The 144,179-nt window shown below is 42.7% G+C and overlaps 1 protein-coding gene, 1 long non-coding RNA gene and 1 pseudogene across 2 annotated transcripts; 2 read left to right on the forward strand and 1 right to left on the reverse strand.

Annotated features, from left to right (window-relative positions):
* Positions 1–2,010: 2,010 nt before the first annotated feature.
* Mrps9 (mitochondrial ribosomal protein S9) lies at positions 2,011–54,128 on the forward strand. The gene is made up of 11 exons (XM_032901025.1): positions 2,011–2,179; positions 13,582–13,761; positions 29,462–29,524; positions 29,604–29,634; positions 37,271–37,350; positions 44,232–44,299; positions 44,975–45,050; positions 47,371–47,539; positions 48,275–48,383; positions 52,049–52,218; positions 53,841–54,128. The coding sequence occupies exons 1-11, from the start codon at positions 2,045–2,047 to the stop codon at positions 53,930–53,932; spliced, it is 1,173 nt and encodes a 390-aa protein (XP_032756916.1). The 5' UTR covers positions 2,011–2,044; the 3' UTR covers positions 53,933–54,128.
* On the reverse strand, positions 16,148–16,266 carry LOC116899892 (annotated as a pseudogene).
* A 47,860-nt stretch (positions 54,129–101,988) lies between the features above and the next one.
* On the forward strand, positions 101,989–103,436 carry LOC116898157. The gene is made up of 2 exons (XR_004387640.1): positions 101,989–102,226; positions 102,464–103,436. It is a non-coding gene; the product is annotated as an uncharacterized LOC116898157 (long non-coding RNA).
* Positions 103,437–144,179: the final 40,743 nt, after the last annotated feature.

Raw genomic sequence — 144,179 nt, forward strand, 5'->3', positions numbered from 1 at the left:
TCTATTCCTATTACTTTTAGATTTAGCCTTTTCATAATGTTCCAGCTTCCTGGGTGTTTTGTGTCAGGATTTTTTTTTTTTTAAGATTTAATACTTTCCTTGACTGAGGTATCAGCTTCTTTACCGTGTCTCCAGTGCCTGAGATTCTTACTTCCACTGCTTCTATTTTGTTTGTTTGCCTCTGAGGTTCCTGCTTGAGTTCCTAAATTTTTATTTTCAAATTTCTCTCAGTTTAGGTTTTCTTTATGGATCCCATTTTCTCTTTCAACAAATCTTGGACTTTTTTTTTTTTTTTTTTTTTTTTGGTTTCCTTCCACTGCTTGAATTTTCAGATTTCTTTAAGGGGTTTATTAATTTTCTATTAATATCTCTATAATATTCATGAAGGTTATTGTAAAGTCTTTGTCTTCAACTATGTTTCAATTCTTAGGGCCTATTGCTGGGGATCTAATGGAGACACGTTGTCATGGCTTGTTTTTACTGTGTTTTTGTGATGGCATCTAGGCATCTGGGTTTGAGAATGTTCGTAATTCTAGGTGCTGATTTTGTTGGGTGGGTGTTCTGTTCCTTAGTTTCTGTTGTTGTCTCTGGTTCATAGGAGCCTGTGGTGGCTGTGTATTGCATGGTAGGAATGCTTTTGAGATCCTGCCAGTTGTGGCTACTGGGGGTTCCAGGTACAATGTGTTGCTTGATACTGAGAGCCAACATTTAGGAATGAAGATGAGCTGGATGGTGGTGAGGAGGAGGGTCTGCAGGGGGAGGGAAGCAGGGTGTTTCACCAGGCTCTGTTCAGTCCCCTGGAAATAGGGTCAAAGAGTGAGAAGAGGATTGGATTTAGAGAACTAGAGGGAGAGGTAAAGATCTGCAGCTAACCTACCTGACCTACCTACTTTCCTAGCCAGCACTGTCTCACCTCTAAATGTGTCTTGGTCTCCAAATACAAATCCTGGACTTCTGCCACTGATTGAAGAAATTTTCACAAATGTAAAAGTTAACAAACAAAGGGAAAAATTGTGATTCCCCCCCTTTACTACAAGCATTGGAGTTTTTCTCTGTTTTTTTTCCTCTGAAACTATGCAATTTCTATTTCCTAGAACTGTTTTGTGAGGTGACAACTGTACGATGCCAGCATTTACTTCATAACTTAAAAGACAGATTTCTAGTTTATATGTATAAATGTTTTGTTTGCATGTATACATGTCTGTACACCACAGACATGACTGACTCTTTGAAATACAGAGATCGCCTAGAGCTGTAATTACAGATAGATGTGATCTGCTACGTGAGTGCTCGGGACCAAATCCAGGTCCTCTGAAAGAACATCGAGTGCTCTTAACTTCTCAGCTTTTTACTTGCTCACTTCGATCTCATTTTTCTGTGTATGTTTTAAATTTCTAATGATCCTTTCAACCTGTTTGGAAAACCCTTTAAAAGTAGTTTATTCAATCACTTAACTTGTACCTGGTAGAGATGACTCTAGGACTTACTCTTAGGAGATACAAGTTTCAAAAGGCAAAGACAATCATGTCTCTGCGGCCACTCTTAATGGTTTTAAGGCTCAGAAGAAAAGTCATAGGGAGAACTGTGAAGCTGAACAGAGAGGCGATTGTCTTCACCCTGCGTTAGACAGCTAAGAGTCAACACAAGAGTGGGTTGGAAGCTAGAGTGGTTAGTTGCTGGAGGGAAAAGGTCTTGACATAGATCTTGAAAATGGGCAAGTTCAAGGGGAGTAGAAGGTCCTTCCGGGAAGGCAGGCGGGCAAGAAAGTCAGCTTGGAATTCGTAGAATGAGAACAGGACCGCGGAACGCTTGTCTGAGTGTAGGTACCACGAACTCAGCTAAGACTACAGTTAGTTGTAAATTGAGAGCCATGTGCAAGTCAACCTGCTGCTGTGCACCCAATCAGCGGCGAGGGGCCGGACTACAGGACACCCCCTCCTAGTTGCAATTGCTAGGGAAGCGCTTCGGCCTGGGCGGTCTGCGCCTGCGTAGTCTCTAGGCCCCGCCCCTTTCTCCGCCCGTCAGGATCTTTCTTACGGCCAAGATGGCCGCCCCCTGTATGTCCTGCGGCCGAGGGCTTTCCCTTCGGCTTGCTCACGCGGTTAGGGCTAACCTCTGCCAGAGGCCCGGGTACTGGACAGCCCCGGCGGTTGGCTGGCAGACGGGGTCCAGGTCCCAGGTAAGTTCCTGGGAGCTGCAGATGGCGGTCCGTGTGGTAGGGTGACATGAAGCCGGCCCACCTTCCAGGGCTGACAGTGCCTTCAGGTAGAGGTCAGAGGTCACGCGTGGGAGTCGGGGGATCGGCTGCGGACGGATCCTCTGCAGCCTCTCCTTGAGCCTTGAGCGTGGCGAGGCAAAGGGGTCCGCTGATGGAGCAGGGTGTGGTGATCCGTCCCGGGGAGAAGGGGAGCCGAACTCTGGAACGACCCGGAAGGTGGTGTGGGCAAAACCCATCTGTAAAGTGAACAGTGACTTTACGAGTACCCCGCGTTTGTGGAATTTAAGTTTTCGTAATTTTCCTGAAATTTCGTGTGACATAGGGAGGGCAGTGTGAAGCTGGGATTTCTAGCTTGAATCTTTGCTTGTCACCCGCGTAACGTGGGTCGTTAAAAGAAGAAGACGACTTTAGTTTTGGCTGTAATTGCATTTAAGGTGTCCGTGAGATATTCCACCGGAGATTTACAATAGCCCCTTCGGTGTGTGTGCCTGTGACACAGGGGGAGACCTAACTTTGAAGTCCTGTTACCTTATAGGTTCTAACTGAAACCCAGGGAACAGTGCATGAACAGGCCAAAAGAGAGCTCTCAGGAACACGCAGTCAAACCAGTGGGGGTTGAAAAGCAGAACAGTTTGAATAGAAAGAGTACCAAATGTTGGTAAAGAAATACTAGCACCAGATATTGCAGAGAAGTTAAATACTGGATCTTAGAACTGTTCTGCAAAATGACTGGCCGTCATTTTCTGTTATTTGATGTTGTAACATAAACCAATCTGTCCACTGATCTGTTAAACATCTGGTTTCTTGGTTTTGAAAAATTGGAAAATGTGCTGGACGTTTTTATTTCTTCTATACATCTCTTTGATACACATAATTGCACATGAGAGGAACTGTAGCATACAAAAATTTTTTTTTGGTAATGTTTATATAGGGCAGGTGGTTCTTCCTCTCTTACATTCTGAACCTAGTGTCTACCCTTCTGTCTTTCTCCTTATTCTTATAATAATGTGTAAACAAGCACATTTTTAAAAATGAGCCTTGCTGGGTTACATCCCTTTTACTTTTTTAACCCATAGGGGAAATGCATGTGCCCTTTATTATGTCTGAAGTACATTCTAACTGCTCACTACTTTCTTCCTGCTAATGCTCCAAGTAAACTCCTTGGCTCTAGTTCTGTGCTTCATTTCCGGAGGGGAGACTTTCCGTAACTAAGGTTATTGCTACAAATGATGTATAACATTCTAAATTCGCTATTTCATATCACTGTCCCCAAAGTCTGTGTACAGTTCTCATCTCATCATTAAGATAGAGTGTTCCTTTTTCTACCTTCATGAGGATTTGCTTATTTATGTTGTAAGATGGCTAAACGCTGGTCTTTGCTAATATTTATTTCCTTGTCCACTTTGGAAATGACTCACACCCCAATATGCCAAGTGTTTACTGAGCACTTCTGTTCAGTCAGATACTCTGTTAGACAGATACCCGTGAGAATGCATCCTTAGTGTTCTCAAGGGTTCAAACTACTTTAGATCCTTAATCGTTGAATGCATACACATCGTCTTAGTTACATTTCTGTTGCTTCGAAAAGACACCCGGACAAGGTGGTTTATAAAAGGAAACACTTAACTGGGGGCTTGCTTTGCTTACAGGTTCAGAGGTTTAGTCACGATCATTATGGTGGGGAGCATGGAGACAGGCAGGTATGGCAGTCGGGTAGTAACTAAGCACTAACACCCCAGTCCACAAGCCGCAGTAGCAGTGGCAGCTGAGGAGGAGGACCTGGGGGAGGGAGAGACTGGGGTTGGTCCAGGTTTTTGAAACGTTAAAGCCCAGCCCCCAGTGACATACCTCCTCTAACAGCAACCCCCCCATGTATGTATAAACACACAAAGACATTTAGAAAGCTTGTTTTTGTACATTGCCTGTCTGAAACTAATGTTTCTTAATGTTCATATTAAAAATCACTTATCCACTTTTGCATACAACATTAATAGCTGTATTTCTCTTGGGGCCTTTGTTTTATTAAAAAAATTTTAATGACTGTATGAACAAATAAAACACTATCCAACTAACTCCCCTCCCCATTTCATATTTGGGTCATGTTCCCTTAATTACAGAATCTCTTCAAAGGTCGTAAACGGCTTGAATGGAGTAGAAGTAATAGAATAATAAAATGCATTTTATAAAGTGTTTTCATGTTTTGCTTACACTGGGAAATGTAAAGTAGGTAGTGATACCAGCAGAAACTGTGGGCAACAGTAAAAATTTTTGAGAAACACTAATGCCACTAGCAAAAGGAAGCAAGCTTTACTTAGGTGTGACTCCTGGTTCTCAGTTGGGACCCTTGCTAGCCAGCTTCCTCCTCTGCTGTTCTTATGGTATTTATGGATTCTTACCCATTTCAAACTATGCCTCAAGACAACCACAAACTTCTGAGCGTCCCAAATATGGTTATAGATAGCAGTTGTACACGTGAATGACTAAACTTCTCATAAATGCACCCACACAGTGTTAGCAGTCTGTAATGTGATGTGAGAGATTGACAGAAATAATACAGAAGAGCCACAGAAATGCATTTACCTGACTGAGTCTAGAGTCAATAGAGGGTTACAGAGGTGTCTACAGGCGGCCCTTAGGGGACGTGATAGTAAAGTGGAAGCTTCAGCAACAATGTATATGAATGTACTTGTATAAGCTATTTATATATTATCTATAAATATTATGTAGTTATTATGCTTTAGACAGATATAATTGCACAATATAAAAGGGTGCCTTATAATCAGAGTAGGCTTTGCAACAACAGGTAATTGGTTAGAGCTGGACTGAGTCAGAGATTGGAGTCACCAAACTAGCCACATTGTGGCCACTACTTAGTATGCCAATCCCTGAAACAATGCATTTTGAGGAAAAGATTTGTTTACCTTTCAAAGCAATGAACACAGAAAAGCAAGTTTGAACCCTGCCTCCCTGAGGTCTGAGTTTATAGTATTTATGAGATAAAGAGTGCAGCTCTCTGAGTGTAGTGAAGGTAATTGGAGGGAGGTAAGAGTCCTGGATCATATCATATACAATCAGCTTCCTGGGTCTTCACACAAAGTAGCTGTATTTTTTTTGTATTGCTGTGATTAAAAACCCATGACCAAAAGCAAATTGGAGTAGGAAAGGGTCTGTTGAGATTAGAAGTTACAGTCCATCATCAAGGGGAGCCAGGCCAGGAGCCCAGAGCTTACTACATCAGTCATTAATCAAGAAAATGTCCCACAAGCCAATCTAATGGAGGCTGTCCCTCATTCGAGGGTCTCTTTTTCCAGGTGACTGTAGCTTGTGACAAATTGACAAAAACTAGCCAGCACATTGGCCATATTAGCATGAAGTCCAGAGGTCACTTTTTATAGGACAAGGAAAGAGCTGCTGTTTACAAGGTCTAAGTTCTTTCTCAGTTCTTGAAAGGCAGCATTAATCTTGTGATGTGTAGTTAGTGTGTAATGCGTAAGTGGTGGCATCAGGTGTGGGATGTTTGGTTAAGTGTCCGTGTGTGCTCTGCTCTTTCAGGTAGTAAAGGAGTTTGGTTTTATTTTTTTATTTTAAATTTGTCAGAAGTGAACAAAATAGTGTTGGCATTATTGTGAACAGTTAATAGTTCCCTTTCATGGTACTCTGGAAAAATTACCCATGAGTTTAAAAACCCTCTATGATAATAGTTTAATAGAGTGGGCATGCTATTTTACCGTTTTATATATTTATAGCTTTTTAAATAAAAGTGGTAAACCCACTGCTACTTTGAAAAACATCACTGTAAAATTTTGATGAGATACCTTTTTACTTTTTGCTTTCTAGTAAGCATTTTTATTTTAGTGCCTAGTTCCTTAATTTCCACCCAACCCAACTTGATGCCCTTGCTGATTTGGATGGTCTGCCAGAAAAGGAGTATCAACACCTTCTGTGTTATGGTTTCATAATAAGTTCATTTTTCATGAACTCCCAACTATTGTAACATCCTATATTCAGCATATTTCCGTATAGGTCAATAGTAATAGCTTTAGAAAAAAAATAACATTTTAGTCAATGGCCAAAGGTTTTAATGATGCATTCTAAAGTTGACTTTCATCTTAACAGACCTGTATTCAGTTTTGTAAATTATTTATCTTCCTTAGATAATTTTTGAATGTCAGTATTATACATACATGTACACACACACACACACACACACACACACCAAAAGTACATAGATCAAACTCTGTGCCTTGTGCATGCTAATCGGATATTCTGCCCAGTCCTTGAGTGTATATTTTTAACTGTAGATTTTTGGTAATGGAAAAGATAGTCTCTTTTGCAAGTTGTTTGTTCTCTTTAAGATACCTTCCTGTCATAGGTAAACTTACCTGTCCATGACAACTGATGTTTTCCTTGTGTAGCCATTTATAAATTTACTTTAAGAAGCTTGGTAATACGGTTGGGGATTTAGCTCAGTGGTAGAGCGCTTGCCTAGGAAGCGCAAGTCCCTGGGTTCGGTCCCCAGCTCCGAAGGAAAAAAAAAAAAAAAAAAGAAGCTTGGTAATAGACTCTACCATTATCCCCATCCACTATCTTGTCTTTCTCTTTTTCTACTTTTCATCCACTCTGCCTCCCTGGGGTGGTTAGTGTCCATCCAGACATTCTGTATAATCCATCTCTAACAGAATCCGACTGTTTTTCTCCTTTAAACATAGTTCTCATACAGCCATTGTAGCTAGTCTGAGAGCTTGTGCTTGCCGTAGTCACACTTCCCTGACAGTTGCACTCATAACTTTTGATTGTTATTGGGCTGTTTTAATCATTACTCAGATATGGTCTATATGTTTTATTGGGTTGGTAAGTATGCTGAATGTCTTAATGTAGATGATTATGGAATGAAAATGAGTGGTGAATTTTTTGTTGACAGCCTAGCAAAATGCAAGTACCAGCTATTTCCCCTTCACAGGAGCACCTCTAGAGGAATCCAGTGTTTGGGTTTTATTGTTGTTGTTGTTCATTTGTTTTTGAATATGTTCCAGAAGAACTGGGGCCTGACCCAGCTTAGCACTCCTAGGTAATACCTCTCTTTAGATCTTGAACATTAGAGATGATGGTTGGTGTCTCATTTTGTCCTTTTGTTTTTAAGTTTTTTTTTTTTTAAATGTATGTGAGTGCACTGTAGCTGTCTTCAGACACACCAGAAGAGGGCATTGGATCCCATTACAGATGGTCGTCATCTACCATATGGTCTCTGGGATTTGAACTCAGGACCTCTGGAAGAGCAGTCAGTGCTCTTAACCGCTGAGCCATCTCTCCAGCTCCATCTCGTTTAGTCTTAATGAGACTAAACTAATATAAACTAATATAATTCTAATTATATTGAACCTGCTGTGGACCATTGAACTTTGTGTTTTTCCTTCCCAGAGAATTCCTCAGCCCATCTGCTTTTACATGCAATTGTGTAGTCTCTTTTTAACTAACTTTTTTTTATTGGGGCAGGAGAGATGGCTCAGGGGTTAAGAGCACATGCTCCCAGCACACCTGCCAAAGGCACACAACTGCCTACAACTTCAGTTCCAGAGATGCAGTGCCCTCTTCTGGCCACGAGCACCTGCAGGCATGTGGTGTATATACCGACGAGCCAACACAGACAGATTTTGAAAAGGCTATTAAAAATCACGAAAGTATACTCAGTATATATTAATTATGCAAGCTAGGTTTCACTATCACATCTTCATACATATTGCCTGTGAATATTGAGCATCCTGGCTGCTCTCCTCCTTGTCCACCTCCACTCGTCTCTTCCTTGTCTCGTCTAGCAGTCCTTTTATACTTTGTTGACTTTTTTTTCCTGGTTTTATGAACCAGGGAGTTTCATTAGGGTTGTTTACAGGAACATGGGTGCCTTTTACTTAGTTAAATCAGACAGCTTTCTTTTGCCTATATCCAGAAGCTTCTAATTGATACAAGTATACATATATTCAAAAAAGGTTACTATAATTCCTCTTACACAGTTTCTTTCCAGTCACCATTTTTTCAATATGAATCAGTCTACCTTTTAAAAAAATTCTCCAAGTATTTTTCTGCCTTTTCTATTAGATTAGCACCACAGTCTTCTTTGTTTCCTTTTTATCTAATTAGACTGAAAAGAAACCACCTAGTAGTGCTATAATACCATTAAAGTAATGCTGACACTGGCATTTGGCCAAATTTGGGACATCATAGCTGTCAGGATGTGTCTGTCCCTTTGGCAGCCAGCTCCATTGAAATTATAGTTGTCTGACCCACTGATTATCTTTAAAAAGAAACAGATTTGTCACATTGTGTCTATACTAGTCCTTGAACAAAAGTCTGATGAAAATTCTGGCATTATCACTCTGTATTTGGTTATGGAACCTAGAGCTGATCCTGTTAGGATTGCTTCATGGTGGCAAAGAAATTCTCTTCTGGAATTCAGTGTTTGGCTAAAGAGCTGCTTTGTTTTTCATTCGGCCTCACCGTAATTGACTGTACCAACGAGTAGTGGACTCTGTTTGGTATACGTGTGTGTGTGTGTGTGTGTGTGTGTGTGTGTGTGTGTGTGTGTGTGTATTTATGTGAATCCATTGCTGCAATAATTCAGATCCTTAAGAAGAAACGTATTCATTGGGCTAGTTTTTATGGTATGAATTTCAGGATGCTGTACTTCTATGTGTTTAAAGAAAGATCCTAAAGAGCTTTTATGAAAAATGTTCCAAATTAGGGACATCTCCAAGAGTCTATTTAAGTGAGCAGTAAAAACTGTACTGTTTGTAAATATATTTAGGCAGCACTTATGTTAAAATTAGGAAAGCTGTCATCTTGTGTCACAGACTCCAGAGAATATGATTGACAAGCGAAGAAACAAGTCAAGTGAGCAAACAAACCTTCAAGTCAACAATCAACTCTTTTTCACTTCAGAAGATGCTAAAATGTAGGAAGCAAAGAAGTAAAGGAACAGTGGCTTGGACAGACACTGAGCCTGAAAACGGATGCTCACTGAGCAGAGTGGAGGCCACAGCAGGCCTTCTCTCTTGCACTTTCTATTCTTTGTGCTCCCAACGTATCTGTCTTGACTCTCAATAGCAAGACCACATTTACAGATTTTCTTCTGCCACAGTATATAGTTAGACTTGTTCACATTATGATTACTATTGGTAATCTTCTGTGCCTACTTAGAACTTAAGCATATATGGAAATCATAGGGTTTTTGAGCTCTCTGGGGTTTCAGTTACCCCTGGGAGCTTAGAATATTCCTCTCTACATAAGAGGTAACAACAACAAACAACCCCCCTTCCCCCCCCAAAAAACAACCAACCTCCTATTTTTACCACAACCATTTCACATTGTCAAGGACGTTGCTAATAAGTTTGGGGAAGGAGGGCTCTGCAAGTTGGGGCCTGACAGGCTGTGCTTGAGGGAAGCTGATGAGGCATAGAGTTTGAAGATGGACCAGCAATAAAGCTAAAAATCAAGAGTGGCTACGGAAAGAGGGAAGGACTGAGGAAATAAAGGTTTACAAGCTATGCAGAAGGCAAAATCCAAGGGATCAGAAATAGACCAGGAAAATTTATATATGGAGAAGAGATCATTGCTGTGACTGAAATGCAGAATATTGGGAAAATCTAGTGGGTATTAATTAATTTCCAAAGTGGACAGAAAACTTAAAAAATGTAAACATGAATAGTAAGATAGCAGCTATTAAAACCAGTGTAAACAGGATATTTTCATGTATTAAAAACTCCAATTATACACATGTATACACACACACACACACACACACACACACAAACAAGTAAGAGGTTGACAGGTTTGCATTATGAACCTACTGTCAGATTTGAGGTAAAGTGCTTCATAAGGTGGGAAAGGTGTTAGTGCTAAAGGACACCATGTGCTCCAGCATGCAGTGGTCTTCAGCTACTGCATTGAGTACACCACTGCAGCGTCTAGGTTGATGAGAAAAGAAAACTGATTAAGAAATTGTTACAGACACAGTCGGACGGACCTCTGGTTCACACCATTATGAAATGCTTTTTTGGTAGTTTCTCCATTTGTACTTTAAAGTGTATTGCTGCCTCCTGAGTGGCAAGTATTTGGTGCATTGTGCCTTCCCTCTTAATCATCACAGACGACCTCACCCTCCTCATAAAGAAAATAGTAGTCATAAGACATGATGTTACCCTACTGCCTATGATTCCTTGGCTGTAGGCTGTTTTCTGTTTGATTGTTTGTTTTAGCATAGTGGAGTTCTATCGTTGTACCGCTAATTCATGTCTGCTATTTCCTATACTCCCAAGTTGTAAGCATCATTTGTCAAGCAGTTTTGACTTTTTTAAAAATATTTTTATGTATCTCTGAGTGTATGCCATGTATGTGGGTGCCTGAGCAGGCTAGAGAGGGCGTCAGGTCCTCTGGAGCCAGAGTTATAGGGAGTCGTGTGCTGCTTGATGTGGGTGTTAGGTCCAGCAGGCCATTCTTCAGTATAGAGTCCTGAAAGAGAACCAGGAGATCAAAAGAGAAGGGGATAGAAAAGTGTGGGATCAGGAGATTGTGCATAAGCGATGTCTTATGCCCAGCAAACTTATTAAGAAGAACAGCTTCTTACTATTTTGCAGGGAAAAAATGGGACAGAGTCAGCAGAAAGCTGACGTTGGGTCAAAAGTCAGTGGGAAGCTAATTGAACAGTTTTGCACTAGATGAATGAGAACTTCAGGCTGATGACCAGTAGTCCCGTAGGGTAGGAAGAGTTAAGATTTCAGGATCTCAACTTCTCTAAGGCCCTGGCCCCAGGCTATTACTGACTCAAGCATATTCCTGGTTTTAGAGAAGGAGCTTCGCCCTCCATACATCACAGAGAAAGCATAGGATCAGCATAGCCTTCAACACTCTGGAAGAGCAACAAGGTCTCTTAACCATTGAATCATCTCTCCAACCCAAGTTGTTTGTTAGTTAGTTTGTTTGTTTGAGACAGCAGGCTTACCTCTGACTTGGCATATAGCAATATGTTGTGTGTTGTCATGGCCAACTTCAGATAGATTTTAGCAGACACATACCTCTATCCTGTGCACATCCACAGAACATCTCCTTCTGGGATGTTCATCGGGCATCTCAACCTCAGCACTCTTGCATTTGGACTGTAACTTCACACCCCGATGATGCCTTTCCTCTAGAATCCCTTACTGCAGAGCATGGGCTCCAGTTCACCCGAGGCTCAGAGCTGATGCCTGTGGATGGCTGCTGTATAGTGGTGGTGCTCTGAAGAGACTCTTCTGGGTTGCTTTAAACCTCGGGTTCAGTCAGCTGCATTTGAGTACACTACTCTCACCATGGCCTAAATCTGTTTGTACTGTGTGCAAATCTTCTTCTTATTGAGACAGTTGAAATAGTAATCTGTTGCATTGCTTTTGCCCCCCAAATTCATGCTTTTGCCTAGATTTTTGAAGCAGAAAAGTATTTTTTATTGCCTACATAGTAAGATTCTTCATGGTTGAAAATAGACCTAGAGTTGTAAAAGCAACCAGCTAAAAGAATATGTAAAATATTATTATATGATAAAGTTCCTACATTGGAGAAATGCGTACAAGGGAATTAAGTAGGCTCTGTCTCTAAAACAGGTTGGCTCTGTCAGCCTCTCTTCCCACAGGGGAGGCATTAAGCTCACTTCATGCTGAAAACCACAGCCAGTGCCCAGTTCTACATATGCTGTGCTTTTCCCATTACATATCTACGACGAGGTTTACCCTGTGAATTAGACACACTAAGAGCTTAACAAGCATAACTAACAACAAAATACAGCAGGTGTAGGTGGCAGTATTTAAGTTAGGTGGGTATGTCTCTCTGCATTGGGGAGTAGGTGTGTCACACTCATTCTGTCATCCTCAGGTGACTGGAACCAGGAAAGACAAAGCCACACAGGAGAACCTGCTGGGACCTGAGCTCCCGGGTCTTGTTTTCACTCATTAATAGTAACACCATGCAAAGACTGTATGAGAATATAATTGTTGAGTAATTATAGTTTTCAAAGGTGAAGCTCTGCTTTCCTAAGCAAAAATAAACTAAGGTTTTATGGAATTTTAAATTGCTGTTTCTTTCCCATTAAAGAGTGGGTTAAAGTAGTTTTCACTCAATTAATTCAGAGGCTATTCAGAATGTAAGTTGTACTGTTAATTGGGTATTGTAATATTTTCTACTTTTTCTTTCACTTTTGTTGCAGCTGTAGTGGCAAATTATTATAGACTGTTCTGAATTTAGGATTCTCAGAAAGGAACGAGAGACATGTAGGGTGGGCCTGCGTGTGTGAGGGAGACTTTTAATGTGTATGAGACAGGAAGTAAGAGCATTACTGAGATTATGACTTTGATGTCTGAGTATTATTAGCAGTGTTTAAAGTTGCTGGGGTAGAGACAAGATGGTGCAGTTCAGATCTTAGACTAGAAAGGCCTGTCTTTTTAAGATTTAGCACTGTTGATTGACGGTGAAGTGCTACTGCCTTGGGAGGAAGGAATTTCCTTGCGGTGTAGGACCAACAATAGCAAGTGTGTGATTGCTGCTGCCTCAGGAAAGACAGGGAAAAGGAAAGGCAGGAAGCCTTCATGTGCTCAGAGAGCATGTTGAGCCAGGTTTACCAGAAATCCTAACATTGAGTCAATATAGGGTCATTTTCTTCATTATATTTGTTTTTTATGTGTATGAGAGAGAGAGAGAGAGAGAGAGAGAGAGAGAGAGAGAGAGAGAGAGAGAAGAATATGAATAAAGTTCTAAGCCGTACGTTTGTGTTTCTCCTTCAAACAAGGGAGTGCCCCAGGCCACAGTAACATCCTCCTCTTGTCTTCTTAATCTATGAGTTTGCCTGTTTGTTTATATTTTGAGAGGTCTGCTTATGTATAAAGTCTGGAAAACTTATTCTGTGGAGCAGGTTGGTCTTTACTTAGGGACACACCCCGCCCCTCGAGCACCTCTGCCTTCTGAGTGCTGGTTAAAGGTGTGCTACCAGTTTTGTACGTCTGTTCGCTTTCAGTGGTGATTTTCTCCTCATTCCTTATGTATCCAGTATGAAGGTCACTGTCACCACCGGACAGGACCAGATGTGGTGCTTGCAGTCAAGAGGCACGGCATACTGCTGCAGGTCCTTGACTCGGACACGGTGAGGTGCTACTGGATGATGCACTTGTAAGAGTTTGAGCAGGCGTTAGTTGTAGCACCTCGGTTGGGTACTAGACCTCTTTTCTTTCTTTCTGAACACCTGTCAACGAAGGGTGACAAACTATACTTTGTTTTATTTAGCGACAGTAGCCTGTTAACTCACTGTTTAATTTCAAATACTTTCTTTTCTTTTCATTTATGTCCCTTAGCTATTAAAGCTAATACATACCACAGTTGTAACAACAAAGAAAAAGGCCCAAGCCTCAAGACAGGAATCGTATACAGAGGATTTTATTAGAAAGCAGATTGAAGAATTCAACCTCGGGAAGAGGCACTTGGCCAACATGATGGGAGAAGACCCAGAAACCGTTACCGAGGAGGACATTGACGTGAGTACAGTTAACTGCATGGGGAGTGACTCCAGGGCTGCTGTTCTAGGGGCACTGTATAAACCCCTCGGCTCTGCAGCGTTTACATCAGGTTATCAGAATGAGGGAAGACACCTCTACTGTGACAAGTAGGAAGCATATCTTTTTTTTCCCTTCCTTTCCGAATCTTCACGTTCTTTGAGTAATTTTTAAAATTAATTCTGTTTTGATTAATTTACTTTGGCTTATTCCCTTTTTGTTTTTATTTTCTGCCTTCTCCATGCTCTTCCCTTTGGCTGGAGGAAAATAAAAGCTTAATACTCAGAACCATAATTTCAAAGAGATATGCCACTCTCTTTGAAGCCTCACAAACTGTTCAGTTTTATCCAGAAATGAGTTTTCTTGATTTTGGTTCACAGCCGTAGAAGCCTCTGTAAGTACTGGTATAGTATTTAGGAATGCTACTTTGTCGTGTGGTTTAGATGATTACGTGTGCCAATAGAAATAGACTCAAGGAAATCCCATAAGTAAGTCTTTGCCAATGTGTCTATTGAATATATATTTGAATTTTCTGAATGAGGGATGTGTTCTATATCTGAGCATTTTGCCTGTGTGTATGTATGTTTACCAAGGCACAATTGCTGCTCATAGAAGTTAGAAAAAGGCATCAGATCCCTTAGAACTGGAGTTGCATGTGGTTGTGAGCCACCATGTGGGTGGCTAGGCTGAACTTGGGGACTCTGCAAGAGCAACGGGTGCTCTTAACCACTGAGCCATTTCTCTAGCCCGGGATTTTTTTTTTTTTTAACATGAGTACTTTTATTAAAATCATTTCTACCCTTTCCTCTTCCCTTCCAACTCCTGAATGTCTCCTCCCTTTCAAATTCATGACTTCTTTGTTGACTTTACACACACACACACACACACACACACACACACACACACACACACACACACACACCCTACTGAGTTGGTTTAATGTTGCTTTTATGTACTTGTGTTTAGGGCTGACCATAGTACTTAGGATTGAGTAATCTATTAGGGGCTTGTCCGTGGGAGAAACTGATGTGTCTGTCTGTCTTGTCCATTTTCCCCCTCTACCTGCTACTCCCAGCAGCCACCTATTGCCTATAGGGATGGGCCTTGTGAAATTTTCCCTAATTACATTGGCATATGGACTGGCAGTGTTGTTAGCCAATCTTGTTAGCAATGATATTGTTGGGGTTGTGTTTACCATGGCCACTTACTTTATACATTTTACCCAGTTGCAGATCTCTGTAATGGTCTTCATCTGATGCAAAGAGAAGCTTCTTTGATGAGGGGTGAAAACTACCTCAGGCTTGGTGCCCCTAGCTGGCCATGCAGTGTGGGGACGGCTAGGAGGGAGTACTTTTAGCTTTGCTAGACACCTCGAAGAAGAAAGCAGGAGAATTTAGCAACTCTACAGCTAGATCTTTTTTTTTTTAAAAAGCAAAGTCTAACATTGTGTTATATTTTAACTGAAGAATAACATTTTTTAAAACTTTGCATTGGTTCTTTGTGAATATCATACCCGGCACCCCAGTCCCACTCCTTTCTCTCTTCACTTGTACGTGCCCTCCTCCCTTGCAGCCTCCTCCCCAACAGGGGGAAGCAGTCTCATTGTGGAAGCTCTGTGTGTCGTGGTGTACCCCACACTATACCCCTTTTCTACTCCTCCTTGCTTGCAGATGTTCATTGCCATGACTTGTTTTGATCTGGTGTGGGGCCTCTGGCTTCTGCTCTAGTGAATTTCACTGGGACACCTCTTGGACATCCTGTTGCCCTGTGTCAGATCTTTGGATCTGAAGGACCAACCCCTTCATGCACTCCAATAGTTCATCAATGGAGTAGATGTCAGGGTGGGCCAATTCAAAGCCCTGAACCTGGGCCTGAGAGGTATCTGAGCTGGTCAACCCATTAGCTCGTCTACTGTCCTGCCCTCAGGGCCAGGTCACTAACAACACCCACGCCAACCCTCAACCAGGGCCAGCTCTGCTCTGCTGCCCAGGCAAGGTACAGGGCCAGTTTTCCCATCCTCGTGACTCCAGATCCAGCTCTTCTGCCTGCTTTGTATGGCAATGGACAAGGGTATTTCCCCCTCATCCATGCTACCCGCAGCAGACAAGAGACCGGGCTGGCTCTCCCAGTTACACCTTTGGGACCTGGCTCACCTATAATGCCCACATCCAGGGCCAGTGCTACTGTGCTGCCCAGATGAGGTGTAGGACTTGCCTCCTGAGTGCTGGGCCAGGGCCAGGTCTCCTGCTCTGATGACCTCAGGGTAGTTCTCCTGCCTGCCATTGGTAGCAAGAGGCATGTGGTGGTGATCTCTTCCTCACTCATGTCACTCTGTAGCAGGCGAGTGGTGGGGCCAGCTCTCCCAGGGAATGTTAGGCCAGAACACTGTGTCAGAACACTTAGGATAGACATAGCCTCTCTCCCTTCTCTGCCACCTCTGACTCATATGTGACACAGCAGTCATACCTGCACATTTCTAGAGGCAGGGAAGAAGAACATTTTTACTTATGTATTCTTTGTAAGTTTTTCTGAGTGATGTGAATGTAGTCTGAGAAATTTATCATTAGATAATTTTGTCATTTTTGCAATGAATGTTTTTACGGAAACTGAAAGATTATGGTTTATTAGCTAATATAATTGATGGGACCACCTTCATATATGGTCTTGGCCATTGACTTAAACATTATTCAACATGTGACTGAGTACAGTTACCATGGAGGACTGATTCTAAATCCCCACTGGCACCATGATCTCATATAAAATGACTGTGTGTGTGTGTGTGTGTGTGTGTGTGTGTGTGTGTGTGTGTGTGTGTGTGTGTGTGTGTGTGTGTGTGTGTGTGTGTGTGTGTGTGTGTGTGTGTGTGTGTGTGTACCAGAAGAGGATATCATAGATACCACACCAAGTAAGCCACCAACTGAAACCAGGTCCTCTGCAGCACAATAAGTGCTCTTAACCACTGAGTCATATCACCTACACTTAGGTGTCTACTTTCTATCATTTGCTTGTTTGGGAATTGTTATATAAATAAAACCTCAATATTTGCTCAGTTTGTAGCAGTATTTCCATTCCTCTGTGTTACTGATTTTCCACTGTTGGGGTGGAAAACTTACCCATCAGTTGATGGGTGTTTGGACTGTTTGTCTCTTGGGAATATTGCAGCCGTGAGGATGTATGCTATATGTATGAGTGCACATTGTTGTGTCAACCTTCTGTTCTCTTCTTTTGGATATTTACTTCTATCATTGCTAAGCTAAAGTTATGAAGATTTGCCCTCCTGTTTTGATTTCAGGGTTTTATGATTTTACCTCTTACATTTAAGTTGTTGAAGGAAAAGATCCAGCACCTTCTTTTACATGTGTATACTTAGTTATTCCAACATCATTTGTTACAAGGAATTATTTTCATCTATTGAATTCTTCATCATTTTTACCAAATATCAAGTACATAAACATGTGAAGGTTTTATTTCTGAACCCTCTGTTCTTCCTATCTATCTATCTATCTGTCTGTCTGTCTGTCTGTCTGTCTGTCTATCTATCTCTGTCTATCTCTATCTATCTATCTATCTATCTATCTATCTATCTATCTCTGTCTGTCTGTCTGTCTGTCTCTATCTATCTATCTACCTACCTACCTACCTACCTACCTACCTACCTACCTACCTACCTATCTTTCATCTGTTGTTTTGGTTTTTAAGAACAGGGTTCCTCTGTGTAACCCTACCAATCTGGCCTTGAACTCATAGAGAGCATGCCTCTCTTGGGATAGAGGTGTTCACCATCACTACCCAGCTCATTATCAGTATTTTTATTCTACTGCTAGTTTAAGTCTGTTTTGATAGTTGTAGCTTTGTAGTACATTTTAAATAGGAAAATGTAGATGTTCTTGTCTCCCATTCTCCTAAGATAATTCTGGTCATTGCCTGCCTCTTGAATCTTTACATGAAAATTTGAAGTAGTTTGATGCTTTCTGCAAAAAGCCACCTAGAGCTGTCGGGAACTGTTGCCACCTAAAGTTTCAGTTCTGTTCTATGAGAACAATAGGTCAGTTACTTTAAGTTTTTAGTATGTCTTAGTAGCATTTCGTAGTTTCCACAGTCTGAACTTGGTGCTTCTTAATCGTATTTCTTTGCCATTGTTTCTTAAAAAAAAAAAAGGAAGAATTGTTTTCTTACTTTCGTATTTTTCAAGTATGCAGAATTGATTTTTGTTTGTACAAAGATGTCTGTTTTGTAAGTTTACCTTAAGTCTGCAGTGTTGCTGAGATGACTTACTGAGTGTTCAGTTTTCCTAGGATTTCTCTTGTTAAACTTAGGAAATACATAAAGCTGTATTTGTTTTCCATCTGAATGCCGTTTAATTTCCTTTTCTTGTCTACTTTTTTCCTAATGGAGTAGAATGCGAAGGTAGACATTCTGTCTTGCACTGGAGCTTCGGGAAAGCGTTCATTAGGTTACAGTCACGTGGAAAGCTAGCCCCAAGCACTTCGTAGCTGCTCTGTCTCATCCGGCAAGTTACTTTGCATACCTGGTTTATTGAATCTTTGGTTGTTGACATGATGACTACTGCTTAACACTTTTTCTGTGACCATATGTTGGCTTTTATTCTATTAATCCACCTAGTATATCATGCTAATTAATACTCAGACACTAAAATAACGTCTGTGTTCATGAGATAATTCCAGTCCATCAGTTTGTGTAATTTTATGTATTTATATATTTGGTTTGTAAGCATTTTGCTGTGGATTTTCAAGTTTGATACTAGTTCATAGCTCTTTGAGTTTAGGGCCTATTTTTAGAGACAAGGTTTCTCTATGTAGCTTGAGGCTTTGAACTTCTTTTTTTATTATTGGATTTTTTTTTTATTTACATTTCAAATGTATTCCCTTTCCCAGTTTCCCATCCATTGGTGCCCAACAAGGCCATCCTCTGCTACATATGCAGCTGGAACCATGGGTCTGTCCATGTGTACTCTTTGGGTAGTGGTTTAGTTCCTGGGAGCTCTGGTTGGTTGCTATTGTTGTTCTTATGGGGTTTCAAACCCCTATAACTCCTTTAATCCTTTCTCTAACTCCTCCAATGGGTACCCGATTCTCAGTTAAATGGTTTGCTGCTAGCATTCACCTCTGTATTTGTCATGCTCTGGCTGATCCTCTCAGGAGACAGCTATATCGGGCTCCTGTCAGCATGCATTTCTTGGCTTCATCAATATTGTCTAGTTTTGGTGGTTGTATATATATGGGCTGGATCCCTAGGTGGGGCAGCCTCTAAATGGCCATTCTTCTTGAGCTTTATGTGGTCTGTGGATTGTATCTTGGATAACTTGAGCTTTTGGGCTAATATCCACTTATCAGTGAGCATACCTTTGTGTGTGTGTGTGTGTGTGTGTGTGTGTGTGTGTGTGTGTGTGTGTGTGTGTGTTGTGATTTGGATTAGGTTACCTCCTCAGGATGATATTTTCTAGTTCCATCCATTTGCCTATGAATTTCATGAAGTCCTTGTTTTTGATAGCTGAGTAGTTCTCCATTGTGTAGATGTACCACATTTTCTGTATCCATTCCTCTATTGAAGGGCATCTGGATTCTTTCTAGCTTCTGGCTATTATAAATAAGGCTGTTATGAACATAGTGGAGCATGTGTCCTTGTTATATGTTGGAGCATCTTTTGGATATATACCCAGGAGTGGTATAGCTGGGTCCTCAGGTAGTGCTATGTCCAATTTTCTGAGGAATCTCCAGGCTTTGAACTTCTGATCCATATGCCTCAGCCTCCCCAGTGGTAGATTATAGGCATGGGCCAACATGTCCATGTTAATTACCTTTTGATGTTCATGGAGCATAAGTAGTCTTTTTTTTTTTTTTTTCTTTTTTCTTTTTTTTTTTTCGGAGCTGGGGACCGAACCAGGGCCTTGTGCTTGCTAGGCAAGCGCTCTACCACTGAGCTAAATCCCCAACCCCATAAGTAGTCTTTTGAAAGAAAGAAAACCACTCAACAGTGTCACTGTTCTATCTAAAGAGTAAGTGTTTTCTAAAAACATGACCAACAGTGAAGAGGCAATAGAAAAGCACCCATGGTCTGCCAGGTGACCTAATCTGGAATCCACTGAGAGTGCCTGCCAGGTGACCTAATCTGGAATCCACTGAGAGTGCCTGCCAGGTGACCTAATCTGGAACCCACTGAGAGTGCTGGGAGTGCAGGGAGGAGATGCTGTCTACCTACTGTGCCTTGGAACAAAGCTGTTATCTCTGTGGGCTTTAAAATAGTTTCTGTGCAGCTTATTTTATTTTATTTTTTTTTAGTCAAATAAAGAGGGTTTATCTATGGAGGGGGAGGTAAACATTTTCATACTATATTAAAAATGAATTATGTTTTTTGAAGTTGCTAGTTCGTTGCTTAACTGTTTACTTTGAACATTAGTTTGGGAAATTAAAACTGTTTTTGGTGACTGTTGACATACGGTAGACATGGCCTATAACTTCATTCAGTTACCTAGTTAAAAGTTTACAATAACTATAATTTTCACATAGGTAAATGAGAGGACATTGAGACTATTAGTTACTTTACATATTTTCTTAGAAATTGGTTTTCCTTATTACTTTGCTAATGCTGAAGTAGTAGGACCCCCAAACATGTTATGTGTTAGGCAAATACATTTAAAACTTAAACAACTTTTTATGGAATATAGTATCATAAAATGTTTTTGTTGAGGTGTCAGTGACAGATACACAATTGAAAACCATTTAGTCTGTTGTTTTAATAACAGCTTTAGCCAATTAAGCAATGAAATCATGAATTAATATAAAAAAATAGCCTATTGCTTTAAAAAATAGGCTTTTAAACTGGAGTTGGACTTCTCTGAGGAATATAGATGCACAGTGTGCAGAATCTTGCTGTTACATTGGTTCTATTTGTGATAAACCTGTTAGATCTGAAGCAGTACAGGAAGCTATAGTACCTAGGCTGAGAAGCTTCCTTGCAGCGTCTCTAGCACTGTGATGTTTAACAGGTCACATTGATTTTCTTATCAGAATATAAGGAGCACGATAAGATGTTATTGTTCTCATCAGTATTATAGTGACGAATACCCTTTACTGCAGCTAGAGCAGTGTTGCTATTCTCGCCTGTATTATAGCAACAAATGCCTTCTACTGCAGCCAGAGCCATTACATATGCCCCGATTACCTTGTCACACTGCGCCTTCCTCAAGTGTGCGTTTGGCAGAACCACTTGAGATACTGTTGAATACGGTTAGTTGCCATTGATTGATTTCCTGGTTTCCTGTAGGATGGTGTGGCTTGCCTAGATCCATATCCAAAAGCCATATGGAAGTGAGTGTTTGCCATTTCCTCGATACCAGCGATATAATTCTGCAGTGCTAGACTCTGCTGCATGTGATGGATCAGCTTCACTGAGTCTCACATTTTATTACAATTAACTCTTGGCCTTTTGTTAATTTAGTGGATTCCCTTTGGCATTTTAGAAGGAGATGTAAAAGCAGCCGCTGACAGTGACAGCCAGCTCTCATCAGAGCATTCAGTTATCTACTCAGAATGGTTTCCGTTTCCTCTTATCCTATAAGAGGCGTGGGTATATGTACACACTGAAAGGGGGACAGTAGAGGTGATGAGCTGTATTTGGCAAATTCCTCATGAAAAGCTGCTTAGGTATTTCCAAAGACAAAAGCAACTTATCAAAAACAAAATTTTTAAGCAGTCATTGCATTTGCTGTTACGTACTTAAACATCATAGTGCTTTTCTCTAATAGGTGTTTATTTCTAACATATTAATTAAAAGAAAATACTGTAAATTTTCCCTTTTTTACTATGGTCAGGAGTTTAATATTTCACAAAAGTGAATTTTTCCAGTTAAAGGAAAGCACTAGCATATATCAAAAAACTATGTGTGAGATGCTGTCAAGGAGCTTGATCTGCTGTCACATATAATCTTCACCAACAGCCCTGAGGTGTCCTCAGCAGTGAGCCTTATCTGAAGGCTGTGCTTTGAGCAGTTCTCAAGATCAGTGTTTGGGTTTGCAGCTTCTGAAGTCAATTGCTGTCTCGTTTCGTAGAGCAGAATGAGCTTAGTGTTTGCCTCAGGATTTCCCTTTCCACTCTGGCTGCTGACTCCTAGCGGGTAGTGCATGTTTGCCCCATTATGAACGAATTTGCTCTTTGTTACTGATTCTTGCCCTCTTTTCCTGTCTGTGTCTTGTCTGTGATCCACTTCTAGCTTAGCTTCTGGCATAACTGAATATGTTAGTACTGTGAATTACATAGGAGAGCAATTATTTCTACTTTACAAAGTTACCTTAGAGAATCGAGCTTGAATAGAAATCTAGCTTCATTGAATGTTGCCTATATAATTTATGTGTGAAAATTATATTCAGTTAATATTACTATTGTTTCTTATAAGGCATTTTAAAGGGTACTAAGTGTCATAGCAAAAATAAAAAGAAATCTGATAAATCTGATGAAAAACAGTTCTTGTCACTACTTGTATTAACTTTAGAATTATATCATTTAGGGGATGTGTTATTTTTAAGGCTACAGTAATATATGTTTGGAATTTTTTAGTAAGTACTTGCTACATCTAACTATGCTGGTACAAGCCTGCAATCCCAGTATCTGGGAGAGGGATTAGGAGTTCTGGGGTATTTGTTATATACCAAGTGCTACAGCAGACCCTGTCTGAAACAAAAACAAACATTTAAAAAACTTTGCTGTAACTGTTCTTAATCTTTTTATTAAATTTATGTGGGAATGTATTTTTTAATTTTTTTGAGGTTTTTCTTATTTTTATTTTATGTGTATGAGTGATTTGCCTGCATGTATATCTGTGCATACAGTGCCTGTGAAGGCTAAATGAGGATGTTAGATCCCCTTGTGATTGGAGTTACAGAAGGCTGTGAGCTACCATGTGGGTGCTGGGAATCAAATGGGGTCCTCCGAAAAAGCATCCAGTGCTCTTAACTACTGAACCATCTTTCAGCCGTCATCTTAGATAATAGCAAATTAAAGTGAAATTAATAATTGACAGGTGGAGATTTTCCCTTACTTCAATATAATAATTTATTTTTTGCCTACTAACTAAGAGTTATATTAAAAAGAAGCATAAGAACCCTTGGCCTTCACCCACTGAACTGGTCTTGACTGCTTAGAACACTAGAAACTGGAGGAGAAGAAGGTCAGATATTGGAAACATTTGGTGGTATGTGTGTTGTTGCCCTGGCTGTTCTAGAACTCACTGTGTAGACCACGGCCTACAGTGGGTTTGTAAAATTATGTCAGGTAGAACAGTGGGCTGAGTGGGTTTATGTAGTGGGAAGGAGTTGGAGAAGAGGCATCTCTGTGGACTGTGAAAGCTGTAAGGAAGTAAGAGTGCATGGGTGTGGGGCATTTGACAGTGCACATCCAGTTTCCTTCCTGAACCGAGGCAGAGATGGGCTGGTGAACGGTGTGATCCAGGACTTGTAGATCTTCTGGGCGCTGGGACACATTGTCCAGCTAGAGCAGACATGAGCAACACTGACTACTGGCCTGCCAGTCTGTAAGGTGTTAGTGAGTCTCTTACATCAGAAAACTGTTGTACTACAGTCGTGCTGTCATACTGTATTTTCCTTTTGACTGAGCACATAGTGGTGATAAATTTTAGGTTGGAGATATTGGCTTAGTATTAACTATGGTGAATACAGATGGGTACTTGTATTTACTAATGCCTTTGTTTGGGAATTAGAAGTTAAGTTCTACATTACTGTAGAATTTCAGGAAGAAAGCCAGCAAACTGATGTATAGCACTGCTGAAGTCTACCAATTACTTTTTAATTGGTATTATAGACCTCCTTCTAAACCAGAATGTTTTATTCTCCTTAGTGTGAATGTGCTGTATGAAGTTTCTCTAATTGATTTGCTGTGCCCATTCCATTTGATGTATCATTTTTCACAATATTTCATAATTTGTGCTCACTTCTAATGAACAGAGTCGTTAGGACAGGCATGTCTAAGTACAACTGACAGCTAACATTAGGTGCCAGATGCAGTTTATAAAGCTATGTAGAACTGTGGAGAACAGTTTAAATAAATTAGCACCTGTACATTAGTCTCACTTGCTGGTAATTTATAAGCGAATCAGTAGAGATGACATTTAGGTAAGTCATTGATCAAGTTAACAGCTGCAAACCCACTGCCCAGCTGGGATACCTAATTAATAGAGATTGCATTCCTGACCCAGTGCTTCCTGGCTGAGCCCACAGTTTGCTCATACTTTTGACGGAAGCCTAAGAATGTACAGTGCTTTCATTTTAGGAAACTGTTAAGTTGCCGATATTATGATTGAAACAAAAATTACGTATTTAGAAAAGAGATACTTGGCTAATGATGTTAACTTTGTCACATGACTTACATTTTGCAGTTTACATTCTTTGTCTTTTTGGTCAGCCCATTTGTTTGGGATTAGATTAGGCATCCACATCATACTATAGTGTTTGCACTAAATATTTAAAGGGCCTTTGTGTGCTTAAACTGAATGTGCTCTCTCTCTCTCTCTCTCTCTCTCTCTCTCTCTCTCTCTGTGTGTGTGTGTGTGGGGGGGTGTGTGGGTGTGGGTGTGTTTTGGAAATGGGAGGGCAGCCAGTTATTGAACCTAAATTTTATGTGTAACAATTTCTTAACATGTGGCATTACTTTAAAACATCAGAGAACTTTGCCATTCACACAAATTTTGGGACTGTGTGTTTATGTGTATCATTTGAAGCTATTTGAGGAATTGTTGGTAGAGTTCCAGCTGACACCCCCAGTTTTCTTTTTGTGGAAAATGTGTTATTTTCCTAGTTTAAGTAACTGTTCAGTGTAACTGTGTTCAGTGTAGATTGCTTAGGAAGAGAATTACAGAATTTTGGTTACTTCTGTTGTAGTTGGCAAACTTGGTCAATTAGATGTAAGGCACAGTTTGGAAATGAAACACCCCCTTTTGTAAGATTCTTGAAGGGTACATGACAGTATACTCTGTCATGACCACCAGCTCCCACAGCACTGGGGAGTCAGGAGCAGGAAGTGAGCAGGCAGCTCAGGACAGCACAGCGTTTCTGTCCCTCAACACTCTCCCCCTGTGGGCTCCGGCTGAGCAGACATCACCTAGCATAATGTTGAAATTTTACATTATTTGTTATGCCAACGTAGATGTTTTGAGGAACATAATCTTTAACCCTAGTTTTAAAAAATTCATTTGATAACAGCTTTTTGTCCCCGACAGTATTTGTTATTTATTCTTTGTAATAATTACTTTATTTGAAGTAACTCCCTGGGTGTGGTGGCGAACACATGTGGTTTCATCTAAAAGACTAGCTGTTTCTGAGTTTAAGTAATCTTCAGAATAAATTTCTTAGAAAGATTATGAGATTTTGGGAGGCTTAGGAGGTGTGGCCTGCTGGAGGAAGGCTTTGAGAGTTTACATTTCAGAGTCAGGATGTACACCCTCAGCTTCCAGCTCTGGTCACCATGCCTGCCACTCACAGCCACATCTCCCTGCCTGACAGACTCTATCCCTTTGAAACTGTAAGCCAAGTAAACTTCTTCTCTGAACAGTTTTGGTTCATCAGTTGCAGGATTGAGTAGTGAGGCAGGACAGAAAACAGGAAGTAGATGGGATACCTAAGGGCAGGGCTGAGTTGGGAACTGAGAATTATGTGGTGGCCTGGATGCCACCCTGATGTGGGCAGTCTAATTGAGATGGCTCATTTGCATCAGTCTGCTCACAAATGTGACAGCTGTTGGAATGTTAAGGAGCCTTTGTGGTAGCCATAAGTCACATGGACTGTGCTGACAGTGACAGGATGGGAAGAGGGCTCTACTGTGACAAATGGTAGAGCAGGGGAGAGTGTGCAGAGCATCCCACCCATGGATGAGGAGAGGGAACTGGAGCACATGCATGGGAAGGGGAAGCACAACTGTAGTGTAGCAGATAGTAAGCACAGGTCCTTGTCAGAAAGAAGGAGCTGAGTGGTAGGAAAATCAGGTGGGAGGTGCTGCCGTAGCAGTGAACTGATGTTTATGTGACATCGGCCCTGAGTCTGACACCGTAGACTCTTTTGTCTCCTGACAGAATGAAGTTGGAGACCATATCTTTCTTACCTTTCTAAAGTGGCAAGTGTCTACAATCAGGTTGGGATAAATATTTGTTAAATAAAACTTACCAAGGTAAATAGTTCATTTCTTTGGGAATTTTATTGTTAATCTTACTGCTAAATAACTGTGTCCTTTAAGGCCTGTGAAGAAGGAAATCTGTGATCTGAGAGACTGAATTAAATCACAGGTTTCAGTTCTGAATCAAGGTATTTTTGAACTGTATATTGTTACTTAACTGAGGATTCCTCTGTAAAATAGATATGTGACTTATTCTTAAAAAAGCATGAGGAATAATATGGTTTCTACAAACTGAGAATTTGTATTTGTGTAATATTTATTGAGAGTCCACTTAGCACTGCCTTTTTAAAGTATTTTATTTAATGCCACAAGCAGCAGTCAGACTCCTGGGTGGCAGTGCCTGAAGCAGGGGTCTGTGCTTCCTGTGTCCACCCTGTCTCCTCCACTGCTCCCTTCCTCTGCAGTGTAACACAGTCAGGCTGTCCTCTACACTGCCCAGAACACACCATAGGCTGTTCAGCACAACCCCAATGAAAAATCTCGTTCTCATTTTTTCATTGTTTATTTAAAAGTGCGTTCACCTACATTTTAACAACTGTGTACTAACTGGTTGTTAGTGAACCCAGAGAAAGCAACAGAAAAAAATGTTTTCTCAGTAAAGCCAGTGAGTCCTTTGTTTGCTTCAGAATTTGTGGGGGAGAAAAATCTGCATAGAATGCCCGAAGGAGCTGGATGGAAGTAATAGGTTAGGTCACATCAGTACTGTCCTGTGCATACTAAACAGATGCAGGCAGCACGCTGAGAGCGTCGCTCGGCACTGTTGGGGATGTTTTGTTACTTGAACAACCGGGTTACCTTATTTACTGTTCTCTCTCATTCCATTTTTATCCTTCACTCACCTTTTCATCTTTCAACTAGATTATAACACTGGGTTTCTCTCGGTAAGTTAGAACCGCCTTTCGCTCGGATTTCACAATTCTCTGTCAGGGGCTTTGTTCACTTGTTTTTATGTTTGAAGAGGTTTTTCTCTCCCTTGCAGTGGTTTTCTTTCTCTTTTTTTAACTACCCTCTACCAATTAACCTTCTCATGATTTTCCACTGCTCACCGCACTGGAGAAATATAAAGTGCGGTGGAATTCTTATGTTTGCATCTCCCTTTAGGATTATTCGGTGATCATGTGATTCAGTCAGTTTCCTGCTTGAAAGTGATGCCCCTGATAGCCTGCTGCTTATTGGAGGATGAATGGCTGGTGAGCTGACAGGCGTACTTAATCTTCTGTGCCTGTGCGCTTCTACCCCGGCCCTTGCCACTGTGCTGACAACCTTGGAGTTCTTTGTGGATGTGAGGACAGGGCCTCGCGGATGCTTTAGGCTAGCGAAGGTCTGCAGACAGCAGGCAGGTTGGGTGTGGGAAAATCTGTATTAGTTAAAATTTTTTGACATTTTTCCTACCTTTTACTTTTGAAATGTTTCAAATTTCCACGAAATTTTAATGTTCATTGAACGCATGCTCTTCATATGGATAAATCTGACAGTGTTTTCTGCATTTCCTTTGCCTCTGTGTAGAATGATTTTGACTGAACCATTGAAAATCAGGTTTCACAAGCTTAACTCCTAAACATTATCAGTGAAACACCTAAGTATTACACCCTTCCTGTCACTATCTCCTACCGTGCAACTGTTGCTTCTAGTACAGCAATTCTATAATGTCATTTGTAAGTGGTCTATATTTAGGATTTCCAGAATGCCCCTCATTGTCTAGTTGTTTAGAGTCTAGACCCCTGCTTAGGCGTTGCACTGTGCAGTTGTGTTGGTCCACATGCTCAAGGTTAGGATGTGTGGAGAGTCCTCACAGCTTCCCCCATCTCTCCCACATGGATGATGTGACCACCGTTTGCCTTCAGAGTGGTTCCACTGAACTATTGGGAAAGCCCCTTTTTCTCTGTCGGAAGCGAGCACTCTGGGCTTGTGGTGGGTTGAGTGAAATGTTCCTGATAGTGTTCCTCTGTTTGAATACTTGCTGTCCAGTGGGTGGCACTGTTTGGGAGGCCTAGGAGGTCTGGCCTTGTTGAAGGAAGTGTGTCACTGGAGTGGGCTTCAAGAGTTAGACGACTTGTGCTGTTGCTAGTTCTATCGCTTGTGGTTTAATATGAACTCTGAGATGTTACTCCCGTTGCCTGACTGCTGCCATGCTTCCCGCAGTGATGTAATGGACTCTGACCCTCTGGAACTGTAAGCCAGAATAAGCTGCCTTTGTCGTGCTGTTTTGTCACAACGATGCAAAAGTAACTGACAAAGGAGGGTAATGCTTGAGTCTGAGTTTTCTGGTCCCTGGTGGCACGTCAGCCAGGGGCTTTGTGATCTTTGCCTGGATCATGACTGACTGGGAAATTGTAAAGCAGTGGGCTTTCTGCCTGTGCCGTCTCTTCTACTCTCATGGTTGGTACTGTTCCTGTTAAGCAGTTTTCTTTTCCCCCGGCCTCTTCCTCCAGTGTATGTGTGTACCTGCTTATTACGCCTTATGTACACCTGCTTATTAAGAGTGCTGTAGGTATTGCCATTCTTTGATGTTCAGATTGTCCTGTGAAATTTGTCTGACGCTGGTGTAAATGGAAATGAGTAAGGAGTGCTCAGAGATCTGCCTGAGGGGAGAGCATGTCTGCTTAGCAGTGGTACTGGCTAAGCAAGGTCAGTCACACTCCTTGTGAGAAACGCACAGGAGGACTTGTCTGAAAAATGTAGTTTAAAACCTTACCGGGGCCAGAGTCGATCAGTTTAGAGTGTGTGTTCAGTGTGCATGAGGGCCCGTATTTAGTCCTCAAGATCAAGATAAAATCTCTAGGGTAAAATGTCAAGGGAACCATGGTGGATACTCTGATACAAGTGAGAACTTCCACTGCTCCCCAGATTTGTGTGTTGAGAGCTCTATCCCAGCTGGGTGCTGTGTAGTAGGTGGTAGGACTCATAGTGGCTGGGGCTTCTTAGAAGAAGTGGGCCCTGTAGGGCGTCCCCAACCCTTTATGCATTTCTCCCTGCTTCCTGGCCACCATGATGTAAAAAGTCCCTGCCACACTTTGTCAACATGACTTTCTCTGACACACTTTACTGAAATGATGAACCAAGATAAATCTGTCCTTTAAACTGTCTGTGTCCAGTATGTCACAGTGAAACACAAGGCTGCTGGCTGCAGTGTGCTGCTCTGTCTTGGTGTCATGGGCACAGTGCACAGGGCTGCACAGGCGCACCTCTAGTCTTTACCTGCAAACGTAGACTTCTTGTGGTGTCACATTGTAGGAGTGACACCTTTGATGTTGACACTTGAAAGTTGTCAATAGCCAGGTTAATAGTTACTGCTTTTGTTTTTGTTTTTGTTTGTTTTTTTCTCTTGGGGATATATGTGTAGTAATTGTGCTTTGCCATTTGAACTTACACACTACATATGAAACTAGTTCAATGTCTGGTATACAATAAGCATTCCATAACTTGGTTATAAATTGAATGCATTTTTATAACAGTTGTTAATTAACCTTTGTTTATGTTTTCAGAGAGCTATTGCCTACCTTTTCCCAAGTGGTTTATTTGAGAAGCGAGCCAGGCCAATGATGAAGGTAATCCTGATTACTTGTTTAAGAATGTCTTTTCTGTTTTATAGAAGTTACCTAATATCACTTTACATTTATTTTACAGCATCCTGAGCAAATTTTTCCAAAGCAAAGAGGTAAGTTTGCTCAAGACTGAGATGGTACATTTTATTTTTCTTTATTACAGTTTTAGGTGACACATCAGCAGTTTGTCACGTGGAAGTGCCATACGTCCAAAGTACTCTATATAATAATTGGCTAAAGTTTGCAGATTCTGTGTAGGATATGAAAGTTAGGCAAAAGCTTGCGTCTGCTGATGCCACACTGATTACTTGTATCCTGCATTTCACTAGGCATCTATGAGGAAGAATTTGGGGGTGTAGGTCTGTGGGTGACACGTGTGTGCACATATGTATATGTTTCTGTACAGGCATATACATAAGCATGTAGCCACATGCACATGGAAATCAGAAGACAACGTGGAGTAATTGTTTCTCTGCTTGTACAGCGTGGGTCTCAGGGCTCAAAGTCAGGCCAACAGGTTTGATGGCAAGTGCCCTACTCATTGAGTCATCTCTCAGACCCTCTCTTCACACTTTGAAGTAACGTGTATTTGTTACAAGTATTTTCAATCTCTTTCTAAATGTGTCCTGTGTTTATCAATTTCTAGATATGATTGATTATAACATACATACTTTTGTTTCGCAATAGCTTTTGGAACAGTGAATGAATGCTGCATACAGGCGCGCGTTTGTTTAAAGTGTGAGGATACAGTGTCATTTATAGTCTAATCACAAATGAGGCGGAGTAACCTGTACCTAGCCGCTTACCTGATAAGTGATGGAATAGCAACAATTGATTTATTCTCCCCTTTCTTACTGGCTTCTCTGTGCTTCAGCTCCTCAGGCTTCTCTCCTGTTCTTCTTTGTCTCTTAGTTCATCTGTAAGTTGTGTCTCTTTTGCCTTCTGAGGCTTCCTAAGTCCTTCAAAGCATCCTACTCTCCGTATTGTGTGCTCATTATTACAAGCACATAGAATATGACACCAAGGCTTTAGGTTATTGCTGCAAAATGCCCATGTGTGATTTTGAAAATATGCCAATATTGCTGGAATTGTCTGACATTGCAGCTAAGTGTATTTAACAATGCTCCTTTAGAAATAGCAGAAGTTCTGCTTTCTGTTCTCAACCTTATTGTACCTTTTATAGGATAAATCAGTTTGTAGGTATTTAGAAAAGTAACGATGAACTTTCAATTTGGATAGATCATGGCACTCGTTCTGGCACTATACCACCATTTGGTTTGTTGGAAGATGGAAGCTTCTAGATTGCGTTAACATAAAACACATGTCTGTAAAGCGGTAAAAATATTGGGGAGAGTAAAGATGCATACAGGTTGATGACAGAACCAAGAAGGAGCACTAATATTAGCCTGGAATTGGAAGAGCCTAGAGAATGGTTCAGTGAGGCAATAATGTTAATTTATGTTGGAAAAACCTGTTGTCCAGTAAGTGGATTTGATGACCGTGAACCTTTCTGTACCAATCCCTTAGCACTGACTGATTAAAAAGCAGTGCTGTTAACTTAGGCTCAAGACTTCAAGTAATGTGTCCTGGTTTTGTAGTTGTAGGTACAAACCCAAAGAATATGTTTTCTATGCAGATGACCCAAATAGTAATATAGTTATGCATGCTGAAGTGAAACATTGAGAAAAAATAAACAAAGGCCCGAGAATAGAAGCTGTCAGTTAAATTTTCTGACTTAAAAATCAATAGAACTGTATCACTGTTGTATTAAAGAATCAAAATGGAAATTATCCACTATTTGTAAATATTTGACAGTTCCCATCAAGTCCCATGAAATATGGTCATTATATCATGCAGATGCAAAATATGTTGTTAGTAACCGAGAAAGACAAAGTAAAAGAAAAATCAAGCTGATGAATATAATGGAAATGTAAAAGAGAGGCCATAACACTGAAAAAGCGAGTGAAGTCAGTCAAGAATAGTATTCCAAGTATTTACTTATATTTATTACTCTTACTTTGTGTGTGTGAATTAAACCTTGGGTCTCCCGTATGCCAAGCAGGCATATGCTTTACCAGGAAGCTGACTGTGGTCCAGTATTAACACTTAAATGGCAGTATTCACTGACTGACTGCTCTAAGGACAGAAGATATCTATGTTGGTATTGTCTGAATTTGAAACAGTAACTTTATGCTAATTACAAAACTCTTCCAAGTAATAATGGTAGTATTTACCGAACCTTAGAGTAGCACTGTTCTAAGTGCTTCATGTTTTATCTCACAGCTTTCTAACAGTTTTTTTAGGCACAAACTATTATTTTCCCCATTTTAAATTTCTGAAGATACCCTGACAGGAAGTGGCTAGGCGTGTAGTTTGGCCCAGGCAGTGATGATTCATGGTGCCAATGTGTTGCCCACACTCTCTGACAGATATCTTAAAGAACAGTTTAATTGCTACAGTTACCTCAATCAGGAAAATTCTGGGTAAACTAAAAACTAACCAGGCCACAAGTCATCAGGTTTGCTGAAAAATACTATCCCAGCAGTGGGCCAATTAGTGATTCTTGTTATGCCTTAAAGTAACAGAAAACTTGTTATTGTAGACCAAAAACAAACCAAAACAAAAAACCCAAAGGCATCTAGTTAAAAATCACATAATGACTAAATTGGGATATGACTTACTGAAAGAGCGAAGCTGTCTTCCCCACCTCTTTCCCTAAGAGAACACTGTATATTCCTGTATAACCTGGGCTATGTGGAGCAGGCTAGCCTCAAATTCAGAGAGATTGACTTGCCTCTGCCTCCTGAATGCACAAGTAGAACATTTTAAGAAGCTACCAGAGAACATAATGTTTTTCTCAGAATTTTAAGTATGGCTTAACATTACTCAGTGTATTAATAAGTGTTTTTATTCAAGAAGAAAACGTTTATATAGAAAAAAACAATTAACAAAACAGATCCTTTTGTTTTTGGTAAAAAGGTTTCAACTAGAAATGTAAAGAATCCTTCTTGTTTGAGTAGGACTTTTCATAAGCGAACAGAAACATTAGATCTTTAAATGTGTCATTAAATCCATTGCATTCAGAAATAGCTTACATTATTGACAGTTATTTGGAACCCTGACCATTATAATCTTATAAGAAACATGCAGGACTGGGTGTTTATGCAGCTCAGTTGTAGAGTGCATAAAGTTTTATCCCCAGCACTAAAATACTCTATCAAGAGACGAGGCCAAAACCAGGTAACTAAGGAAATTAATGGTACACAGTATCCTATGGCAAATCCAAAGCCACAGGAGGCAACAGCTGTGGATGCAGATGAGTGATGGAGGGTACTGAGCATGTGCACAGCCCCGACCAGTCCTCAGCACTGCAGAACAAGCAACCAGGATACCAGGAAGTTCAGTTGTTCATAGACCACAGTTACCTGCTAGGAGGGACTGACAAAATGTAAATGAAAAACTATATTAGAGCTTTACTGGGAAGTTATTGTTTAGGTGTCTGAAGTTACAGCATTAAAATTAAATGGTTCTGAAGTTTTAAATCATGTCCTTTTTAAAAGTTCTTAGGCCACAAAAGAGTTAAGAGTTAAATGTAAAATGTGGAAATTATATGAAGATCTTGCTGCCCAGTGACATCAGGGTAGCCAAAACCACACAAGGAAAAATCACTGTGGATTGGATGTGATACTGGTCTTACTAATAGCCCATGAATTGCTGTCTTTCTCTTTGGAGAGACGCAAACCATCTTAAAAATACTAAGTCCAACTATGTTAATGTGTGTGTGTGTTTGTGTGTGTGTGTGTGTGTGTGTGTGTGTGTGTGTGTGTGTGTGTGTGGACATGGGGAAGTTTGTGTTTTTAACCTTTTTAAAGAATAGTGACTGGAGGCTGAAGAGATGGCTCAGAGGATAAGGTTGCTCTTCAGAGGTCCTGAGTCACAGCCGTCTGCAATGGGGTCCAGTGCCCTCTTCTGGTGTGTCTGAAGACAACTACAGTGTACTCATATGCATTAAATATATCTTAAAAAAATTGACAAACAGATGTATTCAGATGATGAAATTTGCGTTAAGACCATTAACAACATTATGTGTAAGTTTCTGGAGTCAAATATGGAGGCTCACCTCTACAATGTCAACTCAGAAGGTTGAGGCAAGAGAATTGCCAGGAGTTTGAGGTCAGCCTAGAATATAAAAAGAGGCACTATTATCAACCTCGATCCTCTCCCTTTTAAAAAGAAAAAGAAAGAAAAAATAAAATTTACTCTCTAGAACAGTAGATGGATAACACAGCTAGTTATATTTTATGAGTATCCACATTCATCCAGTGCCCAGAAGAGGGCATTAGACCCTCTGGAACTAAGAGTCTGATGCACTAAGAGTGCAGAACTGTCATGTGAGCGCTGGGAACCAAAGTAAGAGCAGCAGATGCCCTTAACCACTGAGCCATCTCTCCTGCCCCAGCTATCAAAATGACAGAAAATCAGAAACACAAAAATCATAAATTATTTTCAAGGTTAAAACTTTTCTTTGACAAGAAGACACCAGAAAATCTGCATGAACTATGATATGAGCTTGGTTTCTAAAATAAATTACTCTTGTATATTAGTCTCCCCCTCCTAAAGAAAAACAAACTCAGTGGAAAAATAATAAAGTGTAGCATGCAGCTTGTATATGAAAATAATAAAAGTAGCCAGTTAACACTTTCAAGTACCTACGGTCAGAAATAGTGCCCTACAAAAACAGTAACACAGGCCTTCCCCCCCACCCAGGGATTAGGAAATATAAGCATTATGAAACAATTATTAGAAACAATTTAAATATTATCATAAAGTTCCCAAATAAAATCTTAGAATCATACCATCACACAGGCGGTAAAAAGATTGGGTTAACCCATTAGTCCGGAAAAGCAACTAAAAATGTTATAGTACGTAGTGTAAATACAGTAGAATGCCATGTTTGTTTACAAAACCACGGCAGACTATGTGACTGGCTATGCATGCAGGAGGGTGGCGAGGCTGAGTCCAGCCTTCATTACATGGTGAGCCTCGAGCCTCACTACACAACCAGACTGCTTAGACCCAAACCAACTAGAGCCAGCAAGAAGGTTCAGCAGGGGAAAGCACTTGCCTCCAAGCCTGTTATCCTGAGCTCAGTTGTGGGACCCACCTGCCATTATGCCCCCCCCCGAAATAAGTAATCGTCTATCAGTTTTTGTAAAGCAAATAAAAACTACAGCAACAAGTAACTAGGCAAATGCTGTCCCGTTCTGCAAGTGTTAACTTTCACCTAGCCTCTGGCCAAGAAATCCTTACTTTTAATCGTTAGGAGAGTTCTATGTTACTTGTATAAATAATTTAGCTTACCTGTTTTGAAATCTATGACAAGGAACTAAATGGGAGGGGCCTGTGTCAACAGCAGGCAAACTCTACATAGAACTACAGGAACATAGACAAAATTTTCATGGAGTCTTAAGTGAATACAAAAAAAAAAAGGGAAAAGAGAGACAATAGCCCAAAGTTTCTCCGAATGCTTAGGTAGACAGTGCCACTGTAACCCAGCTACATTCTTGCTGGTCGCCTAGACTAGTTTTTTAGTTGCCTATTCCATTGGATTCCATTCTGTCTCCAAAACTACTCATTACCATAGTTCATAGGCGTTTGGGGGAAATTGTATTAAGTTTGAAGGTGTTAAGAAGTAGCGAGGGGGGTTGGGGATTTAGCTCAGTGGTAGAGCGCTTGCCTAGGAAGCACAAGGCCCTGGGTTCGGTCCCCAGCTTCGAAAAAAAGAACAAAAAAAAAAAAAAAAGAAGTATCGAGGGGTTTTGTAAGGAATAGTGAGAACAGCTTTTGTAAGAGAGTTCTGATGAGTGCCAAACAGAAAGACAATGAGAGAGCAGCCCAAGCCAGTGCAGCTTAGCCAGACACTATACTTTATGAGTTTGAAGCTTTTCACATGTCAACAGCTTTAAGAACAGAATGCACCTATATTAAGTTCTGATGCGTGCTGTGATACGGTAAACTTTGCATTCTATCAGAGTAACAATAGTGCATCTCAAACTCTATGATTCTGTAGATTCAGTTCATCACATGTGTTTAGCAAGAAGTATGTGTGTACATGCATATATTTTATGAAGTCTAGATTTGCAAGCACAAAAGCACACAGAGCTGCGATTCAAGGTTCTACCCAGACTTAACGGTGGACTTAGCATAACCAGGATGCTTGTCTGGTTTTGTCGGTTTTGGTTACTTCCTGGAGCTTGTGGAAATGCCTAGCCAATGACCTTAACTCGTTGGTTTGTAACAGCATGGCTGTTCTTTTCAGTCTAAACCTTTTCAACATCCATTCAATGTTGTTTCTCCATTTTAAGTGTATTCATAGTTCAATAATAATTATCTTCAGAGAAGAAAAAAGTCCTACATATACAAGTATTTCAACAGAAAAAAAAGTTTACTATTTAAAAACAAAAGACTCTTTGCTTCCCAAGTACAAATCTAGATACATTGAATACCCAAGTATGCCAGTGATCAGAATTCCAGGAAAAAACTATAGGAAAATAAGTTTAACCCAGAGCCTTTAAGCTTGTGTTCCTGTGAAGATGGATGTTGTTTCAGAGGGTAAAGGAAGCCTGGTTGTACAGAGGCCTGTGGCCCTCCAAAGTCCCACAGCACACAGCAGTTGTCAGTGTATCTGCTGTAAGAACATGCCACGAGAAGCCAGACGACCAGGCTGAACGTTTCTGAAGGGTGGGCTCCATAGTGAAAACAGGGCTGTGAATGCTGCCAGGAAGCAGCAGATCCCACTCTGTGACACTGTTGTAACAGATACTGCAGGACAAACAACAGGAAATGACAGACAGCAGAAAGCTTATGCTATGTAGTAAGCCGAGGAATAATTGTTCTTTGTTTTCTCTTGACACAAAGATTTCCTATGCAACCTGGGCTGGCCTCAAAGCTCAGATCCTCTTCTCTGTGCTTCAAGGTGTTGAGATTACACGCGTGTACCAGCACATCCAGATAAAAGTGGAGTCCTTATCATGTCAGAGAGAGTCACTACAAACAGTTGAGAGTAGGCAAGAGAGTTAGAGTTTCGGTGTCAATTTGTTCTTTGGTTACTTAAGTAACTATTTCAAAAGAAATCAGGTGTAACTCCTTCCTGAGGCCCTTATTTTGTGGCTGTTTTCAACTTTGAGTGGGAGCTTACAGTGGGGTTGGAGTAAGTGATGTAGAGGCAGGTGTTTAGTGCAGGTATGCTGTGCTAGGCCGGCCTCACGTCTCTGAGTGCACTCACTGACTTATTATTGACTATACGTTTTCACTTGAAAACTGGGGAACCTTGGGGTTGGGGATTTAGCTCAGTGGTAGAGCGCTTGCCTAAGAAGCGCAAGGCCCTGGGTTCGGTCCCCAGCTCCGGAAAAAAAGAACCAAAAAAAAAAAAGAAAACTGGGGAACCTGAGTGTTTTTATTCTAATGAAGTGATTTGTGTTGTCTTACAGATTCTATTTAAAACAAGTGAAATAGATCTTCATGATGGAATATTTTATTAAATACATTGTTTTACGCTAACTGATATGAAACTATAACTATCCTAAGCATTACATGTTAAGTATGCTACATATGTGCATTTTAAATATGAGTAATTTGATATTTTAGATACTTTTGATATGCTAATCTGAATCACAGATGTATCCCATACTGTAGTTAGACTCAAAGTTTGGTTTGTGTCTGTACATGTTTTTGTTTGTCTTCATCTAGCAATCCAGTGGGGAGAAGACGGCCGTCCATTTCATTTTCTCTTCTATACTGGCAAACAGTCGTACTACTCGCTAATGCACGTAAGTCTATTCATTCATAAGCTGTAAAGCTATACTAGGGCCCTCTCTTAGTGTCAGAACTGTCTCTCTGTGGACAGAGGACATGTTGAGACTTCTGATTCGAACCTCCCCGAGCTGCCTCCCTGCCTCTACGTCAGAGTATTTATCCTTAAGGTGCTCCCGCTCACCAGTTCCAATACTGTCAGACCAGGGGCCAGCGTGCTGTCAGGATTGTGAAGTCGTACATTTGCCTCCACACAGCTCTCTGCTTTGCTTCTGCCACTCATTACAGTTTGGACTGTCCATTGGTCAGTGCAGAGTGTGAGAGAGAATCCAGGTCACAGTAGGCCTAGCAGTGAGGTCCTACTATGCTTCAGCTTTTCTGTATTCTGGGAAACTTGTGCTGCCTTGAGAGAGAGCTGTTGATAGTCTGGGAATTTGAGAGTGGTCCCCAAAACTGCTGTTTGGAAAAAAATTGGATGCCGGTATCCATTTTTTTAAAGACAGAACACATTATATTTTTAGAACATGGTGTCAAGTTCTGTCTTATCCATACTGTTACTTTTAAAGCTGTAGAGATATTTATAGGGCTTCTCCCACCCATAGTAGGAGGCTGGGGCCTCTGCACTCATTCCTGTGCCTTTAGACCTATCTGCTGTTTATGTGTGCTTCACAAACCCAAAGGACAAAGTCCCCACTTGTCAGGTACATTTATTTCTTAGGGAAAAAAAGAAAACCTTCTTTTCGCTTTTTGTTGACCTTGGGCAAATGAGCTTCGTGCCCTGGCAGAAATGAAATGAATGACAAATGTTGAGTGTGTCTTTGCTGAGTAATGGGGCTGTGCTCCAGCTTCCAAGGAGCCTCCCGCGCACAGCCTGCGGCTGCCCGAGGACCCCTGCTGCTCATTTAAATAGGTATGTCAAATCTGCCTCCAAACGCCGCTGGTTTGATCTGTGGTAATATTTGTGAAGGTTCCATATGGACTTGAGCCCCCTGCAGTGCTAAGAAATAATGTACAACGCTTCATGGTGCAGACGCAAATTTCCCCTGCAAAGGGATGCAGCGCCGCGTTTTAGCTGTCGGAGGGGATGATGGAGCTGACGCGCTAGGCCTGTCAACTTGTTACACGGATGGGTTGCACGCAGCGAAGCTGTGGAAAATCTGTGCCTTTTAACTTTTCTACTTAATCACGGTTGTAGCATTGCCTTTAGACTGTATGCTACATTAATTCTCTTCCTGCCTTCTGCCTTCATCCCAAGTTTCACGGAAAAAAGTAAAGCGCGCAGGTCTTACAGAGGAGCCTTATCAAACAGCTGTCATCTGACAAGCCATTTGCATTTGTTTTGGCTGAAATGGAGCAACCCAAGGGCAAGATCTTTTGTTGCATTCCATCATAATGAAGAAATTACACATTGTGTAAGAGGCCTGGCTTTATTTTTAGTTTGCTTGTGTGCTTTAAAAGGTATTGCTCCAGAAACTGATGGGATAGGATTTTACCATACTCTGACTGAAATGTCAAATTATATTTGACTAATAAATGCTCTTCCCCTGGGTTGGGCAGACTTTTGTTGCACATAGTAGAGTTCTTTGGGCTTTTACTTTTGTTAACTCAGGAAATTCTAAGTGTTTGCCCGTCACATCAGCATCACTTATGGCAAATGCCATTAATTAGAGCTGCAGTCACACCCATATCATCTCCTAGAGCACACACATCACTGGCTTCTGAGGTGCTCGGACTTTGAAATCGTGGCTCAGTGCTCGCTGCTCAGCCTGCAGAAGCACTTTCATGCTGAAGTGAGCACTGCACATAAAGTCCAACAGAAGCAGACCAGCTTGCAGGCTTTCTCTCCTTTGTTCTGCCCTAACATCCTGCAGTGGGGGTGCCTCCCCTCTGCCCCCAGGCAGCGCAGGAAGCAGCCCCCGTAGAATGACAGGCTGAAAAGCCTTAGGAGTGAAGCTTTGTTGCTACCATTTGCTTTTGCAGATACAATTTTCTCTCAGGATGACAGGGGGAAAGACACTCAGCCAAACAGCCTTTCCCATGTCTGTGAGCAGCTGTAATTGTGTGAGACAGGACAGTCCATGGTCCGGCTTTTTGACAAGGAAACTGATCTCAAGCCTGTGTGCAGCTGCGTGAGGAGACCTTTCTGAGCTCTATTAACCTTCCTTATTATTTACAGTCATACTGAGCCTTTTAGTATGGTTGGCTGTTACATAGGACATATGTGTACCTCATTACAGCTAGTCTGAGATAGCTCTGGTGCACACTGCAGTTAAGAACAACATAGAAGCTAGGCATGGTGGTGCACTTGGAAGGCAGAGGCAAGTGGATCTTTGAGTTTGAACCTAGCCAGGACTACAGGAAAAGACCCTACCTTTAAAAATAAAAAGATAAAACAGTATGTAGTTAGGCATGACACATGAATGTAAGTTCAGCATTTTGCAGGGCAAGTACAAAAGGATTGTTGCAAGTTCAAGGCCAGCCTGGTCTACATAGTGAATTCCAGGCCAACAGAGAAATTTAGCAAGACCCTGTCTCAATTAAATAAAAAAAAAAAGTGGGGGTTGGGGATTTGGCTCAGTGGTAGAGCGCTTGCCTAGGAAGCGCAAGGTCCTGGGTTCGATCCCCAGCCCCGAAAAAAAGAAAAAAAAAAAAAAAGTGGTATATAATGCTTTAGTGAATACTATTTCCAGTTTGTGTACAGCTGGCTCATCGATTTTTAGGACATAATGAGATTTGTGAGGAAAAATGACAATGGAAGGAAACGTAGTGTATCTGTCCCTCTGAGGAAATGAAGCCTGCTGGGCAAGTGAAGTGAAGGGAACTTTGGATCTGTGGGGTGCTCCCACTCCATGTCACACACTAAGCGTTCATTTGTAGGTCTGTTGCGCCCCTAATGTTGCTGTGGACATAGTGACTCCTGGGTTTTCAGGATCCTGGGAAAATCAGTAAAAACACAGCTAACAAGATGTACATATATAATGAAAAGCTGTAAAACAATCTTGACACAGCTTAAACAATTAGAAGTGGTTTCGAGAAATAGGAGACTTCCTGGGTTTTGCAGAATGGCACTAAGTAGCCAAAAAGGGACTAGGTGCTTGACAGTGTTGGCTTGGCCTGCCTTCTTTATTGAAACTTTATGGTTACCGTTCCCTCAGGAGCCATTTAAGCAATAAGACTTGTAAACTTCTGAGGCATTATAAGCTGCAGCCTAGGTTTCAAGAAGAAAGGAAAGAGAACAGAAACTTCCTGAAAATGCTAACAGGAGAAAGAGAAGGATTCTAAGAGTATTAGATGTGTGTGTGTGAAAAAGGAAATAGGGTGTGGCTCTGTCAGATGGGACTCTGGACCCCATCCCTAGCATGTGAAATGAAATCGCGATAGAGCAGATGTGCAGGCAGTGGCTGGTCTCGAGCTATCTTGTAAAAAAAGTTCCTGGCATTTCAGAGCTTCTGTAAGTTTTTCTCTTAACCCCAGTTCTTCTGCCTAAGGACAGCAGCCCCCTCAGAAGTAGGCAGCCTGATTAGGCCACTGTAGACTGCAAGCCAGGGTCCTAGCATAAAGTGTCATGGCATTTACACTTGGCTTAAATGTTTCTAGATGTCCCTCGTAACCTTGTGAATACTTCTACCTCTTGAATGTAATGCTGCTGTCTTTAAAAATGGAATTGAAGTAACTGTTTCTGAGTAATTATTTAACAGCTCTGTGGAGTGATTGTTTTTAAACAACCATGTTCTGGGCTGGAGAGATGGCTCAGTGGTTGAGTACTGGCTGCTCTTCCAGAGGACCTGGGTTCAGTTTCCACCAGCCACATTGTGGAGCACAGCTGTCTATAGTTCCAGTTCTAGGCACCTGACACTCTCATGCAGACGTAAACACAGGCAAAACCAATGCACATGAAATAAAATAAATAAAAATTAAAACACACACACATATGCCTATCTAAGACTTCTTGGCAGCAGGAATTAATTCAGTCATTAATTCAGCAGTATTTTCATTTTCTTCATATATGAATAACTATTATTATATAGCTTATATACTCAAAGTGTATGGTTAGGAAAATGATGTTTTAAAAATAGGATTTAACTTGCTACCTCTGTGAATTCACTGAGATTACTTCTTTTGTACACATACTTACAATATATGGCTTTAATTCAAGATGTAAAAGTCTCTGGAGGTGAGTCCTAAGCACTCTGATGTCCCCACTGCTCTCAGTGAGCTTCCCAGGGGGCTCATAAGACCTGGAGCAAAGACTCTGGTCATTTTTTGTTGCCTGGCCTTTTCGTTAGGTAGATCATTCACAGAGGGATGACGGGGGTCCGTAATTGAGGCATGTCACTTGCAACCTGCACTACATCAAAACCTTTGTGAACTACATTGGTGCTTATTTCTGTGGTTTTTGTTTACATGAGTGGTCAGAGCACTTGGGGTGGGTATTACTTAAGGGGTTGATTCTCTGTGATTCTTTAACAGATTGCAAACTGTCTAAACTGGAGATTACCATTACTCACTGTTTAGTGTACCAAATGCAGTTGACTTCTCCTGTGCTGCCCTCCAATGCACTGGTATTTGTTTACCCGTCCTAAAATTGGAATTTCCACATGATTAGTATAACCCAAACAAATTGTGAAGGATACTGAGATTCGTACTGCTCAGGCTCCGGGAAGGGCTGTTAGTTTAAGAATTTCTTTTCTAAACCTGAGCATCTGGTATTTTCAAATTAAGGCACCTTCTAAATTTGACTCATACATTATGGAAATCTGATGGCACAAGGGGTGGATAGGCTTGCTTTGATTTTATGAAATATTAATCATAGCTGTGATTAATGATTCAGCATTTCACATCTGGGTTATTCCTGTCATATTTGAAATTACACTATTAAGTACAGTATATAAGCTTAGAGTAGGTGGGGTCATTCTAATTCTCTTGTGTCCCTAAAAAATCAAGCGGAAATGTAATAATATACCAAAAGCTACCAGTGATAATCTGTGATGTTGACAGTTCCTGGCATATTTTATGCCCTCAACGATTTTTCTATGTAAATCGGAACATATCTCTTCGGGGAATTGAAGCTATAGAGTTTACTTCCCAGAGAACTGGTGTTTTTAGCTGAACCACAAGGCAGACTCTTGAGAGTCATTTCTTACACTAACAGAGAGAACTCATAGACATGGGCGCCAGCACAGTGCTTTTACTTACTTGACTCGGGACAGCATCATTGGCCACTGCTACAGGCAGGCACTGTGCTAGGTTCTTTGAGTGGATTTCCTCACTGAAGAATGTTTGCAGCTGGAGTGTAGATCAGGGTAGAGGCGCCTGCTTGAGGCTCTGGGTTCATGTCCCAGAACCTCCTTGAGGAACGCAGGGAGCAGCAAGTCACTGGGCTTCACCGGCTCAGACATTCGTCATCAGTAAGTGGAACTCAGTCTCATTTGATGCACACTTTGCCATGCTCTCTTTCACATCTCTTTACTTAAATCATTTGCGAGTGATTATGGATATGAACACCAGAAGGAAACGGCGTAGAAAGGATACTCATAGGAAGCTAGAGACTCAAGTGAAACGCGGGCGGATGAGAGGTCTGATGTCTGGGAGGGAAGGCACTTGCTGAGTTCACTCCTGGAACCCATGTGGACGTGGAAAGGGGGGTCTCCAGAGGCATCCTCCGGCCTCCACTCATGCACCCACATATGGACCATACACATGCTTACACAATAACAAGTAGAAATTAGAAAAAAGATTTTAAGTGAAAACTGCTTGAAAGCCATTGGAAAATGGTTAATTTACCAGCCTGATCTTGAAACTCATCTAGTGTTTCAGTAGTTGCTTTGGTTACTCTAGAAAATTAAGCCCTTTCAAAGCGAGGGAGGTGTGTTCTGACCATGCTGGTGGTCTCTACCTTGCATGACTGTGTTTGCATTTGAAGCCATGTCCCTAGCCACTGCAGCCTCAAGTCCAAGGGCTACTTGACTCATTCACGTGACCACACGTGTGCACTCTGACGTGCTATCTGCCCACTTGGTGCAGGTGAGGAAGAGTTTACCTGTTGAGGGTGTTGAGGAGTATTGAGAACTGCTTTTTAGAAACCAGTGTGTTGAAAATGTTTTCATCCTGCTACCCTAATGCAGTAGTTCTTAACATTCCTAATACCACAACCCTTTAATCCAGCTTTTCATGTTGTGGTGACCCCCCAACCATAAAATTAATTCATTGCTACTTCATAACTGTGATTTTGCTACTGTTCTGAATTGTAATGTAAATATCTGTTTTCCAGTGAACTATGAAAGGGTTGTCCCCTGGGGTGTCAACCCACAGGTTGGGAATCACTGCCTTGATGTGCTGTGTTAGCTGCTGAGAGGCTCGCCCAGTGGCGTAAGACCTAAGTTTAGTCCCTAGCACCACACACAACAACTAGACGGTCCCTAACTGCAGTCAAGCAGTCTCTTAAACAACTAGACAGTCCCTAACCACAGTCAAGCAGTCTCCTGAAGGCTCAGATTCTAAGATAAGTGTTAGGCAGTCGCTGAGCTAGAGTTGCCGTAAGTCACCGACCATAAGTGTAAAGGTTATATGGTTTCATAAATTAGGATTCTTTTAAAGGAAAATCTGTATTCTATGTATGATACTGTAAGAAAAGACATAGTTTTCAGGAGTTTTGTTGTTTTAACCATACTTAGGGGTGTGAAATGTAAAACTTATTGTAGACATTTTTAAGTCAGTTAAATGTTATAAAGTCTCACTGAAATTACTGCCCCTTGGTTCAGTTGAGAACTATTTACTCTGAAGCTAGATTGAGTAGGGGAGCACTAGAATAATGGGTGCTTGGAAGAACTGATAAACTGTATGATCAGGAACACTGTTCCTGTCCTCTTATCTTAGCTGTGTATTTTATTTCCCTTAGGACATGTATGGAAAGGTTCTCCAGCTAGAAAAGCACAGAGGTCCACTTTCAGAAAACACTGAGTCCAGGTAAGTGTCTGTCTCCCATTGCTAGCATGAGGCCTGAAGTTTGCACAGTATTTCAGCCATGGTCACTAAAGTTCTAAATTGGTGATTTTTACTTAAGAGAAAACATACTGAACTTATTTTTATGTTACCTCATTACAAATTTATGGGTTAAGTGGTATTTAGTCGTTCTTTTGGATTGCGATGTTCTCAGTGTTTTCTGTACAGCTGATCAGTCAGCTCCGTTAACCCAAGCATCCATCCATCTTAGGGCAGACCTACGTATACATTTACATTTGTTCTTACACAGAAGACACCTTAGAACACTTGTCCAGCTTGTGGCTGTGGCTATAGTTTGGTTGGTTTTTTTTTTTAAATTGGGACTTTATTACTACCTCAGCCAGTTGATAAGAAAATAGTCTTCTGTATGCCTTCTGTGTAAATTGCACAGGCACACTTTTAAGCTTTAAAGAATCTAGTAGCTTTTAACTGAAGTTTCATAATAACAACATTTAACGCTTAAAGCAAAATGTTTCCTCAGAGTCTTTCCTCAGGTAGATTGAAAGAATGGAGTGTTTCTCCAAAGTGGTATATGTAGGAGTACTCCTGACTCTACATGAATTGCTACTGTATGTAGGATCTTTTGTGATATAACTCTAATTGCATGCTTAATTAAAAATATATGTGATATTTTAACAGAGACCTGATTGGCAGCAGATGGCTGATTAAGGAGGAACTAGAAGAAATGTTAGTGGAAAAACTGTCAGATCAAGATGTGAGTAATTAATCTTTTTAATTTGAGGGGACCTGTGTCATGAGCATGCAGACAATTGCTGTATTAAGATCCTAATAGTGACGCTCCTCAGAGCCAGGTGTTCCCAGACACTCACCCTTGTTCTCACATGGCCCTTGTTGATTTCTGCAGTCAGAGAAGTGACACATTTAGTCTCCAGATCCTCCTCCTCCTCCTCCTCCTCCTCGTGTAAGTGCCCTCCTGTCTTCTGCCAGTTGTTGTAGGGAGTAAGGCAGATGCTGTTTTTTAATCTCTTCAGTAAGGCCAATAGTTAGTGGTACAAGCCAATGATGAGTGCAAGGAGCCATCCAGTAGAGAAGGATTCAGCGCATGGTTACCTTCGTGCAGTCTGTGACTTCCCGGCTTACCTCAGTCACATGCAGGTCTGTGAGGGGGTGCTTTGTGTCTTGGGACTTGCATATCCACTGTTTAACAGACACTAAGAATGGTGGCTCTGGGCTGCATTTTCCTAAACCTCACCTCAGGCCTGACATAGAATCCCCTAGAGAGCGGTCCAGGAATCCACAGTGAGCAGACACTCTCGGTGAATCTGGGTCCTGTAAAGCCCATGACTCCATTTTAAGTCGTGATTGTGCTGACTGTGTTGAGTGTCCTCACTGAGCGCTGCCTCATCTCAGGAAGTTGGATGTGTTGACATATTTAGATCTTACTGTGCGGTAGCCTCACCACCATAAGGTTTTAAGTTGTGTCCATTGTTTGTTCTCATTTAATACTGGACAAGTTAGTGTTTGGGGGAAGTTGCAGTTTGCTTAGGTAAGGTGTCAGGAATTTGTTTGGTGGCAGATCTGGAAGTGATTGCTAGGATCTCGACCACTGAGCCCTACTGTGCTGGAATTGAATTGGAAAGTGAGTGCGCGATATCATTTTCTTTCTGTTTTCCAGCTGCCACTTTGATTTTTGTAAAATCTATGGGGTTTTTGTCTGTTTTTTCCATTTTGGAAATGCTCTAAGAAGTTTAATAACAGGATATAGTTATAAAACCAAAACACAACCTAGGTAATAATCCTCTACACTTTCAGAGTGGCTGGTGTTAACACTGGTCCTGGAACTTGTGCCTGTGATAAAGCTGAGGGCAGCAGGAGCAGACTGTGGCTCCTAAACCATAGCCTAGTTCATTACCACAGCCATAGCCTAGGTGGAGACCCATTGGTGTCTTTTTAAAAGGTCAGAGAAGGAATGGTGAGAGTCGCTGAGTTCAAGGACACAGCAGGGGAGGAAGATGAAAAGGCCTAGCAGTGTGGCCAAGGATGTATAGGAACCCTGTAAGTGGAGAGAAAGAGGAAATGACTAGCAGCGTGGCCATGGGTGTCTAGCAGCGTGCCCAGGAGTGTGTAGGTCCTGCCTACTTAGAATCCGCATGCCTCCCTTCTCTTCTTGTCTCCCAGGAAGATGTATGATTTGAACAGTTGTCTTAGTACGGTTTAGCCTGTTGAGAGGCTCAGATATTTCACATTACCATTAATGGGTTTTCACTGGAAAGGCAAGTGTGGCAAAGTTGGCTATGACTTTTAGGGTTGGCAAGGAACAAATAAGTCATCAAAAACTGGGCTCCACAAGCCGTATTAACTAAGGCTCTTAAGTATAGTTGTTTCCTTCTCCACAAACACTTTAGAGTGATTATTCTGGCTTCTAATTTTAAGGGGTTAATACCAAGTTGTTTACTTTCTAATCACATGTTCAAGAACTATTAAAAAAAATGCACAGAGTAGCAAGGATAATTTATTTCAAGAGGTTGCCCTTTAAGTCAAGTATCTCTTGAATTTTTAAATAGCTTGATTGTTCGGTTTTAAAGGAAATCATAAACATTAAAGTAACACAGCTTGAACAGCCAAAAATATATTTGCCAAATGTATTATGAAATATAACTTAAGGGGAACATTTTCTCAAAATCAGACTCTTTTGCTATTTATAACTGACTAGAAATTATTTCTAATGTTCCTTTTGATGCAGTCCTATTGACAGAATAGAAGTTATACTTTTGAAGATCTAAATATTTTTTAAAATAAATTTAAATATCAATTTCATAATCATAATGCAGAGAAACTGATTTTCTGAATGATAAATCCCTTTGTTTTTTGAGAGGAAAGCTTAAGTACTGAAGATCCACGGAGAAAGTGATGCATCTGCATGCTGTTTTAAAAGCAGCGTGAAGATGCAGAAGTGTCATCCTGTCAAAATTCATCAAGAAAAGCAGCATTGGAAAGATCAAGTATATATAAATAGCAAAACTTTCGCAAATGCAATTACACTCGCTTCTTCTAATGAATTCTATTGTCTGCAGTACACCCAGTTCATCCGACTGCTGGAAAAGTTACTGACATTGCCGTGCGGTCCTGCCGAAGAGGACTTTGTGCGGAGGTTCCGCCGGAGTGTAACTGTTCAATCCAAAAAGCAGCTGATCGAACCCGTGCAGTATGATGAGCAGGGCATGGCCTTCAGCACCAGCGAAGGTAACGGCATTCCGCACGGAGAGGGCATCTCTTTCGTCAGGACTCAGGCTCGATGGCGATGGCGTTTGGGCAGTTGCTCTCCAGAACACACTCACTCCTTTGTTGACTTTGCTGCCGCTGCGCTGGGTCTCCCAGTTTAAGACTCCACTGGAGGTTTCTGTTTCTTTCTTTTAAACTGAACTGAAAATGTTGCAAGAGAAAGTCCACAGCCATGCAGTCTTTAAACTGTTTCCCCGCAGTGCTCAGTGAACCTGCATTTCGGATGTAAGCATGCAACATGAAAACTTGAGGCCTTAACTCGAATTTTCTTGGATTATGAATGAGGGCATTAGATGTGACCCCTTTTTTGAGAATTGGTCTGTTAAACAATTTATAAGTTACCTTTGAGTGTCACCTTTTCCACGGATTTCTTGCATTTTTTCCAGTTGTGTTTCACTCTATAGAATTCACATATTTTTAGATGTTTGTCTTGACTCACTTTTATTAATTATAAGAGTTGGTTGCTGTTTTTGTAGGAAGATAAATGAGTGTGAGTAACTGGGTTTCTGAAACAAATTTGAAATGGAATTGCAGAGCATAATTCCCTCACAGGCAGCTTTATTACCTCAGGCATAGTGCAGGCCACCTCAGGTTCTGACCCTAGTAGGTGTAGAAGTTGTCTCTTTGCAGGCTCACCCAGTCGGGAAACTTGAAGCACAGTCCTGAACTCACTGGTGGGCTTTTCCATCCCTGCAGGCCGGAGGAAGAGCGCCACAGCACGGGCTGTTGTTTATCAGCACGGAAGCGGGAAGATCCACGTGAACGGAGTAGATTATCTGCTTTACTTTCCCATCTTACAGGACAGGTGAGGATCTGACTCCTGCTTCTAAGGAAAGCAGGCTTCATAATCCATCATCTTCATTAAGAAGACCCACAGTTTTCTGAGCTTTCCGAAGGATTCTTTCTCTTCACTAATAAACCAGCTAAGCAGAAACTCTTGCTATCTTTCTAGGTAGATTTTCAGATTTTTAGAAAGCCTAGAAGCCGCATTGGTTAATTGACTCATTCTGTCAGGTCCTGCTGGAGTTTTGAGTATTGTGAGGTATGTCTCACATTGGAAACGCAGAGCATGCCAGAGGGAAAGGGAAGCACATGCCCGCCCTCCGATGAGAAGTCAGGTGTTCACAGAACGCAGCAACCCCTGAAACCAGCTCTGGCAAAGCAGGGAGGTGAGAGGAGAGTGCCACAGCTTAGGCTCGATTTCCTAATTGTGAGCATTAGAAAATGTCTGCCTTGTCTCTTTCAACTTCCTCCTTATACATAGACGGAGGAAGCAAAGAAACCTGTGGGAGGTAAAGTCAAAGCACAAGTTTTGGTCCATTCCCGGTTCTGTGTGCATTGTTCCTGGGAGGCAGGCATTGTCACAGTCCGGTATTACACGGCTTTGTCCATTCACTGTTCCCTTGGAGCGCTGAGTGACAGCTGTTCCACTACTTTGCTCCGTGCTTATGGGCCGCTGTGTGAATATTTCCTAGCTTCTGCTCTGTTTCCAGAAGGTGTGGTGGCGTTTAAGGCAAAGGGGCTGAAGCTCCTGGATGCCCAAGCTTGTGTAAGGAAGCAACAGAGTAACGGCCTAAGGAGAGCACTTCCTTGGATTTGTGTGTGTTCCGTGTCAAGAAGGCACTTGTTCTTAACTCTGTTTAATACAAATTCAACTTATTCTGCCATTATCCGCACTGGAATAGAGGAAGCATAGGAAAAGCCAGAAAGAGGCCCACACCACAGGGTAATAACTTCACTAGAATCAGCAAGGTTGGGCAGCATGTCTGTCACTTGGCGTTCAGACATGGTCACCCATGATTTAACCATAAGTCTCAACCATAACTTAGTCTGGCAATTCAGTTACACCTTAAATCTTACATCCCTCCCCACAACTGTTGCACCACCCCAGTTGGAGACAGGGTCTTACTGCATAGCTCTGGCCAGCCTGGAACTCGCTGTGAGACCCAGACAGATCTCAGAGGCAGAGATCCGCCTGCCTCTACTTCTCAAGCTCTGTGATTATAGGTATGTCCACTACTCCTGGTAGCTTAAATTTTTAGTTTGAATTCAACTAGCAACGTTGTCTGTGGCCCTTCATGTCAGAAGTGTGGGAAAGAAGTCAATGCCGACTCAGATGGTTCCTGCTGTTAGGGAACATCTGTTGGGGAAGCCCAGGGCTGCTGCTCTCAGAAGGGACACTCGGACCCTCTGATTGACCTAAAATAGCTGTAGGGACTAAGGGGTACCCTGCTAGCCATGAACTACCCTTTCCTTCCAGAGAAGCAGGAGTCAGCAGTGAAGAGACCACTGACCTCGGTCATTGGGAGATGGCAGAAGCAAGGGCAGGGCCTCTCAGCTGTGTAACTTCAGACACAGCGCTTCTTGGTCAGACCTGCAACTGGGGAGAGGGGGCTGAGCATGATGGTCTCCGAGCTGCTTTTCTTAAAGCCTCTGGACCTGCTCCCCTCCCAGGGTTATGTCTCTAAGGGCTGCTGTTTTACACAGGTAGAAAGCTGATGGTGAGGATGCTGCGGCTTTGCCTCTCGACGGTCATCAGATGTTTTTATTTGCTCTTATTTACAACAGACATGGATCCCTGTGCCTGTACTGTGGGGCACAAGAAACGTTGACAGTCCTACCAAAAACTGAACTCACTGACACTTACACGTGCTGTCCATGTAGTAGAAAGAACATGCTTGCATTTGAAGCAGTTTACACAAAGATCAGTGTCTCTGTTTGGTACCAGAGGACTAGTATTCAGAGAACATATAATCATTTATTTGTAAAGTTTTGAAGCAGCTGATACAACCAAAACAAAGTCGGTGTGGTTTTTGTGGTGAAGGATTTCATAGTCGCTCCTGAGAGAAGAGGAGCTGAGATGTGAAGGAGTTCCCTCTGGTGAGCCTGGAAGTGTGCGCTGGTTTAAGCTCATATCGGTGCGCATCATGACTAGTTGTGTAAGCTTGGGGGAGGTGTGTGGGTTGTCTTTGACACGGTGCCCTACCAGCCTTCAGCTCTGCAGACATTTGCCTTGTCTGCCATTCTGTCTCCATGGATAAGGTAGCTCCAGAAATTTTATCCTGCAGTTCATTTTTTTTCCCTAAATTTTGACCTGGTGATTGATTATATAAGCATATATTTGGGAATCTTAAAACATTGAGACAGGTAAATGTTGATGGTTCCAAACAAATGGTTGTCCAAAAGCCTCTTTTGTAGCTTCACTTCAGTCACAAACTCACTTGTCAGGAGATGCGGGGACTTCCTCAGTGTACACATCAGACAACCCCACTCTGCCCTGCAGTGGCAGAACTTGGTTATCAGTCTCTGGTTTCCTTGGTTTCCAGAGAGGCTATGCTTGCAATTGTATGGCTAGGGTGTTGTTTTGGTTTGGTTTGGTTTTTTTTGTTTTTTTGTTTTTTTGGTTTTTTTTTGCCTTAAGTATTCTGTCAAAAGCAGGGTGAGCTCATGTCTGCTGTGGCATTGGCCTGTCCTTCGATGCACAGACACAGCCTGCAGTGGCCTGGAAGTGTCTCTGCGGTCCACTCGCAGGGGTTATTTCCCCACCTGTTTGCTGTGAAAAGTTGCGTTTGAATCTCCAGCTGTGTTCAGCTCTCAGCTACCTTTGGAAGTCTAGAAGCCACAGGGGCAGACAAAGCAAACGATGCAATCCAAATGGATTCCTCTAAGTAAAAGTTCAGGAGATACCGTAGCTCAGAGATATCGTGCTTGCCCGGCACCCACAAGGCCTTGAGTAAATAAATAATTTAAAATTAAAAATTCAGCAGAGGAAAGGCAAAATAACAAAATCCAACTGCTGTCGAGATGGAAGTGAGCATTGTATTGATGTCATGGGTGAGCAGGTTCTTGTTCTCCTTGGCGAGAGGGGCTCAGGGCCTCGCCCATGTGTGGCTGCCCTTTGGTGCCTACCTGTCATTCACTCCCTGGTCCCTAAAGGGCAGGCCTGACTGTGCATGCGTCTTAGAGAACTCCAGTAGCAATGTATGGTTTGAGTAGAAAGAAGGTAGGCACATTCACTGTGGTCTTAATAACTTTAAACACAGCATTACACAGATGAACATCGTCCATTCTGCAGAAGTAAATACACCTCGTTTAACAAAGCCAAATGGCATTTGAGCATTGTTTGAGAAGGGCTATTAATTTATACCTTTAAATTCAAAGGCTAGATTCAGTGGGCTAATGGTACTCCTTGGCTGTAAGACTTCTTTGCAGGGTGGTTTTCACAACTTGCAAGGATCCCATGCGATAATTAGTACACAGTAAAAGTTAATATACTGCTCTACTCTGTCCATACCACCACTAAAAAGATAACAGTCTTTGAACTGTGCATAAGCAAAGCGTTCTAAGCCCCAGGGGGATCTGTGTTTCTCTGAATAGTTAACTGTGGCAGGCATCATTTGCTTTTTTGTAACTCTTCACAAAGTCACATCTTCATAGGATGCTTAATCCATGTGTTGTGATATGCCCTAGAGAACAGTTGATGTTCCCTTTCCACTTCCTGGACCGGCTAGAAAAGCACGATGTTACCTGCACAGTCTCCGGGGGAGGGAGATCAGCGCAGGCAGGAGCCATACGCTTGGCAATGGCCAAAGCTTTATGCAGCTTCATCACTGAGGACGAGGTTGAGTGGATGAGACAAGGTAGGTGTGAGGAGGTGGGGCCGGATGGTTGGGGGCGTGGTGGTATGGGGGTTGGTTTTGTTAATGCTCCCTCACACTGGCGTAAGAAAACTTCCTCTTGAGATCTCAGGATACCTCTAGCTGCTTCCATTCTCCAGAACCACAACTGTCGTTTTCAGGCTGGATTTCTACAAAGTGAACCAAGAGTAGGACAAGAAATGGTCCTCCCTCCCAACCATTGACATTTGTCTCTGCTGAAATATGCAACCTGTAGGAATTATTTTGATCTTAAGGAATACTCTTTTGTGCAGCCGAACCAGCATATAACTCAACTATATTTGAAACAAATTGGATGTTTTATTTTATCATAAGAATCGGTGATAGTTTTTTAGTTAATGATAGATTAACTGTTTCCCAACATTATTAGGGATTTTCTTTGTTGTTGTCGTTGTTGTGATATTACAATTTTATTAAAATTCTCTTAGAATGTTGCTTGCTTATAAATAATTTGACATTTTATCAAATTCACCAACTTGTGAAAATACATAGACAGTGAAGAGGGGTTGGATAGATTTCACTTAACTGTTGTGCTTTTTGGAGCAGTGTACATGTGACTTTGAATTTAATGAACATTCCATTCATAATAGTTATTTTATTCCATGAATACCTATGAAATACCACCGTAAGCCATGCGCCAATAAGAAGATTGCTAGTGTTACAAAAGTAAAAAGGGCAGGTTCGGGAGTGCACACCATTAATCCCAGCACTAGGGAGGCTGAAGCAGGCAGATCTCTGTGAATTCAAGGCCAGTCTGATCTACATGGAGAGTTCCATCCAGGTCAGCCAGAGCTACATAGGGAGACCTGTCTCAAGAACAAAAGGAGAACTAAAGACAGTGTTCATTTATGTACATTCTATAGCACTTGGATTTTCCTGGTGTCTGTGACCATGACAAACATCCCCATTGGACCAGACTCTGAGAGCGAGTGACCCAGGAGTTGCCTCAAAACATTTCTGCTCCTGATGGTTACAGAAGCTGCAGCTTCCAGCTGCAAGTGACATTATTCTTCTAGGACAGTTTCTATCCCAAGAATAACGCTGAACTTACTTAACTTCTCAAATAAAGCACCATGGAATATCATTTTCCCAGACATTCTAACGAGATTCTTTTTTCAAATGTGTTCAGCAAACCCTCTTTGTGTGTGAACTGTGCCGTTGGCAGGAGTCTGTGCTTCCTCACTGGTGAGGCACCTCACACACACCCGTATCCCCAGCACCTTAGAGAGAAAAGCACGAGAATCAGAACTTCAGGGTCACCCTCAGAAACAGGGAGAATACATTTCAGCGTAGTAAATAAAGACTGACCATAGAAGAATGGCTTCGTCCTGAGTTGAAGAGTATTAAAAACCAAAGAAAGACTTATAATCTCCTAGGGTGCAGATAAAAAGACTGGTAAAACATTGCCGTCAGTTGTATCTGACATTGCTATAGTATCCCAGAGGAGTAAAATTACCTCATCGGAGCAGCTGCCTCTAGGGTTTTCTTAGAGCAGTTGCTGTGGGTCCCATGCTGCTCACTTGTTTCTCTGCTGGGCAAGCCAGCGCTCCTCTCGGTTCACAAAGGCTTCTCTGTTTATGCTGCAGCCGGACTACTTACTCCTGATCCACGGATCAGAGAACGGAAGAAGCCAGGCCAGGAGGGTGCCCGAAGGAAGTTTACCTGGAAGAAGCGCTGAGGCTTCACGGGAGAGCGAGGAGCTCCGCGTCTTTGTGCCTGGCTCATGGTAGAGCACAGTCATATTCATTGACCAGGGGAGGCGGCATTTACACATTGTCTTGAGTTTAAGTTATGACATGATTTCGTTTTTAGTGCTATTTTGTTATGATTATGATTGAAAATAATAAAAAGAATATTGGTTTCGTTCTCCTTTACTTTTTTAACTTTTGAAGAAATACAGCAGTATAACTTAGAAAATCTGCATATTGGACTTGAAAGTTACAGTTACCTGAGTATGTAGGTGGAGCTCTTATTGAAAGGTGAAGCAGCCTATCACAGGTAGACGATTGCTCACTGCTGCCCGGTAGTTGTCCCACATGGTACTTCTTGCAGTGTGCTCTTGGGATCAGAGCTTAAGATTGGAAGGCTTTGGTTACAGCAGGAACTCAGCAGAGCGGGTGAGCGCTGAGCTTCCAGTGTTGGGTGGCTAGTGAGGCTACAGCCAGGGAGGGGCCCAGTCCAGCTTTTAGTCCTGGACAGAAGAGGGAAGAGGCTAAGCCCATTCTGGATTAGTTTGGGTTTTGGGTTTTATAAATTTTTAATCATTTATTTAAGGTACACAATAGATTATTTTGGTGCACATAATGAAAAATTTAATGCAATCAAGAGAAATAACACATCCATCATCTCAGATGGCTCCCTCCTTTGTGCGTGGAATGAGAAGCTGACTCCTAGCGTGTGTGCTGTGCTGTGTAGACTCAGTCTTCCTGTGGTGCCAAGACTTCTTACCTTGACCAGGGCCTTCTCCTTTGCCATACCACACCGACCTCCAAACGCAGAGACTGCTGCTGCGCTCTTTCTCTCCGTTCAGCTTGGATAGGCTCCACAGCTAAGTGAAATGATGTGCCTTCCTGTTAAACTGTAATGTCCCCAAGGTTCATCCAAGTCAGAGACACAGGCTATTAGCCTGAATTTACATTTATATACAAGCCCTTAGCACACACCCTTAAGCCTCTAGGTGGAATGTTGACACACCCTCCGCATACACCTTTAATCCCAAACGGTGAAGAAAAAGTTATTTTGGAGAAGTAAGCACCCATTTTTGAAAGTAATGTCGAATTGAGACAAAGTGACGAATCAGAGAGATTCGACAGAATAGGATATGCCCAGCTTTCTCGAGAAGAGAGGAAAGGGAAGCTACTTAAGGAACAGCGCAGGGAGGGGGAGGGGGGAGAGAAAGGGAGGGAGGGAGGAGGGAGGGAGGGAGGGAGGGTGGGTGGGAAAGGCAGTTTCATCAGGAGAGTGTTAAGGAGACAGGTTGACCTGGGAACAAGCCACACACAGGTGAAAACAGCAGAGCCCGAGAGTGGGGAGTTAGAAGATTACAACAGGTTGCTTGAGTTAGCTTGAGGCCAAGCACAGTAATTCAGTCAAGGGCTGTGAGAGAAGCCACATTGAATCAGTCAGTGTGGTGAAGAGTTTGGCCAGTGCGGCTGAGTTGACCGCCAGCCAGCGATCAGTAAGAGCAGGAGAGTGTTGAGCTGACTCGGCAGCAAGGCTCAGGCTGAAAACATTCGAGGCTTCCATCAGACTGTGCAGAGGCTAGAAGCTTCCAGGACTGGGCCTAGGTTAGCTGTCTAAGGCAGTAAGCCTCGGAGATGACACTTACTTCCAGAATAATAAAAGTTATTTTACATATTTATGCTTGCCTTGTGTCAACCTGATGTAACTTAAAATCACATAGGAGAGAAAGCTCTTACCAATCTACTTTCTCATTTCGAGTACCTCAACCTCCTGCCAGCCCTTCTCTGCCACAGATGCCTTGTACCCTCAAATCCCAGCCCCCCTACCCTTGGGGGGAGGGGGAACCCTTTCTCCTTCAAGCACTTTTCATCTCAGTATTTCACCGTAGCAACGAAACAAGCAATACTGATTTCTCCATTGGTCCATTTTGGAATCCATTTCCAACCAGCAAGGAGGCCAGCGGAGGGTCAGGTGTCATTCATTGAGCTTCTCCCCAGGGGAGCTTCACTGAGGTGCTTGGGAAAGGACTCAGTTCCAGGAAATGCTGTGCCTATGACCTCCCTCAATGGTAGCCAGAGACAGGGTGGACCCCAGGCCAGACCCTGTGAGATCCAGGTAGAGTGTCTGGATGGGACCCATCACAGAGGTGTTCGCCCAGGAGCTGGACATTTTAGTCACAGTCACAGCCGACAGTTAAGTTTGGGGTTCCTGACTGCCCTGTCTTAAATGAAGAAACTTAACATTTTTTATCTCCCTGTAACTTTGCATTAGGTCTTTGAGGGAAAATGAAGTAGTTTGTGGCAGAGAACTTCAAATTAATGATTGAGTTGCTTATCTATCTGTCTGCTTATAAATATGTTTCAGTAGAGCGTTCTCAAATGCGAACGTCTAGCCCTTTGTCCGTATTCAACAGACATGTTACACACCTCTACCCTCTCCTGCATTTATTTTCTTTTCAAATCCTAAAAAAAAAAAAAAACAAACTCTAGACTCACTATAAACAAACAAACAAAAACCCCATGATAGTTGTTTTTCTGAATCTGGCTTATTTCACTTAACGCCCAGTTCTGTTTATTTTCCTGCAAATGACATAATTTCTTTCATTCATTATGGCTGAAAATTCTGTATTACAGCACAACTGCTTTAATTAAGCAAAAAGACCCCTTCAGAAGTTAGAGCATAATTTTCAGTCTTCCTTACTAAAGAGGGGTTTGGGGTGGTGATTTCTTGGTAAATTTACTTTTTGAAATCTCAGGTGAGTTTTGACGTATTTGTGAGTTTTGACTCACCAAATCCGTCGGAGTGAGATATCACTACAGCAAAAACCATCGAGGCCAGCTTGTGTTTATGTGCCTCTGGCTACAGTGCCTAATACGTTTGACCCACATCTCGAAGCAGGAGACTGGGAACTTGCTGCTGAAGACTAGAGAGGCTGTCCCACTGAGGGGATTTGAAACTTGGCAGGGAAGTACAGGGGAAGCCCAAAAACCTCTCCAAACGTAAAGCCCAAGAGAGGGAACAGAGCAGCAGAAAGGAACATAAGGCCCTGGAAACGCCGGCAGATGCTACCCCAAGGGGTTCCCCGGAGTCCCTATTCCTGTAATGTTTCCTTCAGCCTAACCATCCCAATGTCTGTTAGGTAGGTACTGAGAAAAGCATCACTCAGCAAAGCCAAGTAAGTTTCCCTAAGCCATGCAGCTAGTGCCCAAGCCTAAGGTTAAGACCAGAGTCCCGGTTCCAGAACTGGCTAACCGCAGTGGCTCGTGAGGTTGAGAGAGCACATATCTAAATATTGCTAGAATTAAGTACCTATGTTTGAAACACTTGTTCCCCTGAACATTGTCTATAAATGCTGGTGTTAAGTGTCCTTTCTCTAACATCCAAGTTAAATAGGAGCCCATGGTTGTCTAATCAGAGTTTGGAAGAGAAATGAGGAAGAAGGGGACTAAGCTGGTGGTTTTCTTGAAAATAAATGACAGTTTTAAGGATTAATACATCAATCCTTTTAGCACCAAGTTACTTGACTACTTGGGACAAAATGAATGATATAAATGATGGGGCAATTGGATGTTTTAGATCAGGTGTGCACGCCTGTTGGTGTGAGGAGTCCTGACCCAGGAAACCCCACAGACAAAAAGTTGTTTAGTCTGGCAGACATCAGAACCATAGTCGATAGCCCCAGACCAGGGACATACAGCTATTTATATATAAAAAAATGCTTTAAAAGACTATTATATTGTTTTATAAATATTATATGTCTACAGAAAGAATCAATGATTGATATATTAATATCATCCAAATTAGACTACCTGAACCTAAAATTCCTCCTTTGCAAAACCCGACATTTTTTATGCCCTGTTTGGTAGCAGAAAGAACCTCTGTGTTAATCACAGGGCCTGGGCCCTTTAGTGGTAAAGAAGTGACTGATAATCAAAAATCAAATAACAAAAGGACAAGAATGGAAAAGTTACACCCTGGCCTCTCTGTCCTACTAATGGACTAACAGGGCCTGAGGTTCAAATTCTTGCCCAAAAATGTATATGTTGTTAGTATTTGATGTGAAGAGGAGTGGGGGGATGGGGGTTCAGAATAGAAAAGAGTGCAAGAGCTGATCCAAGCTGTCACTTGCCGGGCGGGATGGCATCTTCCTGTGAAGGCTTGGAGACTGACTGGGATCTCACTCTTTTGATAGTTCCTGGCAGTGGCTTCTAGGCCCTTGGAAGAATACCAATCATTGTCACCCTTCTTAATGCCCTCAAGGTCAGTGTGCTATCCAGACAGGGCTCGGTCTTAACACTACTTTCCCTTAAATCACTGTTCCTAAATGAAAACTGTAAGAGAATATCAGCTTTTTGCCATTTTTTTTTTTCATTTCCCGGGCTCTGGGTTGCCCTCCTAAAAATGATTGAAACCTCCAGGGGGGCCGGCCTCACAGCGTGAGGTCTCTGTGAGACAGATGAAAGCTGCTTCTGGAACCCTCCCCAGTGATGCTTAGCCTTACCTTCTCCTCCTGAGGGGTGGAGGGGGGGTCTTCTTTCCGGTGTGAGCTTTCTTCCAGAGAGCCCGCTCTATCTTGTTTGAAGAGAGTTGTAAGATCACCTATTTCTCATGGTGGTGGTCAGTAAATAAAGTCCAAGGGGCTGAGTTCTGCATTGCAGTCTGTGCTACAGAAGAAAAGCTTAGGACTAGTATAGGTAGAAAGAAAAAAAAAGAGGGCCCCGTTTGAACTGTCCGAAGGGGTATTTATTGGGAAAGGCTCCTACTAGAAGGGCAGCGGAGTGAGCCCAGAGAGCCAGCTCCTCTCCACTCTGCTTCCTTCCCCTTTACAGAATAGCCACCCCACCAACCCTCATAAGCTGCCCTTTAGTTCAAAAGATGGTCACCCTGGCTAAGTCTGTGCTGAAGCAGGAGGTACAGTTCCCAGGATAGCCTCTCATCCTCCCAGAAGGTGCAGGTGGCATAGAGAAAAGAACTGCTCTAGGGATGCATGTGCCTGGGATATCTAAATACAGAATTCATCATTTCTGGCATATAGAGTACGATCTGAATCCTCTGGAAGCCACAGCTTTTGAGTATTCCTGACCAGATTACATGGTCTTACCTCCTATTCCAGGCTTATTGCTCCCTGCCTGCCATGCCTTTTTAACAGCCCCTCTGTAGGACTGAACCCAGACATACCTGCCTTATTTATTCATTGACCCTATGCTCTCACCATGGCCTCTGCATTCGCTACAGTTTGTATGAGGAGAGACCTCTAGGTGTTGTCTAGAAGCCCAGCCAGGGTGCAGGTAGGACTCTGCTCCCCTTTGTTCTGTCCCAGAACCTGTACACAGAAAGAGAAGTGGTTGCGTGCTAGTGAAAGGGACATGTTGCTGATCCACAGAGGGCTTCAGATTGCTGACCTGAGAACAATCTCCCCTAACTTGTACTGTCCCGGCTTCTCCTCTGAGTTGATATGCATCCCCTGACCTTTGGTTCTGTATCAAGATAGTTATAAAATTGTCGAATTTCTCTGCTCAGAGTCTACAGTCTAATTAAAGAAGCACAAGTCCAGAGAGAACCATTAGAAGGCAATTAAGTCCTGGCTGCGAGGTGTTGCCTGTAAGTGAAAGTGGGAATGGGCCACCTCTGAGGTAGGTGATAGGGACATGACCTCACCTGTCACATGAAGCTGGTAGCTAAGGGGTTGAGAAAGGGCTGGAGAAATACGTGGCACAGAATACATGTTCAGGAAGTCAGTCTTTGTGCCTGCTGGGCCTCTCCTTGCCTGCTGGGAAGTGGAGGCAGAGTCCCTGCTCTTCCAGGTTCTGAGGACCATGCAGAAGACCTAAGTGACACCATTGACGCTGGACAGACTCGAAAACATTACCAGCGCTGGCTTAACACCTTCAAAACCACCCAAAGGAGAAAGTGAGTTTCACCTCCTGGTGGTGTTTATTCAGTTGACCACTCAGCTTCCTCACCAGTCCCTGGCCGGGCAGTCAACTACCTGGGTCTCTCTTTTCTGTGGAAAGAATCAACTGGAAGCCCACACTAACGATTTCTCAGTGGATATGAATCCTGCTGCTAACATCTTTTTTGGAATCCATGCTGATGTTGGGGCTTTGTAGGGATTCTGCATGGCCTAATTTCCCTTCCCAACTTGATTTGATCAAGTAAATGACACCCCGCTGTAAACCACTAGCTTTCTGGTCTCCAGCCCACACCTTGATTTTGATCTAGAAAGACCAAGCCTGCAGAACTGTAGTACAGAGGAGAGTACAATAGTGCTTCACTCCTCAGCCAGCTCAGCAAGTTACTGAGTTCACTTAAGGCTCTGATACTCCACAATTGGTGACAGGAGACTCATTGGTGTGACCAGAATACAGATTAGCCTGCTCCTGCTTGTTTTAGAGAACAGGGGGACTAAAGGAATCTGGGAGCTCACACAACAGGTCACTTGTACCAAGTCACAGTTGATGGTGGCTTAGACCACAATACTAACAGTTGAGGCTGAGGAGGGGACAGATTGGCTTAATTGATTGATCAGAACAAATTGGATTGATTTGAAAGCCAATCTCAAAATCAAGAGGAAGGGATTCTTGATTTATCTGAAGGTTGTTACCCCAACCCTGAAAGTTGGTGGAGCCTGCCAATAACCACCAGCGTGATAAATTATATAACGCATATTGTGATCACAGCCAAATTATAGTCTTTTTCTAGGTGGAGGGAAAACTGGGAGAATTCATAGCAATGGAGAAAACCAGGCCAATTAGAAAGAGCAGGACTTTTTTTTTTTTAATTGAAGTTATCTGTCAGTGAACCTCAGGGATAACCTAGTTAATGCCCACCAGCGTTACCTGGAGGCTTTGTAAGGAAAGTTGTGGTCTTCTCCCCTGAATCCCTGAGGAACACTACTTTCATGAGTAAGTGTTCTCAGGGGAGGCAGGTGCGGTGAGCATCTGTAGCCCCAACACTCAGGAGACAAGAGAAGCAGTTTGGGATTCCAAGACCAAGCCAGGCGCTGTAATGATCTGTATTGACCAAACAAATACAATCCCCAGGATGGGAACCACATGGTTAAATGTCTCAGACATTTGATCCAGCTGTTGCAACCAAATCCATTCCCGGACAAGCAACATGGTAAACACATGGACCAATGCAAGGCCAGTGGGTGGAGATGAGAAAAACCATTGTCAACAAAATTGCTATGAAAACATTGAATTTGGATTTGGGCTTCTATTGGTAATTTCCCGTAGTCCCTTTAACAAGAGATTCCTGTCTAACCAGTGGCTACTTAACCTAAATTACCATGAAATTTAGTCAGTTGTCAGCTCACCCTACTGAATCTCCTTGAATCGAGATAGCGATTCACTGAAGCCAAAACAGAAGGGGAGAAGTGTCTAGTTAAGAGCAGCACTGGCTGGTCTTCCAGAAGAGCTGGACTCTAGTCCAAGCACCCACATAAAGACTAGCAAACTACTAACTCCAGTTCTCGGGGATCTGATGGCCTCTTCTGGTCATCTTGGGCAATGTGCACACATGGCTCACAAACATACATGCAGGCAAACATTTATACATATAAAAATAAACACTTAAAGAGACAATTGCTATTCTTAAATACATTCTTACTTAATAAAGTACACACATGGCTGCATTTGACTTCTAAGATACATGTGTGCAGGTGTCGCTATAGACTATGGGATTATGAATGATTTAAAAGCTTGCTTTCCCCATTATATATGTTTAGAAGTTTATACATCTTGTTCATAATTGTTTGAATTGATGGATGTATTTGTGTGTGTGTGTGTGTATGTGTTGTGTGTGTGTGTGTGTGTGTGTGTGTGACAGGATCTCATAAAGCCCAGGCTGGGCTCCGACCCTGTGTGTAGCCGTAGATGACCTTGAATGTCTGATCCTCCTGCTTCCACCCTGCATTCCGAGTTTATGGGGATGCACCATTATGCAGTGCTGTGGATTGAACCGAGGACTCTGTTCATGCCAGGCACGCGCTGTACCAACTGGGCCCTTGGTTTGAATTCTTTAAAGAGTCACATAATTTGTTAAGCATTATAGAATATGGTAGTTCCCCTCATTCTGAGAGTCCGCATTCCACTGTGTCAGTTATCGGAGCGGAACTGTGGTCTAAAAATGTTAGGTCGAAGTAAACATTTCACACATTTTAAAATTCATTCCTCTCTGAGGAGCTTGGTGAACTGCGTCACTATGTTCTGGTTGGAAGGAGCCGTTCCTATGTCCAGCATACTCGTGCTGTGTACAATGCAATTAGTTTCTTGGTAGCCATGCCAGTTATTAGGCTAACAACTAAACTGATAGCACGAGGGCTGCTATCCAAGTAACACTCATCTTATTTAATAGTGGCCCTGAGGTGCTAGAGTGAGTGCTAATTCTGTGAATTCAGATAGACAACACCCAAGGATGCAGAGGGAGAGGGAGTGGGGAGAGAGGAGGAAGAGGGGCGGGGAGGAGGGAGTGAGGGAACATTAGAACATTCATGGGCCTTTAATTACAGAATACTGTAACCTTCTATCACATAATTTTTTAGTAAAAAGCATATGTGGTTTGTTACCATTCATACTCAGGTATGCAGTGGGGTCTCAGAATGTATCTTCCCAGATGAGGGAATGGCTACTGTGCACTGGTTTTTCTCTGTGAGAAAGGGTAGCATCCTAATTAGTACCCTCATTTAACCACAAGATGGAGCAGTGTACAACAGAATCAGCAACTGAACGCCCTGGCCGTGAGGAAGGGATTTCGGCCTCCTAGATGGAAGCACAGTGATTCCTGGGCACTTTGCGCCTTCTAACAATGTCGGCTGCATGCATTGTCTTTCCAAATCCTCCCACCTCAGAAACACTCATAAATTCTCATTTCTCTCTTATGCTTTCATTTGTACCTGAAATTGTCTCACCGTTAAATCCTAATGAAAGACATAACCGGTTAGAAAGATTTGCAGCCAAACGTCTGGGGCTTAGGAAGCCACTCCCTCAGAAGAGCACTTGGGTAAGTCTGGTGTGCACTTCTTCTATCTCTAACCGGTGCAGTCCCCAGAATGACAACCACTGGGCATCAGTCATCATTTCATAATTGTGTTTGATCGGTGATCTGAACCACTTGTAAGCTCTCTAAATGTACCAAAAAGTGGGGTGGAGAGGAAACATAGAAGGCATTTGATTGAAATTAGATGAAGGCAACTGCTGAGAGCTTCAGACACCCCTTCCGAGGAGGAGAGGGTGGTGGTCATACAAAACCCGGGTGTTCAGGGATGCTCAGTCTCAATGCAGATCACAGGGTGACTAGAGCAGCTTGCTTGCTGACTTCCTTCCTTCCTTTCTTCCTTCCTTTTTCCTTTTGGGGTGGTAGTGGTTTGAGACTGTTTCTCTGTGTAGTCTTAGCTGTCTTAGAACCCACTTTGTAGACCAGGCTGGCCTCAAACTCAGAGATCTACCTACCTCTGCCTCCCAGGTGCTGGGACTAAAGGCCTAGGCCACTGTGCCCAGCTCTGCCTAGCTCCTCACCCACTACCCAGCCTGGCATGGTGCCCAGGCTGCCAAGGTGATTGCCTTTCTTTCTTTCTCCCTTCCCCTCTCCCTCTCTCCTTTCCTCTCTCCTTTATCCTTTTATGAACAGGTGAATGGTTTATATTTTGCTTCTCTCTTTTTCTAATAAGTCCTTGTCTCTAACTCTTAAACTTCTATGATTGTTATGGCAAGAAATTTTAAAACTCTTCTAGCTATTTTTAAAATGTATGGTTCGTTACTGTCTAGCTGTGGTCACCATATTGCACAAAAGAACCCTAGAGCTTAAGCCTATCTAACTGTAACTTAGCGGCCATCGGCCAAACTCCCCCAGCCCTCCATTCTACGACCAACTTCTGAGGTCAGTATTCTCTTTTGTCCTCGTGAAGGAGGACAATGTGCAAGGCTTGTCTTTCCAATGCTGGCTCAGTTCACTTATTCTAATGCCCTCCAGGTTCATTTAGGCCAGAAGTTCTCAACCTGTGGACTACAACCTTTTGGGAGTTGAGTATCAGAAATCTTGTGTATCAAACATTTACATTACAATTCACAACAGTAGCAACATTACAGTTATGAAGTAGCAACAAAAATAACTTTACGGTTGGGGATCTCCACAGTATGAGAAACTGTGTGAAAGGTTGAGAACCATTGGCTTAAGCATATTGCTTCTCTCAGAAGGATCCTGAGATTCTCATAAGGATCCACTGGAAGCACCCATTCCTGGCAATGCTCAAACCAGAATGCAGGCTGTGGTGATTTGAATATGCTTGGCCCTTGGGAAGTGGCACTGTTAGGAGGTGTGGCCTCATTGGAGGAAGTGTGGCCTTGTTAGAGGAAGTGTGTCACTGTGAAGGCAGGGCTTTGAGGTCTCACATACCTGATCAAGTCTGGCCAGCCCGACAGACCTCCCCCCACCCCCAGGGCTGCCTGTGGAAGGCAGGCTCCCCCTGGCTGCTTTTGAATTAAGATGTAGAGCTCTCAGCTCCTCCAGAACCATGTCTGCTATGCTCCCTGTCATGATGAAAACCGATGATAAACTTCTGAAACTCTAAGCCAGCCCCGATTAAATGTTTGCCTTTGTAAAGGTTGCCTTGGTCATGGTGTCTCTTCACAGCAGTAAAACCCTAAGTAAGACATAGGGTGTAAGTAGATCCTAGTAGTGACTCCACCATAGGAAGTCCTTCCGGTCAGAGCGGAGAAGAGAGAAACTGAGTGGTGTCACAGGTAGGATAATGAGTAAGAGTGGACAGAGACCACTCCGCTCTCAGAGACTCGGAACTGTAACGTTAGGATTCAAAACAAGATTACTGAACGGAGAAAGAAAACAAAATTGCCCAGGGTCTTAGTCTTACCCCAGCCAACAGCTGGGATTATTAGGCTTCTCCTGCACACGGCTGGCATGAAAGGGTGCTCTCCTAGTTGCCGTCGTCAGAGCGCACACAATTTAAAAAGCGATCTTCCATTTATAGTCATCACCATCTTTCTGTGGCGCTATAAGCTTCATAATTATAATTTTAATGACCTCATAATATTCTTTCCATCCAGCATATGTTCCATAATTTACTTAACTAGTTTCCATACCATTAGCCACATGCGCTTTTTTAAAAATAATACTGTAAATAATGAACCACAAGCATATTCATACCGATGCGTTTTCCACTTATCCTTAGGGTATGTCAACAAGATTCACCAGAACGGAATTCAAGAGAAGTGGAAGCTTTATTTAAAAAAAAGAAAGAAAGAAAGAAAGAAAGAAAATAATTTGCAAACCATGGGGGATGGCAGCCTTCTTTACTAAGAGGAAGGGTGTGCCAAGGATCAAAGAGAGAGGCTGTTTGCTAGAGAACAACCCCAACCAGCCCATACTGGCTGCCCCTCAACTTCTCCCCTGCTCCCCAGCTTCCTTCTTCCTACAGATCCCATTCCCTGCCCGCTTGAGTGGAACCTGAGAGGGCAGCACCAGGTCAATCCTGATTGGTCTTTTGTGTGTCAATATGTAAATGAGGAAAACCAACCGTGCCCATTCCTGACTGGTTGATACTTACATATGATTTGTAGGTCCTACCTAGTGCATTGGTCAGGTTCCACGGCAAAATTAGGCTTTTCCAGGGCTGTTTATCTTGGCACACGAGTCTTGACTAAGACCACAAAACCTGGTTTTGATACCAGGAACAGGGCGTTTACTTGTAATGCATAAACATCAAATGCTGAGGACCCGTTGGGGACATTCTCTTATTCTTGAAGTTCGTGGGTAAAGTCCCCACACTAACTTTTTGTCAGTAAGTGGGCAACAAACAGATGGGACTTTAATACCAAATGTCTTTCCAAAAGGAATTTGCCATTTTCAGCTCTTCAGCCACTTCTCTGCAGGAGGCTCAGCGCTGAGAGGCCATTTTCAAAGGCTACTCCTGCAAGCAGATACAGGGGTGTGCATGCTCTCACCTCTCCACTCAACCCCACCGCTCACCCCGACACTGTCTTTGGGAGTCCAGGAAGGAGCTCCTGTCGAGTTCAGCCTCCAGCCTGTTAGCTTTGCTGCTAAACACCAAGGATCACTTGGTGGGATTTGCAATATAGAATAAATGGGGAATTAGAATCAAAATGGAGTCACCTTTGCCAACCTTAACCAGCAAATAAAGGCAAGGCAAGCTAGGTTAAGGAACACTAAGGTCTGTCGGAACCACAATCTTCCAAAAGCAAAATCCTTCAGAATCATCTGCCTACTGGCTCATTCAACCTTGGACTGACATGATCTTGTTACTACAGACAGAGCGCCTCCGTCTTTTAAAACAAACGAACAAACAAAACAAAAGAGAAAAAGGATTCCTATGATTGCAGTAGATCTTGTTCTGCCTTGCTCAACCATGAAAGGAATATTTGCAGAAACAGCCTGTCTTCCAAGATAATCTGTCTTGCCTGAAGCAAACAGTTGCCAGAAAGTGGGATCACAGACCCCCACATATGCCCCACGATGGCATCAACTTCCTCATTACCAATCCTCCATAAACGGTCCCAAATACCTCTTCCCTTACAGACCAGACCTTTTCCCTTCATTTCCCCAAAGAGAGAGGCTGTCTTTCATTGGTGTGTGCTAACAAACGCAGTCTCATCTGTTGAGGTCTGACTATGGTCTCTGATAGGTCCACCACCTGTGAAATGAGTCAATTTAAACCAGATTAGATTATTTTAAAGGAAGCTGCTCTTGGGTGGATGAGTTCACTGGCCCCAAGGACCAAGGCCAGAAAAGTCACAATGGGGAAAGGGGTGAGAAGTAGGGGAGGGAGAGAGAAAGAGAGTAAGGGGATCCCGTGAGCACACAGAGAGACCAAAATGCCTGGATTATATAGGAAAGAGCCCCTGGGGGAAGGGCAGCCTAGCCCCTGGGCTATAAGGTTAGGGTTGGGGGCAGGGTCTACCATGTAAGGACCGAGGGATGCTGGGAGAACCTGGAGGCCAGGTCTGCTTTGGTAAGTAAAATATGCACCTCAGTCCCTTTGTCCCAGGATGAAATCAAATGCCTCTTCCTTGCCTTTTGTTTCTTTATGCTGCCTTAGAAATTAAATATTCACTATTGTAGCCCAGGATTGTCATTTAATCCACACCCTTCTTTGTTGTTGTTGATGATGGTGGTGTGGTATGATGATGATGGTGAAATGACCTGTGGAAGGGCAGACTCTACTATGATGTTGGGGCAAATCTAGATTTAGACTTCATGTCTAAAAGCATTTGTTTTATGAAATTGGGTGCACGGGTGTTTGGGGTACATAAGTTCGGAATTGTCATGCCCTCTTGATGCAGTAGAAAGTGAAACCTGCTTGTATCCCTTCCCTCTGCTCCCAACACCTCTGCCACCCGCCTTGCACTCTTCGGTGGCATCTGTCTCAGGATGAGGTGAGCTACTCGGCAGGCAATAAATCCGTAAGTCTGCGTGCTTTTATCAGGGGCTAAGAACCACTGATGGCCGTAGATACTATTGACAAGTGTGCATCAATGCCTGCAGTGTCCATCTTGTGCTCTTCGCTGTTTTTCTGACCCTTATTTTCTAGCAAAAATAAATACATTTATTTTCCTCTCCAGTCTGAAGGATTCCTTCGTAGAGCTAGCTTAATGGTCCTTTAGTCTGTTTTTTTTTTTTTTCTTAATCATAAAAAAAATGTATTTTTCTTTCCATTATGAGAGATCATTTTGTTCAGTGTAGTAGTCTGAGTGGGTAATTGTCTTTACTTTAAAAACAGCATTCCAAACTCTCTCCTGGCATTGACAATTTCTGTTGAGAAAGCTCCTGTTTGGGATATATTGTAAGACTTGAGAGGTCCCCTGAGCCCTACGTCTGGGATGTCCCACTCACAGAGACACAGAGATGGAGATCAATGCAATCAGCAAGAGGTTTAATGATCCAGTGCCCTGGGTTGATCCTGCACTCGGCAGAGGGGACCCTGAAGAACAAAGGCCCACACTCTTTGTACTTTTTCAGGGAATAGGCTTTACGTTACAGCATGAGTTGGTGATTTCTCATTGGCGGGGCTTATCACCTTTTGAATTCATTGGTGGCTGCCTATTGTCCTTTGATTTCATTGGAGGCCCTCGGTGGGGAGATATCACTGGTATGCAGGAGGGGAGGGTGGAGGATCCCACCCTGACTGTGGTTGGGACACTTCCTGAATAGGGTGTTTACTCAGCCAATTCTTGTGAAACTCCCTGGCCTCAAGCTTATCGGGAAGTCACAGTCACCAGACAGTTGTCTGCTTGGTTCCCACATTCCACAATATAACACACACACACACACACACACACACAATTTTTATACATTTATATATAAATAATATAAATATATTATTTATACATTTATATATAAGACTTTCACAGAGGTACAAGGTAAATTGGATGAAAGAGTGGGGGAGGGGAGGCGTTGGCTTGCTGTTACTAACAACTGAGGAAGGAAGGGTGATAAAGGGAAGGACAGTACAGGTTAGCCTGTCCTAAAGAGCCTCTGCTGTACATGGAAACCCATAGAAATAGGCCAAAATGAGAGTAGGGTAAAGGTGAAAGAGGATCCCCTTCGTGTCTGACCTTTAAGAGAGAAGGGAATTTGCATGAATTGACAAGCAGATAGGAGCCTTAATAATAACAACCCAAGAAACTCTGGCAGTAAAAAACAGTTCTCAACATCTAGATCATCTGAACTGCAGAAATACCTTTTAAACATGCAGCAGAGGAGCCTCCCATAGCTTGGTTTGTGAGGCTTTGGGACTCCGGCAAGACAGGGTCTTTCTGAGAAGTGTAGGAACTGATGTGTGTAACTACTCATCCCTCATTGGAGTCATGAGGGGCACTTGCTTACCACAGGCTGAGATCCTCATAAATATCTAGGACTGGAAGACAGTGAGAAAGGATGGGCATCACTGAGGGAACCAAACATACAGTTTGATGCCCAGTTCACTGGGCCCGGTAGGACTACTGTATTAATTGGGGGACCCTAGAGAACTGAAGCAATAAATAAACACATGTACGTAATCGGGAAAATGTACCAGGTCATCTTATGCAATGGACAGAGGGAGTATCAGCAGCCTTCGCACACCTGGGCACATGGTCCTTGAGGCTGCTGCCTCAGTAGTTCCAATCTGGTGCCAAGGACCTGGGAGGTTCCTGTAGAGCCACTGGTCCTTGGTCTGTGTTACCCTGGGACAGCCTAGCAACAGAGCGAATTAACTCAGGAGCACGGAGCACCGCCAAGCTAGCAGAGAGTGAATTGTCTTCCCTTCAGGGCCATTTTTCTCTGGGTTGCCACCAGAAGGAGTCACCCCATGGGTCTTCCCACATCAATTACAGAAATCAAGACTGTTCCTCGATGGAAGCTCCCTGTTCAAGGGATTCTAAAGTGCAGCATGTCAACATTTGAAACCCACCTTCAGAGCTGTGTTCACAGGATAACTAAGAACAAGGTTAATTTAGCCGGGACTTCAGGACCAGTGTGGGGCTCTCCTGGCTTTGCTCAGCCCCGTGTTGAGGCTCAATCTTTACAAAGCAGGAGAGGCTGTGGTGGATCTGAATGACTTAGACCACCCAACATATAAGTCAGAATATAAATCACGTTGGCAAAGCGCTAAAACAATCTAGAGACAGAGCAAGGGCAGAGCAGACGCAGCGGTCTCTCAGGGTCACTCAGGCAGATGTGGCAAGATTTGTGTTGTGTCAGAGTCCCTAAATGGTGAAAAGCTGACAGAAAGACAAATGCTGTGCTAATGGGCTAAGGACAGTTCATAGGTGGTAAAAAGTTATAAAAAGCAGCAGAGATGCAGAAGATTGAACTTCTCCCAAAGGGTAGGCAATTTCTCCCTCAGAGCAAACTGTGCACATCTCTCCTGGTTTCTCGTTTGGTTAGTTTTGGGGTTTGTTTGTTTGGTTTGGTTTTCGGTTTTTGTCTGTATTGTTATTTTATTAACTGGAAGTGAAAGTTGCTCCCTTACTTCAGGCTATTAGAGCTGCCACATATGACTGAGGTGGGCAACACCCAGGTAGCAACCACTGTGACAGCCCATATCTTGTCATACACAGAGAGCCAGCATGAGTAGAGGGTATCAGGGGTTTCTATGGCTTTGATGAAACACCTTGACCAAAAACAATGTGGGAAGGAAAAGGTTTATTTCAGCTTACAGCCCTCAGGTCATACTCCATTGCTGAGGGAAGTCAGACCAGGAACTGGAACAGGGCTAGAACCTGGAGGCAGGAGCTGATGCGGAGGCCATAGAGGGGTGCTGCTTACTGGCTTGTTCCTAAGGCTTTCTCATCAAGCTTTCTTATAGAACCTGAGACCATCAGCCCAGGTGTGGTACCACCCACCAAGGACTGGGTCCTCCCATGTCAATCACTCAAGAAAATGCCCAGAGGCTTGCCCACAGCCTGATATTAAGGAGGTATTTTCTCAATTGCGGTTTCCTCCTTGCAGATGACTCTAACTTGTTTTAAATCGACACAAAACTAGCCAGGACATCTGAGCCCTTGCCAACTTGACACACAAACATATCGCTTTTCAACTTGAGCCTTTCTTTCCATTCTCATTTATCCTTTAAAAAGTGATACGTTAATGGTGATATTTCAGTATAAAACTTAAACAAGCTTAAAAGTCCCACAGTCTGTACAAGTTCAAAATCTTAAAGTTTAAAATTTTAAAGCCCTTTCTTTAAAACATCCAATCTTTTTTTTAAAAAAATCCAAAGTCTCTATAAAACTCCAGAATCTCTTTAAAAGTTCAAAGTGTCTCAGCTGTGAGCTCCTATAAAACCAAAGTTAGTTAAATGCTCTCTCACTCCAAGAGTGAAGAATGATCACAGTCATATCAAAGCAAAAGCAAAATCCAACACTGTGAAGCCCAGTGTCAGACTTTGGGGACTCATGATCTAGTCTCCAATGGGGCTTATGGCAGCACATACACCCTGTTCTCCTAGGCTCAGGCCAGCTCCCCTGCAAGGCTCTTGCTGTCTGTCCTTGGTGGCTGTCCCGTGGTATTGGCATCTCAAATAAATGAATGAATAAAAAAAAAAAACAAAAAAACAAAAAAACAAAAAACAAAAAAAAAAAACACTCTTGGTCTCCATGGCAACCGGGCTGCACTTTCACCAATAGCCTCTCCTGAGCTCCTTCCAGGGGCTTAGACGCTGCCAAATGGTGACTGCCTCTCTCCATGATTCCTTCAATCCTGGGGTTCTCACTGCTCTTCAGGTTGCTTCTCCATCGAGGCCTCCCCTCACGGCACCAAGCCTCAGCGACTCTTCCCCGGGAGATTCTTAGACTACCGAGTTCAGCTGCCTCCGTGAGATGCAGCCTCAGCCACCTTCGGACCACAGTTTGTGTTTGCTGACTCTGAGGAAACACTTTCCGGAAGACTACGAGAGGCACAGGAAAGCAAGGGTTTCACGCTCGTGACTCTGGTCTCTCCCAGTTCTTCAGCTCCTGTTGACCAGAATCATGATTCTTAATTCAAGACATCATATAAACAGCCCTGATTGAATCTTTATCTCACAAACTTCACAAACCAGGCCTCCGTCGTGCATATTCCTTTCAGTATTCACTTCCAAGCATCCAAAGAATGGCCCAGTGAGCTGCAAACACTCAACTCCTTTTCTAGCCTAAAGTTCAAATGCTCCTGCAATCCTCCCACAACTCCTTGATGGGGTCTGTTAAAGCAACGCCCCACTCCTGGTATCAATCTCTCTCTGTCTTAGGTAGGGTCTCTATTGCTGTGACAAAAACCATGACCATAAACAGCTTTGGAGGAATGGGTTTACTTCAGTTTATAGCTCTCAGGTCACACTCCATTGTTGGGGGCAAAGTCAGAGCAGGAACTCAAACAGGGCTGGAATCCAGAAACAGGAACTGACACAGAAACCATAGTGAATGATGCTCACAGGTGTGCCCTTATGGTTTGCTCAGCCTGATTTCTTATAGCACCTAAGATATCAGCCTGGGTGTGTAGGGGTGCTCGAAATGAGCTAGAAACCCCACATCAATCACCAAATAAGAAGATGCCCTCCAGGCTTGCCTACAGCCTGATCTTAAGGCATCTTCTTAATTAAGGTTCCTTGCTTTCAGCTGAGTCTAGCTTGGGTCAAGTTGACAAGAAGTAGCCAGCACAAAGGGTATAGCAGGAAAGAGTATGGTCTCTCTCTTGGCCCTGGCTGGGCTGAGCAGCTTCAGATGGGCCCTGCTGTACTATTGGTGCTGTAGAGTTTCACAGCGGCCCTGAGGTGGCACTGCAGAATGAATAGACAAATCACTTACACACAATGTCTGTGGATTATGGATAATGAGGTGGTGTACTGCTTCCTGTCCATTCTGATAGAAGCAAATATATATGTATATAGGTACATAGAAACATAGGTGTGTGTGTGTGTGTGTGTGTGTATTTGCTTCTATCAATTGTTTAGCCAAAAGGACCACATATATATGTATATGTATGTCTGAATATGTGTATATGTGTATATGTATATGAATATATGTATTAGGCTTTGCCAATGTTTTCCTTTTAGTATCCCCTTAGCTGACTCAAACAAACTGGCACTTACTCAGAATTGATGATGGACCTTCAGAGATCCTGCCCACCCCTTGTAAGAAAAGTTTCATTACATTACACAATGGCAAACCTTGAGTGTCTTACAGATTTATAAAAGTATCCAAAAGATCAGTAAGACAACAATTAAGGAGTTTTTAAAAGGTTCTCTCTGTTGAAAGAAAAGAGAAGAACCATAGATTATTGGGTAAAAATCCCACTTGAGACGTGAACTACCTCCCAGTGAGTTGTTGGCCAGGGATGCTCTTGAGACCCCACAATCCTAAAAGCCATTGTCAATGCCTTTGGCCATATGATAGAGCGAGACAGTAATTCCCTGTTGCTGAAACCTTCACACACTTTAGCTTCAAGATATGGCGGAAGCTGAAGTACCTGAGCTAGAAGAGCTATCCTAATGGCCGTCTTTCATAGTGAAGGATGTGTAGGTGGTCAGTTGGAAGAGAATTATCACCAAGATCCCTGTTTAGCTGTAGACTGGGCATGCTATAGTAACAATGTGCCAGACAAGATGTGCCTACAGGTACTGTGGTGGAATGATGTTTATGGATGTGATCATTTAATTTCTGATTAGATTTAAGTCCACCCTATGGTACATCCAGTACTGTAAGTCAGAGCAAAATTTCATGGTAGGGAGGTCACAAAGGCCCCAGCATGAGGCCAATGCTCTTTGTTGTATTAAATGAATGTGATGCTCCTTTAAATATTTCTGGCTATACCCATAGATTATTGCTCCTACCATCCTCAGTTGGTCACTGGAGGAAATACCATGTAAGACATATACATTACCCCTTCCAAGGCTCAGGGTAACATTGAGAAAAGATCTTAGAAATGTTATAAGAACGAAAAGAAAAGGGGTTGGGGATTTAGCTCAGCAGTAGAGTGCTTGCCTAGCAAGACCCTGGGTTCGGTCCCCAGCTCCGAAAAAAAGAAAAAAAAAAAAAAAAGAACGAAAAGAAAGAGTGAAGTGTTGTGTAGCAATTTCCTTCAAACTGAAACATTACACCCTGGAGGGAGATTCTTAAGACCCTAAAAGTAAATGGAATTTACAAGGCTCAGGAAATACACAACCTGCAAGTCTCAGGATGTTTCTGAAACTTAAAAGACTCATAAGACCCTTCCTCATGGTTATATAAACAAGCAACAATTATTGGAGAGGATATGGAGCTTCCTGCAGGTCCTTTGCCTGTAAAGAACTCCAGTACTAAGGCTTCCATCAGGGTGGAAAATGTTTCCTATTCTGGGGTGGGCCTTTGGGTGAGGCAGACACCTTTGAGCATCTGTTATCCCTCACCCATACAAACTCTTTTGAGTGGCCCTATTAAATTCACTGGTTCACCAAGCTGGACTTTGGTGTTCTACATTCCACCAGCATGACAACTTATTATATGCATTGTGTGAATTATCCTGGGGAGAGGGAACACATGTTTGCTCACTCCTTCCCTAAACAATGCCTCAAATCCGGAGGTGGACTTCCACTCTAGCTGACACTTCTCACTAGTACACATAGAAACATGGCACTGGAGACTAATGGACACTCTAGGTGAGTGATCTTCTTTACGGATGGGGAAATAGGTCAGCAATTTTCCTGAAATGTCAGCAAGTTGGTGGTGAAACACACACACACACACACACACACACACACACACACACACACACACACACCATCACCACCACCACCACCACAAAATGCTTACCTCCCAACATGAAAAAAATTGCTTACACTGACCATGGTGCTAACAAAAACATCCATGCCAATCTAGGAATGGGAGCAGACAGCAACATATAGAGACTGGACCTTGGGTTGCTTTGGACACATGTATTTGTTGACTCATGCACATCCACGAATGATCTATCGTCTCACGCTTTCATTCAACTGAGAAGTAGCATAGCATGAGTCAAGAGCTCAACTGTTGATCTGAATTCTAGCCGTATGTTTGTCTGCTCTTAGACTAGGTATGTGCTTTCCTATGCCTCATTCCCTTCTCTATGAAATGCTTGAACTACACTATTTCCTTCAAAGGGTTTCCTTAAGAAATAAACTGGCCAGTTTTAATATATTCTTTTTAAAAATGCCTACACCAGTACCTGGCATGTAGAAAGTTGACCTCAAAATCTTTGATGTTATGAAAAGAGAAATACTTCTGGTTTGAGCACAAAGAAGGCACAGGCTAGACCCTCTTCCTTCAGCACCTTCAGACCCACTAAGTCATGGTGGTAATGCAAAGGTCACACTGCTTAGAAGCCCAGGCTCCCCAGAGTGTAGGGGCTCAAGGGGTCACAGGAGTTAAGCTCGCTTCAGTGTGCATGTAGCTCTCTCCATCTGAAGTTAACTGAGACAAATGCACGTAAGATTTCAAATAACGTTTTGATAGTATGCATGTAAGGCAGCAAGGCTGTTTAGAAACATTAGCATAAATAGAATATAAAGTTTATGGTTTTTTTTTTTTTTTTTAATGAGAGGTGAGAAATGAAGCTGAGAGGTAATTTTTGGCAATTCCTCCTGGTGACAAGAGGTAATGAGAGTATCTCAGGGAGAAACTGTGGGGCTCTCGGCCTCTGTACTTAAGCCAGAGAGATTTCTCCACCTCTGTCTCCCAGATAGTATTAGGAAATCTTCCTGGCTATTACTGTGTTAAATGGAAAATGTCCCTTCTTGTGCGAGCTCTTGCCTGCCCATTTGCATTGCTTGCAGAACAGGAACAGAGTTTGTGAAAAGCGGTAGGCTAGCGATTAGCTTTAGATTTAACTATGGGAATGTTATTTGTGTGAGGACTGAAACTATAGCTATTTCTTTTTATTTTTATCCTTTAAGAAACAGTAATACAATATATTTTGATCATATTCTTTTTCCTCCTCGGCTCCTTCCAAACCCTCCCAACTTCTGTCCAAGTTTGTGTTCTTTATTTTCCTGAGGTTATAATATAATTACCTCATTTCTCCTTCCCTCTCAGCCCTCCTAAACACCCTTCCTTGCTTCTTTCAAAATCACGGCCCAGTTTTCCATAATTGTTGGTACACTCATATATGTATATAAATATATATTCTTAAGTATAACCTGCTCAGTCTATATAATATTATTTTTATATATGCTTCCAGGGCTAGCCATTTGGTACTGGATAGTCAATTAGTGTCCTTCCCTGAGGAAGACTATTCCTCCCACTCTCGACAGTCCTTAGTTGATCTACAGCAATTTCTTATCTCTAACTTAAAATATCTTTTCCTCCAGCTTGAGATCAAGTGAAGCTTGATCATGTGCATAGTTTTGCACAGTCTCCATTCCTCTTGGGATTCCACAAGTGCAACTGCTAGGCTGTTTGAATGTGTCCAATGCTACAGACCTGTTCTCTAGGGTGACCACCTTCTCTAGACATATCAGCAAAGCCTAGAGATGCCGGGTCTTGTTTTTGTTTTTGTTTTTAATCCCAAGGACATGAAACCATGTCTACATAGAACTTGTTTGTATTCACGCTTTGTAGAAGCTTAATTCCATCACACAGGAAGCAACTGAAAATGGTCATGGGTATGTGAATAGATACTTGCGTCTGCAATGCCTCCAACATTGGTACTTAGAAATAGTGTTCAGGCATGATACATTCCTCAATGCAGGACCCCTAAAACATATAGAAAATGAAAAACTAGCAGACACAAAACAACACGAGTCAGTCGTGGGAGGGAGGCTGGTAATTTGTATGAGAATGCCCCCCCATAAGTTCATGTATTTGCATATTTGGCCCCTGGTTGGTGGAACTATTTGGGAAGAATTGGGAGGTGTCTGATTGGAGGAAGTACGCCATGGGAGTGGGCTTTGAGATGTCAAAATCTCATGCTATTCCCAATTACCCCTCTTTGCCTCTGACTTGGAAATATGGATGGATGCTCTTAGCTGCTGCTCAAGACCATAGCTGACAATCTGCTGCCCTGATCCTCACCATGACCATCACGGACTCACCCTCTGAAGTGTAAGCCCCCAGGAAATTCTTTCTTCTATAATCCGTGTTGGTTATGTGGTGCTTTGTTACAGTAATACAAAACAAAAAGACCCCAAGAAGTTAAGATAGCAAGAATTCACGAAAACGAGCACAATTAAGTGTTGGGGTTGATCTTGGCTGCAGACAGGAAGAAAGAAAACATAAAGATCAATAATACAGGTAACTTGTATCGCAGATCCCTTTACATGGGATCCGAGATGGCCAGTTCTGAGACTGGCTGAGACATGAAAATGTTTCCAGCCAGAACTTCAGCTGTGTATAGTCAATAAATCTTGATGGCTACAGAATCTTCAAGACTTGTCATGTCATCCTTGCAAACGGCATAGATGGAAAATTGAATCACAGTTTGATTATACAATCTAGACTAACTTATAAAGAGAGGCAGATGCCTTACCTGCTCAAGCAGAGAGCAGCAAGTCATCTTTAACTGAATTGTGCACATTCTGGAATTATGTTAATGCAGGGAAGCGTATCACCTGTAGAAGTCTCTATGTTCACAGAAAAGCAAAACCAAAACCTAACAACAGCCAGCCAGAAAAGCAACCCCGACAAGCTCCATCCCTAGGGATGCTGATACGCTGAGACATATTTATTCCACTATCCTCTTTGATGCTACCTCAGTCTACTTCAGTAGCTGTTTCCTCAAAAATTTACATCCAGGACAGTTTCAAAAAGAGCTGCTGTCCCTAATTAGTCCAGCCTTTCACACTGTTCCAACGGGGATTTTCACAGCACACAAAGACTGTACAACAAATGGCACAGCTAGCCTTCTTCTTTTAAAATTTTTATTATATATTTCTTTACTTACATTTCAAAGGTTATTCCCCTTCCTGGTTTCCTGTCCATAAGCCCCCATTCCCTCCCCCTCCCCCTCCCCCATATGGGTATTCCCCCTATACATCCCCCTTATTGTCCTCCCCCATATTCCCCTGCACTGGGGGTCCAACCTTGGCAAGACCAAGGGCTTCCCCTTCCACTGGTGCCCAACAAGGCTATTCTCTGCTACATATGCAGTTGGAGCCCTGGGTCAGTCCATGTGTAGTCTTTCGGTAGTGGTTTAGTCCCTGGAAGCTCTGGTTGGTTGGCATTGTTTTTATGGGGTTGCAAGCTCCTTCAACTCTTTCAATCCTTCCTCTAATTCTCCCCAAGGGGGTCCTGTTCTCAGTTCAGTGGTTTGCTGCTAGCGTTGACCTCTGTATTGGACATGCTCTGGATGGGTCTCTCAGGAGCGATCTATATCCGGTCCCTTTCAGCATGCATTTTTTAGCTTCATCAATCTTATCTAGTTTTGGTGGCTGTATATATATGGGCCACATGTGTGTCAGGCTCTGAATGGCCATTCCTTGAGTTGCTACTCTAAACTTTGCTTCCATATCCCCTCCTATGAATATTTCCCCCCTTTTAAGAAGGAGTGGGAGCATCTACATTTTGGTCATCCTTCTTCTTGAGCTTCCTGTGGTCTATAGATTGCATCTTGCGTAATTTGAGCTTTTTGGCTAATATCCACTTGTCAATGAATGCATACCAAGTGTGTTTTTCTGTGATTGAGTAACCTCACTCAGGATGATATTTTCTAGTTCATTCCATTTGCCTGTGAATTTCATGAAGTCATTGTTTTTGATACAGCTAGCCTTCTTAAGACTGTCCTATATTCCAATTTTTATGGGCCTCCAAAAGAAAACATCACCCCCAAAACAGCAAGAAGTAATTTTAAGAGAATGATGCCCCATTGCCCAAAAGGAGGGATGGATTGCTTTTGGTTGTTTGATGGGCTATCATCATTAAGGGGTGGAAGGGTTGATTACAAGTTGTAATTGGTCTTGGTCAGGGAAGAAGCAAGGTATAAGAGTTTAGACTCAGGGTTTTTCTTTTTGGTTTTCTTCCCTCTATTCCTTTTTTTTCTTATGTAGGGGGAGAAGTATTGAAAAAGAAAGAAAAGTGGGATATAGGAATAATATAAGATAAATAAATTAAGGGTAGATTATTGAATTTAAACCAAAGAGCATTCTATATACCAAATACCTTACACTTGATATAGACTTTGCATATTAATACAGTCTAAGGTTATATTTTTATAGAAATAATAGGATAAAAGGATGAATTATTGAATCTACTTCTAGACCAAAGGAAATTAACAAACCAAATGTTTAACATTTGGCATGTGCTTTGTATATGACTGTAGATTAAGTTTATATTTTGTTATAACATACTATGTATATATGTTTCAACTCTTGCTCAATGTGTTGTCCTATGTAATTCTTTAAAATGCAATGTTAAAATCTAGCCCTTTTGAAAGTTGCTATCACAAAGTTTAGGATAATTAAATAGTGCAAGTTAGTAGTTAGTTGATCAAACTCATAGTTATGTCAAATACTAGTCTAGTTTATTACAGAAATATATTTCCTAGGTTGAACAGATAGTAAATAGCAATGTTTGCCTATCTAAATATACTATAGACAGATAATAGATAGAAAATCTTCACAAAACTCAGAGATCCATAGAATATGGCATTTAAAGATGTTTTATTATTTTAAGGCTCTTTTTTGACAACGAGACATGTTGGTTCCTGGTAGTACCCTTGTTCTACTTCAAAGAAGGTGAGCATTGAAGAACCTCAATATAGAATTTGCTTGAAATGTGGCAAGCTAGCCACTGGGCAAGAAACTGTCCTTATTCCAACTGTGGACACAATATGCTGTCCAAAATGAACAAAACCTTGAAATACAGGAAAGTCAACTGCCAAACTTTGCAAGAATGAGGTAGGCAAACACTTCACAATTCCTGCTTCACAGGAAGTCTCTCAGATACTCTGGCCCGGAAGACTGAAGACAGATGCTCCACCGTTAGAGAGAAATGTGGGGCTGCTCAGGCAGCCAACCACCTCCGGTTTAGGACGCTGCTCGCTCTGCACTTCCTGCTTACTCAAATATTTACACCTTCTCAAGCCTCTGTTGAAGATTGTGGTTTGCCCCGGAGTTATCTGTATTTTGATGCTAATTCCACTGCCCCAAGGCCTAGTTGCTTACTCAGGAATCAGGTGACTTCAGCAGAACCTTCTCCCCATTGAATTTGTAAAATACAGGTGAGGGGCAGGTACAGGATAGAAGGAGGCCTGTCATTGGAGGAGAAGGAAGGATGGGCGGGAGAGAAGTTTGAAGGAAGAGGAGGAGACTAGAACAGAAGGGGAGAGACAGGGGGAGAGGGCAAGAAGCCATGGCTGGTGACGTTAAGATTCCGCTCTGTGTATTTACAGGTTGTTATCAATGTTCTTAAGGGATGGATGGTACTGGCCTTTGTATGTTTAGGTGGGCAATTATATCTTACCATTTGAGTCAAAGATTATTGTGTTGTGTGTTCTTTTATGTGACGGTTTGAGTGTAGGAAAGTTTGTGGCGGCAGGAGACACTGGACCGCCATGGAGTTGGGATGTGTTTCCACCAAGATATCTAGCAGATGTCTTGGGGCACTGCAGTGCTGAACCTAGCGAGGTAAAAGACATCCATACCTTTTTCATTTTTTATATTTTTACAACAACAGAAGACTAACTAGTTACAGTCTCACAATAAAAGCTTAAGCTGTTTAGGGTTTAAGAAAATATTTTTAAGTAGAAGAAGATGTTTGTAGATTGGCAATACAAGTTATGATAGAAAATTATTTAGGTACAGAACTCTGAACTCACCGTGACAGAATAGATAAAAGTATTTTCTCCTACGTTACAGAATACGAATGGACTGGACATTGTGAATGTAACTCTTACATGATAGTTTTCATAATTGTTCTTACTGCATATAGTTTATTATTGTAAGAGAAATAACCCTTATTTAACTAAAAAGAGGAGATATTGTGGCTGGTTTTGTGTACTGTGTACTCTGACGTTGAGTTCTACAGCCCAAGATCAGATTGCCGTCTGGACATGGGCATGGTATTGACCAATGTGGTATAAAGAACGCTCCCCAATAGTCCCTGATGGGCAAATAAAAAGCTAGAGTCTATGACTAGGCAGGGGTGAGAGGAAGGCAGTGAAGAGATCTCAGGTAGGGGCCACAAGGAGAGAAAAGGACCAAGGGGAGGAGAAGAAAGAGGTCATCGAGACACAGGATGAACTATGAGCTCGTGGCCAAGAGAAATTAACCCCGAGGACACACATAAACAGAGCAAGACTCAGTTGGCAAGTAATGGGGCATTTATCTGGTCATTAATAGACTCTTCAAGGTTAGAATATCTGCCCAGCTTGTTAATAAAATCTGGTGTCCCTGTGTCATTTACTTGGAAGCTAAATGGGGCAGAGTGGGGCACAAATCCCCACTCAAATTACTATTTCAAGTAAGTTGACAGGATAGAAGCTAGAGAGGTGGCTTGGTGGTTAAAGCCTTTGCCACTCTTCCAGAGATCCCAAGTTTGGTTCTCAGCTCCTGTATTGGTGGTTCACAGCTGCCTATCACTACAGTTGTAGGAACCCAAAGTCTTCTCTGGCCTCTGCAGGCAGAGAGCACACAAAGGCACATCACACATAAAAATTAAAAGATTAATCTCAAGGGTGACAGAAACTCTACATCTCAGCAGTGACAACTGTCATACAGTTCTACTTTGTTAGAACGGATATGCTTCATTCTCCAAGAGCAATACTAAAGTAAAGTCAGCTTTTGGGGGGGAAAAAGATGAGAGGAGCCAGTGCAAACGATGCAGAAGGTCTTAGAAGAGAACTGAGGCTTGGTTCTTTAGTGTTCTCCAAAGACTGCTGTGTTAAAGATATGACTGACAGCCGCAGTACTGTTGGCAGCTGGTGGGACCTTTAAGAGGACATCGGGAGACTTTTCAGATCACTGTGAGTCTGCCCTCAAAAGGAGCTGTGCAGCCTCGAACTCTGTTTCTCTTTTTCTCTTTCATTTCCCAGGTATGAAGTGAGGAGATTCACTCCACCAGATGCCCGTGCTATGATGGGACACCTTCCCCATTGCATGGAAACAATGTGGCTACTGATCTTAGACTAAAAGCAGTGAAGCCATGAACCGAAGCAAACCTTCCTATTTTTGTAAGCTCTTCAGTTCCTAGTAATGAAACAGCAGCCAGCTAGACTTCCTCTAATACTCCTAGGACACTGAAGTCCATTAAAAATGGCTCATATAAAATACTGAAACAAAAACTTAGCATACCATAATGAGAGAGAAGCAGAGGAAGAAGGACAGAGGAACTTGTCTTTATTTAGGAGACCATATCTAGGTACAAAAGACACAAGAAAACGGAAGCCAGGGAAGCTATGGTCATGGGTGAGGGACTGAGCACAGAATGGGCTTGGGAGTTGGAAGAGTGACGATCCCACTGATAGCCTCTTGTTAAGATTTGTGTGTCTGTGTGTAGACATATTTCACGATTTAAAAAGCAGTCTTCATATTCGGAGTAGTAGGAAAACCCCAAATAGCCCATTTTAAGACGCCACTCCAACCCCACTGCCTCCGTCTCTCCAACCCAAACACCTGTTATATTTGACAAAGGCTGATATATAAGTAATTAAAAGCTGGAAGTAACTTTTACAAAAAAAATGTTATAAAAAAGATATTTTTTAAGATTTATTTATTTATTTTATGAATATATTGTTGCTATCTTCAGACACACCAGGAGAGGGCATCAGATCCCATTACAGATGGTTGTGAGCCACCATGTGGTTGCTGGGATTTGAACTCAGAACCTCTGGAAGAACAGGCAGTGCTCTTAACCTCTGAAACATCTCTCCAGCCCCCTAAAAAAGAGTTATTCTTAACAAATGGATTTTAGGACTTCTTAGAGAATCCAAGACAAGAAATACCAAGTTGTCAGCAGAGATCTCCCTCTGTAATGAGTCTATTCTCCTCATTCCAAAAGGCTACGAAGCTTTCCTGGTGCCGCCTGCCGGGTCATGGAGGTCTTCTGAGGGCTTCCCAGAGTCTGGGATTCCCATGATGCCTCTGGAGAGCTGGCCTGGCTTGGGACTAATGGGTGGGCAGAGTCTGTTCATCTTTGCTTGCTTTTTTCCCTTCAATGGCACCTGCACTCGCCTGTTATTACCTTGATAATAAAAGGCTGGATGATGCAAACAGAAAATAACAGGCAGACTCCGTCTCTCCTAGCTCAATCTTGGGTGAAAATCTTTTCATCCTTCTGGGGGATTTCTTTTCCCTTTTCTTCATTTTAACACATTATTTCGCCTTGCCCAGAAAATTGTTTTGGTCTCAAACAACTCTCATTTATTCATTCTTGTGGATGAAGGCAGAAGCCTGGATAATGTAAAATGATACAAATCCAGAATTCCTTTATATTTGACTTCCAAATGTGGGACTGTATTTACATCTGATTATGCAAAGTTTAATATTCAAGCAATTCAATATAGGCAAAATGGCAGAGCCACAGGCTAAACGCCTAGTTGGAAAGGCCTGAGTCGATACCCTGGGTCTTGAGCACCACTCCTTAGCAATATCTAACCCCAGAGAACAGGACCGGGTTCATCAGCAGAGAATATGCTGAAGAGACCGTTCCTTCTTTCCCAAAGCCGTAGAACCTTGTGCTTCGCAGGTCATCCTGGGTACTGTATGCGTCTTATTGTCTTGACTGCAATGGTAACTTTTGCTGCCAGTACTAGAAAGGAGTTTGCGACACAAAGATTACTTTCCAGCCAAAGGCTGCCTTTTCTAGTCTGCTGTCCTAGGCAATGCTGAAGGTCAGCTGTTAGCAAACGTGTTACCCATTTTTGAAAAAAGACTATTTGCACAGAGAGCTGGCCCCAACACTTAGCATGAGCAGCATGGGAGAGCTGGCCCCAGGGCATGAGAGAAGATTAGCTGGCCCTGCCCCTAGCCAAATAAAACACTTGAAAGATTCAGCCTGGGCTGGAGAAATGATGGCTCAGAGGTTAAGAGCACTGTCTCCTCTAGAGGTTATGAGTTCAATTCCCAGCAACCACATGATGACTTACAACCAACCGTAATGGATCCACTGCCCTCCTCTGGTGTGTCTGAAGTGACAACAGTGTACTCATAGGCATAAAATAAATAATTCTTAAAAAAGAAAGAAAGAAAGAAAGAAAGATTCAGCCCTGCACCTGTCCTGTGGAGCGCAGCAGAGCTAGCCCTAGTGTTGTGGACACAGAAGAGCCACCCCAACAGTATGTGAGAGCGGGAGAGCTGGGCCTGCTCCTCACCTAGGCAATGCTGGAGAGCTGTCAGGCTGACCACCCAAGCCCAGGTCCACGGCTTTGAGTGAGTTGGCCATCTACCTCACCTATGAACTGCCGAGCACATGAAGGGGATGTTTGTTCCTCTAGAACCAAAGGTGCAGGAGGTCCACAAGCCAGGACAACAGCATGATGTCTGAGAGCAGTCCCAGTGAGGAACCAGCATTAACAATAATGTAACCGAAGACAGAGGCCTCGAACCAGACCAATGACTCACTGCAGTGAACGTCTGCAGGAAAAACTGGGTGAAAGGATATTTTTTTAGGGGGGGGAAAGTTACAAAGGCAGACAGTGGATATGGAGGGACTGGGAAATGAGAGAGATTGGGAAACATAATATAAAATCCACAAGGACTCAATAAACAGTTTTTTTTAAATATTTACTTATTTGTTTATTTAGTGTATATGAGTACAAGGTAGCTGTCTTCAGACACCAGAAGAGAGCATCTGATCCCATTACAGATGGTTGTGAGCCACCATGTGGTTGCTGGGAACTGAACTCAGGACCTCTGGAAGAGTAGTCAGTGCTCTTAACTGCTGAGCCATCTCTCCAGTCCCCAGTAAAAAGTTTTGTAAAAATAAAATATTGTATTATCTTTTAAAATATACATACTTATTAATTCTTTCAGAAGTTTTTGCGTGCGTCCAGTGTACGTTGATCATTGCACCTCCAATCCTGCAGTCCTCTTTTTAACTTCTTCCAGATCTGCTCCCTCCCCCTCCCAACTTTCTATTTGTTTGTTTGCTTGCTTTTAAATAACCCAAAGAGTACAATTTGTGCTACCTACACACGTGGAGATAGGGCCATGCACTGGAGTAGGGGCTCATGCTTTTAAAGAAAACTGGCGCACAGACAGGCCAACAAAAGTCGATAGCTTCTCAGCTAAGGGTAGGGATCAATGAGCCGCCTTCCCCTCCATGCTGTGCTGTCGACTGGCTTGGTCCTAGGCAGCCCACCTCAGCTGGTGTGAGCTCACGAGTGCAATGGTCCCGTTCGTTATGTCCAGAAGACACCATTTAGCTTTCATCCTCCACAATGTCTGGCTTGCAACATCTTTTCTTCCAGCATAGACCCTGAGCCTTTGTGTCTACTTTCAAGAGAAGCAGATTATCCACTAGGAGGTTAGCATTGGGGACGAGGCCTCCTAGAGTCTAGCCACACCTTCATTCTATTTATAACTCATCTGTTCACCTTCATGCGCAAAACTCGGAAAAACCTACGTGGGAACAGGAAAATGATTTCAACTAAAACTGAAGGTAGCCCAAAGTCCAGATCTCCGGGATGTCTCTCCTGGACTCTGGTCATGTTGCTGTCCAGGGCCTGTGGAAGTTACAGAAAGAATAAATCAGTGCCTTCATGGTAGATACCACAACAGGTCTTCCTAGTTTCGCTCATCCGGGTCCTAGAGTTTACCGTGGAAACTGCAAAGCCACCATGCACCCACGCTCTTTCTTTGTAGCCAGGGTTGTGGACATCTCCCCCCCCCACACACACACACAAAGAGAATTCAAAGATATTGGTAGAAAATTTGCATGGTCAACTCTTTACTGAAGAAAGGTCAAGATTCATACGCTGTTAATTAAAGCATGAAGGGAAAGGAAGGAAAACAGGAAAAGAGATTAAGAACGGGAGAAAGAGAGGCAAAGAAAAGGTGGGTAGAAGAAGAAAGAGGAACAGACTGGAGGGAGAATGAGAAAGGAGAGAGGGAAGTGGGGGAGGAAGGAGGGAAGGAAGGAGAGGTGAGCCCATGAAGCTGTACTTGAAGGATGGAGACTCCACCCCATTTTGTCCTTTCTTCAAGGGGAGGGTATGAGGGAGGGCCAGGCCTTAACCTGAAGCTCACCCATCCTCCTGGCCTCTGTGTGCTTTCTTGTCCTTTCTTCTGAATCCTGGGATCTTGAAGCCCTGCTTTGTCCTCTGGTGGGACATCTGCTGCTCCTGGGTCTTTTAGCAGGACTTAAGCAGGATTTTGAGCTCAGGACTCCACCTGACTGACTCTGGCTGACTGACATGCGTCTGCCGAATGAATGCATTGGAGACACCAAAGGAAATTAAACCGTGCACCGCTTCTTACCCACTCCTGTCAAGTTGAAAAGAACACATTCCTCCCAGGAACCTAAAATATCTCATTGTCATGCAAGCCCGAGGGAAGCCTTCCACCTCTAGTCATTTGCAACCTCTCCAGCCCTGTCTGCCACCAACTCATTCAAGAGACATCAGGTATGGGGAGGGGAAACATTGCAATTTAAGATTGGAAAGCATCTTGTTGCAGAATTCTTTAGGAAGATGAGTAGGGCTGCAGATAGGGAATGAATGGTACTTGGACACGCCTGGAGACAGGGACGCTACTGAGGATGCTGCACAAACATCCACGCAAAGGATGACGGCAGATGAGCTAAGGTGCCCGTAACAGAATGAAGAACTGACAGACTGGGAGCTACATAGATACTACTATTCATTTAATAAACTAAAGCTACACTCTTGGCTGTTTGCTCTCTGGGGAGACTGTGTGTACTCATTAAAGTGCAGGGATAGGGACAGCGAGAAGAAGACCAAAAGAGGAGAAATGTAAGCTGAGATCAGGCTAAGACATTGGAACTCAGGGCTCACTGTTCTGCTCACTCTCTTGGGCTGAGTTTTCTCAAAGGAGATGCTAAGATAGGGCTTGGAGATCAAGATGCTCATTAGACAATTTATAGATTGAGCTTGTGTGTGCTCAATATTTACACATTGAAATGCTCACTCTCAGGTCCTCTGAACATGACTGTATTTGGATACAGATCTGGTGAAGTTACTTTTGCTGTCTCGGAGAAATGAGATCATTAGGGTGGCCTCCAATCACGGAAGATTGGCATCCTCGGTTAATCCTAAAACTGGGAGAAGAAACCCAAATCATCATGGTCAAGTAATTAAAGTAAGCTATTTTTATTTGTGTGCACAGGCTGCCCTCCCGCTAAGGCAGGGTTTGAGAGGTCAGCACTGAATGTGAGGAAGACAAGTCTTCTATAGAGCTCAGGGGTTGAGGGTTTCCAAATGTGGGGCGGGGTGGGGCAGAAGACAGGTTACAGGAGCAGAACACATCGGTTGATCAAAACAAGGTAATCAGATAGAATTGCATAAAGGCCCACGAAGCTGCGTCCAACCCATCAGGGAGCTGTGGAGCCGGGTGACTTTGCCTTCACGTTCCACCTCACTATATCCTCAGATGGAGGCCTCTCACCACATTGACTTCAGGTCAGACAACTCCAGCAACTGTAGTGGCCCTGACAGAGATAACGAATAGTTTGTGCTCTGCATCACCAGCAAGGGGCTGCCTCAGAGGGGAGTGCATGACTCTTTGTCTTTCGCCAAACTCTTCTTTTCCTGCTTAGGCTCCTGTAATTCCTCCAGGACATTAGCAGACCCCGCTTCTTTCCCGGAGAGGGAACTGAGTTGTAGAACCGGTGGATTTCATGGTTACAGACTCAATGCCTCTTTTGCTGTAAAACAGGCCATTGAGTCTGATGCCATCTGGAGTATGTTTTAATGAATTCTCAAGTTCTGCAGTTTGGTGGCTGCCTGTGTTTCACAGCAACACGTAATCTATTTGTTGCAGAACTGTAAAGAGGAACGCAGGGTCTCTAAAGAGGGAAATGACATGAACAAAGAAATTCTAATTGCTCTTGTTGATTAGGACCCATTGTATACACAAAATGTGTGGGGATGGGAGGCAGTATTTTTAGTTATTCACCCACAGCTGAGCCCACGAGGTTCCAATGGACAGCTCCAAACTCAGGCCACAGGAATGGCCTTGGTTAATCCCAGCCAATCGCAAAGCAAAATGAATAGATATGAACGTGAGAAAGAGATCTGTGGAGAAGTGCATGGGTGGATGGACTGTTAGGGAGGAAGGAGAGGAGAGTGTGCAGTGCATATGGTGTGCATGTGCAAAGTTATACATAATCTATTATACCCTGTAAATTATTATAAATTAATGTTTTACAAAAGAGGAATAGTTAAGTTTTAACTCTTATCTAAGTTGGATGAGGCCAATATATCACAAGAGAAAGGCTATAGAAACAACAGTTGATCAGTATTCCCAAGATGAGGGCATACCATGGTGATTGGTGGTGGCATGGAGAAGTACCAGGACCTGCTGGAAATACGAAAGAGTGGAGAACCTAAGAACAGACCTTATTGTCGGCTTTTCCCACAGGAGGGATAGATGGGGCTTAGGATTGGCTGATTTGGGTAGTTGCCATGCTTTGGGATGTAGGGATTGTCACCAGTTGTCTGGTGTCTGACCTTGTGATGATTATGGCAGAATGACCAGAGTGTGAGAGCCCTACATAGTTGTTGTAGATATGGGCTCTGAATTGGTTAGTTTGCACTCAAAATTAACATGCGCACATGAATAATTTACTGTCTCTGAATTGTACAATTTCCCCAAAGACAGCAAGACCCCAGATGAAAACACATTAGGATCAAGTGACAGGATTAATACTCAATCACTCAGGAACCAAACATTGTGCTATGCCTTGGAAGATGTTCTCAATGCTATTCAAGGAAAAAAGGGAAAATTTTACCCTAAAAATCTGTCCTTTTTACTAAAGTGGGTGGACTTATTTTGCCAAGTGCCCAATTGTATTCTTTGAGGACTGGGGCCCTACTGACACTTATTTTTGGTTTGTGCTTTTGTCAGGTTAGGAGAAATCAGTCGGTCAGAGTTTGGCAGAGAGAGTAGCAAGCTCAGTGTTGGTGATGGGACTCTGAGCTGCTGTGCTTAGGAGCAGCCTCCACCTTGATGCTTGGCTACCATGGCATGCCAGCTACTTCCTTATCACCTCGATGCAAACAACTTGAAGAATGAATGTTTCATTTTGCTCATGGTTTCAGTCTTCCATTTTCATGGTGGGGAACATGGTGGAACATTTACATCACAGCAGACAAGCAGAGCAGAGCAGCGGCAAGATGTAGCCAAAACACAGCCACAAAGAGTCAACCCACATCAACCTGCCTCTAACCGGGCCTTATTTTTCTAGGCCTACCAACACTACATTCAATGGATTGTTGTGATTGGGCTACACTGTGAAGTGAATCTATTCAAGTTTGGATCCACCAATGACAAACCATTCCTTAAGCCAGAGCCCTCATGGTCTCTGAAAATGCCTTCATAGACAGACCCTGATATGGCTCTCCTTAATCTCCTGGGCACATCTCAATCTAGTTTCCAATTGAGATTAACTTTGTTTTGCTAAATAAACATGGGGTCGAGCTGCTTTCTAAATATTTATGACTACTCTTGCTCCCAACCTTGGCCAGAGAAAAATGGTTTTCTAAAATGGGAAGAGGTTGATACAGCAATTCATAACTAGTCGGAGTGCTGATAACAAGAGACTGGAATAGTCGGCCCTCAATAGAACATATGTATAAACTCCCATAATCCTCGGGGAACAGCAAGGAAAGGGAATGGAAAGAATGTAAGAATGAAAGGAAAGGGAACAGTGCTCTGAGATGCTGTCTGCTCAACATGACACGGCAGTTTGTCTTAGTTAGGGTTCATTGTTGTGAACAGACACCATGACCAACGCAACTCTTACAAGGACAACATTTAATTGGGGCTGGCTCACAGGATCAGAGGTTCAGTCCAATATCATCAAGGTGGAAGCATGGCAGCATTCAGGCAGGCATGACGCAGGAGTAGTTGAGAGTTTTACATCTTTATCTGAAAGCTATTAGGAGAAGATTGGCTCACAGGAGGTTAGGAGGAGGGGAGCCCACACCCACAGTGACACACAAGGCCATACCTCCTAATAGAACCACTCCCTGGGCCAAGCATATTCAAACCACCACACAGTTATACTCAAGAGCTCACTGCAGCTATGGTTAGCTGCACAAGAGGAAGCTAAAAGGGTCAGTCATTATTCTAGGGTGTAACAGTAACAGGACTCAGTGGGACTGGGAGAGAAAACAAGAAAGGACATGACAGTGACATGATAATGGGTTAGGGTGTAGAAGAGTTAAGAGGTTGGAAGTTGAGTTGGATGGAACCGAGTTTCATTGCATACAACAAACAAACTTGTCAAAGAATAATACGAGATACTTAAAACCAACTGACCATCTTAGATGACCATTTGCATAGGGTAGTCTCCCTGCTGTCAATGGGACAGTGACAAACACTCATCACAATAAATGCTTGAGTCCTTCTGTCAGTTCGGCTGTTTAGTGTGATGAGTCTCAACTAGGAAGGTGTGGGCTTAGATTTTTTCAAAACCTACTTTAATAGGGGTTCTTTGACATTTCAACCTCCCTTCTAGGGGAAAAGAAAGATTAATAGGAAATGGAGTTTGTGGACCTGTTTAGAAATAGTTCTGGGGGGTGGGGTGGAGGTAGTTCCAATCTTCGTTGTTAGCGGTCCAGTCCACCAGCAAAACACCAAACATGAATCAACAGCAGTGGCTCTATCCAGAAGAAACTACGTGGCTCTGCCACCACAAGTCTGTGGAAGCAGCAAGAGGCATCCAGAACACCACCAGAAGTTCTTTGGTGTGTTACTCTGTACAAAGTCATCACAAGCGAAGATCAATGAAGAAAGCATGGCAAACCAATGCGAGAGTGCCAGCTACTGTCTGTTTGGTTATACTTATACTCTTTCCAAATATGTGTCCACTCAAGCATCCACTCCAGCAAAACATCACACACCCTTTCACCAGGAAGCATCCAGACAAACATCACCTGTTTGCTTCAGCAAAACATCCTCTCATAAGGCACTTTCCAGAAAAGCATCAGATGACACAACTGAGTCTCCAACAGAACCAGAAATTCCCGCTTGAGGAAAAGTTTTATTGTCACCTTCTTCTAGGGACATTCTCTAATATCAAAAGACATTGCCAGAGGCTGGTATGTCCTATCACAGCACCGAGCTCTAATGTTGACAATGCACTCTTGACCCTTCACAGTCACTCCCATCTACCATGTGACCTGTTGCTTCCGAGAACCTTCTGTTCTTCTCAGTCTCATGACATTTCTCCAGTCAGTGACCAAGGATACTCACCAAAGCCCCACCCTTTAGCAAAGTTTTCCTTTGTTTTTTTCTTTCAAGTCATGATTTATTTTGTCCTTTATTATCATATTCTTTGAAAATTATATCTATATCAATATATTATATTCATATGTGTAGACATATTTTATATAACATATATATGGTGTGTGTGTAATAGTTTTATATTCATCCCATTCTCCCTGCAACTTTCTCTAAATCCTCTTAACACACGCCTCTCAAAGCTTCATTTCTCCCCCTCCTCCTTTATTTTAAGTAACTCACTAGATCCAATTAGTGCTGCTCAAATGTACATGGTTGTGGGGCCATCCTTAACCAGGGAAATCTTCCTTGAGAAATCATCCTCAAAGGAGAAAGGTTCTCCCTTCCCCAGCAGCTCTCAACTGCCAATAGTTCCTCAGTACAGTGTGGGGCCTGGAGAGCACCTCCCTGATGTCAGAGGTCAGGAGTTAAAGCAGTAAATTTACTGTTCATTTGAATTCTTCATTTGAAGTTTTCTTCCTTCAGTCACAAACCAAACCAATTCACTTGTACATTCAGCTCCAGGCTTTATTTCCCTCCTCCTCCTCTTCCCACTCTTCCCTTCCTTCCCTCCATCTCCTTGTGCCCCACAGAGCCTTGGAGGTAAGTTGAGATTAGGGGAGCCAGCCCCATGGGGGTAAATGCCATGAGGGGCTGATACAATTGTTGACCCTCTAGTCCTAATCGTGCTCAGTCCAAGATGTACTGATTTCACCTCAGACCTTACACATAGTTGCTTCTTAGTCCACTCACTCTGATGGCTTAGGAAAGGGCTTCTTGCTGTCATTAACAGCAGAGAATGACACATGCATGCAAGAGGTAAATGCCTTTCCAGGTAGCCTTCAGACATTATAACAGAGGGCAAATGTGTTACCATAACCTTGGGGGAAACTATATAAGTTTCCCTATATGGTTATCTATCTACAGATACCTAGATAGAGTTTCTATCTAAATATCTATAGTTATATCTATAGATAGAGCAAGTAGGCTACTATACACCTCCTTCTCCTCCTCCTCTCCCTTCTCCTCCTCTCCCTCCTCCTCCTCTCCTCCTCTCCCTTCTCCTCCTCTCCCTACTCCTCCTCTCCCTCCTCCTCCTCTCTCTCCTCCTCCTCTTCCTTCTTTTTATAAAGTCATTAATCCCAATCACAGGGGCCTCATCTTCATCACCTCATCTAACCCTGATTACCTCTTGCATTTGTTACTTTTCTGTTGCTGTGATAAAACACGGCCAATAAAACATCACAACCAAAAACAAGTTATGGAAGAAAGAGTCCATTCTGGCTCGAGGTCTATCCTGCTGGGGTGGCAGCAAGCAAGACAGAAAGCCGAGGGATCACATCTTCAATGGGAAGTGTAAAGCAGAGAGAATGATCTGGAAGGTAGACAAGGCTACAAACCCTCAAAGCCTTTCCCCTAGTGACATGCTTCCTTCAGCAAGGCTCCATCACTCAAACCTCCTCAAACACTGCCACCAACCAGAGACCAAGTGTTCAAATATCAGAGCCTATGGGGGACATTTCTCATTTAAGCCACCACATGTCCCAAATACTACCTCTAACTACCAGCAACATATGGATTTGAAGGTTACATTTCAAACTTTGGCGGGCGGGAGTACATTATAATCATAGCAGACAGCATAGCTGCTACAGAATCTTGGGGTCCTATGGTCCAAGTCCCCATTAGAGCTTGTCAAAAACTCCATACATTACCTCTGATACTCTCAATACTCTGATACTGTAGGATCCAAATGGCATGTGTGCTAACTCCAAGACTGCAAAGCCTTTCCTTGTGAGCCTCACTCAAACATGGGAGATATCTGTGACACTTGTTATACAGGCAGAAGCAATTAGGAATATAAAATAGGCCACCTCTAAACATTGGAGAGGCCCATGGTGCATTGTACTTCTTACTTTATGTTAGAAGTCAAGATGGAAAAGTTGTCTTTTCTTTAAAGAGTATATTTGCATCCACACATATTTCACTGACATTGCCCACTCTTCAGTATTTTATCCTTCCTTTTGAGAGCTTATCTTCCTGTATACTCCAGACTGTCCTCCAAGTGTCCATCTACCTGCCTCAGCCTTGTGCGTGCTGGGATTACAGGCATGCACCCCCTTATCAGGCTACAGAGAAGGCATTTCCTTTTTTCTGGTGCTAACGGTTGAATGTTTAGTCATACTTCAGGATGCCTATTGGACTAGATTAGAAGATCTGGATACACTTTTGTTCATGAGCTGGGGCTGGCTATGAAATGTTAAGTCAGGACACTATAGTCTGGGAAATTATAAATAATAAAAGTTTATTATACTTTAGTTATTTATTATTATACATATAAGAGGTTGGGGAGCCCAGGATAGTTACTACGTTTGGAAAAGCCTTTATGCCCCATCATCCCATAGGGTAAGGCACCACAGAGCAGTAGAGGAAAAATGAAGACTGAACAGTCTATCTATTCTTCTGATATGGTATTAGTCCATCAATGTGGGTAGAGTCGGTCATCATGACCTATTTACTTCTTAAAGATCCCACTTCCTAACACTGCTGTATTAGGGATTAGACTTCCTTGCTGTTAAAGGACTCATCATACGGAGGAGTGCAGATGAAGTTCTAGGAATGTTCACCCTAGAAATGTTCACCATAGGGATGTTCATACTAGGTCTGTTCACACTAGAGGTATTCACACTAGGGATGTTCACAGAGTAGGAAGGAATCATGAGTCCTAATGAGGGAGACATCAGAATCATGGCTCTCCTAATAAGCAGATGTACAGAGCAGAGATCTGTCTGTCAACCCTTTCCTTCTCACCCTTTATTGTGACAAACTCGTCCTAGGATAGTAATAGGGATGGCGAAGGGCCAAGCACAAGGGCTTTCCCCTCTCAACCTTGTTGCTGGGTACTTTGAACAGCAACCAGTTGAGCCCTTGATATGGTTCCTTTCTCTAGACCAGTGGTTTTCAACCTGTGGGTTGTGACCCCTTTGGGGGTCGCATATAAGATATACTGCATATCAGATATTTACACTATGAGTCATAGCAGTAACAAAATTACAGTTATGAAGAAGCAATGAAAATAGTTTTACGGTTGAGGGTCACCACAGCATGAGGAAATGTATTAGACAGTCTCAGTGTAAGGAAGGTTGGGAACCACTGGTCCCGATGAAGGAATGAGATGGTGGTAGTTCGCAAGCTTCTGAGAGTTTAGCAAGCTGTTCATGCGGCGTGATAGTCAATCTTCATTGTCAACATGACTGGATCTTAGAAACACCACAGACACATACTTCTGGAAGTATACTTGGAGAAGTTTCTAGTAATAGTTGACTGAAAAGGGAAGACCCATTCTAAATGTGGACTGCTTTGTTCCATGGCCAGGGATAAAAAGGGATCAGTGAGCTCAGCACTAGCACTCATCATCCTGACTGGGGACATAACGTGATCAATTACCTCAGGCTCCCGCCACCAAGCTCTCCTTACCATGATGGCTGATGTCCTTAAACTGTGAGCAGAAATAAACCTTCCTTCTTAGCTTACTGCTTATCAAGTGTTTTTGTAAGAATAACAAGTAAATTAACTGACACATACTGGTTTGAATTTTTCTCTCCATGGTGCCCTGCCAGACTCACAGATTTTTGGCTTGGGGGGAGTGTTCCTTATTGACACCTACAATACGCCTTACAACATTAAATGTAACTAGAAAACACATTTTGTGACCACAGAAGTTCAGGAACTGGACTATTACCACCCCAAGCTCCCCTACCTAGAAAAAACATTAATTAGCAGGATCCTGGAAGCTCAGTTATGGCAGCAGATGGAAGGTACCATCCTTAAAGCTGTCGGTGACTTGATTAAGCATCTGCCTGGAACCAATGGCCAGTGTTTGGTTGTGTCTGCTCAGAAGCCAGATACATGGTCTAGGAAACAAAGGGTTGTGCTAGCCATGTCTTTGAGCCCATTATACATAAAAAGACATTGGAACAATTTCTTTTCATACTGGGATCTTGGAAGTGTTAGATTCCACAGCATATTATGTCACCGGGGGGACATGTTAGTTGGTTAGCCCTCATACTGCCAAACCAAAATGTCTATAGAGAATACCATGCCAAGCATGGATGTAAGGATATCAGTCTAAAAAGTTTGAGAAAGTTTTAGGTCACTGTCATGCAATAGAGATGGGGTATTCTGTTGATAGCCCAGTGGACTCATGGAGCCATGGGCTTATAAATACTCCTTAACCAAGTCAAAGCCATCAAGAACTCAAATCTTTCTAGGTCAAAACTTTGTGCTCCACTACGGGAAGCTCACCATCCCCATGTCATCAACCAGGTCCCTTTCATTCTGCCTTCTGGATGAACTCATCTAATAGGGGCACCTTTAGGAGGGTAGAGGTCGTTTACTCCACTGCTGTATCCCTTGGCTGAGTGTCCTGCCTGGCTGTCCTTAGCAGGAATGCTAGTGGTCTTCTCTCTTTGCCTCTTCATGTTTCCAAATGTGTCTTCCAAATTTCATGTGATGGGAACTTAATTTACATGTACAAGGTTTTTGGGGTGAGCCTTCAGGGAGTTTGGGCCGCAAAGACGCTGGCTCCTTTCATAGCAATGGGTTATTGCAGAATGGCTTTGTTAGAGATGAGCTCTGTCACATCGTGTGATGTTTACTGCTGTGTTGCGACACGCATGAAGGCTTCATTAGATCTAACCAGAGGCCTGAACCATCCTGCAAGACGTCTCAGCCTCAGTACAACTGTAATACATAACTGACATACATAACCATCCTGTCCGTGTAATGCAAGCTCTGGTCTTTTTCTATTGCTTTATAAAGTTACCTTTGAAGAGAAGGTCATTCTCCATCTCTGAAACCAAGGAGTAAAGGCAAGACTCCTCCTACTAAATTCTCATTTCATTGATACAGCAGCCCTAAGTATGGCTCCCAAACTGAGAGCCAAATGGAGAGGCCCCTGAAAGAAGCTGCAACTACAGCTTATATTTCCCTTAAATTTAAATTCCCATTTTCTGTAGGGGGGAGAGAGAGAGAGAGAGAGAGAGAGAGAGAGAGAGAGAGAGAGAGAGAGAGAGAACACAGAGGAGAAAGGAAAGACTCTGCAGTAAGTCCCCCTAGCAGATGCATGTTTGTTTCATGTGAGCAGAATGGTATGCTTGTTAATGGCCCTGGTTACAAAACGTGCCGAGGGTCATTATTTATAATGGGCAGCAACAAAAGGCAGTAACAGTGCTGGCACGCAGCAATGGGCAGTGTAAAATTTTAATTGAGAGGCATTTTCTGGGTTTTGATTTTAAATGTCCTGGTGTTAAAAGGGAAAGAAAATTTCTAGAAGAAGAGCATATGACAGAAGTGTGTCTGCTTGAGACACCAAAGAAAGAGATGCTTGTCAAATCCCTTCCCTCCAACACTTAAATTACATCACCATCAATGATAACACATTCTTGATCACACACACACACACACCTACCATACACACTACACATATACACACAAACACACCACACACTTACTACACACAACACATTCACTACACACACACACCTACTGTACACACCACACATACACACTACACACTTACTGCACACAACACAACACATTCACTACACACACACCTACCATACACACCACACATATACACATATACACACTACACACTTACTACACACAACACAACACATTCACTACACACACACATACCTACCATACACACCACACATACACACACTACACCCCACACAACACATTCACTATACACACACACACCTACCATACACACCACACATATACACACACACACACTACACACAACACATTCACTACACACACACACACACACACACACACACACACACACACTTTTTCCTTTACGCTCGTCAAGTTGGCACATAAGATGAACCACTTCAGAAACTATGTAAAAAATATTTACTGCTTGGCTTTCGACTTGTACGTTTTGATCCATTAGCAGACTATGAAGTCAGCAGTAATGTGTTTGGAAAAATAACCATCCAACAGACTAGAACGTGTCAGTGTGCAGTGTGTGTATTAGAAGCGTACTGTTTCATCAACCTCTGAATATGGCTTTACAGAGGTAGATGCTATGTGCCTGGCTCACAATGTGTATTTCTTAGTAGGTGACAGTTCAAACAAGAGTATAAAACTCTGACTTTAGGTGAACTCACTGTAAAAACACAGGGCCTCTTTAGCAAGTCCATTATGTGACTCTACTTTTGCCCAGATAGAACTCATCAAATGCTATGGTTGAGAAGCAGGAGCCGTCCCCTCCCCCACCCCACCCCACCTCACCCCTGTGCTCCACCACCTGGTGTGTGATACTGTTAATAATGACCAACATCTATGGACAATCCTTGCTCTAACTCCCCTAGGAAGGAGATTACATTGTTTTATTTTATAGATGTAGGCAAGAAGCCACCATTTTCCCAGCCCCGTGGAGCTGTACATGGTACAGTACTCTGATATTCAGCAGGACCCCTAACTCCTACTTCAGCTTTTTCCCCAGGGGGACTGGCTAGGACTGAACTTTGTGGTGTAAATTCCCCTTTGGCATATGTCTATATATAGTTCAGTATTCCTGTCATCTCTCACTTCAACTACTCAAGCTTCATGACATTTAAGCAATCTTACTTCACTGAGCTACACCGTCGGGGGATCAGAAATTTGGTCATGTTCTCAAGGGGGTGGCAGTTCTCTCTATGACGCTTGCAGTCTCACTTGGAAGCAATCAACTGGAGGGTACTTGAGGGTTGGGCATAGCAATCATCTGGAGGCATCTTCATTCCCCATTTTGTGCCAAAGCTGAGACGCCTGCAAGGCTGAAACTCTTGACCTTAGCACACCTTCATGAGTTCTTCATAAGTATGGCCTTGGCTCTGGGACTGGCATTTCCTTTAGAGGGAACATGAGGGCCACCCCTTCCGAGTGGCCCTGATGGACTCCCTGCAATAACTAACCAGCCTCAGAATGTCACTTATCAACACTTCCGTCATTTTCTCTTGGCTGGCAAGGCCACCCACTTCGCCTCTTGATAAAAACCACTCTCTGAGATTTTCTGTATTTTCTTAGTCTCCAACCAGGGTGTGCAAGCTTCCTTGCTTTGGGGACGACTGGATTTCCCTTGGTGTGGGAGAGTAAGTGGCTCAAATTCTTCATGATGCATAGGGCACTTTGTGGTTAATAATCTACTGTTCATTATAATGATCTGTAGTCCCTATAAGAGTAAATGAGCTGGAACCACAGATATATTTACTGCCTTAATTTAGTCGCTAGCATTAGGTTTATTTTAAAGTATTTTCCCTCCATTTGGATGGAATTCCTTTTATCTGAGCTTATCTTCAATGTCAATAAGTCTAGCACTCCCCAACAGCTGGAAGCCCAGATATTATACATCTCCCCTCCTATTAATCTTATGTAAGTTGATCTTTATAGCTATCGAGCCCATTCATCACTGCAAGCTGTCCGCTTACATTTGTACGGTCTTCCATTTAGCTAACTGAACTCTATTTCTTTATCTAGACTAAAGTTCTTTGTCATTTTAATAGTTTATAAAGTTCTCCCTGAGAGCGTCAGATTGCCCACAAAGAACAAATGGATGCTAATAAACGCCCCTCTTTCTGTTTCATCGTAACCCATTCCCGAGGCTCTTCGGCAAAGTTATCTCCGAGAATCACAAGACAGTCCACATTCTGTAAGAACACTTAAAATCCGGCAGCTTTTCTATGAAGAGAACCAGACACCATGCTTCATGTGTCTATCTCATCCTGTAAAACCAATACTTGTCTTTATTTGCCTACATTTTCCTGAATTTGTATGGAAGGTTTTTAAACCCAGTGTGATGGGCTACTGTGACAAAGGGTTGATGGATCTAAGGAAAATGAAGGTCTGAGGGACACGAAACAGCAAAGACGGAGGAGGAGGGTGTTTGGTTCAGATCTTAAATGCCTACCAGAGGCCCACATGCCCAAGGCTTGGTCTGCTGTAACTTAATGGAATTATTCCTGTCCTTGTTTTGCTTCCAAATAAATGAGACTCAGAGTATGATTTATTTATTTAGCTTTTGCACAGTAACTGAGGGATTACCCCAAATCTTATTTTTCTGATGGGTAGATGTGCTTCCCCAGATGTGTTCCCCAAGTACTTGCTGTTTGTGTCTTCCTGGGGCTATTTCTATTCCACCACCTTGCCCTCAGGCTCCATTTTGCTCAGGCCCACGCTCCTGGTCCATCATGGCTAATGGAGATCTCCTGTTCCCTCTGTCTTCCTCCTTCATTCTCTCTCCTTCTTCTTCCTCTATTCCTCTCATGGTCCTTACCCGTAACCACCAGCCAGATAATTGATAACCCACATCCTTCTTATCCCACCAGTCATTGGCTATGGCTACATTTATGTAACCAATAGTTTTAAATTGGGGTTGCAGGGGCGGGGATAAGGTTTGTACAATGAAAGCTAGTGTATGTGGGCATTCACTTGTCTTGGAGCAACCAGATCTTGGGGTATAGGATTTAGCATTTGAACGCACAGCAGCACCAGACCAACCCCCAACAGACTGCCCTATTCAGAGGTGACAGAGCCTGGTAAAGTGTGGGCTGTAATGGCAGAAAGGTAGGTTACTGGGGGTGTGCCCAAGAGGGACCATCTTCTTTCTGCTTCCCAGCCACCATGAGGTGAGCAGCTTTGCTCCATTGAGTCCCCACCATGATCTTCTGCCTCACTTCTTTGTTGCTCCAAAGCAACAGAAGTCAAGGGACCTCAGAGACCCTCCGAAACCTTTCTCTAAACTGGGTTTCTCTTTCCACAGTGATGCAAAGATGACAGACACAACACTGCTCTCATCAGAAAAGGTCAGTGAAGTCCTGAGCCCCATCAGGGCAGAAGGCTATGCTTCTCCCTGCAGATGAGATCAGAGATCAACCAGGGGATGATCTATCCAAACCAGAAAGTCATTACCAAGGGGCTAGATACTCAGGGTTTAGGGCACACATGCTTTTCTAGGCCCTGCTCCACCTACCTCAGGTATGGGTGAGCATGTGGGCAATTTCAAGTCACCTGTGCCAGCTGCTGGGTTGACTAAGGATTGGAATTCACGGTCCAGGGCCAACCCTCTTGGCAGGATGCGTTTTGCTTGCTCATTCCAGAAGTAATTTGCACAGCATGGGGTTGGGCAAAGCTGAGACTATCACAAGGAACTCCAGGAGTGAGGGTAGACACCAGCTCAACCCATGCACAGTCTGGATGCCTGACGCTGCTACCACAAATGTGGGCTGGGGAGGCTGCTGGAGACAGCATACAGAATAAGGCTCTAGCAGGCAGACCAGGCATTTTCTAGTCACTGTGGCCAGAGTGGCTGAAAGTGTGGACAGAGAGTGGACATTTCCCTTCAAAGACTGTGCCCTGGAGTCATGCTGTAAGAATCCAGGAGGGGTTCTGTAAAGGCCTGCTAGCAAGACTGGCACGAACCTCTGCAGGCCTCTGGGAAGAGAAGAACCATCCTGCTCTCTGTACACTGAGCTTCTTCTGCAAAGGAAGTGAGGCTGGGCCTCTGTGCCCCTCTGAAAACAAGGCCACAAATCGTTCACAACAGTAATCTCTCTGGACTCAAATCGTTCTGTGTTCCTATACGGAAGGTTAAGTGCTTACCGCACCTTCTCAACTTTTCTAGGCCAAACACTCTGCGAGCATAAATGCCTCTCAGCAGACCCAATAGACTCCGTCCATACTCCTAGTTTCTCCCGTGAGAAAACAAGGCTCAGAGTTGTCAAGTCATTGGCCTGAGGGCACACAGCTGATAAAGAGGTGAAAGACCGAAAGCCAGATAGTCTGAGACCAGAGTCTTTCTCTTGATCTATTTACCTACCTACTGCATAGCACTGCTCCCCAAGACACTCACCAAAGGACACCCCTCTGCTTTGCCAACAGGAAGGATAAGGCACACTGTAAACCCTCGGATGGCCTGACTGTCATTAGCATGTGCCTTCTGAGGAGCAGGCAGGAACCAATCCTCCATGGGTCTTACACTGTGTGTGGACCCCAGGGCTCCCACCAAACCATTGGGGAATTTGGTTCTCTTAACAGCTGCCCAGCTCCACCCTCAAGGCTCCAAGAATCTGCAAGGAACACCTCAGCCTACCGCTATGGCTTGTAACCTGCACTTGGGCTCACTGAGGTAAGAGCTGAAGCCCTTAGAATTTTTTTTTTTTTTTTTTTTTTTTTTTTTGTTTTTTTTTCGGAGCTGGGGATAGAACCCAGGGCAAGCCCTTAGAATTTAAGTCGACATTCCGCTCATTTTTTTCTAGAGGGACAGGCTTCAGCCAGTCACATCTGGCAAGGAGTCTGGGACACAGCCAGGGCAGTTTGGTCCTTGCTGGATCAGTATTGATTAGCTCATGGTGTATCGGTTCCCACCTAAGCCAAGCAGCACAGGTGAAGCCTGGGGCCCAGGAAGCTGGGGGGGGGCACCATTAATTAGGATGACAATTAGGGATGGAATAGCCATATTTTCTACTACAGTGGATGGAAGATTGGAAAATTCTGTCATGTCTTGAACCTGAAGATGGTTTGTTTCACTATTCTCCTCCTCTTTTGACTTAACAGAGAGAGAGAGAGAGAGAGAGAGAGAGAGAGAGAGAGAGAGAGAGAGAGAGAGAGAGAGAGAAGTTTTCAGAATATGAAAAAAAAAAATCAAAATTACTCTTGCCACCAAGATGCAAATGACTGAGTCAAGCCATGGAGTTACTTTTCCCAGAGAGACACCCATGGGAGACTCAAGATCTCACCCGCCCAATTGTCAACCTTAATGGTCACCTAGGTGCTAGGGTCGGTGCTAGAGAGGTACAGGTGCCCCACAAGGTGGTTCATAGAGGTCTCTGACCCTCCGTCCCCCCTCAGATGGCTCTCCCTCACCAGAGCACTGGCACTTAACCTTCAGGTCTGTTCGCCTGTGGAGGTGGATAGGGTTGGCTGGTCTGGGGCAGAGGTGTGTCGGCACTGAGGGAGGTGGGCGCGGGCGGCTCGGAGCCGGGCAGTTGAGGCGGGGAGTCTAGCAGGTTCCTAGGGTTGCGGGCCGACGCGGGGGTGGGTGGAGACGATCACGATTGAGGAGCAAGCAGCACACAGGCGCACTCACCGCCTTCCTCCTTCCCTTCCTCTTCCTCCTACCCCGCCCCCGGGGGGCGGTACCCTGGTCCCTTGGGGAGGTCTGCACCCCCGGAGGGTAGCGGCCAGGAAGGAGGGCTGGGGTTGGGACCGCTGCAGCGGTGGCGGACGCCGCGGGCCCCTCCCCCACGCTCCCTCGCTGCCTCCCCCTGCTCCCCGCCCCTCCTCCTCTCCATCCTCCCCATCTTCCTCCTAGTCCCCGGCAGCCGCAGCTAGGGGAGCAGCCGGCGGCACCCGGGCCGCTCAGCCTTTGTCTCGGGGCGCACCCCGGCCGCTCAACGCAGCGTAAGTGACGGGGGCTGGTGCCAGGCCACGGGGGGCTCGGTGGGGCGGGCCCTGGCGCGGTTGCAGCCTTGGGGGTGGAGTGCGGCGGAGGGGAGGCCGGGCCGGAGGAGCCTTGGTGGTGATGCTCGGGCGGCGCCGGCGCGGGGGCGCAGAGGGGCGCGTGGCCGACTCGCGGGGCGCCGCAGCCTCGCGCCCGCGGACGTAAGGCTTGGGTGCAAATCCTGTTTCTCTGGGCAGAGGCCACGCGGGGACGGCGGAGGCTGCGAGGACCTGCAGTCATGGAAAAACGGGAGAGGAGCCGGCCCAGCGTCACCACCGCCACTGTCACCAACCACCATCACCATCACCACCACCATCACTGACCGTCGCCCATCCCACTACCCCACCTCATCCCCCATCTCATCTCCTCGTGTACTGCCAACTTTTGTCAGACCATTTCCTTTACATCGGGTAACACTTAGATCGCGAGTGAGTGCAGCTACTGCGGGACGTTCATCTAACAGGCCACTGAGCTGCCTCAGTTTTCCTCTTCAGAGAAAGGGGCCTACGACGCCTCCCCCATATAGCCACTGAGGTGGGCCAGGTGTCTGGCTGTTTAATCTGCGTGCTAGAAGGGACAGAGAGACATGTCACTTGTTAATGATGAAAGTGATATCAAAAAGTAATGTCTTCATCAGACCAGAGGTTCGCAGTTTAAGAGTTCAGCTCTTTTAAGTGTCGAAGTATTCATAGCAAATGGAAACGTAAAGAATCGAAACTTTGACCGAACTATTCCGAAAAAGAAGCAGAAGCAAGTAATTTGTAGGAAAATCACTTCGGCTTGTTAAGGGCAGTTCATGTTGCTTAGAATGGACAGCGTCCTTTTTTTGCGCTGAGTTTCTGATGAAGCTCATTATTTTAGGGGCATACCGTATACCCCCAGTGCTTTCCACCACACCTGATGAGCGTCTTAATTCCTGGGTTTCAAAACAGCCTTTTGCCAACTCAGCCCAGAACACTGAGAATAAACACATTCCTAGACACATTCCTAAGTTCCACGCATCTGCCTTCTGAAAGGACCCAGTAAGATCCTAAGCCCATTCTTTATTTCCCTGTTGTTCCTGGAAAATTGGGGTAGCCTCACCTGGGTTGCCAAATGTTTCCGGGAAGGCAGTAGAGATTCCTTTTAAGGATTCTTAGTCATTAATAAAGGAATTTAAGAATGGACTCAGAAGGAAACTCGAGGACAATTTTGAATTTATTTTATTTGAACCCCAGGGCAGGCCAGGTATAAATCCCAGCAGTTTCCAGGAGGGAAGATGGCAGAGGGGAAGGGACAGCTCCCGTATGTCGTGGACGTGGATACAAGTGGGTGTCATGGACAGCCTCAGAGCAGCACACTCAAGCTTTTGGCAACTATCTGAAAAAATGGAAAAAGTTTTTTGTTTTTTTTTTTTGTTTTTTTTTTTTTTTTTAAAGAACGGAAAAGGGAAAGTTTTGTTTTTCTGGGTAATTTAGGAAATCGAGCACATGGTGGAAGAGGCACTCAGACAGGAATTATGGGAAGGAAAGGTGCATTAGCTCAAGAAAGGGGTGATTATTTCCCCCATCTCCTTGGCATGACTTAAGGTGAATCTGCCTTTCTGAGGGCTGGCTCCTTTGTCCAGGAGAACAATGCGTTGGGCCTGCTGGATTAACTCTTGTGTTCTGGATATCTTGGAACCCTCAGTCTCTATCCAAGTCCAGAGGCAGATCCCATCTTTTGACCATGAGGAAACATGTTTTCCTTAGTGGCCTCAACAAATCCCTGATCCAGGCTTCTATAATAATCTGTCCTCTGAAGAGGTAGCCCTAGGGCTATGAGGGTGGCCCTCAAGATGAGGTTCACCCTGTGTCCTGCATGGAGTAAGAAAAGCTGGGTTGTTAAAAATGATGTGCGAGTGAGCGTGGTCAGCATGCCTTGCGTGCGTCTGTGAAATTGTCCACGAACAGACTTTAACTCAAAAAGAAAAAACAAAGAAAAAGAATCTTAAATACAACATAATAACAATGATAAAGAAGACCTCACTAAGCAGTGCTTGTCATTACCATAGTCTAAAATATCTCAGATGCTGAAGTGTAGTTCCCTTTGTAGACTCATGTCTTCCCAATTCATGAAATGGGGCTTCATGCAAATCTCCAAAAATTAGTAATTTTGTAGGGAAAACTTTGGAAACAATTTCTTTTCTTAAAAAATGTTTCAAGTCCCAAATTTATGTAAGGCATAGCCAGTCACACACAGTTACATTTCAGAGCAGAAACTAAAGAACTACCTGTGTTTTAAATTCTGACTCTTTGGGAAAGAATTAGCCATTTGGTTAACTTTGCCTTTGGTTGTACTTTAGCTGTTTCTGCTACAAATTAAAAATAGCTTGTTTGTTTTATTTTGGAGTTTGGGGTACTGGGAATTGATCCCAAGATTTCATGTACGCCGAACACACACTCTTATCACCGAGCTACAGCTCTGTCTTCTCACCTTTGGAAGTATTCACATACGTAGACTGTGCAGTCCCTCATATCACGTGTGCGTCTTTGCCTATGTAATCTTGCTTCCTGCCCCTTCTCAGGCAAGGTGCTTTCACATTGTAACCAATACTTGACTTTGACCAACACAGGAAAAACAATTCTTTAAAGAATAATTTCTAAACAAAAACTTACTCTGTTAAGTCTACTCGACCTACCACAGTCCTGGCCCTGGAACCAGTGGTGTATAGACATGGGCCTTGCTTGGAGGAGTAATGTGGGCAACGTCCGCCAGATTGAGGATGTAGGACTGGGAGGGAGGCAGGCTCTAATCTAGTTTTGTTTGGAGAGGGAAATGGGAAGACTCCAGGAAGCTATGAACTTTTCAGTCGGAAACAGAGAAGTGAGCATTGATTAGCTATCACACCCAGGAGGGAACGGAAGGCGTGTTCCATGAGGAGGGTGCACCTGAAGTCATTAGCTGGGAGAGCAGAGAGGCAGAGGACTGAAGTCAGTGGCAGACAGTTGGTATTTTTGGGATGCTGGGACTATTAGGTGTTCAAAGGTCCACCCTTGGAGGCTTTCAGCACTGCTCCAAGGTCTGGGAACAATGGGAACGCCTGCACAGCAGGAAGAAAGCTGGAGGTGGGGGTGGGGGGTGGGGGTGGGGGATTAAGACAACCTGGTGACTCTTGAGCTTCTGAGGTCTTGGGAAATGATTAAGTTTCTTTGTCAATGTACCATTGACAACAACAGTTACACACCTGCAAAGAGGGCTGTGTGCCTGCAATGATCAGTTACTTACTAGATCCTGCAGTGACCAGTGACTTAGTTACTAGATCCTACAGTGACCAGTTAGTAGATCCTGCAGTGATCATTTATTTACTAGATACAATTCCTTGTCATTTCATTGTCTGTGGCACTCCTGGTTCTTCATAAACACAAGGAGGGTACTTGGGCAGAATTCTACTCCTCTGTGCTGTATGACTACCCAGCTTCCCTTCCCCAATTCAGCCCCCTAGCCCCCCCTTATTTTGGATACAGAGTGTTACTATGTAGTACCATCGGCTATCCTGAAACTCACTACATAAATAGACCTCATAAACCTGGAACTCAGAGATCCACCACCTCAGCCTCTTAAGTACTGAAATCAAAGGCACCCACCACCGTACCCATCCCATGTTTGAGACAGTGTCTCACTTGTAATCTTGGCTGGCCTTGAACTCAGACCAAGCAAGCCTCTTGCCACAGTCTCACAAATACTGGGACTCCAGGCAAAAGCCATCACAACTGGCATTGACATCCCTTTCTGTGTGCATGTAGCTTTGACTGCCACTTAGCATGTAGTGCAATTGGAAGTGATGTGTACTACCAAGCCCTCTGCAATGCAAAAGGATTGAACATATTCTCTTCTGGCCTCGCTCTGTCACTGGAGGGGCAGGCAGGTAGGAGACACAGCTCTGGAACTACTGGGTACAAGTGATGAGTCACAGCCTCCCAGGGAAGCAGCAGCCCTTGGAGATGCCAGTGCAAGAGCAGCAGTGGCCTAAGGAAATCCGAGAAACTGCTAAAGGAGGAAAGAACTGTTAAAGCCTCATTTCTGTTTGAAAATTTCAAACAGTTCACTTTGCTTGGCATGCTTGAGTTCTTTCCTTCTCTTTGGTATATGTCTTAACAATTGATTTCGTGTTCTGTCTGCTGATTTGGGTGACTAACTGATGCCTTCCTTTATGGGGACTTCGCTATCCTACAGTACCCTCACCACTGCCACTGGTTCACTGCCTTCTGCCTGAAACTGAGGACTGAAAATCCCAAACAGAGCATGATCATTCGGATTCATGGATCTTGGCTCTGAACTGCAACCCGAGAGAAAATGCCAGTTGCTTAAATGAGCAGATCCCAAAAGTTTGAAACTGTACTGGGGACGGATTTCTAAGTATCTGAACTTGTTTGTGTGGCACAGCTGGAAGTGTGCGTCCTTTGTGTCTCAAGTGCTCCAGTCCCATAAGTGTGGTCACTGTGGTTCTGACAGACTTACCAAGGGAAGGGCTCTTAGAGGTGTCTGGGGTTTGTTTTCTTATCCTTTTGTCTTCCGTTTCCCAAGTTTCTTATCTCAGCTGTCAGAAAAAAGTAGAGCATATTTTCTTTGTTTTGCTGGGATCAGGGGAAATGCATAGTAACTGGGGAAAGACTTGGCGGAGGCATCGTTCTTACTGCTATTTCTGCTCAAAAAAACGTAAACTGTTTGTGAGAATGAAGTCTGTCAGGAAGGCCCAAGACCTTGGATGTGGAGAAGGAAATCAGATACTGAGTGGATGGATGGATTATGAGGGTAGGCAAGATGGATGGGTGAGTGAGTGGATGGGTGGATGGTGGTGGTGGTGGTGATGACCTGTGTGTGTGTGTGTGTGTGTGTGTGTGTACAAGTTCCCATGGACCTTCAGAAAGACAGTCAGACACATGCATAGAGTGGGGGGGGGTAGATGTATAGACTGTCAGAAGTGGATGAATGAAAGGATTTGGATATAGGCATGCAGGACAGATGAATAGATAGGTGGATGGATGAATGGATGGATGGCCCAGGGGACAGACAGGCGGATGGGTGGATCAGCTAACGGATGGATATTCAGGCAAAGAACAAATAGAAAGATGGTGTGAGAGTTATGCCTAAGTAAGGGAAAACATATTTTCTTTAAAAATATAATACCACCCCCCAGAGCAGAGCTCAGTGAAGATGGGAAGTTGTAGAGACGCCAAGCACTGTGCCTGCAGTGTTCTTGTGGGAATTCCCTCTTGTCCTGGGCTCCTGGTGGAAAATGACTGTATCACTTGCTGCTTCGCCTGTTGTTGGGACCACGCTGTCTACTGGCCATGGATGTGTTGAAACTGCGACTTGCTGTAGGAACTCATGTTAAATGTGGTTAGATGGTGAATTTTTTCTTGTCGTGGCCCTTAGCTCTCTCCTGACTGTACAAGATACTGGCAGGCCCCTTTGTGAGGAAACAAACAACCCCTGTCTGCGGTAAGCAACTTGGTGGTCTTTGGCTTAATACTCCCGCATCAGTAGCGTGCGTAAGAAGCTCGTCACCAGCATGTCAGACATGTCAAACCTGTGAGTCACAGCAATATGAAGATTCACACAGAAATAACTTCCATTCGATACCAGGGGAGATATGACCAGTGTCACAGGTAAGATTCGGCTAGCTATGGCAGGAAATGCAAAGGTGGCGTGGCACATGAATGGTCAGCTCACGGGAAACTCAAGCTTAATGTTCCTAAGGGCGGGGTGAAGAGAAGTGGTCTGAGGCTAAGAGTGACTCCTGAGTGAGTTGCTTTCTGGTTCCAGAGCCAGCCAGGGCCTCACTGGGACCCGCCTCTGCCCACATCTGCTGATGCTGACAGTGATTCCAGGCAAGCTTGTTTATCTGGTCACTGTTGGCAGTGCTGTTGCAGGTATGTTCTGCTTGTCCACATTCTGTTCGGTAGGTTTTTGCTGCTGCTGCAACAGCAGATGGACAAGAAGCGTGTTGAGATTCATTATGATTTACATGTGGTTTGTACTACAGGTCTCATGTGGCCCATCCCTGCCCTGCCCTCTACCTGTGAGTCTTGCCATGGGTTGCAAACACACACACACTCTCTCATCTTCTCTCTCTCTCTCTCTCTCTCTCTCTCTCTCTCTCTCTCTCTCTCTCTCTCTCTCCATCTCTTTCTGTCTCTTTCCATCTCTCTGTGTCTCTCTCTCTTGCTCACTCTCCCTCCCTCTCTCCCTCCCTCCTTGTAATGCCATTGGTCCTGAATTCCTCACCAGAGTCGATCATAACCTCCTGACCGTGAGTTATCTGAGCATTTCTTTTATTGTGGAAGCATCAGGCATTTTGTTATAGCAACAGAAAAAGGGCTAACAGAAGACCACAGAGCCAAAACCAGCTCAGGCCCGCTGACAAGGCCAGCTTCCTCTTCACTCGAGAACTCGGTGATGAAGGTTTTAGTAAAACGTACATCTTATCTCAGGGCTGTCAGCCTGTGAATCTTTCCCGCTTGCTTATTTGAAGAATCATCAAATGAGCAGAAATAGGATCAGAGTGGGCACTTTGCCAGCAAATAGCACATAATGTACACATTCCCTCTGAGAAAGTCAGTGCTCACTCTCTTCGCCAATCCTCACACTGTCTGTTGATCCTGACAGGAGCTTGGGGGCCTCCTACTCAAGCCTGAGATGCATGTTTGCAATGCCAGTGTGAGCTATGGCTGAGCCGGCACTCAGCTGTGGTCACAAGGTACTCTCGCATCAGGAACATCAAACATATAAAGGTGACTTTTAAGCAGAGCACGAGTGCATGGTCTCTGGGTGCGGTTTATCAGATACCTGTAAAACTGAGTCTTTAGAACAATCTGCAGGGGGACAATAGCTGCTGCATTCATTTCTAATAAATTCATCCCGTTCTTTTATAAGCATTTGTGATATGTCTGACATAATGCGAGGAGCCGAAGAGATAAAAACGTTTGTTTGCGATTATCTTTCGTTCCTCTGTGTCCACTTACCCTTTTACTCCCCCCCCTCCAAAAAAAAAAAAAAAAAAACCAACTGAGATGCAAATTATAAATAAAAGTGATTTTTGAAGTGGTAGTGTTGCTGGGAGCATCTTTTTTACTTTCATGTTAATTGCCAGCCGCAGACAGTCAGGATCTTGCAGAATTGCATCTCTGCTCGGTGGACGTCTGTGAGATCTCAGTAATAACGCACAAGTGCTCACAGAGCCTGGTGCTCGGATTTGTCTAGGAAATGGCAAATCATTTCTATTCAAAATAGGTGACGATTCTCCCTAAAGGAGACGTCCAGAGCAGGTGACTGGGGTGGGGGAGGGAGAGAGTGCCAGCATGCTCGAGAAATACGTTTATGACTGGAAAGGGCTGGTTGACTCAGACTGAGATGGCTTCATCTTTCTTCATCTGCAAAATGGAGACTGTTTCCTACCTCAGCCATCTTCATGCTTAATTCCCCTGTGATTTGGGTTCTTCATGACTCTGGGAAGACGAAGGGACCTTTACACCACCGGATGGCAGGCTAGACATTCATGTTAAGCTCGGCTCTGGATGCCCTCTGAAGCGCCCGGCCCCTGGAGGGAGTCTTCACCTGTCATGGACTGGTCTTAGCTCCGTGCCTGAAGTTCGTATCCTTCACCTTCCGTTGCTGGAAGCTTAGAGTTAAGTTCTGACTGCATCCCAGATAAGGAGAGGCAAAATTGGGCTGGGGAAGCCAAGGGCATGGAGGAGTGCTCTTCCTTATGGGACCGGTATCTCCATTTCTCTTTGACCTGCTGCGTCTTGCCTAGTGACCACCTGTTGAGAGCTAGGCCTCGTCAGTCTTTGCAGACTGGAAGAGTAGGTTCTGCCACACGTGCCTTGGTTGGATTTGGATGGGTCTTCACAGTGAACAGGAAATGTGTTTTACTGACAGTTATTGTCCAGAGTGAGTGGGAAGAGGAGGGGGGGGGAAGAGGAGCTGGAGCGAAGGAAAGAGGAAGGGCAGCTGCATGACTTTGGCAGACTTTTGTTTAAGTTCAGCAAGTTAGGTCGAAAGTAGCATACCTCGATCTGGATTACACATTATGGGTGGAGTCTTGTTATGCGGTGAGGATACTGGCTCCTCTCCTCGGGGAGCCCTGTGGACCTTCATTCCGAAGACCATCATCCATGCTATACAGAACCACAAACGTAAGCATTAGTAAGTCCTTTATCTGATGCTCTCAGTATCACTATAGAAATGAGAGGTATCAGACTTGAAGTTGGCTTTTTTTATTTGTAGGTACACAAATAGCTTAATGAACAGAAAAATTTGTAATGCCAACTGTTCTCCTCTAGATATCACTGGCATGGAATGGCTGTGATGAAAAGTGTTTCTAGGGCTAAGGATGTAGCTCAGTGACAGAGCACTGTCACACTTCCTGTGAGCCTCAGGGTCTAATCCTCAGTGGTGAAAATAATTCAAGCCTTTTGCAGATGACATTGGAGTGCTATGACTTGTAGAGAAAGGCCCAGCATCAGCTTGGGTTCAAAGATCCTGTGTTCTCTACTTAACCGATTTTGTAGACCAGCCAACTCAACGTGCACAGAGCTTTCTAGAATATTCCGTCATAGGAAGTTTTCCAGAGGCAACATGGGAGGGTTGAAAGGAACACAGAGCAAGAAAGAGGGGCCTAGGTGCTGGCTTTGTGTGCGTGGCATCTACAAGTCACTTGCCCTGTCTGGGTCTTGGTGTCCTCTTTGGTGGAATGGGGCCTCTCAGCTTGGCCAGACTGACTTCCTGTGCTGTGTCCTTTCTTTTACATTCTGAGCTCAGAATCCATTAAGTGTGCACTGTCGGCCTAATTTCCCAATCACTGCGCACCACATGATGGAGGCGAAAAGTCATGACTATTTATATTAAGCTGTTTCATTATTTCAGAGGGAAGGCGGGAGAGAGCTGAACACATGAAGCTCTAATTACAGTAATACGGTACATTAGATTACAGCTCTCTTTTGCCTTATTTTATTGATGATCATAGTCCAAGAAAGCCAAGAGTTTTGTTCCTGTGCTTCCATTGCCCGTATTCCACAGATCCACCCAGAGCCCAGTACTCATGAATGAAAAGAACAAAACCAGACTGAGATCATAAGCCTTGCTCCATAGAGTATCAGTGAACAGCAGGACAGGGTCTTTCCCCACTTCAGACAGCACTCGTCAGTTCATGTGCTAACCTGCTCTCCCTTCCTCTGTGTTTGGGTTTCAATATCTATAGTGACTGCTCTACCTAAAAATCTAGGGATGTGTCACTAAGAGGTCCTACCATAGACCAAAGGAGCAAGGGAAAGCATCTTTATAGAGCAAAAATATTTCTTACAGCCAGAGATTAAAAGAATTCCTAGTTCTCATAAAAGCTCAAGGACCTATATAAGTGATGGCCTACTTCCTCCAAGCACTCTAGGGCATTACAGGGGGTAAATCTATATTTCTATTTCCTGCCTCTCTTTTTATGAATCTTGAGGCTCCACCCTGTTGACCTCATCCTAATCCTCATTACCTCAGGCCTTTCCTGTAAGCACCATGATTAAATGGAGCATCACCTTCCTAATAACACAATAGGGATTAAATTTCAGCCTCTGAAGCCTTGGGAGACTTATTCAGATGCCATAAACATAGGTTGCAGAGGTCTGCAGCACATTGAACAAGAAGATCCAAATACCAATCCCAACTCAAGGCTTTTCTCTTCATAAAAGGCAGCTATATAAAGAGCAAATAACACTGTGGTCTCTGCCAGTGCAGAGGATATAGATACAGTGCCACCAGAGAACCCACTATGGTGCCACTAAACAGTGCTTCATTCACAGGAAGGAGGTGACACGTTGTAAGACCAGTATGGGTGGTTGGTGGGTGCCAGGCTCTGATGGTCAAGTTTCTCCTGGCAGCTGGCACAAAGCATCACACAAAAAGAAAAATGAATGCATAGGAATTAAGAAAAACAATGAAATAAAGAGAAAGAAAACAGAAGAAAGGCTGACATGGTAGACTCCAGTCCCAATACCATTAAATGTAAATGACCTAAATATCGCAAATAAAAGATAGTTGACAGAATGGATTTTAAGATATCATTTAAGTATATGATGTCTATAGGAATTCTACTCCAAATATACTTATATAAAGTAAAATGATACAAAAATTATACCGTGCTAATATTGAATATAAAAGGAGAAATTAGTACAATTGCTAGTATCAAACGAAAGTAGCTCAGGTCAAACAAAACAAACAGATACAGAGATGGACATTACACCAAGAAGCATGTTCACATGCCAAAAATTGAATGTACAATAATAAAAAAAAGAGTAGACCTGAACAAAAACTTTTTTTAAAACTTACATATCTATATGTGTGTCTGTGTTTGAGTTTTACACCTAAGTGCAGATACTCATGGAGTTCAGAAGAGACCACTGATCTTCTAGACCTTGAGTGATAGGCATGCATGAGCTGCCTAAGGAGGGACTTGCCTACTCAGGTCCTCCACAAGAACTCCTAAAAAAGACATCTTCGTAGCCACCATAGTTGGAGACTTCAAAACTATCTCTTAGCAACAAAGTAAATAACTAGAGGAAAAACATATAAGAATGCAGGTCAGAGTAACAGCGCCCTGTCAATATTTATAAACTACTCTACCACCAGCAGAACACACATCCTGTTCAAGCACCCAGGGAACACGAGTAGAGATATGTTGTGCCTATGCCATAGACTAACCTCAGCAAACTTAAAAGAACGGAAAATGTAAATGTATTTCTTTGATTAAAAAGGAGTCAAATTGAAAAGTTCGTAATAAAATATTCAAAACCCTATAGGCCAAACCTCACACTTCTAAATAACTCCTGCATTAAAGAGGGTATCTCAAAGGGAATAGAAATAAATTAAGATGAATCGAAATGAAAATATAGCACATCAAAATTTATGGAACACAACCAAGTCAGTTCTGAAAGGGAAATTTGCACACAGACACCTCTCAGGTCAACATTCTAAATCTTTACCACAAGAAACTAAAGACAAACAAAATCTAAAGAAAGGCCAAAGGTAGGAGGAAGAAGAAAACAATAAAGATACAATTAAAAATGTGTGGATTTCGGATGCTGGGCAGATGACTCAGTGAATAAAACAATTGCTGCACAAGGATTGAAGCACATATCCCCAGGACCCAGGGGAAAACAAGAGTAGGTGTGGGAACCCACCAGTGACACAGCTGTTGGGAGACAGAAACTAGGGACGTCACCTGCTGAATCATCTCTTCAATTCCTCCCCCAAACTTGCTTTAATTGTTTGAATTTGGAAGCAGGAAAAAAAATGAGAAAGACAATGAAATAAATTTTCAAACAAAACAATAAAAAGAAACTGACCGGTCAACCACAAGATAGACAAGGAAGGGTTGAAAATGCTAGTCTCATAGCAAAACAACATACTACGGCTTCTGCAAATGCCAAGTGAATAACAAGAGAATGTCAGGGGCTAACTAGTCAAGAAAAATGAAACCTAGATGAAACAGACACGTTCATGAATGAAAAAAAAGAAGAAAAAAAAACAAAAAGTCCCCAAAAAAAAAAAAAAAAAAGAAATATACAATCTACCACAACTCCCCTGTGCTGATTAGTTTTTGTCTACTTGAACTGTTGGGAACAACTTGTCCAAAGTACCGCCATCTTGTTTTCAGACTATAATCATAGGGGGAACCTAAGTTCAAGGTCCCACTCCCTAGGAGATCTGGGGACCTCTCAATAGCTAAACAGCTTCTGTTCTGTTATCTTCTATTTCAGAACATAATGGCTGTTCCCATTTTTCATCTTTTGCTCCCCAAACCACAATGACTGCTCCTAACTACAAAAGAGCAAATGGATTTGATTGGTTGGACTGTAAAAATCTACATTCTGTATCACTTCACATAGATCAACCACATAAGCAAAGTCCTTATCCCTAAGTCCTGATAGGTTAGAAACATATAACAGTAACTTGGCACAGATGTTCGTGGTTTGCAAACTTAAATATTCTGGCTCAGGGTCACGGTTTATTTCCTGAGTGTGTTGTATGGCCCTGATTGATCAGTAGTGGCTTGATTACAATAGATTTTAAATCATCTGCAGGGACCTAGTGTTTGAGTTATGCTGGACCTAAGCAGGATCCATAACAAAAGAAACTACAGCCACCTGGGAAGAAGAAACCTCAATTGAGACATTCCAATCATCAGGTTGTCCTGTAGATGTTCCTTAATGATTGACGTGAAAGGGTCCATTCTACGATGGGCACTGCCACCTATGGATAGATGGCCCTGGTTTTATAAGAAAGCAAACTGGGCAAGCCATGAAAATTGTGCCAGCAAGCAGCTTTCCTCCACGATCCCTGTCTGTTTCTCCCTAACATCCTCCAGTAATGGACTGTAACCTGTAAGCCAAATAAATCCTTTTCTCCCCAGGTTGTTTTGGGGGTGGTGTTTCAGCACAGCAACAGAGAGTAACTAGAACCAAAATAATACAAATACTTCAAATAGCTCTATGATTCTTATAATTGATTCCTAATTTAAGTCTATCAAGAAAGAAGTACCAAGTCAAGATGGTGTCATTGAAGAACACTGCTGAAATTTTAAAGGAAGATTGACACCAGTTCTACTCAGTGACTTCCAGAAACTACAGGAAAGAATATTGTTATTTTTGTAAAGGAGTCATTATTTCCTTGATACAAAAACAGTCAAGAGAAATAAACAAGGAAAGTTAAATACCATTAAAACATGTCAACTACTGAATTCAGCTATATATGAAATCATACATCATGACTGACTGAATGAGGTTTATTCCAGGTTTGCAAGGCTGGTTCAATTTATTACAAACAATGAATGTGATATACCACCATATTAATAGATAGAAAGGACTCATGTCACTTGATGAAGAAGAAAATGTCTGACACAACCCTCAATATCATTTTATATTTAAAATGATTAGAAAATAAGGAGTATAGCATGACTGTTCCCAACCAGTTCAGATATCCAGAGAGGCTTAGAAATAAAAAACACATTTCATGTTGAAAGACTAGGTGATCACCCATTGACCCAGGCTCTTTAGTTTTATGTCAACGTGACACAAGCTAGAGTCATTTGGGAAGAGGAAACTTCAATTGAGAAAATACTGCCAGATTGGCCTGGGGGAAGCCTGTGGTGCATTCTTTTGGTTGATGATTGACGTGGAAGGACCCAGCTCATGGTAGGCAGAGCTGCCCTTGGGCTGGTAGTTCAGGGACCTACAAGAAGTCAAACTGAGCAAGCCACAAGGAACAAGCCAGTCACCCGCACGCCTCCACGGCCTCTGTATCAGTTTCTGTCTCCAGGCTCCTACCTACTTTGAAATCCTACCTGACTTCCTTTGATAATGAACTGTGATGTGGAAATGCAAGACAGAGAAACCCACTCCTCCCCAAGTTGCTTTGGTCATGGTGTTTTATCACCGCAATAGAAAGTCTAACTAAGAACCTCTAAGATCAGAAATAAGGAAATATGTCCAACCTCCACTAAGACATGTAGTACAAGAAGTTCTTACCTCTGTACTAAGACAAGAAAATGAAATGCAAAGTTCAATAACCACAAAAAAGAATCCTTGTAGGTGGCATACCTGTATCAAAATGTTGTAAATATCTCAATAAAACTTTCCTAAAGATAGGAAATGACGTGAGACAAGATTAGTGCTGATGAGGTAGCATTTGCTGACAAGTCTGATGACTTGAGTTGGACTCACTTGGTGGAAGAAGAGAACTGACTCTTGGAAACATCACCATGACCTCCACATATATGCCCTAGTATTAATTTTCCCCAACATAAAAAAAAGAAGAGCTTCCAGATACAAGATTAATGAAGAAAGATAACAAACACTTAGAAACTAAAATAAAAAATGTAAAACCATTTGCTGTCATGTTAAACACTAAAATACTAGTTGTAATATTTTAAAACTGATATAAAATACTTTAGCAAACTACAAAACACCGGTGAGAGAAATCAAAGAAAACACACAAATCAGTGGAGGCACTGTTTTCATAGATATGAATAATCAACATAGCAAAGCCATCAAGTCTCAATATTGATAAGTGTTTTAAAGTAGTTTCTACCATATTATCAAGATGGTCTTGTGAAAGAAGATAAGATTATGCTAAAATGAATCTAGAAAGGCAAAATAGAATATTTTAAACAAAGTGAATCTTGACTTAAATATCCTATCTTGGACAAATGATTAACATGTGATCACATGATACGTCACAATGTGACGTATAAACTTTTAGAAGAAAACGAAACAGAGATTGTTGGGACATGGGTTTCAGAACATGAGGGGCTTTTGTAGGATGAAAGGGAGAGTCTGTGAGGCAATGACCATGGTCTCTACACTCAGACAGTAGTCTTTCTCGCCTACGAGTGTGTCCTCTTTTTCTCTATGAGGAACATCACACTGGCTCCTACCCCTAACCCCTTCCCCTGTTGCTACTTAGCTACAACCTAAAGAAATGCCCCTTCAGCAAATATGACTCAAGGTTCAGAAAAGAGGAAAGGAGAGAGCAAGACACCTGTTAGCTGAACTCGTTACAGTGCTTTATTGCACCCCAGGGTCCTGTATATCAATAAATATGGGGAAGTTGCATGGTTAGGGTTACTATTGCTGTGATGAATCACCATGACCAAAAGCAGCTTGGGAAGAAAAGGATTTATTTCACTCATATATCCCTATCACAGTTCATCTTTGAAAGAAGTAGGACAGAAACTCAAGCAGCACCGGAACCTGGGAGCAGGAGTTGAAAAAGAAGGCCATTGAGGGGAGCTGCTTATTGGCTTGCTCCTCCCGGTTTGCTCATCTTGTGTTCTTATAGAGCTCAGGACCATTGGCCTAAGGGTGGTACCACCCAAAGTGGGCTAGGCCCTATTGTTAGGGTTCCGAATCTTAGCCCGTGCTCAAACAGAACACACCAAGCCACCATGGTTCCACGTGGAGAGGTTTAATGAGAGAGGAAGAGGAGAGGAGAGGAAAGGCTGGCCATGGGCAGGTGACATGATGTGGGAGGGGATGGGAAGGGGGCAAGAGCAGAGAAGAACAAAGAATAAGATGGGGTAAGAGAGGAGGAAGAGGAAGAGGAAGAGGAGAGGGCAAGCAGCCCCTTATATAGTCAGGCACAGCTGGTTGTTGCTAGGCAACTGTGGGGCGGCGCATACCCAGGTAGCTGTGGGGGTGGAGCTTAGACAGAATACCAACACCTATCCCATCAATCATTAATTAAGAAAATTCCCTACAGGCCTGATCTTATGGAGGCATTTTCTCCTATGGTGCTCTTTCCTCTCTGTTGATGCTAGCCTGTGTCAAGTTGACATAAAATCAGTCAGCATGGTAGTACAGGTATGTTTCCCATCTTTGCACCAGACCTAATTATGGGGGATTATCTGTCACTAGCGAGATGGACTAGGTTTTTAAGTATTACCTCTCTTCCATTATAGATTTTGCTTATATGGACTAACATGGTCTGCCTTCCCTTAACCATAATCTATTCAGCCCAGGAGTCTGAGGTGGTGAGATGGACCAGAAGAATGCTGTGCAGTGCTGTGGAGCAACAACAACAACAACAAAGAACAAAAACAAACAAAAAACTGGTACCCTGGGTACTAGTTATTCTGTGGACTTAGGTGTGATAGGGTGGCAGGTCACCTGACAGCTTTGTCCCCATAACCGTGACGAAGTTAAGTAAGCGCAGTACCACCTATATATGGAATTCCAGTATTTGTTCTTTGGTGTTGGCTGGATTCACTTAGCATAATAAGGTCCTCAAGGTTCATCCATATTATACCATGTGATAATTTAAATCTAAAATGCTCTTCCAAGACCATAGTTGAAGACATGGTTGTCAGCTGTGGTTCTATTGGGAGATCATAGAACATGTAGGAGTGTGGCTTAGGGGAAAGAATTACTGTCATTGTAAGGGTCAATGTGGTCAATATGACCTTGAAAAGAAGTATTGTCGCCCCTTACCCAACTCTTTTTCTTCTGGCACTTCTGTGTGGTATTTTTCTCTGCTCCCTTCATGATGTTCTGCCCTCAAGCAATCATGGACAGAACCATGAATCAAAATAAACTTTTCTTAAAATAGATTTTCGCAGCTACTGCGCCATGTCATAAAGGGCTGACACAGTCCAACGGTATAGAAGTTGATGTGCCTATCGTAGATGATGTAGCTCAGAAGCTCTTGGAAATAGTTTGTGGGAGCAGTTTGGAAAAGTTGAAATGATGGGTTAGAGAAAGCATGTTGTAAGTAGACCTTGGCCATTCTTGTAAGAGCTCAAGCAGCCAGAAGGTTGTTGATAAGAATATGACAATGAAAGCTGTTCTGATGAGGAGTCCAATGGAAATGATAGCTCTGTTCAGAACAGAGTAAGAGTCCCTGTATGTGCAAAGACCATGTATACACATTGTCAGTACTCTGAAGCTTTATGGGCATGGACTATTAAGGTGATGAACTGCATTATCTGGTGAAAGAATTTGCTGTACCTGGTAGTGTGTGATTCAGTCAGTGGCATGGGATTTGTAGGGTGGTTCTTTCTAGATTTACATTGAGAATCAAGAGCAAACAGCAGAGCAGAAACATCTAAATCCATAGAGCCTGCTTTAAAGTTTTGCCCAAAGACTATATGGGATTAACATTATTAAAAAGAAGGCAGCCATTCTTGACATGGTGGTGCATGTCGGTAATCCCAGCATTTGTGAGGCTTAGGTAGGAGGATTGCCATGAATTTGAGCTCATCCTGGAGTGCATAGCTAGTTTTAGTCCACTCAGTGCTACATAGCAAGACTCTGAAGCAACAAAACACAGGAAAACAAACCACAAACAAAGGCACTTTGTTTCAGAACAATGGGACAGATTCTTTTGAGGGCATCTTAGGAGGTAGAGGACTGGAAAGTGTAGAAATGTAAATTCATTTCAAAGACTGATTTGAGCAGAACGAAGAGATTGGGACACCCAGTTCACAAACGGCAACCTAGGGAGATTTTCAACAAGATTTTTGTTGGCATTCAGCTACCCAGAAACTCTGAAGCTGTTCTGAGCAGCTTTGGCTACGTAGAGCTGGTGGCAGATTATCCACATAATGCTAGTTTCCAATCCTATAGCGTATAAAAGTTGTAGGGCCATAGAGGCTTCCACTGAGATTTTGAAGGAGCAAGTCTGGGAGATCAGTAAGTATACAGTAGTTAGCTCTGACAGGGTGAAGAGAAAGCTTTTACTGCAACGGAGACCCCAGTAAAAAGCCAGTACTATGTAATAACTACAGAGGGAGCCAAAGGCAGTGAGCGAACAGAGCTTGGGAGAGAACCATTTGATCTACGGCCAGCAGAAGGTTAGGGCTGTCCAAGCTTCCTAAGGTTTTAGAGCCCACCTCACACTGCCATGTGCTCTGACTGCTGGACACGGCACTACAGGATTTTATGTTCTATCATCAAAGCATTATTTCTAAACCCCTATTCTTCAGAATGAGAGAGTTTAGCCTCTTCTCACCATTGTATATGACAGTCTATAATGTTTTCTTTGTTTCTTTCTTTGTTTTATTTTGTTTCATTTTTACCTAGGCCCAGGTTTTCCTTAAGTTCACAGAGTTTGGACTTGAACCTTTTAGCGGTGCAGGAATTTTTAAGGCTTTAGGAACACTAAGAGGTGGGTTAAATGCATGTTATATCGAGACATGGAAGCAAATTTGGGGGACCACGAAGTGAGCAGTTGTAGTGTGGATTTTAAATGTCTCCCAAAAGACCACATGTTAAATGATTGGTTATGGCCTGTAGCTGTTGGAAGGTGAATAGAATCTTTAGGAGTTTGGGCTTAGTGGTAGGAAATTAGACAGTTGGAGGCATGCTCTTGAAGCATATATTAGACCCAGCCCCTTTCTTTTTCTCCCTGTGCTTCCTGGTTGACACGAGTGGGCAGATATGTTTCACTGCATGCTCCCTGTGTAATGTTTTGCCTCAACTCAAGCCCAAAAGCAATGGCGCTAACCAACCACAGACTGTAAATAATCTTTCCTCCTCCCTTTTCTTCTTTTCTTCATTTGTTTGAGAAAGGGTATCTCTGTATATAGCCCTGGGCATCCTACAATTCACTATGTTGACCAGGTTAGCCCAGAACTCACAGGTATCTGCTTGCTTCTGCCTCGAAAGTGCTGGAATTAAAACCATGTGCCACTACACGTGGTTATAATCTTTTCCCCTTGTATATTGATTTCCTCAGTTCAGTTATTTTGACAAAATACAAAGGTAAAAATGCAGCTCTAACCTCAAGACAATTAAGAGAGAATTTATTCTGGAGCCAAATATGAGTGCCCATAGCTAAGAACACGGAGTTTGGTCACTGTTAATCCCAAAGATTGGAGGAGAAAGACCACTGACCCAAATCATCATGGGCAAATTAATTAAAGCAAGCAATTAATTAAAGCAAGTGCCTCCCCCTAAGGCAGGGTTTAAGATGTCATCATTAGACACGGGGAAGACAAGGTTTGTATAACTCAGGGGGAGGGTGTTTCCAAATGGGGGATTTCCTAGGCAAAATAGACAGGGTTACAGGAGTAGAACGTAAGCGTAACAAGTTATTCACAATGACCTCTTGAAACAAAGACATGGTAGCAAAGTGGTTATAACAAGGAGGTTGGAACAATAGGTAACCATAACAACTTTTAGAAACAAAGGTAGGGTTGCAAGATGGGTATAAGGAACTATTTGAATCAAAGGCATGGTAGCTGTTTTCTGGAACGGCCAGTACAGAACCATTTGTTGTTAAAATTATAGGTGGGGCATAACCCAATTTCTGAGAAAAAGATTTAGTCATAAACAGGAATCAGTCTAGTTGGTCTTTACTCTAAGATGGCTTTCAAGCCTAAGGTAGAGGTGGGATGGTTTACAGGACCCCAAACTCATTTTTAATGTGCAAGTAATTTCATGAAGGTTTTATTGTAACAAAACAAAGAAAGCCATACATTTTATGTGTGTGTGTGTGTGTGTGTGTGTGTGTGTGTGTGTGTGTGTGTTTCATTTGAAGGTAATCTTAGTGCTATTAAATTCCCAAATGTTATTTTTTATTACTCAATCCTAATTATCTAAAACACACATCTCAAACCTACAAGTATCTATTCTCTCCACATGTCAGCACCCGTTCGTCTTGGTTTTAGAAGTAGGAAGAGTAGATTCCCCTTAAACTGCAAGTCTGTAGGTGTTCTTTACAGTTAACTTTAGCAACATTCATACAAAATAGTGATTAACAATGATCTGCTTGTTAGCTCACAAGGAAACACCTTTAGAACTGCATTTTGTTAAAGTTTCTGTACTAAAATGTAGAAAAACTGAACTAACACAAAAATTGAAAAGTTAAAAATTCCTTAATTTTTTATTCTTGTACCACTATCACAATTTACAGGGCAATATACCTGATGTAATGAAAAGAAAAAGAAAAAGACAAAGACAAAGCTACAACAGATAAAAGACCTCAGGAATGTGCATCTAATTGACACTACATTGCATTAATCGATAGCTGCACTTTTTGCAAACTGTGGCTGTGACAGTCCTGAACAAGAAGGGCTTCCTGTTTAAGCTGCAGTGACTTTTCTGACCATGGATCATCGTTCCTTCTGTGGCAGATTTTTACAGTTCCATTAATGCATTTAGGACGACTGTCTCAAAGTAACCTGCAGCTTCAAGAATGCTTGCAGTCTGTGATTGACCAGATGGCCATGGAACCCAAGGATACAGAGGACTAACTGAATGTACAAATCTAGATTGTCTGTCCCCTCATTCATGAGCACATAGGTTGTATTAGCCATTGTGACTATGCAAGATGGCCTATGAAATGTGAAAGCACGGATACTTGTTAGAAAAACATTCTTGCTTTTAATCCTTTTACGTTAATAGCCACAGTTGGATTTTTAGAACTACTTGATAATCCTGCGTGGCTGTTTGGGGAACTTCCATAATACTGACAGTGTACAAGTTTGGGCACATCCTTGCCAACATTTGTGTTTTAAGGAATGATTTTCACAAGTGTGAAGTGGTGTCTCATGTGGTTTTGCCTTGCACGACCTAACGATCAGGGAAGTTGAGAGTCTCTCCATGTAAGCATCGGTCATTTGCACACCTTTCTAAGCTTGAAGTGCCTGAGTCCAATGGTCATTTTCTAATAGGAACGTGTTTGCTGTTGTTGAGTCTTGGAAATTCATCAAGTCTTGTAGATATTAATCCCTTGGTAGATATATACCTTGCAAACATTACTACAAATTTGTCTTCTTACTGTTTTGATAGTGTCCTTTGATGCTCAAAAGCTTTGAATTCTGATGAAGCATTCTCCATTCCTTTTTTCTGGTTGTGTCCTTTTGGGCATTGTGACAATGTAGATATTTAGTATCATTTCTCCCAAAGGCTTACAGTCCACTGTGGCTCCTATCCTACATCCTCTATGGGTCACACTTTAAATACAAATTCTCCTTAGCACTCTTGTGTCCCGAGAGACTGGCCACCTTATTACTCTGTTTATCCAGGAGCCTTGTGAATGCCTGGGAAGCACAGAAGGGGGTTGTTTGTAGAAATGTGGGTAAGTTAGCAGAGGAGAGACTGAATAAAGATACCTGCAGGAAGAATTTGACCTCTCAGCAGGGCTATGGTGCCTCAAACCTGGCTGTTTACAGAGCTCTCTCTTCTTGACTTTCTTTACTGTCCCAGGGGGTTGATTCTCAGTGGGACCCGGCTTTTATATAATTGTTTGCAACATAACAATTCTCTTCCATGGCTCTCAGGCAGTGACCTAATTTCACTCTTTCTTTAATGAAAGGGAGGTGTTTTCTGTGGGAAATCGGTGATCCATTGCATCATCCAGGACTGCTTCTGTTTCTCACAGATACCAGGATAGACAAGCTACTTATAAAGCAAAGAGAGAACATGACCAGCTTCTTCTGAACAGGAAATTATTTTTAATCACCCCTGGTGTGCCCTGGCTAATCTAAAGGTGGGTTCACCTTGATGTTCTCTGATAGACAGACAGTCCACCTTAGGACATCCAGTCCCAAGCACTTTTAAAGTTGACCTTATATACGCGACTCCCTTGTGAGGCCCCAAGGCTCTCAGAATGCAAATGACATATGAAATCAACATTCGTAGCATTTATTTTTAACACAAAAGCAGATGCACTGAATGGAGCATGGAAGGTTATTAATTATCCATCCCAAGTTTACAATTCATTTTTGGATGGCTGATTTTGATATCACTAACAGATAAGGGATTATATGCACCAAAGCTTAGGAAAAGTAAATAGGAGAAAAAGATAAAGTTCTTTCGATTAGCTTCTTGTACAAACTGGCAGAAAGCTATCATCAATCATTAACTTGAACTCCAGAATGTCCAAGTTAATCTTCCACTGCCTCATTCTAACCTGCTGAAAAAGATGGGAAGGTATGACGGTCTAGGAACAGAGGGCTTTGGTTTCTGCCACACCCAGGCTCAGGTGTGTACAGTGTCTCTCCTTTCCAGTTTGACCTTGCCCAAAGGTAGAACCTCTACTTTGTCATCTCAAAAGTCAGAGACTATGATGATCGCCTCACAGAATTGCTGCAAGAACAACATCTGTGAAGCATGCAGTCTGTGCTCAGTCAGTATCAGCCCTACTACCTCTTCCACTTGGCTCTGGACTCCGTAGCTACCTGAGATCTCATTACTGTTGTAGCTCTGGCTAGTCTGGAACTCACAGAGATCATCCTGTCTCAGCTTCCTGGGTGCCACCATGTCCAGCTTACCTCTCCATCAAATGTTCACATGGGTCTTGAGAACTAGACTGCTGGTGGTAAAGATTTTAAATCTGAGTCTGTCCCTGGAAGGTTGATCTATATTAAAGTTTCTTTTTCATCCATAATCATTTCTAAATTTCCCTGGTCATTGGGTTGGTTTGGCACATGAAGGTTGCCTTGGTCAGTGTCTGGATTTTTCATATCAGGTAAGCTCCAAGGATGAGAACCATGGATATATCTCAGAGCAAACCAGCAAGAAAGAGACTTCAGTCATCACCATCAGCCACCGACCTTTGATATAGTTCATGTAATTTCACTTCTCCTTTCTTGAGATCCCACATCAGGAAGGAGGCTGAAGTAAGAAATGGACAGCAAGGCTCCTACTAGGTGCCATTTCTGTGCGAAGAGCAGAAGATATAGCTATGTATGCATAAAACCTGGTTGGTTCAAGATCTTTAAGGAACCATAAATAGATGGCAGTCTAGGACCCCAGATAATCAAGGAGAGTTGGCTCCTGCTCACTGAGAAGCTACTGAATTGCTTCCCACTATGTTATTACTAAGTTCTCCATTGTGGAGAAATCTGTCTCCATAGATGTCTGCAGTTCAGACTCCGTAAGGAAAGCAGTTCTATTGTTGTGGCTTGGAAGCTTTCTTTTATAGACAGAAGAAGAGTGGAGGTCTTGCCTTTCCACAGAGCTCAAGATAGGAAAGGCAGGCCAGTGAGACCCTCCAGGGTTGGTTGTCAGTTTCTGCTTGGGGGAGACAAATTCTCAGCAGGGATATTTCCATCATCTGTTCTTTGAGATTGAGACAGGACTTATATATGTATTAGCTCATGAGGAGAAGTTTACTTTACTTGTGGGACTTAGAGATAAAGGCCGATGTCAGGTGTCCCCATTTTGGAAGTGCTCTAATGATAGTGTCACATTATAGAGGAGGTACATGTACAACTGACTTCTGTTGTGACTTAACCGAGAAGCAGAATGAGACAGATTGGGTCCTGCCATCCCTTTCAATGATCAATGCTACTCAGAGGTCACAATATCTTCCCAAGGAAATTTTATATATATATATATGTGTGTGTATATATATGTATATATGTATGTATATATGTATATGTATATATAATATGTACATATGTATATGTATATGTATATGTGTGTATGTATATGTATATGTTGTATATGTATATATAGAGAGAAATAGAGAGATGAAACTATATGTAGATATATATGAAGTTATATATGTATATAAATATCTATATATTGAATATGTATAGATATGATTACACACACACACACACACACACACACATATATATATATATATATATATATATATATATATGCAGGGCTATGGTGCCTCAAACCTGGCTGTTTACAGAGCTCTCTCTTCTTGTCTTTCTTTTACTGTCCCAGGGGTTGATTCTCAGTGGGACCCTGGCTTTTTATATAATTGTTTGCAACATAACAATTCTCTTCCATGGCCTCAGGCGTGACCTAATTTCACTCTTTCTTTAATGAAAGGAGAGGTTTTCTGTGGGAAATGGTGATCCACTGCATCATCTAGGACTGCTTCTGTTCTCTCACAGATACCAGGATAGACAAACTACATACACACACACACACACACACACACACACACACACACACACACACACACACACATGACTACCTACCACCAAACATGAAATCCAAGAATCCAGTAGTTGTTCAGTTCATGAGGCTGGATATCTCAGCTGGTCCTCAGTAAATGCTGGAATCATCAACCTTAGCATAGAAATACATATTCTTTCTTCAGGTCTTAGTTTTCTTATGAAAGCTTCTGTGCTGTGAAATATTTGTTTTGAAGACATCATCATGCTTTTTCCCTCCTGATCTGTCTTCTTTTACATTGGTATTAGCCATAAGCATAGCATAGGTGAAACAAAGATATTATTCTCTCCTGCAGAATTATGGGGTAGCCATGTGTCAGGGAAAGGTGCACAGACCTGAAAAGGATCATGGGATAAACCTGCATGGGATCAGACAGGCAAAGAATATTCTGAGCAGATGTGAGGATGTCACAGAGTTCAGCACTGAAGGCAGTGCCTGACAGAGAAACAGAGTCAGGCCAGTCTGGAAATATATGTGGATAGAGAGGTGACAGCAGTTCTTGAGGGAGAAATCAGTGTGGGCATGGCGATGGACGATATCTCACTTGGAGGATCTGGTACTTGACCATGAAGGCAATGGGTTCGTTACACACTTGGGCAATGTTGTCTTCTGCTTTGTTTTAAATTATACTATGGAAATGAGATAACATATACAAAAATAAGTATCTTCTTACTTATTATCCAGATTCATTAATTATGAATGCTAACTTATTTCATTTAAATTTTTCCATTGCTTCCTTCTTACCTGTTGGATTATTTGAATTAAATCAGTCCTATCATTTAATTTGTCAGGGATTCAGGATGTATCTTTAAGAGAAAAACATGTTCTTTTTAAACATACCACAATTTCATTCCTACATCTTCAAAATGTACAATTACTTCATAATGGGTTCTGTTCTAGTTTCATTTCTGTTGTTGTCATTGAAGTGACCTGGACTAATAGTGCCATTCAGGGAGAAAGAGTTTGTTCAATTTATAATTGCAGATCCCAGTCCATTATTGCAGGAAGTCAAGGCAAGAACTTGAAGCAGCTACATCCATAGTCAAAAGCAACAATAAATGCATCCATGCTCTAAAGAAAATAAGGCAGAGAAGCAGACCGACTCAATCTCAAGAGGATGAAGCTGCTTTATTGGATCAGTGAGGAGCCCCAACCTTTCTTCAGGGTGTAGGCTGAGCACTCTTAGAGGGGCTAGGATGGACACACATGCTGGTGTCTTGCCCGGCAGTCAGGTTCTGGGTGAAGGCAGCAAAAGATATGGCCTCCATGATCAGGGCAAAAGCTGATGACTTCTGGCAATTAACTCCTGATAGCAGCAGAAGAAAAGAAACTTAGTTACTTGGGCTTTTTTTCTCTTAGATATAAGGACCTCTTGCTAGCCAGATGAGAGGCTCAGTGTTCATTAACTCTTCATGGGTCAGAAAGAAGAGAAAAGAATAAAAAAGAAAAAGAAAGAAGAAAGTAAGAAAGAATCAGGCACACATAGACATATGCATACTGGATTAAGCAGAAAAAGGCTACACTGCTACTTTGTTGTTTATTAGTTTTTAAACCTTCTCAAGATTATTGATCACACTGTGTCTTAGTCAGGGTTTCTATTCTTGCACAAAACATCATAACAAAGAAGCAAGTTGTGGGGAAAGGGTTTATTCAGATTACACTTCCACATCGATCTTCATCACCAGAGGAAGTTAGGACTGGAACTCAATCAGGTCAGGAAGCAGGAGCTGATGCAGAGGCCATGAAGGGTTGATACTTACTGGCTTGCTAATCTTGCTCTCTTATACAACCCAGGACCACCAGCCTAGGGACAGCACTACCCACAATGGGCTCTCCCACCCTTGATCACTAATTGAGAAAATGCCTTACAGCTGGATCTCATGGAGGCATTTCCTCAAGGGAGGCTCCTTTCTCTGTGATAACTCCTCCTGTGTCAAGTTGACACACAAAACCAGCCAGTATACACTATTTTCTAAGCAGTTTTACATTCAGTAAGTTCATAGTAAGTTTGAGGCAATAGTTCATGTCACAGATCAATAAGGCTTAAGGAGTTTCAGCAGAATTGTTTACATATCTTTCCATTAAGACTAGTACCTGACTATTCCTAATCTGTTTTCTAGCTCCTTAAGTTCATTATAAGTTTAAAACAATAATTTTTATGTCCTAAGTTAGCACAGATTTATCAAGAGACAAATCAGCTGCCTTATGTCTTATTATTTTGAAATCTTGTATAGATAAATTAGACCATCATTTATTTTCTTTCCTTGCACCTACAATAAATTGCCCATTCCCAGTTTATGATCTTTAGTTACCAGGTAGTGGCCTCATTCCTAACCTAGAAGGAGTGTTTTCATCGATCATAAATTTGTTCCAAGCCTGCTCTCTTTTCTTTCTAATACAATTAGCCTGTGACACATGAAGGTTTACAGAGCTCTATTTGCAGCTTTTATTCTATAGGTGGCTGAAGATTGCTTGTATCAATTTAGGAGTTCTATAAAATCATTATCAGGAATTATGAAATCATCAATTCATCTATACAACATAACTACATGAAAGTACATCTTCATATTGATTCTGCAGGAAATCTGCCTCACTGATCCAATAAAGCAGCTCTAGCCTGTTGAAATTGGGACTGTCTGGTTCTTTGTCTTTTCTGGTTAGGTAAATACCCAGAAAACCATTAAACTATGTAATAGTGGCAGGAAAGGCATATCAGTAGTGAGAAGCAATCCTGGGATGAAGTCTCCTAGGACTCTGCATCTCAGAACATATCTATAGATGCCATTCAAAATGGTGGGCCATCTCCTGAAAACTTACTCTTGCTTACCATCACCTTTCTGAGATGGCTACACACACACACACACACACACACACACACACACAGACACACACAGACACAGACACACACAGAGACACACACAGACACACACACAGACACACACACACACACACACACAGAGAGAGAGAGAGAGAGAGAGAGAGAGAGAGAGAGAGAGAGAAGTTCTCTCTTTCCAGTTTACCAGGAAGTTAAAGATATTTTTGTGGTTTGAGTGGGAATAGCTGAGTTGTTTTCCATACCCAGACATATTGTATCTGCAGGTGAAGCAGAACAATCAGGCTGAGGCTAATTGTTTCTTCATGACTTGGGCTATTGCCCAGTACAACCTGACTTAAGACATGCTGTCTGCTCACTCCTGTTCTCATCTAGTTTTACCATTTCTTACACTGTCTAGGGAATGGTGCCTCCCACAATGGGCTGAGTCTCCCTATATAAACTAACAGTCAAGACAGTCCTTCACAGACATGCCCACAAGCCATACTGATCAAAATAAATCCTCAGCTGAAGCTCTCTTTCCAGGTAATTCTATGATGTGGAAAGTTGGTATTTAATTTACCACCTCAATATTTAATAATCAGCTGGGTTTTTAATTTTGCCACATGGATCAGTAGTTTCATTTGGCAGTGGTGTCAAACAATGACATTAAACATTCCTTTAGCTGATAGGTCATTTAGTTCAAGGGAAATCAGTTATATACCTCAACCTTGTGCATGCCTATATGTTCTTAAAGAGACCATGTGATGGACTGGAGGAAGAACATGAGATAGATGAGAAGTTATCTAGCCATATCTTGCTTTAAGTTGGAAGCTGACTGTGGGACCGGTTTGAAGCTGATTTGGGATGGATACAAGGAGGAGATGGACACTAGAAAATGAGTGGATAAAGGAGTCTTCATCTCTTCAGAAAGATCATGCCATATAGCCCAGACTCATGAGCCTCTTCTAGCTACCTCTTCCCAAGAGCTGGGGCTACAAGTATGCACCACCATGTTCTGCAAAACAGTACTGTATCAAAGGAAAGTTGAGAACAGCAAAACTAAAGGAAGTTTACCTGATAAAAATAAAGTTTCTAAAACTGGGTAGCAATCCCAAAAAGACAATGATTCCAAAGGTCCTGTGCTACCACAACTACAAGATGTGTTTATGGTCAGACAGATATTCCTTTATCATTCTAGTATAGTTTACCATGTATGGTGGTTGCTGAGGGTCATGACTTGTCAGCCAAGCATGGAGATTATTTCATTTTAGCAATTGTGATAGCCATGTGTTTATTTATACAAAGACTGAAAGAAAACCCACAGAAATACAATCTCAAAGTGACTCACATGAAAGACATGCTCATACATGTTGATGTATATCCAATTTAGAACCAACATGGCTAACATGGTGCTTATTCATGCTGGGACATTCTGCCTTCTGTGTCACTGGCACAAAAATCACTTCTTACTAGTTCAGTGAGGCACCAGAGACAAGTGTACCGCAACTCCTTCCCTTAAGGTTGTGGGGATTTGGGGCTTTTTGTTTGTCTTGTTTTCAGCACTAGGGATCAAACCCAGGACTTTCTACATGTTAGGCAAGAGCTCTATTCTACCTTATAAGAGTGACATCTCTAGCCCTATCTGAGGTCATGTCATGCAATTTGCTTATATCTGTTCTAGTAGAACTTAGATACCGACCTGCAGGGAAAATGGCATATGTTATCTAGTGCTATGCTAAGATTCTGGGGGTGCTATTGCTAAAGGAAAGAAAGCAGGAAAAGAAGGAAGAGAGGGAGGGGAAATTGTGGGGAATGGATGAATACTTGAATGAATTTATTTTATTAATATGCTCACACCCATGTCAAGGACCACAGTGCCTTTGGCCCATGAGTCAGGTCATATGAATTGCAAGGACTTACCCTTCTCCCAGTACTGATATTAACTAAAACCAGGATGCAGCTTCCTGGATTGGGATGTTGACACTGTATGCAAGGTTGCTTGAAGGAGTCAGGTGGGGAAGGGTAATTTTCTGGGAAAGGCACTGGAAGAAAATGCTGCCATGAGGTTTAGAGGAGGCATAAGCCTTCTTCTGGCTTCCTGCTGCTGTGCTTTACCCTAAGATTTATTAAGGAGCAAAAACAGTTCCGCTGAGAAGGCCGCCCTGAGAAACGGGCAGCTAGGCAGATCTGATCGCATTAGCAAGCAAGAAAACAGCCACAGGGAATGACTAATCTGAAGCCACAATACATATTTGTGTAGCTTTCCTCCAGATCTGCAGGGCACCTTCTAGGTGCTTATCCATGAAGCTTCATGGGGAACAGCTCCTTAGTCTGAGTACTTGTTTGCAAAGACTTCCACGTGTTTATGAACATAATAAATGACTCTTGTGACAGGGAAATGATCCTACAGCTCTTCTGAGAAGTAAGAAGGCAGAGCTGTGCACTCAGGTTTCCCTCAGCGATCCATCATTGTCAAGGCTTCTGCAGAGGCCCTGTCCTACTCCACAGCTGTGGCTGCAAGTCACTCCTCAATCTGTCATGGAATAGAGCAGCAGGCCCCTTAGAGACAATGATGATTCAACATTTGTGTTTTCCAACTATCCTGATGGTGAACCCCCTTTCCCGGTGTATTATTAGGATGTGGGACCTTTGGAAACTGAGCAGGTTGCAAGCATGGAAGCCTCACAAATAGAATTAGAGTCCTTAATGGGGAATCACCAAGAACTTTCTGCTGTGTGGTGACAGAAAAAGAGGTTTATGACCAGACGAGAACCCTCATCATGACTCAGCAATACCCTGACCTCACGCTTCCTGGCCAAGAACTGTGAAGAATGGACTCCTGTTGTTTTAATTGGGTCCATCTACAGTATGTTGTCATATCAGACTAACCACTGAGGCATCTGATCCAGCCATGTGGATCTGTATGAAGATGAGGGCTTGTAGGCAGCTAGCAAATCAGAATACGACTTTTTCCTGAGTACCTACTATGTGCTAGCTGCTCCCCACATGTCCTTTACTAAAGTCTCCTACATACTTTCTGTAGCTTATTGGAGACATTAATGTGTGCATTTGCTCACTGGATGTCATACTGCCCAATTCCCTAAGCTAGCATCGGTTGAGATCTGACCAAACCCCCAAGTGCAGCCCACTGCACCGGTCATGAAGGCCCAGGTGATGCTGTTATGGCAGACGACACAGAGTGGCAATGATCATTTGTGGCATGCGTTCCACGTTTGCCAAGGATTCTTTAAGACTCTTTTCTTTCCATGGACTTCACACATTGGATATGTGCAATAAAGAGAAGACTACCGTACAAGCCAAGAGGTGAAGTCAGGGCAAGTCTCACTGCCCTTATGTACTTATAGTCCAGAAGCATATGCCTCAGAGCAATCAGCCAATCCTGACTCTCTGTCACATTCAACCTCAAGGAAGAGAGGACTGCCCTACAGCATGGCTAAAAGACCCACAGGAAAGATCTCACAGACATCACATGGCCACTATGATGTCCTATCATTCATTGCCTCTGTGGCTACCAGAGGAGGGCAGAGTGGCCACTGCACTATAGACTCCCACCTCTCCGCCAGTCACTCTTGCTGCTTTCCTATGCTATGTTCAACTGACTGTCTCTAAACAACAAAATTTTAACTTTCCTTGTAAATCAAGTGCAAATACGTGCCAGCAAATATTTACAGTCTCCAGACATAAAAAAATGAAATAAAGAGAGAACTGAAGGAGTAGACATTTGTGTTTCCCCACACCCCATTTCTATTTTGTTCTATTTATCTTTAGGGACAGAGACTTGTCATGAATGCCAAGGCAGCTACTACACAGCCCGGGCTGGCTTTGAGTTGTCTTCCTCCTGCTTCAGCATCCTGGTTATGGGTACGCACCATCATTCTGGACTCCCCACACTCTATGCTGATGTTTATTTACTGTAAACTATTCGGGAAAGATAACCCTCTCCTCCAAAGTGACTGCAAAGGCTTTACGTTACTTTGATTTAAAGTAATTTAGAGAAGTAAAAGAATTTTTTCCCAATTAGCCTTTTGTAGTGTGTGTGTGTGTGTGTGTGTGTCTGTGTGTGTGTGTGTACATGCATGTGTGCATGTGTGCATGCATGTGTGTGTGTGTGTGTGTGTGTGTGTCTTGGAAATATTAAACACACAGACCGTGATTACTTTAAAAGTGCATATGCTTTGACACGTACTTTTAGTTCATTCCCTTTAACTGTAACAAAAATACCCAAACACCAGAGAATTTACAAAAGAGTTTATTTGGATTACCATGTGGGGTGCTGGGGATTCTAAGTACATAGTTATAATATCTGTCTGACGTCTAGTCAGGACCTCATGCTGTATCCCACCATCGTGCATGACATCATATGGAAAGGCAGAGCAAGCACAGAACTAGGGTCTTCTACTTTTTACCAAACCCTTCATGCCATCCCGGGAGTCCATTCTCGTGTCTTTATTTCATCTCATTTGGCTCCAAAAACTCCACCCTGAAATACTATTAGCATGAATTTGGGCATAAATCTCTGACACGTGAATTTGGAGCACAGATTCAAGTCATAGCCCACACCCCTGAAATAATAGGGTATATATATATATATATCTTTGTGACTGCCTCAATAAAAGAACGTGATGGAAATAGCAATGTGTGACTCTGAGCGGGTATAGACCGTGCTATAGAATTCCGGCATGCTCCTTTATGAGCTGCTCTCAAGGCAAGTTCCATACTGTCCCAGTGTTAAGTACTCCACTTCTCTTTACCGTTATTAATCTCCTTAACAACTAAAACCTTCTTGCTCTCCATGTTACGGGCTCATTTTATGGCCAAATCCAATATTTTTTTTCATCTTCCTGCTCTGCCTTTAACTCCCAAGACTCACTGAAAAACCTGGAGGAAAGAAGCCAAAAATAATGCCACAGGCCAAATGCTATGCTACTTTAACATTTTCTCCACCAAATAAACTAGCCCCTTGCTTTTGGAGTCAGTCTCAATCAAAATTTAAAGACACTAGCAAAACCTATAAAAATCTTTACCCAGAATATATCGTGAAAGGCTGCTAGCGCAGTTACCAATGCAGTTGTTCCCGTGTAAAGTCTTATGAGTCTTGCCCTACTGCTTACCTCTTCATTGCATTCTAGTCTTAGAAATTCCACCCTCCTCCCAAAATGCCCATGTAGTTCTGCCTATAGCATACCAGCATTCTAGGCCATGAAACCAACTCTTCAACAAGCTCTCAATTAAACCGGCACCCATGTGACAGTTCACAACAATCTGATTCTTCAGTTCCAGGGGACTCAACACCCTCTTTTGGTCTCTTCATGCACAAGGCTTGCCCTTGGTACACAGATTTCCATGCAGACAACTTACCTATAGGCAATACAAAGAAAACAAAGTACCAAACCAACCTAAGGGGGATAAGTCCATTTGACTCATGGATCCAGAGAATTTCATTGTACATCTGCTCGACTGGTCCTACGCACATGGTCAGGTCAGGATTTCATGGAGAAGAGAACATGTGGCAGACAAAAATCAGAGTGCAAGGAACCAGGAGCCAGATATCAATTTCAAAGGCCGGCTCTTATTAACCCATTTCTTCCAGCTAGATAGCACTTTCTGAAGATCACGTAGACTCCTAGAATACCACCGAATAGCTAAAGAACAAGGGTTCTAAGCCTGAGCCTCTGGGGCCATTTAAGAGTGACACTGTAGAACATTGTTGTGAGGATTGGAGACAAACCTTAATCTGTACCAGAGATCTGAAGCAAGAACCATCTTGCAGAGCTCAATGAGTAGGTAGAGTTCTGGCAAGGCATGCTAAGGTAAGTCTTCCTTTACATTTCTGCGGTACTGAATGAATGCCCAATTACGTATTCCTCACTTAGCTTCAATAATTATCAGTTCGTGAGGGTATTGTTACGACTAAAGGGCTTCCTGATTGTCCCACCTCAAATTATCTTGAAGCAAGTCTCCTATTCCCAACGTGTCATTTCATCTATAAATACTTTAAACATCCCAGTATTTATCTAAAGTGTGTGTGTGTGTGTGTGTGTGTGTGTGTGTGTGTGTGTGTGTGTGCATGCTTGTGGCATGTGTGTGTAGAGAGTACATTTCTGGGTATGCGTGTGTGTACAGAAGTCATAGATCAATGTCATGTGTCTTTCTAAATGTCTCTTCACGTTATTTCTAGGACCCAGACAAGAGAACTTAAAGGTCAAAGATGTAGAAATGAAAGTTTTAATAAAGAAAGAAACATAGGTTTTGGCCTCAAGCAGACCAGAATTCTGTGTCAAAGGGGGCAGTATTAGCTAGAATATGTGACTTTAGGGGACTTGCCTTTTTATACTCCAAGACATTACTATGGGAAGTAAATGGAATGGTGCCTGCAAATGCTGGCCCAAGGCCCAGCACATTGAGACCTTGATTCCAGTTTGAGTAACCAAAGTGGGCAGAGAGCGCCATTGCTGAGCCCCACAGCAGCAATTAACAAGTGTCCTTCAAGTGTTGACAGGGCTTCCAAGTCTGCTCAGAAAGTAGGAGATGGTGCCAGCTTCTCAAAAATCAAGTTGAAAATACTTCAGCTGGAGTATCCTTGACAACAGTTCAAGGGCAGAATATGAAGAATATAGTAATATTAAACTTTTAGGTTCTCTGTCTCTCTATCTCTATTTCTGTGTCTCTGTCTCTGTCTTTGTGTCTCTGTCTCTCTGTTTCTGTCTCTGTCTCTGTCTCTGTCTCTGTCTCTCTCTCTCTCTCTCTCTGTGTGTGTGTGTGTGTGTGTGTGTGTGTGTGTGTGTGTGTTTAGCTTGTATACAATTAAGAACTTCTTTTATGTGTGGAATCAAACCCCTTTACAGAAATGCAATAAAAGCTGACAAAAATCTACACAAATGTTACAATGGAAACTGACACAAATCTTTTATTTAGAAAATTATGTTAGTACTGTCTGTGGCTTGCTGGTAAACTAGGGCTATGCTAACTAATAATTTTCTGGAGAAATTTTTATGTAACACTTGCAAGGTAATGAGTTATAATCCTTCGGGCTGTCTTTGTCTTCTTGTCCTTCCTTTTAAAGTATAAATTACTTATAAAGAATAATGTTTCATTGAGACATTTCATCTGACAAGTTCATTTAGATCCAATCACGGGAGCATCCATGAGGGGCTATTAACAGGAGCATGGGCAACTTACCAGTAACTACACCACTGGAGAAAATGTCTCTCCATCCCCAGTAATCAATAATGGCCCACAGTTCCTCAGGTACAGGGTTAGAACCTCGTGCTTCTTTACTCAGTGATGAAGTATCAGCGAATCTATCCTTGCCCTGATCTCCTGCAGGTAATAGAATATAAATATAATATAAATACCATGACTATACCATGCTTACATTTTTTCTGCCTCCTCATCTGAGATGGTTCCTGAGCCTGGGAGAGGCTGATATAAATGCTAAGTTTAGGGCTAAGCCCTAATGACTTTCCAATGGATCATTTTTATATGGTACTTGCAAATAGAGTTATCATCTACTGTATTTTTTCAATTTTCATTGTTCTTCCTTATTGTGAGCATATTATGCATAATACTGTATTTTATTCCACATATATTATGTGTTGATCCCAATGAGTGTTTATTTCCCGTTATGAGTCTCTGTAGTACCTCTCTCTCTCTCTCTCTCTTTCTTTGCTTGTTTTCATGGCTTCTCTATATATCTTTATTACTGGTTGATTCTCTACAACCTCTCTCTTCTCCACCTCTGCTTAAAAATTTTCACACCTAGCATTTCCTTTTCCATTTTCATATCAGCTGCATTTTACTGTGTTTATCCATGCACTGAGGCCTCTTCCTTCCTTCCTTCCTTCCTCCCTTCCTTCCTTCCTTCCTTTCTTTCTTTCTTGGGTACTTTTATTTACATTTCAAATGTTGTCCCCATTAGGACACTGGTTTAAACTCACTGATTAATGAATTTCCCCATCCATAAATCCATTCTGTCTAGGGGTCTCTCATCTCCCTAAAAATATTTTATTTAAAATTTGTATATTTTCTTCTATTAGAGATTATGGTTTAGTAAATTAGAGGTTCAAGTTCTCTTCAACCATGTGTAATTGGCCATTTCCCAATTTATTTGTTTTCCCATCTCCCACCCTGACATTCCCCTCACTGGGGGATCCAGCCTTGGCAGGACTAAGGGCTTCTCCTCCCACTGATGCTCAACAAGGCCATCCTCTGCTATATATGCATCTGGAGCCATGAGTCTGTTCATGTGACCTAGTACCCTTTGGGGGGGTTTAGTCCTGTAATGTTTCAAGAGGGCTCAATTCAAATTGGTCCATTGCTGGTTTTTTTGTTTTTGTTTTGTTGTTTGCTTGTTTTTTTGTTAATGCCCTTTCAGCTCCCTTAAAATCATGTTTTCTAACTCATTTCCAATAGGGTATGACCCCAGATATCCTCAGTTTTTTTGGTATTTATCTTCCTCTTCCTCATTAGCATTCACCTCTGTATTTGTACATGCTTGCAATGGTTTACTTTCCTGGTTTCTGCTCTACAGGAGACAGCTTACATCTGAAGGCTCTCAAATGAAGAGAATGTCATTGCATGCTAAGTTATCCCTTATTGACATTTCCAGTTCATCCATTTAGCTACAAAGTTCAATTTTTATTACAGCTGAAGAGGTTTGCTGGCTGTATGTTTATGGGCTGGATCCCCAGGTGGGGCTGGCTCTGAATGACTGTTCCTTCAGTCTCTGCTCCAAACTTTGTCTCCATATCTCCTCCTATGAATATTTTTAAGAAGGATTGAAGCATCTGCACTTTGGTCATCCTTCTTGAGCTTCATGAGGTCTGTGGATTGTATCTTGGATAACTTGAGCTTTTGGGCTAATATCCACTTATCAGTGAGTGCATACCATGTGTGTTTTTTTTGTGATTGGGTTACCTCACTCAGGATGATATTTTCCAGTGCCATCCATTTGCCTATGAATTCCATATGTGTACATGTGAATGTTGGAATCCAGGATCTGCAGATGAGAAAGAACATGGAGTTTGTCTTCCTGAGCCTAACTAAGATACTAAAGTAGTATGTTTTCTAGTTATATCAGTTTTCTTATATCCCATGATTCTACTTCTTTTTTAAAGAACATGCCATTACACACACACACACACACACACACACACACACACACATTTTTCCTTTAGGCATCTTCAAGTTGGACACATGAGTATTTTTTAGATCACGGTGTGCTTAAACCTATTTGAGTTTGCTGCCAAACGTAAAAGAAGGAGTTAGAGAGAAACTAGAGATTGGCAGTCTAGGACCAGGGTTTCCTACAGTGATGGGAGACTATGGTACCACCATCTTTGTGAAAATGCAGATGGTCCTGCATCTTACGTTACACAAAGGGCTTAGACTTTATCTCTAGTTTGGCTTTGACAGGGTCTTTCTCTACAGGCCATAAATGTGCCAGCTATGAGCCAAGTCGCTCATACCTCAGTCATACATCAAAAAGTTCTTCCTCTCCAGCACTGTGCTAAGGAAGAAGTGAATGAATGTGTGACTGGATTTTTGCTTCTTTATTTCTACCCAGTATAGAATAATTCCTCTTCTACAGGGTCTTCCAGAAGAAACACCTGCTACATCATATTCTCTGTAGTAAATGTCTCCTCCTTTCCTTCCAGCTATTTCTATTTAGTTCTGGGTCTTCCCACTGGGGAAGTCAACTGGACATCTCCCTTTATAACCTTTTTCATTCTCGTTGATTTAGCTATCATTGAACCATTTTTATTTCTTCCTAAACTATTCAGACTTAATTACATGTTTTTCTTCTGCCTTTGGCTCAAGAGTGCTAATTATGTAGTATTTAGTCTGTCTCAAGTTTATTATTAGACTTTTCATTGTCCTTCCATTTGCTAAATTGTCGCGAATTTATATTTTTAGGGTTCTTTCTTTTCATGGTGCCATTGTTTGAAGAAGCCAAAGAAAGCCTATTTAAAAGTAGGCCTGACTCAACATTTTCAATCCCAGGTATAAAATTCTGCGTACCAAACCGAGGTTTGTTAATTGTGTTGTTGTTCAGCTTGTGAGAATCACTTTAATAAGGTTGGCAAGATTCTAGAATTTTCTCTTACCACAAGTGGTTTATAAAGCCATGGGTCGTGGGATTTTACCATATTGTAGCTCTCACCTTCAGTGTGGCTTCCTATGTCATCAAGGGAGAACCACTTGCAACTTCTGGCCTTTCCCTCCCCTCCCCTCCCCTCTACAGCTCACAGCTTCTTAGAAGCTGCACCACAAAGCTCTTAGGTCTTGGTTGCAGTTACTGGTGTTCCTCTTTGGCTCATTTGATCATTCAGTCAGTCAACAGACGCCTGCTGAAGGCCGTCCTCTAGATACCAAGGACAAAACTGTTACATCATATTCTTCGTAGTTAATGCCCTGACCTTTCCTTCCAGATCTTTCTGTTTGGTCCTGTGTCTTCCTACTGGGAAAAGTCAAACTATTTGTTGTAAGAGAAAGCCCTAGAATCTTGCCAACTTCACTAAAGTGATGCTCACAGGCCGAACGACAACAGAATTAACCGACCTCAGTTTGGTACATGGAGTGAATAATATCCCTACTCTTCCGGAGTCTACACAACAGTGGCAGGAAACGTGCTCTGGATAAAAACAGATGCTGTACAGTGAAAGGTACAGCGTTCTTATTTTCCTAGTCTGAGTTTTCAGAGCTTCTCACCATGCTTTCCCTTGAGACCCATCATCCTTCCATTATAAGCAGTTCGGCCCCTTGTTGCTGGACTTGGCTATGTAATTCCCTTCAACCTATGGAATATTGAAGAGCGCAAGATGTTTTTCTGGCATTGCCATGAAAATATGCCCCAGCAGTCCATCCCAGAATAATAAAACACCCACAAGATGCAACACACAGTCTAGAAATGAGTCCAGCAGAGCCAAAGTCAGAGCAGAGTTCACTCAGCAGAGCCCAGGCTGGCCTAAAAGCAGGACTAAAGGTAATAAGAATAAAGGCTAGAGATTTTGAGGTGTGATTTGTTACAAAGCCTTTATTCAGGGATTGCTAAGTGGTGAAGTGGTGTTTGGTGCTAAAATAAAAAGAGAATTGTAGAGGACAGTGAGAGATGTAGGTTCATAGGGACAATATAAGAGAAGAAATTTCTAGCACTCACTGGTTAAAGCAGTTACCATGTCAAGTTCTGTGCAGCTAATTTGTTTTCAGTACACTACATGAGCTAAGGAGTTGCTAACAGCATTCCTAAGGAAATGGAGTCACAGAGAGAGTTTTGTGTTTAGTTTTTTTTCAGCCAAGTATATTATTAAAGGAAAGCTTGGGGCTTGTCTTACTCTTTTTTCCTGTTGCTAAAGTGATAAATAAAATACTCTAGCTAAAGCAACTTAAGGGAGAATGGGTTCGTTTTGGTTTACAGTTCCGGGGGCCATATCGTCCATCCTGGCAGAAACAGGAAGCTGACTGGTCCAAGCGCATCCCCACTCAGGAAGAGGAGAGTGAGCAGAAAGTAGAGCCAGGCTCTAAAGCCTCTAAACCCACCCCCAGTGAAACACTTCCTCCATCAAGTCTCCACTTCCTAGACATTCTAGAACTTTCCTAAACAGTGCCATCAGCCGGCAGCCACGTGTTCAAACACATGGGCCCATGGGTGACGTGTCTCATTCAAACCACAGCAGAACTCTATTCTCCTAGGGAGACAGATCCCACATGCTAGAGGGCACTCTCCCTAATTAGTACTGCATATATATATATATATATATATGTATATATGTATGTATGTGTGTATGTATATATATATGTATGTATATGTGTGTGTGTAAGGATATGCATACACAACACATATTCCTAAGTATACATATGCATACACAATACATATTCCTAAGTATACATATGCATATACACAAATATATCCCTAAGTATAACCCCTCTGTATAGTGCTACTTATATGTACGTTTTCAGGGATGACCATTTGGCACTGGACAACCAACTGGCGTGCCCTTGCCAGGGGAAGACCATCTCCCACTCCCTGCTTTCCTCCTGGCCTGTAGTTTTTGGGTAGAGTTGAGTTCCCATGGTTTTCCCCTGTCCACTTTGGCATGCCCACTGGTGTCATTCTTGCTCAGCTCACATTTGGCTGCAATGTTGGTGAGACTTTGTGAGTGTAGTTGCTGATATTGTTAGAGACACAGTCTCACAGCAACCTCCCTGACCCACGGGCTCTTACACTCTTTCTGCCCCATCTTCCCTGAACCTTAGATACAGGAGTGTGTTTTTTAGATGAATCCATTGGAACTGGACTCCACAGCATGGGATTTTGACTGGTTGTGGTTTTCTGTGATAGTCTCCATCTGTTTCAAAGAGAATTTTCCTAGATAAAGACTGAAAATTATACTTACATGTGAGCGTAAGAACCAAAGTCTAGAAACTGTTGTTGTGGACTATATATTTCATTCTCTGTTAATTGTGGTCAATAGGTTTGCTTAGTATTGTTGTCTTGGCTGACATCTATGGTCTCTCAGAGTTTGTAGAATTATCTGCACCAGCTCTTCTGGCTTCCAGAGTCTCTGTTGAGAAGTCAGGTGTTATTCTAATAGGCCTGTCTCCATGTTACCTAGTCATTTTCCCTTAAGCTTTTAATATTCCTCCTTTGTTCTATATGTTTAGTTATTTGAATATCATGTGCTGTCTTAGTTAGGGTTTTACTGCTGTGAACAGACACCATGACCAAGGCAATTCTCTCTCTCTCTCTCTCTCTCTCTCTCTCTCTCTCTCTCTCTCTCTCTCTCTCTCTTTTAGTTTATGAAGAGCAGAAAGATTTATTTTGTGTCATGGCTCTGGAGCTCAGTGGCATAGCAACAGCAGCTGTCAAGAGCACCAGAACATGGTAAAAAGTGAAAGACAAGTAAGGCAACTCTTTTAAGGACAACATTTAATTGAGGCTGGCTTATGGGTTCAGAGGTTCAGTCCATTATCATCAAGGCCAGATCACAGCAGTATCCAGGCAGGCATGGTGCAGGAGGAGCTGAAAGTTCTACTTCTTCATCTGAAGGCTGCTAGGACAAGACTGACTTTCGGGCAGCTAGGACTAGAGTCTTAAAGCCCACACTCCCAGTGACACACTTCCTCCACACCTCCCTGGTCCAAGCATATATAAATCATCTCATGGGCTGTGGGTAATTTCTTTTCTAGTCCAGTCTATTTTGTGTATTGTATGTTTCTAATACTTTGATAGGCATCTCCTTTTTTAGGTAGAGGAAATTTTCTTTTATGATTTTGTTAAAAAAATATTTTCTGTGTCTTTTACCTGGGTCTCTTTTTCTCCTTTATTTCTGTTATTTGGATATTTGGTTATAGTGTTCAGATTTCCTGGATGTTTTGTGCCTGGATTTTTTTTTTTTTGGTAAGATTTAAAATTTCCTTGGTCTGAGATGTCCATCTCTTCTACCTTGTCTTCGCTGTCTGAGTTGTTCTCTTCCATGTCTTGCAACCTGTTGGCGAGGCTTATCCCTTAGATTTTGTTTGCCTTCCTACAATTTTCATTTCCAGTTTTATTTCAGTTTGGATTTTCACTAATAATTCAGTTTCCTTGTTAAATTCTTCTGTCATGTCTTGGATCATTTTCATTATTTCATTCAATGTTCTGTGTTCTCACGGACTTCACCAAAGAATCATATCATCTTTGTTCAGATCATCTGTAAGGTGCTTGAACATATATACATGGTTGTTATTTTAATGTTGTCATTGCCTTGGGCCTCACCTACATCACATTTCTCAGGGCCTACTGTAGCAGGGTTACTAGGTTCTGATGGAAGCATATTGTTCTTGGTTGTTAATGTTGTGCTGATGTCTTAGGCATCTTGAGTTACGATGGTTGAGATGATTCTAGGTCTTTTCTTTGTTGGTTAGGTGTTCTATTCTTTGATTACTGCAGATATCTCTGGATCTTAGGAAAGTGTTGTAGTTGAAGGTTACCTGCTAGGAGGTATGTCTGCAGATTAGTGAGTGGCAGATGGGAATAGAAATGAGGTAGGAGACAAGGAGAAGAGGATATGGGAGAAAGCTAGTAGAATCAGGCCCACACAAAGAGGCAGGACTCCCAGGAAGTTGGAGATGTAAGGCTCCTGCAAGTAGGCTGTAGTAATACAATGAATATGTCTAGAGAGAAAAGAATAAAAGATCTAAAGGGACCTGGGTCTGCACCAAGTAGTGGAATCTCCCATGAGTGAAAATGTAGGAGGAGGAGAACCTGTGAGTGGGCAGATAAAGGGCTGGGTCAGGGAATAGGGCTGGAAAGATTGTCGTGGAGGATAAGGAAGGACATGAAAATCTCCTACCTGAATCCCCTCCTAGTGTGGCCCCTGGGTTCTCTTGTAGAAAGTGTTTCTAGGTGTCAGCATCTGACATATAAGAATGGAAATGGGGTAGAAGGGATTATTGAGATGGTCTTCAGGAAGGAGCTTAGCTGAGTTCAGTTTTTTTTTTTTTTTTTTACTAGAGTTCAATATATTCACATGGTTGCCTAGAGTTTTTTTTCTTCAATATATTCACATGGTTGGTTGTTAGTTATGCGGCTGAACTTAATCCCTAGTCCCATCTTCTCCATGGAGGTAAGGTAGCTGAAAGTACAATCCTCCCTATTCTGAAGGACCCAGGGCTCAGTGGACAATTTTATTAGTAAGGCAGACATGCCTCTATCATGAATTCCAAGGCCCTTTTAAAGCTCTGGGCTGGGAACGTGGAAATGAAAATGCAGCAATAAAAGTTCCCTGAACAGATTGAACGGCAGAATAGATGCAGTGAAAAGAAACCCTAAGGAGATCACCCAGAATACATAGGGAAAGATAATGAAGTGTAAAAGAAGAGAGAGTTGAAGATTGCTAAGAATGTCCCCTGACCAGAGGCATCTAGAGAAGGAAATCCTGATGACTTCATGGCCGTGAATGTTTGGAGATAATGGGGAAACTATAGACTTCTCACTTCTAGAAGCCTAACTTGAATCAAACTGGAACACACACACACACACACACACACACACACACACACTTCACATTTGAGTTAACATAAACATTTTTAGTAAAAATGAACATCTTCAAATTGTCCAAAGAGGGAAACAAGTGTAGGTTACACACAAGGAACCAAGGGCAAAGAGACAGTAGACTGGTAGCCAGCAAAGGACTAAAACAGTCAACTTAAAGACTGGAACAAGAAAGAAATTGATTGACACTATTAGAAGAAGGTGGCAATATAAGCCCAAAGGGGAAATTCTAAAAAGAAATTGGCTGGCATTGTCACCAGCCAGACTCGTGGGTTGCAGAGCAGACACAGCTTTCAATCAGAGCTCCAAGGGTTTCATGGGGATTTCCTCAGCTTTATGTCACCATAAATTGGTACTTGAGGAAGACTGAAAGATAATAATGGCTAGTTCATATTCTTAACGGATACGACCTAGCATCAACCAGGAAGAGAGTTTCTGTAAGGGATTGCCTAGACTAGATTAGTCTGTGGGGGATTGTATTGATTGTCATAATTGATGTTAAAAGACACAGCTTGGAAGTGAGTGGTACTATCCCCTGGGTTTGAGCCCTAGATTCTATAAGAGCAGAGAAGAAAAGAAAGGGAGGGAAGGAGAGAGGGGTGGTGGAGGAAAGG

Source organism: Rattus rattus, chromosome 4 (genome assembly GCF_011064425.1).
Source record: "Rattus rattus isolate New Zealand chromosome 4, Rrattus_CSIRO_v1, whole genome shotgun sequence".
Taxonomy (NCBI): domain Eukaryota; kingdom Metazoa; phylum Chordata; class Mammalia; order Rodentia; family Muridae; genus Rattus; species Rattus rattus.

Bases quoted from the DNA above. Each gene is read 5' to 3' on its own strand.
- Mrps9 (XM_032901025.1), top strand. From the start codon at position 2,045: ATGGCCGCCCCCTGTATGTCCTGCGGCCGAGGGCTTTCCCTTCGGCTT. The intron at 44,300-44,974 runs GTAAGTGTCTGT...ATATTTTAACAG, and splicing joins TCAGAAAACACTGAGTCCAG to AGACCTGATTGGCAGCAGAT. The intron at 48,384-52,048 runs GTGAGGATCTGA...GATATGCCCTAG, and splicing joins TTTCCCATCTTACAGGACAG to AGAACAGTTGATGTTCCCTT.